We start from the raw sequence: 144,179 nt of genomic DNA, 5'->3' as shown, positions 1-144,179 counted from the left end.
CCTAGATTATAGAGGTTCTCAAACTATCCGTGGAAAATAAGTATATATTGTATCCCTGATCTCAATGAGTTAATAGTGTACTGTTAATTCAGTAACTAGTTCTAAATGCAACAAGATGCTCAAGTAAGAGATGGGGAGAAGTAAAAGTAAGATTCCTTACATAGATTGGATAAAAATTATAGAAAATATGAAAAGAACAAAATGATTTTAAGTACCATGTTCATAAAGAGGAGACCAATTTATTTTCTTGAGCCAGGATAGTGATCTGATTGACAAAATAAGATCTTGAATTGGCTAAGAAACTGAGAATGACAGTGATGAAGATGGTGTTAACAGCCAAAGTATATTGAGTCCTCTCTGTATATCTGGGAAATGGGTAATACATGTGTGGAAATTGACACCAAGTATGATCATTTGTTCAAAGCCACATTGTGAATAAGTAGTTGAGATAGAATTTGAATCCAAGTCTAATGCTGAAATCTCTACTCCTTTCAATGCTTTGTCAAACAGATGAGAAGGGCCTGGCCTGGGTTGGTGGTCCCTGTAGTATCTTGTGCCTACCAATACCATAACAATCAATACCCTTAGGCTACTGTTCTTATATGACTGTGTACCTATCTCCTATTGTACTGTGATTAAGAGAAGATGAATCATATCTTAATCATCCATGTTACTCCAGGGCAGTGAAATTGTAGAATGTATACTTTAGATAATGTTTACTTTCATTTTTTCTGGTGTTTCTGCAGATTAAAATGCCTCCCAAATATGCTGGAGTCATACCTACTGTTCTTAAGTGAGATAGCTTTAATGTGCCTTATAAAGAAATATACATTGATGAATTTCATTTAAGCACATTACAATGTGAGTGGCTATGAGGTCAATGCTAATGAATCAATACAATGTATTAAATAAGGTGTCTTGAATCAGAAATGAACAAGAAACAAGGTTATATATCGATTGGTTGATGAAAATGAAACCAATGAATTATATGAAGCTAACCCTGCATTTTCCCCAGGAGCACTGGTTCACAGTCACATTCTAGAACATAACTATCCCAAATAACAAGGACCAACTATATTTTTTATAGAAACACAATTATAGTCTTGTGAGAATTGGAGAGTTATATGATGTAAATTTTTAGTCTTGCTATTTGTAAATCTCTGTATGTCAATCTCTAGGATCTGTTATCTTTTGGATGAAGTCAGTTTTATCTCAATGATATTAAATATGCCATTTATAATTTTAGACTTACATCATTATATAGTTGTAAATTGTTTTAAATTATGGATTCTTGTTTGTGTGAAAGCTAGATCATCTCTAGTGCTACTTAATTAATGAAAACCTTATGAAGCTAAGCTTTTTAATACCCTCAAACTCTTATTCCTAAAAAAAAATCTTACCTGAATTTCTTTTTTCTTTTTAAGTTTTTTTATTGTGAAAATGATGTACAGAGGGGTTACAGTTATATGACTAAGGTAATGAGTACATTTCTTATCAAGCATTGTTGCCTCCTCCTTTGTTTTTCCCCAACCATCCCTTCCCTCCTACTTCCACAATTACACCCCCCCCCCAAATTGTAAAGTTCATTGTTCAACAGTGTCTTCTTGTACATCTCATTGTTACAATGAGTCAACATGTATCCCTATATAAACATTTTGTTTTTTTCCGTCCCCTCCCCACATTATACCAACATCAAATAAAGTGAAAACAGGAGTTATACCGTGGGGGAGGAACATACAAAGCAACAAAAAAAAATCAAATGTACCTTATAAATATGTTAGAATCAATAACAAGAAAGAAAAAACCACTTGTGTCCCTATCTTGGGGTTCATTTTGCTTAACATCATCTTATCTGGTCATATGTACATAGCTTTTGACCTGTTCTGCTTGTCCAAGACATATGCTAGTTATTGCAAATAAGGGAAACCATGCGACCTATGTTTCTTTGGGCCTGGCTTACTTCACTTAATATAATTTTTTCCAAGTCTTTCCATTTCCTAACAAATGGGGGAATGTCATTCTTTCTGATGGAGGCATAGAATTCCATTATATATGTATATATATATATGTATTATATATGTTATATATATAATATATATCACATTTTCTTGATCCATTCATCTACTGAGAGGTATCTGGGTTGGCTCCATATCTTAGCTATGGTAACTAATGCTGCCATAAACATAGTTGTTCTGGTAGCTTTAGTATGGTCTTGTTTGTGATCATTTAGGTAAATGCCCAGAAGTGGGATTACTGGGTCATAGGGGAGCTCTATGTGGAGTCTTTTGAGGAACCTCCATACTGCTTTCCAAAGTGGTTGAAGAAGTTTACATTCCCACCAACAATGCAGTAGGGTTCCCTACTGGCCACATCCCTTCCAGCATCTGTTGTTATTAGAGTTCTTGATTATAGCCATTCTAACTGGGGTTAGGTGGTATCTCAATGTTGTTTTGATTTGCATTTCTTTTATGGCTAGGGAGGTTGAGCATCTTTTCATATGTCTTGGCCATCCTTCTTTCCTCTTCAAAGAAGTTTCTCTGCCCACTTATTTATTGGGCAGTTGTTTCTTTGGAGATTTGTTGTTGGGTGATTTAATTTTTTCAGTTCCAAGTATATTTTAGATATGAGACCCTTATCCGTTGTATAGCTAGTGAAGATCTTCTCCCAATCCGTGGCCTTTCTGTTGATCTTGCTAGCTATGTCTTTTGCCATGCAGAAGCTCTGCAGCTTCATGCAATCACATTTGTCCAACCTTTCTTTGATTTGTTGTGTTTCTATGGTCTCTATTGAGAAAATTTTGGCCTGTGCCAAGGAGACCTAGGGTTTCTCCAACTCTGTCTTGTAATGTTTTCAGGGTGTCTGCTTTGACTCCAAGGTCTTTGATCCATTTGTAGTTGATTCTGGTGCAGGGTGATATATAAGGATCTAGCTTTAGTTTTCTACAAGTAGTTAACCAATTTTGCCAGCACCATTTACTGAAGAGGCTGTCTTTCATTCTATTTTTTTAGCTCTCTTATCGAAGATTAGATGGCTATGGGTCTGAGTGTTCATTTCTGGGTCTTCAGTTCTACACCATTGGACCTGAGGTCTGTTCTTGTGCCAGTACCAAGCTGATTTGAATACTGTGGGTTTGTAGTAAAGTTTGAAGGTTGATATTGATATACCTCCAGTACTGTTCTTTCTGCTAAGGATTGTTTATGCTATTTGGGGTATTTTATTGCTCCATATGAATTTTTGTATTACTTCTTCTATTTCCTTGAATGAGGTTGGAATATTGATAGGTATCACACTGAATTTGTAGATAGCCTTGGGAAGTATTGACATTTTCACGATGTTAGCCCTTCTGATCCAGGAACATGGGAGGCTTTTCCACTTTCTAAGTTCTGCTTTGATTTCCTTTTTTAAAAGCTTTTTAAAGTTTTCATCACAGAGGTCATTCACTTCTTTGGTTAAGTTAATTCCTAGGTATTTTATTTTTTGTGGGGCTATTACAAATGGGGTTGCTTTCCTGATTTCAGCTGCCCTCTTCTCATTGTTGGCATACAGAAAAGCCATTGATTTTTGAGTGTTAATTTTATGCTCTCCTACTTTGCCAAATTTTCAAATCAACTCTAGGAATTTGGGAGTGGAGTCCGTGGGATTCTTTAAATACAATATCATATTATCTGCGAAGAGGGAGAGGTTTACTTCATTTTTCCCTATTTGGATCCCCTTATGTTTGCATCTTGTCTTATTGTTGTAACTACATATTCTAATATTAATTGAAGAGAAGTAGAGAGAATGGACAACCGTGTCTCATTCCCGAGTTTAGAGGGAATGGCTTTAGTTTTTCACCATTAAGTATAATGCTGGCTGCAGGTTTGTCATATACAGCCTTTACTATATTGAGGAATGTACTATGGATTCCTATTTTTTCCAGAGCGTTCATCATAAAGGGGTGATGGATCTTTTAAAATGCTTTTTCTACATCTATTGAGATAACCATGTAGTTCTTATCCTTGCTCTTGTTGATATGATGAATTATATTAATTGATTTGTGTATATTGAACCAGCTTTGCATTCCTGAAATGAATCCTGTTTCATCATGTATGATTTTTTTTGATGAAATGTTGAAGTCGATTGGCCAAAATTTTGTGGAGAAATTTTGCATCAATGTTCATCGTAGAAATGGGCCTATAGTTCTCTTTCTTTGATGAGTCCCTGTCTGGTTTGGGGATAAGGGTTATGATGGCTTTATAGAAATAATTTGGTAGTGAACTTCCTCTTTCAATTTTATTGAAGAGTTGGAGGAGTATTGATGTGAATTCTGCTTTGAAGGCCTTGTAAAATTCTCCTGTAAATCCATCCCATTCTGGGCTTTTTTAGATGGCAGGTCTCTTATTGCTGTTTCTGTTTTGATGATTGATATAGGTCCTTTAATTTGGTTTAATTCACCTTGGTATAGTTTTGGCATGTCAATACTTGCTAGGAAATCATCCATTTCTTCCAGATTCTCAAACTTATTAGCATAAAGGTTTGAGACGTATTCCCTTATAATGTTCTGAATATTGGTTGTTTCTCTGGGGAAGTTTCCATTCTCACCTCTGAGTTGGTTTATATGGGTGTGTTCTCTTCTTTTTCTGAAAAGATTTGCTAAAGATCTGTCAATTTTGTTAATTTTTTCGAAGCACCAACTCTTTGTTTTGTTGATTCCTTCTATGTTTTTTTTAAAAAATTCTGATGTGTTTAATTCTGATTTAATTTTAATTATTTCTTTCCCTCTACTGGATTGGGGTTTAGCTTGCTGCTCTTTTTCAAGGAGGTTCAGATCTCTCATTAAATTGCTGGTTTCAGATCTCTCCAATTTGTTGATGTAGTAACTCAGAGCTATGAACTTGCCTCTGAGTACTGCCTTTGCTGTGTCCCAGAGGAGCTGGTAATTTGTGTGCTCATTTTTGTTGAATATAATGAACATTTGAATTTCCTTTCTAATCTCTTCCATGACCAGTGGTGATTCAACAGTGTGTTGTTCAGTCTCAATGTGTTATAGGACTTTCTTTGGTGGCCTTTGTTGTTGAGTTCTAATTTTATTCCCTTGTGGTCTGAGAGAATGCAGGGCATAACTTCAATGTTTCTGAATTTGGACGAGTTTGCTTTGTGACCTAAAATGAGGTCTGTTTTGGAAAATGTTCCACATGCTGCTGAGAAAATCGTGTATTCTGATGTTACTGGGTGAAATATTCAATAAATGTCTGTTAAAACTAGTTGATCTATGTAGTCATTTAGATCTGCAGTTTCTCTGTTGAGTTTTTCTGAGTTGATCTATCTAATGGGGATAGTGGTGTGTTAAAGTCCCCGACAATTAATGTCTTTGGATCTATGTGAGATTTGAGGTAAAATAGTGTTTCTTGGATAAATTTGGGTGCTCCTTTGTTTGGTGAATAAATACTTAGAATTGTAATATCTTCCTGAAGGAGAGATCCCTTAATTAGTATGTAGTGATCTTGTTTATCTCTTTGTTTTAATTTGTAGTCTATTTTTTCTGATATTAGGAATGCAACTCCCGCCTCCTTATGGGGGCGGTTTGCTTGGTATATTTTATTCCAGCCTTTCACTTTCAGAATATGTTTGTTTTTATGGGCAAGGTGTGACTCTTGAAGGCAGCTGATAGAAGTATCTTGATTTTTAATCCAACTAGACAGTCTGTGTTGCTTGTTTGAGAGTTAAGTCCATTAATATTGAGAGCTAGGAGTAAAGGGTGTTCGGTAGTTCCTGCCATGGTATCCACTTTCTTGGGGGCTGTGACAACTAGGTTCTTCTCATGCTTCTTGGATTCTGAGTTTGGGGGTGGTTTCTTGGCCTTTATTGTGGCCTTGTTGGTTTTCTATGTGCAGGACATCTTTAAATATCTTTTGTAAGGCTGGTTTGGTGGAGATATATTGTTTCAGTTTTTCTTTGCTATGGAAGTTTTTTATTTGACCTTCCATTATGAGGAGAGTTTATCTGGGTACAGTATTCTTGGTTGATAATTGTTTGTCTTTAGGGCCTGGCATACATAATTCCAGGCTCTTCTTGCTTTAACTTTCTCTGCTGGGAATCTGAGGTTAATCTTATTGGTTTCCTTTTATATGTAATTGGTCTTTTCTTCTTGACAGCTTTAAATATCCTTTCCTTGGTCTGAATTATCCTGTGCTATTATAATGTGACAGTTGGATGTCCTGTTCTGGTCTGGTCTATTTGCGGTTCTAAAAGCTTCTTGTTTCTGAATAGGCCTATCCTTTTGCATGTTTCGGAAGTTCTCTGCTAGGATCCTGTTAAATAAATTTTCCAGACCATTAACTTCTGTCTCTAAGTGCCCTTCTATACCCATTATCCTCAGATTAGGCCTTCTGATGCTGTCTTCCAGATATTGAATAGATCTATCAATAGATATCTATCTATCTTGGATTTGTCTTGAATAGTTGTATGTTTTTTCTCTATAGTATCTAGGCTGTCTTCAATCCCTGAGATTCGATCTTCTGCATGGTCTAACCTGCTGTCAAGATTTTCTACTTTGTTTTTTATTTCCTTTCTTTCTAAATGGTCAGCTTTGATGGCTTCAAATTCTTTGTTGGAGCTTTGTTTTAGATCTTGTATGAAGTTCTTTACTTCCTTAATTTGGTGTTCAGTGTTTATTCTCAAATCACTTAGTTGATTGGTTATGGTTCCCTTGTGTTCCCTGTCCTTCTGACAGGCTCCATTCAACATTCCTTTGTGGTCTCTGTGGATTCCTTCAGTTGTCTGTTTATAGATTCCATGAATGTCCCTATTGATCTTTGTTTATTCTCATCCTCTTCATGCAAGTCCTGTATTACTCTTTGATTAGTTTCCTCATGCTCACACAATTCCTGTAGTTCTCTTTGACTGTTCTTAACGTGCTAATGCAATTCCTGTCTTTCTCTTTGACTGTTCTCAGCCTGCTCACGCAATTCCTGTATTAATTTTTAGTAGCTTCCTCACGCTCAGATTTCTGTATTAATTTTTGGTTAGCCTCATCATGCTCGTGAAGTTCCTCTATTAATCTTTGGTTAGCCTTGTTTCACTCTGTATCAAGCTCACACTGAGTCCTTTGCAGGTTTTCAGTCTTTTCATTCACCATGTTTACTAGTAGTGCTTGTAGAGATTTTTGGAAACTTTCCTCTGTATTATTCATTAACTGTTCTCTCACCTGATTATCATGAGTGGGAGTTGATATACCTGGACTTGCCATTTTTCTTGTGTTTTGCCCATTTGGTATTAAAGTAACACCAATTTTGTGCTACAACACTATTTTAGGCAAGCATCAACCAGAGTCCTGAGTTGCACAGTCAAAATGGCTGCAGATACAATCTAGTTCAACAGATACAATCTATTCAACATAAAAGAACTATGGATTCATGGGCTAAGAACATCAATGATGGATTCAAAAGACCAGAAACTAATAGGTTTAGGGAGAATTGTGGGGAAAAATAGTATTAGAGGGATGTGGAGAAGTAAAAGGAAGGAGTGAATTTTTAACCAGATCCTAATCTCAGAGAAGAAATGGATAGAACAGAAAGGAAGGACAGAGATAAATAAACAAGAAAAATGAAAAAAAAATTTAAATTTAAAAACACCTAAAAATTATGCAATTACAAAGAAATGATATTGGGAGAAAAAAAAGGATAGGATGAGAAGACAGAGATAAAAAGAAAAAAAGAAAAAAAATTAAATGGAATACGTAAAAATTATATAGTTATAAAGATATAATACTACTATTAAGGAAATTAAGCCTAAGAGGTTGTGAATTGAGTAATAAATTTCTGAAAATGGGCCAAAAAGTTAAAAGAGATTTTTAAACACACACACACACACACACACACACACACACACACACACACACACACACACACACACACTCCTAAAATAAAAATTATGAAGGAAAAAAACATTTAAAAAAATTTTAAAGTTAGTTAGAAAAAAGAGTTCTTTTATTTTTGGGGGGGAGGAAGGGGAAGAACTTGTATCTCCTCTGTGTCTCTAACCAGTCTCTTGGTGGAGTCTCTGGTCTGCCTGTAGTATTTGGTTTTCCTGTGGCTTGATTGGTTTTTCAAATCAGTTTGTGTGAGCAGGTAGAAAGAAGCTCTACCTTCCCAGGTCTTTGTGATCCTCGTCCCAGACTAGTACAGTGGGAGGTAGATCTGCTTTGAGTATCAAAAAAGAGGGAGATGGCTCTTTCCTCTAGCTTGGAGTTTCTGTGATGAGGCTAGGTTGTGGGTAGGGTTGAGGCCTATCAGTAATCAGTAGCATTTCCCTGAGACACTCACAGAGCCCAGCCTGGAGCCATTCTCAGGGTTTCTGTTTACTCAGTTTCAATTGTTTGTCTTTTACCCCTCCTGCTGTCTAGGCTGCAGTAGGGAGGGGCAGACTCTGGCTCTATTTACCCAGTGAAGAAAGTCACTGCTTTGGGGGCAGTGCTGCCTCTGTCTGGGAAGGGCAACTTTCCCATGGGTGGAGCTCAGCCTGGCAGGTCAGGTCAGGTTCCTATGACTTGTGGAATGGCTCCTATTGTTTTTTTCCAAGGCCTGAATTGGAGCTAGCTGCACTGCTGGGGCCTTTGTCATTATCAAAGATGGAGATCTTCTCTGGTGGTGGGGGAGGTGCTACCTTCCCACTGCTGTTCCATGAGAAGGGGTGAAGATGTCTTGAGGGTACTCATGCAAGCCTCTTGGTTCCTGGGCCGTCCCTGGTCTGCGATCAGCAGGATGAAGATTTCTGCTCCTTATCAGTTTTTGCTGGTGGTGAGTAGAATCCACTTGCACATGTTTGTCCTGGTCTCTCTCTGTTGATACGGTGGCCACTGTCATGGTGCCATTGGTATACTTGTGTGATTCTCTAGACTAGGACTGTTCACTGGAACACTAAGACCGCTTTCTATGTGAGAGCTTGTTTAGCCTCCAGCTTCTCCTCCACCATCTTCTTCTCTCACTCTTACCTAAATTTCTAAAGTCAGAGTTTACATTATTTCTTTAAAGAGATAGTGAAACTTTGCAAGATATCTAAGGTCTCTAATTGCATATTCTTTGCTTTTGTTTCTTACAAATCTTTAAATGTGTGTTTATTTTTTATTTGTTTGTTGTTCATGAGGCTTGAACTCCAGGCCTGGGTGCTGTCCTGGAGCTCTTTTGCTCAAAGCTAGCGCTCTACCACTTTGAGCCACAGCACCATTTCCAGTATTTTTGAGTAATTAATTGAAGAGGAGAGTTTCATGGTGACTTTTTTCCCCTGGCTGGTTTCAAATCACAATCCTCACATCTCAGCCTCCTGAGTAGCTAGGATTACAGTCATGAACCCACCTGCACCTAGCTAAATGTGTTTTTAAAACATTCTTAGCTCATGATCCAGTCCAGAGTTAACTCAGTGCTATAATCTACCAATCTGGATTCTGTGCTGAAGTGAGTGCCATTAGCAATTGCTCTTTAGATAGTAATGCTTGCTTGGCTGTAGTAACCCAGAGTTGAAAAGTCCTTGTCTCTGTCTCTGATTTTCATTTGTTATTGGAATTTTCATTGTACTTTTTATGGAATATAGTGTTACAATGTCATACATGTAAACAATTTGTAATAGAAGTTAAAGATAATGCCTTCTTTTCTTAGAAATCTTAGCTTTTTTTGTTGTTTAGAGGAAATAAGCATGGTGGGTTTTTGTGGTTATTATAGTCCTCATGAGAGCCTGATTAACATCAAATACATGTGAGAAGAAAAACAGTGAATAAGCCCAGGCTCTTAACTTCTCTACTCAGAAATCAGAAGGGATAGAAAGCTGTAATTAATTGCCTATTTGCCAAGCACAGACTATTTTATATAACTCCTTATCTAGTCCTCATGATAATCATAAACAGAAAAGCATGAACACTTTTTCAGATACATAAACCTAAGACCTAATTGAATCAGCCCTGCCCACTAGAATTTTCTGTAATTATGGAATTATATTGTAGCTATCTTTGCTCTATGTTATTGCTGTTGAGAAAGTGGAGTGGGGGTAATGTAACTAAATTTTTATTTAACTCTAATTAAATGTACTTTCAGTTTGAACAAGTATATGTGACTACTGACCACCATACTGAACAGCAAATCTGAGATCTTAAGCAACATGCCTAATTTTAATTAATAACTTTCATAACTGTGCTTAAAAACCAGGTCTGTGCAATTCCTAAGTTCATATTTTTTTCCTATCATGCCACATTTCCCTATCAGTAAAAGTCAGAGTGTCTGAGAAAATAAAAAGAATGGGGAGAGGCTAACCCTACTGACTACATGCTGAAACTGTTAGGTTATAGAAAAATTGTTCATACATTAGCATATTTCAATAGTGTTTTTCTAGGGCTGGAAGTGAGGCTCAGCAGTATCAGACCAGCCTAGCAAATATGAAGCCCTGGCTTTATACTCCAAGTAATGCAAAATAAAAAGTTTCCTTGTTCCATTTACACACAAAGAGGTATCCATGTATGTATTATATGTATTCCCTTCTACCTCTTTGCTGTGCTTTTTAGTTTCATGTAATTCTTTTTTGTTAATCCTTCCTCTTATTTGCTAAGCTACTGAAGTTCTATTAAGGAAGTTCTTGACTATGCCAATAATTTCTATTGTTTTTGTCTGTTATTTCCTGTAGTAAATTCAATGTTTTGGGTTTTACATTAAGATCCTTGATCTACCTTGAATTATATTAGTACAGAGTAAAAGATAGGGGTCCAGTTTGTCTTGTGTATGTGGATGTCTAGTTTATCTAGAACCATTTGTTGAAGAGGCTCTTTTCACCAATTTACATTTTGGGTTCCTTTACAAAAAATCAGATGGCTATTGCTGGGTGGAATTGCTTCTCAGTCTTCTAATCTGTTCCATTGGTCTTTAGGTGTGTTATAGTGCTTTTATAATGTTTTTGTTACTATGTGTTTATAGTATAATTTGAAGTGTAATATTATAATAAGTCCAGCATTGGTTTTTTTGCTCCATTGCTTTGGCTATTCGGAATCATTTTGCTTTCATATTAATTTTGTCATTTTTTTCTTTTTATGAATAATGACACTTGTAGTATAGTGATTTTCAAATTATTGATTTATTGATCCATGATTAAGTTTATTCCTTAGGATTATATTCTGAGGCCCTCTGGTAGCTATCAGAGAAAGAGCTGGAGAAGAGGGGGGGGGAGGGAGAAAGAGTGATCAAATCAAAGCAGTCACTGCTGCATTTCTAGATAGAACAGGAGTTACTCAGGTAGCATAGCTAGAGCATTTGATCAGATAATAAAATCATGATGCATACTTACTCCTGGTACCTGAAAGGTGACCCATGTCTCAGGCCTGCCTGCTATGGCTTTTCCATGGCAACATTTTTCCTTTTCCACTTAGGCTGCTAGTTTATTGTTTCTTTTAGAACATATGAAACAAAAGCGTGAGCTCAGCTGGTACCTTGCTATGTATTTTATTTTATTTTATTTGTCTTGGGATAAAAAGCTTGACCCCAGATGATTTGTGTCTAGCAGCTTCATGCTTGCTTTCCTTTTGGTCTGTGTGAGGGTGAGGGACTCGGATATCTTGGAGTGGCTTCATCTATTCACAAGCCCATGGTTATGTATTAAGCCTTATGTGAAGATTCTGTGAAGTTTTCTCAGGAATCAAATGTATCTGCATCCTACCCTGGGGTTGGTTGAACAGTGGCCCTCAGGAAGTAGTGCTGGCTGTAGACAAGTTTACCCACTTGTTTGTAAGGATCTGGGCAAGAGGGGTCTTTGCCTGATTCACTGCAGGATTTCTTCAGAAGACACATATTTGCCTCCTCCTACTGGGCAGACCTATGCAACAACTCTCAAGATCGAAACCATTTGGGTTCACAGGCTTTCTCCTCTGTCAATAACCCCTCCCCACAGGACACTGGGACAAAGAATGAACCAGAATCTGACTGGTTGTCCAGGCAAGGTTTGCCTACCTGCACCCACTTCTCTGTGCTTATATTTTTGATTAGTGACTCTTGACATAAGCAATGAATGAATAAATGAACAAATTTTATTACTTATTTTTTTATATTAATGTGACTAGAATTCAGAGCTAAGGCACTGTCCCTAGCCTTTTTTTTTTTTTGTCAAGGCTAGCACTCTACCACTTGAGTCACAGTTTCTTTTCCTGATCTTTTGGTTGCTAATTGGAGATAAGAGTCTCGTGAACTTTCCTGCCTCGGCTAGTTTCTAACCACAATTCTCAGATCTAAGCCTCCTGAGTAGCTAGGATTAAAGGTATGAGCGACTCGTGCACTACTTAATTATTTATTTTTAAAGGGACCAAGTAAAGTATATTTGGAGAGGTAGGGGCATATCCAAGGCTCAATTTTGTCTCCCTGTTTCAATATTATATCAATTTCTCTATTATGTTCTACCTATCTCTTATTGTAGACAGTCACCTCCAATTATACCTTTGGTTCATGACACACTAGGGAAATACTGTCTGTCATCTTGATACTCCAAAATAGACTATTAGCAATCAGAAAAAAAAAAATATATATATAGTTCTGTCATCCAGTAGAAGGTAATTTTCAGAATTATATTTAAAAATGAGTAAAGTATTTAATATTGCACTGGTTTTTAATTATTTAAAGGAAAGCACTAGTGTTCCTGAGATGCATTCAAAATTTACCAGGAAATGAAAATGAAGATTTTTCACAAAGTCTTTTTGATGTATCTTTCTCAGATGGGAAAACTGACAACCATGCCTGCAGGTCTGCTATATGCATCTATAAGTGTGCATGCAGCTAAAGAAGAGGAACCCAAAAAGCAGTTCGTAAGACCAGAGCAGGTAATTTGCCTACAAATGTTTGTGAATGTTGTTTTGCATAATGTAAAAGCTATGAAGTGGGTTTTTTAAGTTACCTCTTTATCCAAAATATATTTTGTCTTATGTACATTGTATAAGTAGAAAGAGTTATGTTTTCTCAAAATAAGTAGTATATCTGATGCAAACATTTAGTATATTTCTAATTTCAATTAAAATAATTGATTATTTTTCTTCATGACTAGTTAACAAGTAGTACAAAGTCTTAGAACTTCTGCTCTGCTTGCTTGCTTGCATGCTTTTTCTTTTTGGTCTGGACCAGGGCTTTGGTCTCTTGCTTGGCTTTTTACTCACACCTGTCACTCTACTTACTTAAACCACTCCAATTTTGTTGGTTAATTGGAGGTAGAGTTTCACAGAATGTTTTGTCTAGGCTAACTTTAAACCACGTAATCCTCAGATCTCAGCCTCCTGAACAGTGAGGATTATAGGTGTTTACCACCTGTGCACAGTAATCTGTTTCTTTTTTAGAATTTTTTATGTTTTTCTTAATATATACTGTTTTTTGTAAAGATATAGTACAGTGAGGTTACAGTTACATGAGTAAGGTAATGAGTCCATTTCCTATTAAGCATTTTTATACCCTCCTTTATTTTTTCCCTACCATCACTTTCCTCCCCACCTCCTCAACTCCTCCCCTCCCTCAAAGTTGTAAAGTTTGTTTTCAACGTATTGTCGGGTACATCTCATTGTTATAATGGGTCATCCTGTATCCTTATTTCAGCATTTTGTTATTTCCCTTCCCCTTCCCAAATTAGAAAAATGTATATACAAGATGCAGGGCACCACAGTCAAATACAGTGACAACAGGGGTTGTACCATGGGGGAAGAACATACAAAGAAACAAAAAAAATCACATAGTATATTATAAGCATATTAAAAAAAACAGCAACAAAGATAAAACCTCTTGTGTCCCTATCTTTGGGTTCATTTCGCTTAGCATCAGGTTATATGGTGATATGTACATAGCTTTTGACCTGTTCTGTTTGTCCTAGACATATGCTAGTTATTGCAGATAGGGGAAACCATGGGACCTGTGTTTCTTTGAGACTGGCTTACTTCATGTAATATAATTTTTTCCAAGTCTTACCATTTCCTAACAAATGGGAAAGTGTCATTCTTTGTGATGGGGGCATAGAATTCCGTTGTATATATTTACCATATTTTCTTACAACTTTGGGGGAGGAGGGGGGAGAAGGAGTTGGGGGGGAAGAGGGGTAGTGCAATGGGAGGGCAGGGCTGGCTTTGAACAGTACACAGTGATCATACTGTCTTTTTATGTTTATTTTAGTGCTCAATGTAAATTATGCTCATAATCAGTCTTTGGCCATGACATAAAGAACCTGAAGTTTTCTAAAATGTCTTAAACTCTTAGGCTGTGTCTTTTGCTAGTCTCTACTTACTCATTTGGATTCTTTGGACTTTGTCACCTGCATAATTATACGTGTTTAAATTTCCTTTTTTTTTTTTTTTTTTTGGTCTGGCTGACTTACAGTGCCAGCTTGTTGAATAGTAAATGTGATTACTGATTCTTTTCACTATTGTGCTATAGGTCTTTCAGCCTTGAATCACACTTAACACTTAGCTACATATATAGCAAGTTATTCTTCTGTAAGATGGACCTGCACCTAAACTCTGAGTCAATCATTAAGTAATTTGAAATCATTGGTCCGATTTTTTTTTGTCAGAGATGGGGCTGGAACTCAGGGCCTGAGCACTGTCCCTGAGCTCTTTTTTGCTCAAGGCTAGCACTTTGAACCACAGAGCCACTTTCTGTTTTTGAGTTGTTGATTGGAGAGCAGAGTCTCATGGGGACCTTTCTGCTGGGGTCGGCTTCCAACTGTGATCCTCAGATTTCAGCCTCCTGCATAGCTAGGATTATAGGTGTGAGCCACCAGTGCCAAGCTGATCAGAATTCTTAAGAGCAACATAAATATTCTGTTGTGCTACCATAAAAAATTCATAAACTTTTACAAATTTCAAATATTTCATGATTTTACAATTAAAATGGAACCATCTCATGCTATTTTAAGTGTATATACACATATAAATCCTATAAATTGTTTTCCTAGGATGAATTTCTAGAAGCAGAATTTGTAGGTCACAAAGCACAAAAATGAGATGTACAAGTCGTTATGTCGAAAAACGAATTTTACAACTTTGGTGGTGGGGGGGAGAAGATGGGAAGGGGTGGGAAGGGGAAACAAAGGAGGAGATAGGAAGGGATGGGAAGGGGAAACAAAGGAGGAGGCAACAATGCTTGATAAGAAATGTACTCATTGCCTTGCCCATGTAATTGTAACCCCTCTATATGGTATTTTCACAATTAAAAAAAAGCACAAAAAAGACATACTGATACACTAACATGAACAGTAGTAATATTCATATATTTAGCAGTAACAACAAAATAATCATTTCCCAATCTGAGGTGCCACTCTAAATGGTGGATGATTTTAGTCATTTTCATTAGCAACCTACAATAGACTGACTTATCTACACGCTTACTCTCAGTGTTCTTTCTTCTTATTAATCTTAGGTGTTTTTAAGCCTTTCTATATATATGCATTTGTAGGTGGGTAGCTTGAAATGAAAGTGAAGAAATAACTAGCATTTCCCCTAATAGCTGAATTTACATATTTAAGAAGTAAATTAGAATGTATTTTCTGTATTATAGAAGCACCATATTCCTGGCTATTTATTGCATTCCCTACTACATTTTAAATAGAACTTAATTGGATTACTTATTAAACCAAGCTGGTTGACAATCAGCTACATGCTAGGGACTATTTATAAGTTGGGATCCAACAGAGGAATTTATGAAGAGATAAAAATGTGGTTTACATGTAGCATTTCCAAGTACTTTATGATACAAGGTGAGCTATCCCTGTTAAATCTGTTTATAATACAACCTCTACTTAATGAAAAGAAAACCAGAATACTTAATGAAAGAGGTGTTATGGCTTATTTGAATCTTTTAGTAAGTTTGTAGCTAACCACAAAATCCTTTTCTTAGTTCAGCTCATCTTATTAAACATCATTATAAAAAATGTCAATATGCTTCTGCCCTATTAAGTGCCATCTCATGAACATAATTAAATCTCCCTTTGAGAAAATTCTGCAAGGCCACAGGGTAACCATTTGTGAACTGTGAAATTTACAATATTCAGGTCTATATAATAACTGGTACTTCGGCTGCATATATACAACCTGCCATAAATATCTCTGGTTGCTTTCTTAAATTTTTCAATGACGTGGATTTGACCATTTTTTTGTACCAAGAAGTAACTGAGAAGAAAATTATTGACTTAAGAATTGTAGTTACTTTGGTTCAATTTAATTCTAAATGAGGATTTTATACCTAACAGAATCATAATTTGTAAGTACAGACAGATTGCATTTATACAGTAAGTGGCATTTAAGTTGAAAGCCTCCAGTACTTAGTGAGAATGCTCTTCTGCCAATGGAGACTATGGTAACATCCCATGTGCTGGTTCCTAAAATAGTCACAGGAGAATTAATATCCTTTTAAAATAAATAACTATGCTTGAATGTCCATGCCTTAGAAAGAAAATAGTTTAAAGCATTGGTTCTTAACCATTCTGACCTCTTGGTGAATCTGATAAAGCTTTAGATAGTCTTCCTAAAAATGCATGTGAATAATTTTATTTATAATAGACCACATTTAAAGAACTTCTTTAAAAAATTTGTAATCTAATGTATAATGGGGCACAAATTCAGACTCAGAAGATTCGTGTGGGATAGAAGAAAGAATAAAAGCATATAAGAACTGAGCATTGGGGCTGGGAAGGTGGCTCAGTGGTAAAGCGCTTGCCTTGCATGCCTGAGGCCCTGGGTTCAATTCCCCAGCACCACATAAGCAATAAGAAAAAAGCCTGAAGTGGCACTATGGCTCAAGTGGTAGAGCGCTAGCCTTGAGCTGAAGAGCTGAGGGATAGCGCCCAGGCCCAGAGTTCAGGCCCCATGACCGGACCCCCCAAAAAAAAAAAAGAAGAAGAAGAACTGAGCATTGTGGTAAACACTCATCCCAGCACAGAGGAAGCTGAGACAGGAGGATCGCTAATTCAAAGACAGCCTAGAATACATTGATCATGTCTCAAAACACAAGGGGAATTCAGGAAAGCAACTCCCTTTGTAATAACCCCACAAAAAATTAAATACCTAGGAATTAACTAAAGTGCAGGAGCTCTATGATGAAAACTTTAAAATCCTGAAAAAGGAAATCAAAGCAGAACTTAGAAAGTGGCAAAACCTCTAATGTTCTGGATTGGAAGGATCAACATTGTGAAAATGGCAATACTTCCCAAGGCTATCTTCAAATTCAATGCAATACCTATCAATATTCCAACCTCATTTTTCAATGAAATAGAAGAAACAATCCAAAAATTCATATGAAACAAAAAATTCATATGAAAAGACCCCAAATAGCAAAAACGATCCTTAACAGAAAGAAGTGCTGGAAGAATATCAATACCAAATTTCAACTCTACTACAAAGCCATACTAAATCAAAACAGCTTGGTACTGGCACAAGAAGGGACCTCAGGACCAATGGAATACAATTGAAAACCCAGAAATGAACCCACAGACCTATAGCCACCTAATCTTCGATAATGGAGCTAAAAAACAATAGAATGGAAGAAAGACAGCCTCTTCAGTAAATGGTGCTGGCAAAATTGGTTAAATTCCTGTATAAAACTAAAGCTAGGGGACTGGGAAGGTGGCTCAGTGGTAGAGTGCTAGTCTTGAGCTGAAGAGCTGAGGTACAGCGCCCAGGCCTAGAGTTCAGGCCCCAAAACTGGACCCCCCCCCCAAAAAAAAAGAAAAAAGAAAAGTAAAGCTAGATCCTTATATATCACCCTGCACCAGAATCAACTCCAAATGGATCAAATTGTCCTCGAAGACAAAGCAGACACCCTGAAAACATTACAGGAAGAAATTGGAGAAACTCTGGTCTCCTTGGCACAGGCCAAAATTTTCTCAGTAGAGACCCAGAAATACAACAAATCAAAGAAAGGTTGGACAAATGGGATTGCATGAAGCTGCAGAGCTTCTCCATAGCAAAGGACATAGCTAGCAAGATCAATAGAAAACCCACAGATTGGGAGAAGATCTTCACTAGCCATACAACAGACAAGGGCCTCATATCTAAAATATGCTTGGAACTCAAAAAATTAAATCCCCCAACAACAAATTGTCAAAGAAGCAACTGCCTGATAAATAAGTGGGCTAAAAACTTACAGAGAAATTTCTCTGAAGAGGAAATAAGAATGGCCAATAGACATATGAAGAAATGCTCAACCTCTCTAGCCATAAAAAATGCAAATCAAAAGAACATTGAGATACCACCCCACCCCAGTTAGAATGGCTATAATCAAGAACTCTAATAACAACAGATGCTGGAGGGGATGTGGCCAGAAGGGAACCCTACTTCATTGTTGGTGGGAGTGTAAACTTGTTCAACCACTTTGGAAAGCAGTATGGAAGTTCCTCAAAAGACTCCACATAGACCTCCCCTATAACACAGCAATCCCACTTTTGGGCATTTACCCAAATGATCACAAACAAGACCATGCTAAAGTTAACAACACAACTATGTTTATTGCAGCATTATTTACCATAGCTAAGATATAGAACCAACCCAGATGCCCCTCCATAGATGAATGGATCAAGAAAATATGATATATATACATATATATGTACACACACACACACACACAATGGATTCTGTGCCTCCATCAAAAAAGAATGTCATTGCCCATTTGTTAGAAAACGGAAAGACTTGGAAAAAATTATATTAAGTGAAGTAAGCCAGGCCCAAAGAAACATAGGTCCTATGGTTTCCCTTATTTGCAATAACTAGTATATGTCTAGGACAAGCAGAAAAGGTCAAAAGCTATGTACATATGACCAGATAAGATGATAAGTAAAATGAACACCAAGATAGGGACACAAATGTTTCTTTCTTGCTATTGTTTTTAACATATTTATAATGTACCATGTGATTTTTTTGTTGCTTTGTATGTTCCTCTCCCATGGTATAATGCCTGTATTTCATGTTGGTGCCCTGCATCTTCTATATACACTTCTCTAATTTGGGAAGGGGAAGGGAAAAAACAAAATTCTTAAATAGGGATACAGTTTGATCCATTGTAACAATGATATGAACAAGACACTATGTTGAAAAATGAACTTTACAATTTAGGCGGGGGGAGGGGGGGAGTGTAGTTGTGGAGGTGAGAGGGAAGGGAGGGTAGGGGAAAACAAAGGAGAAGGTAACAGTGCTTGGTAGGAAATGTACTCATTACCTTGTTCATGTAACTGTAACGCCTCTGTGCAGTATTTTTACTATAAAAATGTATTAAAAAACAAAACACAAGGGGCTGGGGGTATGACTCAGTGATAGGGCACTTGCTTAGCAGGGACAAGGCCCAAGTTTGATTCCCCAGCACAACAATTAAGAGAAACACTTAATGATAAAGCTTGAAATTGAGATATAAAGAATGGACACACTGATGACATGATGGACAAGCTTTTAAAAAAATTTATTTATCCCTAATGTAGGCTGTCTTCATAGGAAAGAAAATTTTGTGACCTACCAGACATCATGTGGTATTTTTTTCTGTGTGTATATCACTTTTAATATAGAATATAAATGTATGGCTATTCTAATTACATAGAGTTGCCAAATGGGTGAATTTATATCTAAGCATTAATCCAAAATGAGAAACAATAAATACATAAGTAAATAAATAACCAAACAAAATGAGAAACATGCAACTGAAAAGTTTTACCACACCAATACTGTCTTAGATTTAACTTATTTTTTCTTAAATGAATGGGTAAAATTTATGTATTTACTTTATACAACACAGTGTTTTGAGGTGTATATATACTTTGTGGATTGACAAAATCTAGGTAAAATCTGCTTTATCTCATATAATTATATAGTTTTTTGTTCTGTAAATACCTTACATCCAATTTCTTAATATTTTTCAAGAATACAGTTATTTTTTTTTTTGCCAGTATTGGAAGTTGAACTCAGAGCCCAGGCACTGTCCCTTACCTTTTTTGCTCAAGGCTTGCACTGTACCATTTGAGCCATAGCTCTATTTCCAACTTTTTGGTGGTTAATTGGTGATAAGATAAATTGCTGCTTTGGCTGCTTTGAGCCAGAATGATCAGATCTTAGCTTCCTGTGTAGCTTGTATTATAGTTGTGAACTACCAGTGCCTGTCTTAGAATACTATATATTCTTAACTATTACCTTGATTCTCAAGTATGTCTTTATCAAACTTAGAAATATGCTGTACCTGAGCATAACAGAAAGGAAAACAATGCTTAAATAAATGAGTCTACCTAATTATTTTTCATAATGCTTTTGTGTTTTCTAAAATATTGACTACAGTCAAAAATGTTTATTGGATATGTGAAAAGTGCAAATAACAATAGTAACACAATGATAAACAACCAGGTATCTTTTTAAGTGAAAAGAAAAACAATGACATCTCTTGTGTTCCCATTCTATTCCATTCTAAGGAAACCATTGTTCTAATATATTATTTCCTTTTTTTAACTTTATAATTTTATCTTGTTTATGTTGCTAAGCAACCTGGGACTTTTAGTTTTATATACTTGAATTGTTTGTTGATGAAAACATACTTGTATGCAATTTTCTGTATTTTACTTTCTTTGCTTAACCTTATATTCCAGAAATTCACCCACATTTTTCCATGTTGTTATAATTTTTATATTTCCCCTAATTCATAATACTCCACTGCATGGATATAACCCAGTTTAATTATCCATTCTCCTGTTGGTAGACATTTGATTTGTTTCTGGATTTTTGTAATTAAAGTTTTTCCTTGAATATTATTCTGCATATCTTTGGGTACACAAGAATGATGATTTCTCTATAGCTAGGATTAAAACTACTGGCTCACACCACATGTGGCATCACTGGTTTTATGGCCTCATAATAATATTTCTAACTAGTTCACTACATCTTCCTGAAATTTAAGATTTTATCAGCACATTTATTCACTCTTAGGAGGAAGGTTGATTGTAATTCCTGTTCTGCCAAACTGCTGGGAAAGACAGTGTGTTTTGTATTTTTGACTTGAATTTTTCTTGTCTCTAGCTCCCTATATATACTGCACCACCTCTTCAGTCTAAATATGTTCATGAACAACCTGGTTATTTACAAATGGGCTTTGCATCCATCCGTACTACAACACTTTCTTACTTTGGCTGGTGCAAGGTAAGTCTCTTATTTGTTTTTCTTTTTCTTTTATTCTTCATGTTTTAAAAGTATCTTCATGGGACCTATGTTTCCATGAAGATACTTTAAAAAAAAGAAGATATATGTCTGGGGCAAGCAGAAAATGTCAAAAGCTGTGTACATATGACCAGATAAGTTGATGTTAAGGGAAATGAACCCCAAGATAGAGACACAAGTGGTTTTTTCCTTTCCTTCTGTTGTTTCTGACGTATTTATAATGTACCATGTGATTTTTTTTTGTTTCTTTGAATGTTCCTCCCCCACAGTATAACCCTTGTTTTCACTGTATTTGATGTTGGTACCCTGCATCTTGTATATACACTTAATCTAATTTGGGGAGAGGAAGGGAAAAAACAAATGCTTAAATAAGGATACAGGTTGACCCATTGTAACAATGAGATGCTCAGGACATTATATTGAAAAATGAACTTTATAATTTAGGTGGGAAGGGAGGGAGTGTAATTGTGCAAGTAGGAGGGAAGGGATGGTAGGGGAAAAACAAAGGAGGAGGTAACAATGCTTGATAGGAAATGTACTCATTACCTTTTTCATGTAATTGTAACCCCTCTGTACAGTATTTTTATAATAAAAATGTATTTTAAAAAGTATCTCCAAATAGTTGTACAAAGTGGTTTCAATTCAACATGACAATTTGTGAGTACAATGCATCTTGACTAATAGTGCTTGATCAGAGATTTCTTATTGTTCTAGTAACCTATTCATTGATTTAAAAAACTACCCATGCATTTAATGGCTTGAAACAACAGTGATTATATTATGTCTCATGACACTGCATTAGGAATCTGAGCAGAATTCAGACAGGTGAATCTTCCATTGCATGTAATATTAACAGTAGATACTCCATGTTATGTACTTGACAAGATGGTTACTCTCTTTAGTCCAGGGAAGCTTTATTTGCTTTTTCTAGAATTTTGTCAAGGATAACTAGAAGCCTGGACTCAGCTGGAACTATTGACAAAAATAGCCACACATGGTCTCACATATAGTGGCTTCAAGGTAGATAAGTTACATATGCTGTTCAAGGCTCTTAAGAAATCAGTGATTAAGAAGCCCTGGATGTACAATTTGCTAAGCTTCTCATCTATCTTCAAATGTCAAATCAACAAGCACTTGTATAGCATTTTTATTTAAAATCAAATCACTAAAATCATCCTGATTTTAAGGTAGGGGCACTAGATGTTACCTTTCAGTAGGAGCAAAGAATTGGTAATGATGTTTAACTTATTATATTGCTGCTGCATAATGTGGTTTAGCAAGTTTTTTGCCACTTAGTATGTACAAATCACTTTTTGTCCTCTGCAGAAAGTTTTTGAGGTAACGTCAATTATTTCTTATGTGGCTCAGCAAAATATTGTCCCCTTCTTGGGTTATCTCAAAAGACCATTTTAACTAGAAACAGCTTTTGAGCAAAGTAGAATCCACCAGACTTTAGACTTCAGTCAGCAATGTGTATTTGCAAAGGCAAAGGAATAAGCTGATAGCATACTGATACTTCATTATCATCACCTAAGCTTACTTGTGTCAGCATATACTCTAATTTATCTTAATGATAATATCAATAGCAATGTTTTTATGATTGCAATGATCCAAGTTTTCCCCCCAAATACAGACTTGATTGTGAGCCCTAATCCAATCTTATGTAAAATAAAGTTCTAAGGAGTCTATGAAAAATAATATCTGTAGGTAAAAGCAACAAATCAACAAGCTCTGGTTATTCTAGATGATTCTTTGAACATCTGATGAATACATTGTGTTGTATTTTTAAAATTCATGATTGTCATGCAATTCTAATAGTACTGGTTGTTCTACACTCCCTTAATGGTTTGATCTCTGAGGAAAATATCCTAATTATGGTCTGAATCATGCTCCTCAGGCTATATGCCAATAGCTACATGAGTCAGACTTAAGTCCTCCGAGACCTAATTTTCTGTAGTGTTCTCAGATGTGTCTTCAGGGAAATCATTGTTCCTGAGAGATCTTTAAATTGCTATTGTAACTGTCACCCAATTTAAGACTGAAAGAACATTTTCTTCTGTTAATATCCTGAAACAAAGAGGTTGAAGGGCACTTTCGGATGCATTTCAGCTTCAGTGTAAACAACTTTTCCTCTCTAATTTCTTCTAAAAACATAATCTATTCCTTAAAAACGTATGTCAGCCTTAAATTACATCCTACCTGAAACTAAGACATTCAATCAATGTTCCTACGCTTTAGTGTTTTGCTACTTAGGTAGCATTGCCCCCTGGTGGTGAAAATAAATTCCTAACTGACGCTAAGGAATTTTTCCCCAGATTAGACAGTAGGTATTTTAATTTCAAAAGTAGAAATTTCTCAAGATAATCCCTCAAAATAAATATGTAAGTGGTAATTAAATACTATGCTTATTTTTATAGCCTTAAACCCAGGAAAAATTTCTGCATCTCTGCTCATTAAACTAAGAGACAAAATTACTAAACCAAGGAATTCCAATAGCAATAATCTATTTCTTTGCCATCTAATTTAATGATGTCTATTTTCTGCTTGGTAAATCTTTATTGATTTTGGTTTTTTATTGCTATTGTAGAGATGATGTACAGAGAGATTACAGTTACATAGTCAGATACGAGTACATTTCTTTTTTTTGTTTGTTTGTCCATTGTGGGGCTTGAACTCTCGGCTTTGGGCACTGCCCCTCAGCTTTTCAGCTCAAGGCTGGTGCTCTACCCCTTGAGCCACAGCACCACTTCCAGTTTTCTGAGTGGTTAATTGGAGATAAGAGTCTAATGGACTTCCTTGCCTAGGCTGGCTTTGAACCGTGATCCTCAGATCTCAGCCTCTTGAGTAGCTAGGATTACAGGCCTGAGCCACCTGGGCCGGCTGAGTACATTTCTTTTTGAACAGTATCAGCTCTTCCCTCCTTTTCTCCTAGTTTTTCCCTCCTGACCCCCTCCCCCACAATTTGTATAGTTGATTTTCAACATAATATGTAGTGAGTAACACTGCTGAATTAGTTTACCCTTTGTGCTACCATTTCTTTCTTCTCACACCCCTCCCCCAAACAGATAAACTTACATACAAGACAAAAGGTACAGAAATCAAAAACAGCGATAAAAGAGTAAAAAAAGCAAAAAAGTCATTTTATAGCAGATAGTTCAGAGGAGACCATATGTTTTGATTGTGTTTTCTTGTTCATACAATAGAATATAGCATGTTGATGATTAAGTTGTTTTGTGACATTTTTTTCTTATGTGTGATAATACCTGTTGCTCAATAAATATAACTGTCTTGGGTTAAAATAAATTGGTTAGAAACAGGTAAATGGAAAGATTTGCTTTAAACCTTTAATCCCTCTAAAGGATTAATATAATCCTGATTTACATTCCTATTTAAAACCAACGTGGATACTAGACTGTGTAGGACAATTTCTATCCTGCGATAAATGTCTTATTCAGGGTTTTTTCTCACCCGAATTGCACACTAAGACATAGTGAGAAGTTAAAACTTTTTTTCTGTTTTGTGTTGGTTTTTTACTCCAAAAATCATTATGTTGCTGCTTTTGTATGCTTATTAATCACATGATGCTTCTGTACTGATGTATACCTCCCTTCATGGTTTATTTGAATTCCAATCCTTTTTCTAATCTATTATAAAATTAGATGATAAATCTTTATGTTTTTTTTTCAATATGCTTTCTGTGAGCCGATTTGGTTACTTCATTACTTTACCCACTTATATGAGAAAAACAGTAAACAAGTATTATTCGTGTTAAGTGGAATAAAAAGCAAGAAATAAAAGGAAGCCAAGTTAAGCTAGTTGTGAATAAATGCTATTTGGACTTGGGTATAATGCTAAGTCAACTTTTTAATATAATCTTGGAATAAAATTATCCACAGCTTCTAAAACATAGATGTCATTTTTCTCCCCATTCCCCTCCTTCTTTTCACTTAGGATGTTTATATTTTCATGAAAAATGGAATAATGGACACAGTACAATTTGGGAAAGGTAGGTAAATGAATGAACCATAATTAAAAATGTTCTGTTGTGTTTTAAAATTACAATACTTGAGTGTCAGAAAAATAAGTATGGTCTATTATTCATTACCAGGCTTTTTTTTTTTTAACAAACTCGGAAAGTAATTTGTAGTGTATTGATAATAATAAAACAATGTTATCTACCATTTATTTTGCAATTATTGTGTGCTAAAGCATTGTGCAGAGCACTTTATATAGTTTATATCATTTAATTTTATCATAATTCTGTGATTATTGCTATCATAATTCCAGTATTTCCATATTAAACATGTGGAAACTGAGGGCTGGAAAGGTTAAGTAGCATAGCTAGTAAGTACCAGTGTCTAGATTCAAACTGAGGTATGTTTTAACTCTATAGTTCATATTCTATACATTTTTTGGCGGGGGAGGTCCGGTCGTGGGGCCTGAACTCTGGGCCTGGGCGCTGTCCCTCAGCTCTTCGGCTCAAGGCTAGCACTCTACCACTTGAGCCTTCCAGCTTTTTTCTTTTTGCTTATGTGGTGCTGAGGAATCGAACCCAGGGCCTCAGGCATGCAAGGTAAACGCTCTACCACTGAGCCACCTTCCCAGCCCCATATTCTATACTTGTAAAGAATGTGTCAGAGAAATGTCTCCACTGATTCTAAGCACTTTTAATTAGTTATTTTCTATTTAAAATAACATTCTTTTTGCTACCAATGATAACCAACCACCTCAGAAATTATATAATAAATTCACCTCAGAATGCTTACAGTTGGAAAGAAATTATATTTGATTCTCTAGTTTGTTAAGGGTGTTTGGCATCTGGTATATCTTTCAATATTCTAGTCCTAACCTAGTTGTCAAAACAAATATGTATGTGGGAAACAAAGATCAGTGAAAATCTTCTTTTGTGTATACTGGTCCTGGGGCTTGAACTCAGGGCATTTTCACTGCCCATAAGCTTTTTTGCACAAGGCTATCATTTTTCCACTTGAGCCATACCTCCACTTCTAGCTTTTTGGTAGTTAATTGGAGATAAATCTTGTATGCTTTCCTACATGGACTGGTTTTTAACCACAGTCCTTAGAATTCATCCTCCTAAATTGCTAGAATTGCAGGCATGAGCTATCAGCATCCAGCTCAGTGAAATTTTAAGAATTTTCATGAAGTTGTTAGCCTGTATATATGAATCATTATGTAATGGATTAAAAATTAATTCAATATTATATTTCTCATTAATCTTTTTTTTAAATGTAATATCTATTAAGTTGTACGAAGAATATTTTTTGATACAAGGAAGGTTTCATGTGACCCAGGCTGGCCTCAACCCATTGTCCTCTTTAGCCTCTTGAGTCCTGGTGATTAAAGGTGGACACTAGCACATCTGACTATCCCTCATCAATATTTAGCAGTAGTATTAAATATTACATATATATACAATATATTGTAGAAGATGCATTTCAGGAATCAGAAACTATTTAGATATATAAAAAGAAAAATATCTGAATTTTTTATTTTTTGTTGGTTGTGGGGCCTGTACTCTGGCCCTGGGTGCTGTCCCTCAGCTCTTCAGCTCAAGGCTAGTGCTCTACCACTTGAGCCACAGCACCACTTCCGGTTTCTTCTGCTTATGTGGTGCTAAGGAATTGAACCCAGGGCCTCATGCATACAAGGCAAGCACTGTACCACTGAGCCACCTTCCCAGCCCCTGGATTTTATTTTTTAATGTTTATTTCTTTTTTGTCTAGTCTCAGTCCTCATGCTGCTCATTGGTTTTAACCACAATCAATGGCTACTTTGAGGTTATTGACAAGAAAGGCCCACTGAGTAGTTTAACAAAAAATATTCATTTTAAAATAGATCTTACCAGTGTGAACAGATAAAGGCAGAACTATTTATTATAGGAATATAGTACTTATACAATCAGAAATTTATAGTAATTCATATTAAGCTGTGTTTTCTAGCATATCTCCTTAAAGAGTAATAAGTGTTAGTATCATAAAGACAAAAATTGCTAAATCAATTATAACAAATTTTATTTTGTAATGAGTATCTATTATCGTAAATTTTTTAGGTTGCTGCTAAAATCATTTTGAATAAATCTTTTGAAGTGTATTTCAACCATTCACTGGTACCTTATTGCCTACCATTATTAAACAAATCTATAACCTTTCTGTATTATAAAATGTATACCTGTAGTCATTTATATATTAATTTTAACTTTTTTTGAGATGCTTATGTCTACTTGAAAAATCCTCCTCGAGATTTTCTTCCCAAAATGGGTGTGATTACAGCTTCAGGATTGGTAGGTTTGGTTTCAGCAAGAAAAGGTAGGTTTTAAAAATATATTCTATCCTTCAATGAGTGTATTAATTTCTAAATTTTGCTCTCAGAGTCTATATTAAATAATATTTCTTGTGAAACTTTTCATTCTTTAGAATGCAGTATTTATGTTTATGATCCAAACTGACAATAACAAATATAGTCTGGAATAGAGAACTGAAACTCTCATACACTGCCAGTAAAAAATGCAAAATGATATAGCTGCTTTGGATAATAGTTTGATCATGTTTCCTAGGTGATCAAAATTCTATGCATAATATGAAAAACTGGTATGAAAACCCTGTATATAATTATTTGTTACAGCTTTACTCATAATCATGAAAGGCTGGAAAGAAGCCAAATATTAAAACACATTAATGAGTAAACTAAATTGTGGTGCATCAATACAAAGGAATACTACTCAGCAGCATAAAGGAAAAAGCTACTGACATATAACAACCTTCAGTTGTAGAAGCCAGCCTATGTATTATTCCATTTAGATAACATTCTCAGAAAGATAAAACAATGATGGGAAAGAACAGAGTGTTGGATGCCAGGGGTTATGAGTGAGGAAAAAGTGCAACTACAAAAGGATAGCATGAGGGGAAAGCAAGATATTCAGTATAAACCACATTATTTGTACTAATAGTTTAGGTACTAATTTGTACTAATAGTTTAGGTACCATGAGTCATTGTTGTTATTTAGTGAATGTTTATAGCATTATACAGAACTGCTGACTGGTTGGATTCTCGATGCTAGCCAGAGGCCAGCCTTGCTAGCAGGCCTTTAAAATGAGAACAGTCTTGGAATGCTTTGATAACTCTTTTTCTTTCTGCACATGTTAAGCAATTCTGTTTCATAAGCCATGGTGAATTTTCTTTGCATTATATCATTTGTTTATTTTTATTATCTTTAAATAGTTGTGCAAAGTGGTTCCAACAGGTCAGTGTATGAGTACAAGGCATCTTGACCGATGTCACCCCCTTTCATCATTCCCTGCCATTCTTCCCAACCACATCTATCTCAAGATGCCTGGTTCCAATTTCACACATGCACATTAAATATTATGACTGTAATCATCCTCTATTCCTCCACCCACCTCACCTTAAGTGAATTTTGGTTTTGACCATCTCTTTATTTATGTTTGGACCTTTCAGCTCTATTTTTCTGGTTATTTATAAAGTAGATAATAGGTAATCATGAATTATAGCCACCCTAGTGTACTAGACAGCACTAGAATTTATGATGTCTGTTTAACTTTGCTGTTACCCTGTATCCAACTTTCCATTTTCTCCAACTCAACTATTGAAGAAAATTGTCCAAAATTTGTTACCTGATTTCTCAGTTAGAAACTAATAGTCCTATGAGAAAGTTTGTAAGAGAAAGTATTCCTTAGATCATTCACCATGTTTCTAGATGTCAGAGCTGAAATAATGTAACCAGTGTTTTTCAGACTCCATGTCTCAAACTACTAGGAAGTAGTGAAATAAATATAATAGATTTCGAGATGTATTTTATTAAAAGTAAAAACAGAGCCAGGCGCTAGTACCTTATACCTGTAATCCTAGCTACTTAGGCTAAGTTCTGAGGATCATGGTTCAAAGCCAGCCCAGGCAGGGAAGTCTGTGAGACTCTTACCTTCAATTAACCACCAGAAAGCCAGAAGTGGCACTGTGGCTCTAAGTGGTAGAGCACTATACTTGAGAAAAAAAGCTCAGGGACAGCAAGCCCCACGACTGGCTAAATAAATAAATAAAAGAAGAAAAAATAAATAGAAAAAGATAAAATAGAAGAGAATACCAAGTATCACAGTGCTTTGTATTTTAATATGGGTAAATATCTTGACACATTTTTTTCTTTCTTTTTTTTGTGGTCTGGGGTTTGAACTCTGGGCCTGGGCACTGTCCCTTAGCTCTTCAGCTCAAGGCTAGTGCTGTACCACTTGAGCCACAGCACCACATCTGGCCTTTTCTGATTATGTAGTGCTGAGGAATCAAACTCAGAGTCTCATACATGGCGAGGCAAACACTCTACCACTGAACCACCTTCCCAGACCCAATATCTTGACACTTGTTTCAGTGAATTATATGTATGTGTAATATGTTGTAGATAATCATGTTAAATTTGGTTTTAATATGAGTCATGGCAAAATGTTTGAAAGATGTTGATTTTATCTAACTCTGTTATAGGTAGAGGTCTAAAGAAATGAAATCATTTAGTTGTTTATTAATATATAGCACTAATTCGTGATTCTATCTAGAGTCCTTCTCAAATTATTATAATAGGACTGTTGAAACTAAATCAAATATATTATCTTACAGACTGTCTTTTTTTGTCGGTTGTGGGGCTTGAACTTGGGTTCTGGGAACTGTCCCCAAGCCTCTTTGTGCACAAGCCTAGCAGTCTACCACTTGGAGCCACAGTACCATTTCCAGTTTTTGAGTGGTTAATTGGAAATAAGAATCTCATGGGGACTTTTCTGCCTGGGTTGGCTTTGAACCATAATCTTCAGATCTCAGCCTCCTGAGTAGATAGGATTATAGGCTTGAGCACTGGTACCCAGCTACAGACTGACTTTTTGTATTAGATAAAAAGATGAAAATTCTGTTTTCAACTTTTAACATCGAACAAGAAAAATTTGTCCTTCCAAGTTCAGGAACAGCATAATGAAGGGGATTTGGTTGAGTTAAAGGAACTTATTCATGAGATATTGAGACTGTAAATTCAAGACATAAACAATAGACATTACAATAATTATGAGTACGACTAAAGAAACTAATTGGGATATATTTAAGTTAACCTAGACCCTTTCAACCCATACCACAATAAACATATTCTAGATTTTGAGGAAAACTACACTAGAATTTGAAACAGCTTTTCTACATATTTTTCCCAAACACAGTCTTTCATAACCATGATGTTAATAAAAGACTTCCAGAGCTGGGAAGGTGGCTCAGTGGTAGAGTAGTTGCCTTGCATGCATGAGACCCTGTGTTCAATCCTCAGTACAACATAAGCAGAAAAAGCCAGAAGTAGTGTTGTGGCTCAAGTGGTAGAGCACTAGCCTTGAGCTGAAGAGCTAAGGGACTGTGCCCAGGACCAGAGTTCAGGCCCTATGACCAACAACAACAACAAAAAAGACTTCCTTGATAATGGTTGAGCCAGATAATAAAATATCTCTGGTTTATAGGTTTCCCTAAACTGCAGTTACCAGAAGACATTACCAGTTATTTTTTCACCTTAGTCTTTATTGATATGCCACATAGGCAATTTTCTTTCTCTTTTTCTTTCCTTTCCCATCCTTCCTTCCTTCCTTCCTTCTTTCCTTTCTTTCTTTTTTTCTTTCTTTCTCTTTCTCTTTCTTTCTCTTTCCTTCCTTCCTTCCTTCCTTCCTTCCTTCCTTCCTTCCTTCCTTCCTTCCTTTCTTTCTTTCTTTCTTTCTTTCTTTCTTTCTTTCTTTCTTTCTTTCTTTCTTTCTTTCTTTCTTTCTTTCTTTCTTTCCTTCCTTTCCCTTCCTTCCTTCCTTCCTTCCTTCCTTCCTTCCTTCCTTCCTTCCTTCCTTCCTTCCTTCCTTTCTTTCTTTCTTTCTTTCTTTCTTTCTTTCTTTCTTTCTTTCCTTCTTTCATTTTTTTTTTGGTGCTAGCCCTGGGGTTTGAACTCAGTTCCTGCCTGGGCACTCTCTGTGTGCTTTTTGGCTCAAGTCCAGCACTCTACCACTTGTTTAACACCACTACTTCCAGCCTTTTTAGGTGGTTAATTGGAGATAAGAGTCTCACAGACTTTCCTGCCTGGGCTGGCTTTGAACTGCTATCCTCAGATCTCTGCCTCATGAGTATCAAAGACTACAAGCAAGAGCCACCAGCACCTAATGGCAATTTTTTAAAGTAGAGTTTGCAAAAGTCATCTGAGAAAACATAGTACTTGCACCAGTTTAAAAACCCATCATCTAATTACCTAGTCATATTTACAGTATCCAAGATAACCAGAAAGCATCTAGGAGATGTATCATTTTAAAACAAGTCTGGTGGAACCGAGTTTTAGTGGTGGATTTCCAGCTATTCTACAGAACTTTCTAGGGTTCAGGGACATATTTATGAGTGGTATGGGGATGAGGGAAAAGGCATACAGAGAGGATATGATATTTCTCTTCCCGCACCTAGGGGTAATTCAAAGAAATTGGCAAATATTTTTTAGGAAAAGTTTTGTATAAAAATGTGTTGAATGACTGTCAGATGCTTAGTTAAGCACTTTTGCAGTGCATTATGTCAAATTGCTTTAAATATTACTTTAGTGTTCCAAATCACTGACATGAAGGAGTTATATGCCGAATAGTCATTTAGTTCTTTCACCTTCCTAAGTACTTAATCTAAGAACATATAAAACAGTCCATTTCCCTTTAAAAACATGGTGTCACAAGCACAGTGGTCAATTAATTCTTTAATATCTTGCTTTGTTAGATATTTGAAAAAATATGTTAAAACTTTAAGCTTCTTGGGAAATGAAAATACCTAGCTTTTTTTTTAAAAAAAAAAAAGAAGAAAAGTCGATTCCTTTTGTGTAGATAATATTAAATTGAGAACATTTTTCTGACATTAGACCTGATAGCTAAGAGCTATTGATTGAATTGAGAGCCTTGGAGGTATTTTAGGTACCATGTTAATTGGTATTATTATCTAAAGAGTAATTTAACAGAGGGTGACATCTTAAAGGAAAGGAAAGAATAAGAGCATCAAGGCTCAGGTTGGTGGCATGTATTTAGAGTTGGGTAATTTGTTTGCATTTCTTAGGTTCTAGGTTTAAGAAAATGGCCTATCCACTAGGACTGGCTACATTAGGAGCAACTGTTTGCTACCCAGCTCAGTCAGTAATAATTGCAAAGGTAAGTTCTTCAATGTGATAGAAAATGTAGCATCTGTTTAAACTCTCAGTGCTACAATATTTAAATATAACACAGCACCTTCAACATTTAATTTTCAGATACATATGCTCAATATCAATACTTTTAAGTAGTTGTACAAAGGAATTACCATTCAACAAATCAGTTCATAAATACAATGCATCTTGATTGATCATCATTCTCCAATCCCTCCCCATCCCAGCATATCAATTCTTCTGCTGGCAAAATCATATTAGCAGCTCAGCATGGTAAATACCATTCTTAATTACATGATCATAACAAATAAAATGAATTTATTTAAATACAATTGAACAATATAAGAGCAGGCTTTAGGATTTAAGTTCAGAGATAGTGAATTAGAATATATGGGGAGAAATAGCACTCCATTGTTGGGCTGTATAAAATTCAACTTTTAATTAATAGAAAATTACATCGGCTGGCCGCTTTTCAGCTGAGATTAACATAATTCCAGGAGCAGCCAACTGATAGATTACAGAGGGTTTTGAGATTAAGAACATATACACACATGGACAGACTGTTTTGAAACCACCTGGAAAAAAGAAACACCTTCCTTAAATGTCTATCATAGGTTTTGGGTTTTTTTTGTCATTTTCTGGTGATCTTACTTTTAAATCTAAAGGCTCTCTAGGATTTGAAGAGTTTCCGTTTGTTTGTTTGTTTTCTTTTACAATGCTAATCATTAAACTCTGGTCCTTACACTAGGCAAGTGTTGAGTGTTGTACCAATGAGCCACTTACTCAGTTCCAGTTTTATTTTTAGCCCATGTTCATGTTCAGAACAGACAGCTTTGGAGCACCCAAGTTTTTCCTCATTTCCTTCTTCCCTCATTTATGAACACTGAAGGTTTCCTACTTATACTTTATCTAGACATTGATATTTTTATTATTGATTGTGATCTAAATGTTCATATAAAATACCTGATAGGAATTTTTTAAATCTTTTTATTTTATCTTTAAAATGCATATCTGACTCACTTTTTGTTTGAATTAGATTACAGGGAAGAAAGCATATGCGACCAGCCAGTACATTTATGGAGCTGTTAAATCGTTGTGGGCAACAAGCAGCAAAAATGAATCACTCTCTGAACCTAAAGAAAAAACTAAGGTAGAGTTTAAATGGACAAGAAAAGTAGACATTGAATTTTGCCTGGCTCCTGTTAGGCCTGTAATGGTATTACTACTCAGATACCAAAGAAGAAAATGAAAGTAAATGAGTACGATAGCAATACTTTGGCACAATATCATTTTAGTATATTCTATTGTCTTATAAATAAAATGGTTTAACTTCTAAATAAAAACATCTTTTTTTGTAAACAGCTAGGAAGCCCCAATGAAACAGAAATGCCTGCAAAAACAACTCAAGTCCTGAATCATTCAGTGCCTTTACCCAAAGAACTCTACTCTAAAACAAAGACCAAATCAGCATTCACCTCAGGTTTGTTTGGAATTATTCAATTTCATTTTTTATTAGCTATTTTTATAGCATTATAGTTGAAAGTTTGAATATGTGTTTTCTTTATAAATGTATTCTCTTAGTTATATGTGTACTTTATTTCTTTTTAGATTATGAGGGACTTTAGATCTAGAATTTTTATAACTACCACATATTCATAACACAGATCTTTCTGTATGAGGGCAGAGAGGAGAACTGACAGGTTGATTGAGTGAAGCATTTAATAGCACTTTATAAATGGGAACTATTTTATTAGGAGGAGGAAAATGTGCCTTTCTAGATTTTATCAATTTTTGCATGTATGAATCACAACGACATAAATACATATCAGCTTCCATTTCTCTTGCTATTTACATGTCAGTTTACTTGTCAGTCTAAGTTTCCACAATCCATAGTTTTACTAACATTAGGTACCAAGAGAAATTTCAGTATCAAATAGAAATAACAATAATTCTATTTATCATTAATAATACTCAATATTGGTAATTAATACTTTGTGGGACCAAATAGTGGCAGTTATAGTTTCTGAGAAAATACTACAATGATTTGTACTATGATCAAAAAGAATGTAGCAGAATGTTGAATACCGTTTCAACCATGTATTCCCATGAACCTACCAGTCCCTGGTTTGCCAATATGAACAGTGTAGATAGGACCAACTAACAGGACAGAAAAATAGGAACAATAATATTCTCTACCCTTTCTCAAGCATGGACTATGTTTCCCAGTGCTGTAAGTCTATTGTTATTCAGTCTTTACCCACAACGCCAAACAATTAAAAACTCTGAGATATCAGTACCTCTTATTTTAAGATGAAAGCACTGACAAGGAGCTTAATAACTTTGTTCCCAATCATACAACTTAGCTTAGGGCTTCCTGATACTAAAGTACAAATTTTTCCATTACTCATAGATTTCCTAATTTTAAGCCAGTATTTAGTCTATTTCAAGGTTCTCCTCTCTCATTTAAAAACTATCACGTGGGTGCACCTTGGTGGCACAGACCTATAATTCTATCAGTTGGGGAACTATTCAATAGTGAATTTAAGGAGAGTGAATTTGAAGGTAGCTGTGGCTACACAGCAAGATCCTGTCCCTAAAACACTAAAAAGCAAACAAATATATTAATAATAATAAATAAATTCACCAAATAGCAAGCCTGATTTGTTTTGCTACTTTCTTCTGTTGGTTTTCCTTGCTAATCATGACAAGTTGCACAGGTAATACACTACAGTTGACCATAGTCCCAAAGGATACAAAGGATCTAGACTGTTTTCTAAGTGCTTATTCATTCTAGAGTATCTTGGTGAGTATCTTGGAACCAAAATAATGCCTACCTAATATCTATCTACCAAAAAGCCAGATGTGGAGGTGTGGCTCAAGTGATAGACTGCTGGCCTTGAGTGAAAAGCTAAGGAACAGGAACAGTTCCCAGGCCCTGAAGCCCCAGTACTGGTGCGCGCGCTTACACACACACGCACACACACACACACACACACACACACACACACACACACACACACGATCCAAAACCTCTGTAGGGTAAAACCAAATTTTAGTGCTAAGGAGAAGGAAACTTATCAACTTGTCAGTCAGAAACTTGGGAGTGCCATACCTAAAAAACAGGAAGGAACCAGAGGATTAATGACTGACTCACTAAAGCTATAACTCATCCAAACTCAGATCAATGCCTTAACTAGATTGAGATGGTAAGTGTTTCTCTCTTCTTTAAAGAGAAAAGGGAAAGGAAGATGCTGGATGCTAGTAGCTCACATTTGTATAGCTAATTCAGCTCAGGAAAATGAGAATACAGATCATGGTCTGAAGCTAGCCCAGGCAAAAAAGAATCCTCAAGAATCCCATCTCCAGTTAACTAGCACAAAACTGTGCTGGAGGGGGAAAACAGAGAGATTGAGGGAACGGTGACATTGTCCAAAAAGAGATGTACTCTTTACCTAACTTATATAACTTTAACCCCTCTGTCTATCACCTTTATAATAACAAAAAATTAGAAAGCTGTTAATAGTTTTTATTTAAAGGCTATTGAAATAATAAATCATTTATCTTATAATTTTACACATCTTTATTCTTTTTCTCTGTATGATAACACCACCTTTAAAAAAAAATCTGCTAAAATCTGGGTACTGGTGCATCACGCCTGTAATTCTAGGAGAAACCTGAGATTTGAGGGTTGTGGTTTGAAGCCAGCCCCAGCAGGGAAGTCCATAAGACTCTTAACTCCACTTAACCACTAAAAAGCTGGAAGTATATCTGTGGCCACAGTCGTAGAGTTCCAGCTATTGAGCAAAAAAACATTCCCTAAAAAGAGTTTAACACAAAACTCTTATCACAGAACAGAAACATGATTTAAAAAAAAGGCAAAGGGAAGCATCATGATAAAAAAAACAAGGCAAAGGGAAGCATCATAATGCCTAGAGCATTGAAATTCAAGAAAATATTTCCCTGTTGAAAATATTTAACAGAAAGTACAATCCTTAATTCCTTTGATGAGCATGAAATGATGCTTTTCTTTTTATATTTTTTTTAAATTTTGCCAAGGTGAGGTACAGAGGGGTTAAACTGTAACCCCTCTGTACCTCACCTTGGCAAAATGTAACTACATACATAAGGTAATGAATATATATCTTGTGGAACATTGTTAACCCCTCCCTTGTTTTTCTCCCATTTTCTCACCCCCAGTCTCCCCCCCCCCCACTGAGATAGTGCTTTTCAACGATAGAAATTGTATGTCCTAGGCTAACTAATCTAAATCAAAGTGAACTACAATTACTTGAGAGTTTTTTTTTCATAATAACCCTATACTCTACCTAAAAATTATAAATCTAAATTCCAGAGATGAGGCTTATAAACATTTCTTTTAGGAAAATTTCTCCAAGGAATTATTTCTCTAATTAGTAGTATCTTACATAAGGGTGGATAAATTAAAATCTTGAAACCTTTTCAAGAATTTTGAGGAATGGAGTTCTAATGGCAAAAGACCTTTGCAATCCAGGAAATTCAAATGAACGGAATCTTTGGCCAGATTCTGGACAAGAATATAAATTGAGGAAGTAAACAGAAGCAGTAGAGAACTTAGCAAATTTATTTACACTAAAAACTGTTGATATATAAAGACACATAGGAGCTGGGAAGGTGGCTCAGTGGTGGAGTGCTTGCCTTGCATGCATGAGGCCCTGGGTTCAATTCCTTAACACCACATAAGCAGAAAAAACTGGAAGTGGCACTATGGCTCAAGTGGTAGAGCGCTAGCCTTGAACTGAAGAGCTGAAGGACAGAGCCCAGGCCCAGAGTTCAGCCCCAGGACCGATAGAGAAAAAAACAAAAAAGGATACATAAAATTATCACATCTGGAGATAAAAGCAAACTTTTCACTTGTACTGAGCAATTACTTCCAGCAGGAGGCATTTGAAATGCATTTGAGAAAACATGATGAGAGCGAAAGTAATGGTGGACTCTTAAGCTTTTTGTAATGAGCCCCCTTCATGGAGTAGTTTTCAAATGAAAAAAGCACATAGTAATATATGATTACCTTGGTTATCTTTAAATGTAGAAAGCAATAATATGTAATAATAGAATTTAATACTGACTATTTTTCATGTAGCAGTAATTTTACATAGTATAAGGTAGTAACTATAATGCGATTTTAAAATATATGTGTGTTTTCTTTGTGATGTAAAATGTAAGGTACTTATAAAACTGCTTGGTTTTGTTGCCTATATTTGTTACTGAATAAAATGCCTATGTTCAGATTAGTGAAGATGAAGACATATTTCCTCATCCCTCTAGATTCATTGTATTCATAAACTGACACTTAGATTTGTAACCCCTTTATACAACTACTTAAAGAAAGTAATATATAATCATTTTTAACTATCAAAAAATTTCCCCAACCCAGTTAAAGGATATCCTGAGTCCAAAATAGACCATCAAATGCACCTGAGGTTAAGAATTCCTAATCTATGGAGAATGACAGTGCTGTTATGAGTAATGAACTCTTATGACCTGGTTGTATTTTTAATGTTTACTCATGTTACTTATAAGTATATCACAGTTTATGAAATCTAAAATGTCTCTAAAAAAGATATTCATAGGAACTGAAAGTATAGCTGTTGGTGGTAGAGCACAACATTGAACCAAAAAGCCAAGAGGCGCTCACAGCCCTGAGTTCAAGCCCCACTACCAGCATGTACCAAAGGGATAGTTAAAAAATGACATAAAGTTAAAGTAAAAACAGGTATAAGATAAAGCATTCTACTGTAATTTTTCTCCCTCATTTATTTTATAAAATGAAAAGTTGGTAACTATGGTTCCCTGTAATCCCGTTTTGAGGAAAGCCTGAGCACAAAGAAGTTTGTGACACTCCATATCAACCACTGGCTAGGTCTGGTGGTGGCACATATCATCCACAAGTAGAAGAATCTTAGCCTAGGCTGACCAGACATAAAGCAAAATCCTACCTCAAAAATAACCAAGGAGCCTGGCACCAGTGGATCATGAGTATAATCCTAGTGGCTAAAATTGAGGATCACAATTTGAAACCAGCCCTGGTAAGAAAATCCATGAGACTCATCTCCAAATAACCACCAAAAAGCTGTGGCACAAGTGGTAGAGTGCCACCCTTGAGCAAAAAATCTAAAGGACAGCATCTAAGCCCTAGGTTCATGCCCCAGAATCAGCACACACCAAAAAAGGGCAAAAACAGGGCTAGAAGCATGGTTCAACTGAAAGAGTGGCTGCATGGCAAATGTGAAGTCCTAAGAAAGAAATAAGCAAAAAGAAATAACTGAAAATGAATCATTCCTTAGGGGAAAAGTATGGCTCAGAAATGTAAGAAATCATTTACACATTAGTCACATTGAGGAAAAAAAGCATATTTAAATTTTAACTTCAGAAGAAATACTTTTACTATTATATTATAAAGCAAATATAAAAAATAGTTATCTCACTGGGTGCCAGTGACTCACACCTGTAATCCTAGTTTACTCAGAAAGATAAGATCTAAGGGTTGCAGTTCAAAGCCAGACTGGACAGGAAACTCCACAAGAATCTTATCTCCAGTTAACTACCAAAATGTTGGAAGTGGCACTGTGGTAGAGTGGTAGAGTGCTAGCCTTGAGCAAAAAAAAGCTCAGAGACAGTGCCCAGGTTCTACACAGGCATGGCACCCAGGTACAGCACAGAAAAAAAAGTGATCTCATTCCCACTCACCATGCACACAGTATGCACCACTAGGCATCCATTATCTTTAATACTAAAAAAAATATGAGTTTGTTACTATAACTCCTATTTTCAGAAGCACCAGGGTTGTTGTGTTGGGTTTATATGAACTTGGCTTCAGTCCTGACTCTGCCTCTTAGCAGCTGAATGACACTGGTAAAGTTACTCTCTGAATTAAAATTTATTTGGGTAATAACTATAACATAGTCACACAATGCTTAAGAACAAGGATATATTTTGAGAAATGTGTCATTAGATGATTTCACCATTGTGCCAACATCACAGTGTACTTAGACAAACTTAAATGGTTAGGTCAGGATTCAGTATGGCTACTTACTACAATCAGGAGATATGGTGAAAGCAAAGTATTTAAAACTGCAGCTGGCTTCAAATAACATACTGATATAGTAAGCATTTTATAACTAGCAGGAGTAAAGTTTGATATAATCATTAAAACATAGTATTTTATGCATGTAATTCAGTAACAGCATTTATCATCATTATCAAGTACTATTTACCTTACAGAATTATATATGGCTATACTTTTGATTGCCAGAGGGTAGTTTTGTTTACATCAGCATCACTCCAAATGTGTAATGTATTGGAGTTGCATGTGACATCACTAGGTACTACAAATATTTTAGCTCAGTTATATTATTATGGGACTGACTTTGTATAGGCTGTATGTCATTGACCAGTATATTATTACTGCATATGTGACTGTATAAAAATAATGTTTAGGTCATGTGTGAAATAATGCATGAAAATAGCATTCTGACTACATACAATCATTGGATCAGTTTCACCATTGATAAACACATTGCTAAATCCATGAAGCAGTTCTCATGAAATCCATCACTAATACAGATTTAACTCCCTACTCCTTGAAGTAATCCCTTGATTGTAGTCAGTCTCCTATAATCCCATAGTTTTAAAGGTTATCTATAAATTAGTTTAGGAATATAAAATTTATAAACCAGTCAATACCTCTTCTGAACACTATACTCACATTGCTAGCTACTTACTCAGTATTGATATGCAGATGTTTATTTAGCAAGCAATTCAAATTTAACATATCTGAAATTTTTTTAATTTTATTTTATTTTATTTGTAAACATACTGTACAGAGGAGTTACAATTACATGGGCAGGATAATGCGTACATTTCTTACCAAGCATTGCAGCCTCCTCCTCTGTTTACCCTTCACCTCCCTTCCCAGCCTCCCCCTCCCCCCCAATCCCAATCCTTCTCCTTCCCCCCCCCTTTCCCCCCCCCCCCGACCGACGTTGTAAAGCTCGTTTTGGACATGACAACTTGTACTTCTCATTGTTGCAACATATCTGAAATTTTTTAAAATAAGTTTTTTATTGTGAAAATACTGTACAGAGGGGTTACAGTTACATGAGCAAGGTAAGAAGTACATTTTTTATTAAGCATTGTTGCCTCCTCCTTTGTTTTTTCCCCTACCATCCCTTCCCTCCCACCTCCTCAACTACACTCACCCCTTCCCACACCCCCAACCTCCCACCTAAATTGTAAAGTTCGTTTTTGAACATAACATCTTGTACATCTCATTGTTGCAAGGGGTCAACCTGTATCCCTATTTAAACACTTTTTCCCTTCCTCTTCCCAAATGATACCAACATCAAATACAGTGAAAACAGGGATTATACTGTGAGGGAGGGACACACAAAGCAACAAAAAAATCACATGGTACCTTAGAAATACATTAGAAACAATAACAAGAAAGAAAAAACCACTTGTGTCCCTATTTGAGGGTTCATTTCGCTTAACATCATCTTATCTGACCTTTCAAATAAGGGAAACCATGGGACCTATGCTTCTTTGGGCCTGACTTACACAACAGATGCTGGAGGGGATGTGGCCAGAAAGGAACCCTACTGCATTGCTGGTGGGAGTGTGAACTTGTTCAACAACTTTGGAAAGTAGTATGGAGGTTCCTCAAAAGACTCCACATAGAGCTCACCTTTGATCCAGCAATCCCACTTTGGGGCATTTACCCAAATGATCACAAACAAGACCATACTAAAGCTACTAGCACAACTATGTTCATTGCATCATTCTTTTCCATAGCTAAGATATGGAACCAACCCAGATGCCCCTCAGCAGATGAATGGATCAAGAAAATGTGATATATATACACAATGGAATTCTATGCCTCCATCAGAAAGAATGACATCACCCCATTTGTTAGGAAATGGAAAGACATCTGAAATTTAACATCTGCATTTCCACAAAATTGCTTCTTTAACATTTTGTCCTATCTCAGTAAATACCAGCTCCATTGTTTCAGATTTGGGGTTAGTTTCCTTTTCACAACATATTTTCACAACATACTCAATCCATTTAGGAAATCTTGCCCATTCTACCTTCAAAATTATAAGGTCTAATCCTTTTTTGTCACCCCCCACTACAGCTGTCACCCAAATTAAAGCCCTTAGCATCTCTCCTGGAATATTGCAACTGCTTCTTCACTGGAATGTCTGCTTCCACCCTTGCTTCCCTGCAGTATCTTTTCTCCATAACCAAGAGTCTTCCTTCCTTCCTTCCTTCCTTCCTTCCTTCCTTCCTTCCTTCCTTCCTTTCTTCCTTTCTTCCTTCCTTCCTTCCTTCCTTCCTTCCTTCCTTCCTCCCTCCCTCCCTCCTTCCCTCCCTCTCTCCCTCTTTCTCTTTTTCTTTTCCTTTCTTTCTTTCTTTCTTTTTCTTTCTTTCTTTCTTTTTCCTTCCTCCTTCCTTCCTTCCTTCCTTCCTCCCTCCCTCCCTCCTTCCCTCCCTCTCTCCCTCTTTCTCTTTCTCTTTTTCTTTTCTTTTCTTTTCTTTCTCTTTCTTTCTTTCTTTTTCCTTCCTCCTTCCTTCCTTTCTTCCTTCCTTCTTTCCTTCCTTCCTTCCTTTCCTTTCTTTTCTTATTTTCTTTCTTTCCTTTTTTTCTTTTCTTTTCTTCTTTCTTTCTTTCCTTTCTTTCTTTCCTTTCTTTCTTTCTTTTTTTCTATCTTTTTCTTTCCTTCTTTCATTTTTCTGGTGCAGTTCCCTGAGATTTTGTACTCAAGGCTAGCACTCTACCACTTGAGCCACAGCTCCACTTCTAGCTTTTTAGTACTTAATTGGAGATTAACCACTCATGGACTTTCCTGCCCAAAGTGATGGCTGGATTCCAGCAGTAGCTAGTATTACAGGCATGAGCCACCAATGCCCAGCAGCAAGAATGATCTTATAAAACAACCTGTCGCTTCTCTACTCAAAATTGTCTGGTAGCTTCTCATCTTAAATAAAAATGATAGCTTTTGACCTAGTCTGATCATATGTCACTCATTGTTCCCCATCATCTTATCTGCTTTGTTGAGCCACATTAGTTTTTCAGGTATGCCCTGGGTCCATTTCAATTGATATATGCTCATCCTGGTAGCCATTAGCCACACATACCAATGGGACACATACCCCTCAACACCTTCAGTTCTTTGCTTACATAGCACCTTTGCAGAAGACTTTCCTGGCTATCTTGTGTAAAACTATAAGTCACTCAAACAATTCCATATGTACCTGCCTGCTTTATACACACACACACACATCATTAAATATATCATTCATATATATATATATATATCATTGTATATACATTATATATGTATATACATTGTATATACATATATATATGTATATACATCTGATATATATTAAGATATTGTGTTTCACCCATATTAGGTCCTTGTCAACAGAAATTATCACTTATTTCACTGCTAAGTCCTCTGTACCAAACTAAGTTTGCTAAATGACTTGTTTGTTTTTAATTATTTTTCAGGTACTAAACAGTTTATATCTGACCCAAAGCTTATGGATCATGGACAGTCCCATCCAGAAGATGTAGATATGTACAGCACTAGAAGCTGAAATAGACTGCACAGAGAGACAGCATAGAGAACCGCAATATGTGTGAAGTTGTAAATGATGGTTTAAAAAAATCATGTACTGGGCAACTGATACTTAGACTGTTCCTTGAAGTGATTCGCTAACCTCTTCAAATGTGCAGTCAAGTAAGTGATGAAAACACAAATTGTGAATGCAATCCAACAATATGAAAGGATTGATGAGACAGCAGAAGTAGAAATAGTATGATGTATTTGATGACTTGTAAGGGAATTTACTAAAAAACAAACGAGAATGAAGATGTGAACATCAATGAGACTAAAATCTGAAAATATGTATGTGCATCTATACATATGTATCTGCTTTGGGTTTCCAAATGTCAGTTGGATTAGAATGGTGTATAGAAAGATGGGTGTGTTCTCTGTTTTGTTGTTGTTGATGTTTTCATTTCTCTGAGCTGCAATAAAATACCCATATTTTATGGCATGTGAGTTTGGCTTTTACTAATTTTGACTCCTCTTAAATATCTTAAAATGTTTGTATTTAAAAGAACTATATACTACATAGCTCCTGTAAGCCTTTTATACCTGTCAAAGTTCACTGGCCTTCCTACTTTATAGAGTAGAAAAATATAATTACTAGACATAACCATTGCCAAATACTTCTCATCTTCTAGACTTAGTGTTACATTTCCATTTCCTGAGAGTAGTGCTTCATAATGTGCTCCTGATCTCATTCATTCCCATGTTTTTTTTCAGAACTGTATTTCATCTTTACTGTCTTTGCTTTTTTCACTCATTTCTTTTCCTCAACTTCTAAATAGCTTCAGCTTTCCTATGTCCAAAAGCAACAATATCAAGACAAAACTACCTCGTCCTTCAAGGTGTCTTTTCTCTTGAGCATCTTCCTATGGTTTCCTTATTTTATTTTATTATAAAGATGCTGTACAGAAGGGTTACAGTTACATGAGTAAGGTAATGAGTACATTTCTTGTTGAGCATTGTTAACCCCTCCTTTGTTCTCCCACTATCTCTTCTCTCCCCCACCTCTATCACTTCTTCCTCCCTGCCCCAAAGTTATAAGTTCATTGCGAACATAGTGTCTTGTGAGTCTCATTGTTGCAATGGGTCATTCTGTGTCCTTGTTTCAGCATTTTGTTACTCCTCTTCCCCTTCCCAAATATGTACATATGACCATATAAGATGATGCTAAGTGAAATGAACCCCAAGATATGGACATGAAGTCTTTTGCTGTTGTTGTTTTTAATGAACTATGTGATTTTTGTTTCCTTTGTATGTTCTTTCCCCTATGGTATATTCCCTGTTGTCACTATATTTGACACTATACCCTGCATCTTCCTATGATTTCTATACATCTGTAAAAAGTAATTTCCCAGCCAGGCAGCAGTGACTCAGGCCTGTAATCCTACCTGCTTAGGAGATCTGAGGATTGCTGTTCAAAGCCAGTTCAGGCAGGAAAGTCTGTGAGGCTCATCTCCAATTAACCACCAGAATACCAGAAGTAACACTGTGGTTCAAAATGGTAGAGCCCTAGGCTTGAGCAAAAAGGCTCTGGGATAGCACTCAGGCTCTGAATTTAAGCCCCACAACTGACAAAAAAGTAATATCCCTCTCTTCCTTGCTTTTAATTGTTCTGTAATTTGCAACATCCTGGCCTACACACATAAATTTTTTAAGATAATTATTGACTCTCACTACCTCCTTGAAACTCACCCCTCCTTTTGCTTTCTGTTGTTTTGTCTTGTTATTCTCCATTTATCTTCTCTTGCTCTTGAAGCCCTTATATATGGAGGTTCCTCAACTTCAGTCCTTGTTTATTTTTCCTCATATATATACTCTGATTTTCAATCAACTTTAATGTCACTACTAGTAATATTTTAACATACACATTTCTCCTGTACTATAGACAAACTTAGATATCTAATTATTAGCTAAATCTACCTAATATCCTTTCACTATCCTAATATCAATATGTCTAAAATTAAGTGATGTCAGCCTCCCTCACATTTCTTTTTTCTTTTAATTTTTTAGTTTAAACAGTAAATATTTTTTAGTGACACTCTCCATCTGGTCACTCTCATTTCTTTTTTTATTTTTCTTTCTTTTTTTTTGCCAGACTTTGGGGCTTAAACTCAGGGGCCTGTGCATTGTCACTGAGCCTCTTTGTCTTCAAAGCTAGTGCTCTACCACTTGAGCCTCAGCTCCACTTCTGGCCTTTTCTGAGTCATTTATTGGAGATAAGAGTCTCACAGACTTTCCTGCCCACACTGGCTTCAAACTGATCCTCAGATCTTGGTTTCCTGAATAGCTAGGATTACAGCCATGAGCCACCAGTGCCCGGCTTCATTTCTTATTTCTCAAATTATTTCTGCTTTCTCTAGTGCTCTTATACCTCTTGTTCAAGCATTCATTGACACATTCCTGGATTCACAGTCACTTCCTGGCTATTCTCACAACTAACATTTTTCTATCTTCCTTCAAAATGTGCTCTGTTTGCAAGTGAATCAGCTAAGAGTATCTTAAACAAAGATGGATTCAAAGCCTGGTGTTAGGTAAGAGAGGGTTTGTGCAGTGGTTCCTAGTGCTACCAAGAGTCTAGACTTTTCACATCCCACTCTAATGTCCATAGCATGCTGCATTCTCATCTGGTCACAAGATTGCTGCTGTATCTTACAAGAGCACCTACACATTAAAAGAAAGGGCAAAGCAGATGTGCAAATATATAAAAATATGAAAATGATGCTTCTGACTTTTTTGACCTGCTTGCTACTGTTGAGATATCCTTCCAGCTTGTTGCTATGCTGTCCTACCTGAGATGACAATTGTGCACCACCGTGCCCTGCTTATTCTATTGAATGGGAATCTCATGGACATTGTTGTCCAAACTGGTCTAGAACTACTATCCTCTTGATCCCAAACTCCTCTATAGCTGGGATTACAGATGCACACTATTGCAACCCAGTTATTGGTTGAGAAGTGGGGGTCTCTTGAAATTTTGGCCTCTACTGGCATTGAAATGCAGCCCTCAAAATCTCAGCCTGAAAGTGGGTAGAATTACAGATGCAAGGCACTGCATTTCTGACTTTTTCAGAAAAGTTACTGTTTTCTTCAGGCACGAGTAGCTTTATACTTGCAGTCCTAGCTATTCAGGAGTCTAAGATCTGAAGATCACAGTTTAAAACTAACTCAGACAAAAGATGAATAAATGCAGCAATAGTACTCACTAGACACTATGTTGAAAATGAATTTTACAACTTGTGGGTGGGCCTGGGAGGGGAAAAACTGGGAGAGAGCAAGGGAAGGAATGACATTGTCCAAAAAGAAATGCACTCATTACTTGACTTATGTAACTAACTTCTCTGTATATCACCTTTATAATAGTAATAATAAAACAATTTTTAAAAACTAGCACAGACAGAAAAATCTGTTCAGACACTTACCTCCAATTAACCAACAAAAGGCAGGAAATGGAGGTGTGGGTCAAATGGTAGTGACAGCCTTAAACAGAAAAGCTAAGGGAGTGTTTGCCTGGAGTTCAAGTCCAAGTACAGATGTGTGTGTGTGTGTGTGTGTGTGTGTGTGTGTGTGTGTGTGTGTGTGTGTGTGTGAGAGAGAGAGAGAGAGAGAGAGAGAGAGAGAGAGAGAGAGAGGTGTTCTTAAAATTGCTCAGAATTCTCTGTATATCTAAATCAGAATTCAGATGGCCACATACTTAGCTCAAGAGAGCTAAATCCATGGAAATTCCTTGGTAAAAAAGGAAAGTACTAAGGGATTTGGACATGGATGTTGAGTTTGATCTAACATAAGTTTCTGCTACTTAAGTCTTCTAGCCTATCTGTCAAGACAATTATCTATCAATAATTAGCCATCTTTCTAAATTCTTCAGTAGCTCAGCATTGACTGTGGAGTCAAGTTCAAGCTCCTTAGCCAGACACAAGGCCCTTTTTGTCTGATCTAAGATTACTATCTAATCTTATCTTCATTCTTATACAACCCACTGCCAAGGTATGTTATACTTATGACATAGCATTTGCTTAGAAAACATGCATTCCTCGTTATGCCTCTTGTTCTCTGCCTCTGCTAAGGTTTCCTCTTAAAATGTTTGTCTTGTGTACCACAAAATAATTTCCTACCCATCCTTCAAATCCAATTCTAGTGTCAATTCTTAATTTTCCAAAGTAGAATTAGGTGTTCTATACCCCCTTTCATGTAGCATATATAGATGAAATTATCCACACAATTAGTATTTCTCAGAGTCATGTGGGTATAGCTGAAGCATACCCTTTGCCTGTGAAATGCATGTCCATAGCAGGAATTCACATATTCTATGATACCAGTTGCAGCTGGATATAAAATACCAAAATAATTATATTTCTACAAGAGACTCACTATCTACTGGGAAGGAGAAAAACATACAACAGAGCTATATGTGGAATCTTCCCTATGTACATGCAAAAATCTTTACAATGTCTTTTTTTAATGTTTTAAAATGTGAAAAAAATCAACGTCCTAAATTTGGTGAAATATAGATAAAAAATTAGCTCAAAGACAAGTATAAGTGATTTTTGAATTACCTACAACTGAGCTTATCCACATTTGTTACTAGCCATTAGAATATTCATTTGTATAATGGTTCATTAACTATCTGCAAAATGTGCTTCAGAATGAAATATCTACAAGATTATTATGATTACTTGCTGTATTTTACACTATTCAGCATCAGACTGCTGTTAGGTGACATTCAAACGTGGAAGCCTATGTTCAGATAAGATGTTGTACGGCTTCTTTCATTCTTCCCCTGCTATAGCCTGCAGATCTTCTCTGGTAAATCTGAACAGATGCCAGCCCTCAGCAAAGGAGAGGTCTACAGCTCCTCGATGAGTATAATAATCAACAGAATCTTGGTTTGAAAGGACAACGAGAAAATGCATGTAGCCACACTGGGACCTAATGGCTATCTAGTAAAAACAAATAAACAAAAATTACTTTTATTGGAAAGAAGTCTCCCTTAACATTTTAATGAAGAGATATTCTATGTAACAAATGATATGTGCATAAGACTTGTAAGTAATATAATAATTAACTTTTGGTATATACTATAATTGTAAACAAAGAGAAGTCCCAGCTTTAAAACCCCTCTCTTTAAGATCCCCAAAGTGATTTGCAAAATCATTATTCTACAGAAAATATGTACCTTTAAAATACATTTTCTCATGTATTGCCAAAATTTAAAAAAATACCTTTTTTATAACACTGTGATTCACATCATGGACCTATTTTATATATAAACTTGTAACCTCCTGGTGATATGGTTACAGACAAATTTTAGTTTAATATTGCTTATATAGTATTTGTGTATCTGTTTTGAAAATCCAGTTTAATTTCAATAAAAAATTTTGAAATATATATGTCAGATTTATGTTTAAATAGTGAGGTTAACTATTTATACTGTGTTAAATAATAGTTGATGAAGAGAAGGATAATATGTAGACTATCAATAGTAATTATAAACTTACTTGACTTATTTTTCTTAGCATTTCAGTTCCAATTCCTAAATCTGTTAAATAATCACAAATGAAAACTTTTAAGTTGAAAAGTACCACTAAATTTATTTGCTTTACTTCAAAGAAATAAAATGTTAAACCACTCTGTATCTGGTTGAGATATATATATATATATATATATATATATATATATATATATATATATATAAATTCAATTCATGAATGCATTTCATATTGTTTTCCTATTGGTACATAGTACAAATGATAATAAAAAAAGAATTTAGGTTGATTTTTACAATTAGTGAAGAATTGAGTCACTAATGTTCTATGACAGGTTATATATTTCTTGTCTATCGCTGATAAACATATTAAAATGTTAAATCACATTCCCAAGATAAAAGTATACCTGTCAAAACATGATTTACTCAAAAGTTGATGAAAACTAAGAATATTTTTCTCATCTGTGATCTGAGTCCTTCCTACACTAGGATAGTGATCGGGGTCATGAAAAATAATTGAATTACATAAATAACAGCATATTTACACTAAAATCCTATATCTCCCCTCATTACAATAGGCCTTTTTAAATCTTAAAGTATTCATAAGGAATATTGTTATCAAAGTTTTACCTTGGTAACCATGGATGACATAAAAATCTTCAAGATAAAGGACCTTGCCTATCCACAAATCATAGGTGAAGTAGTACATGGCAAATCCAACTATTTCTTTTGCTAGGAAAAGAGAAAAGGGACACAATTATATTTTTATTTAACACACTTATATTATGGAGGGGTTTAATTATGTTTTCATACAGTAAATATTAAACATTCACCTCCTCCGCCATATTCTCATTCCCACCTCCCCTTTCCCACTTTGTAAAGTAGTATTTGAGGGTTCATTATGCTATATTCATACATATGTGTATATATATTTATATATACACAAATATATACCCATACATTAATATATTAATTTATAATATTTTTAAAATATGCACACATACATAGTAATACATTAATGGCATATAATAATATATTCTTAATTATATATAATATATTATATATTTAAATATAAATATATGTATATATTATGTTAATATAATATATGAATATATAATGTATTAATATATATTAGATAGTAATATATGTATTTTATTAAATAATTATTGTTTTATATATTATACATGAATATATTATAATATATAAAAATATATAATTATTACATTATATTCTCATATATAATATTCAGCATATAATATATTACATATAATATATAATTATGGATTATACATTAATAATACAAGTAAATGTGTAAGTATAAATATACATATATATTTATAATACATCCTTTGATCATCTTGAAATGTTCCCTTCTTTTTCCCCCTTTTCCATGGCTACACCTTCCTAGTTAGCTTTTACCTCATAATACAATATCTTTGGTTTTTGCTTTAGCTATTAAAGTAATGTTTACTGAAAAAGTTATCAGTATGTAAATATATAATATAGAAGGTTTCATCCTCTTTATACAGCCTTCTAAAGGATAAGCACTCTTACAGTTTGATGTAAGTTATTCCATGTTTTATTGTTCATATAAGCCTAAGTATATACCACTCATTTTCTTAAAAATAAAGGACTGGGTTTGTACATACATACTCCTCTTTTTAACTAGTATTTTTATTAACTATAAATACACTTTGTTTTGAAGATATAGAAAGAATACTCCAGACTATATTGGAAAAAGGAAGTTTAGTTTACCTGATTTTTTTTGTTGTTGGAAAACTTCAGCAACCAGGCAGTAAAAAAGAGGATTGACCCCAAAGCCATCCCTGAGTAAATCTAGAATATCAATTCACAAACAATGCATCAGAAATTTATAACAAGAGAAAGGGAAGATGTCAAATTAGGAAGCACCAAGAATTCCTCTCTCCACTTGGACAGAAAACCGACAAAAACTGTCCAAATGGAATACTTTCGAACTGTAGAGGTGTTTATTTGAGCACTTGAATATTCAGGTGATTGTCTTATAAATTCTAGTTAATTTAGGTCAGATTCAGCCAAAGTGTGGTACCAGCTACATACATACCTCCTGTCCTACTGAAGGTTGTTGTGAGGTTGACAGTCTGTATTTCTGGAGCTGTTTTCTGGAGAAAGGGTGGACCATAAAGTTAATGTCCTCAAAATCATGGGGTTTATGGGTTTGTTTGTTGTCCTGGTGCTGAGGCTTGAACTCAGGGATTAGGTATTTGTCCCTGAGATTTTTTGTTCACAGCTAGCACTCTACCTCTTGAGCCACAGCTTCATTTCCAACCTTTTCGTAGTTGAGATAGTCTCACAGACTTTCCTGCCTGGGAGGCACAGATCTCATCATCCTGAGAAGCTGGATTACAGCTGTGAGCCGCCCAGCTGGGTTTTACATTTTAACTATACAGTGCCACTGTGATCACTGGCACAAAGGCTTAGAAGTTGGTTACTACATTATTCCAAACTGCCAGCTAATATAGCTTCTAAGAATATATAAGGTAGCTCAACATAAGAGTTTTTTGGACAGTCAAAACAAAACTATAAATAAAAGGAAGGTTTAGAAAACCACTGCAATTGACTAGAGAAAGACACTGACTCAGAAAAAAACCTAAGAACACAGTAAAGTCAGGCTGATTTTTGACAATAAGCCTCTGCAAAAATTGAAGATTATAAATCCTGAGAGTCAAAATGTTCCAACACAAAATCAACAAAACATGCAAAAAGCAGTAAATGAAAGAAACAGGAAACGAGAATACACTGTAAGGCAAATAGAAAACTGGCAGATGTGCATGGTCTCATGAGTAATTAAATGTGAAAAGATTGAAAATTCATTTCAAAATACAAAGATTAGCAGCATGGTTAAAAACTTTTAAGCAAGCATCAGAAACTACATATTTTGTCTAAGAAGAACACTATAGAGTCACTGAAAAAAAATAGGTTGGAATGGAATGATAGAAAGAAGTTGATTTCATACAAATAAAAACCAAAAGAGAGCTTGAGTGGCTATTATAATACCAAGAAAAACAGACATTAAGCCAAAAATCATTATGAATCAAAGACATTATGTGCTTACAAAGGAGTCAATTCACCAGAAAAATATAGAAATTATAAACATATATACAGTAAACATCACAACATCAAAATACATGAAGCAAACATTGATTGAACTAAATGGAGAAAAGTAGAGCACTATTATAGAACAATTGAATGAGACTTTTAATACCCCACTTTCAATAACATAGAACAACAAAACAAAATTAAGCAACAGATAGCATGAAGAAAACTGTGGAATAATTGGACCTAACGAACATACACAAAATATTCTACCTGAAAACAAAAAATGAATACACATTTTTCTCAATTGTATATGGAACTTTCTCCAGAATTAGGACATAGTTTAGGCTACATAGCTAGTCTTGATAAATTGCAAAAGATTGAAATTGCACAATATCTCTTCTAATGAGGATGGGATGAATCTTACTAAGTGGCTTGAGGAAAGAACTCTGTACCCAATTCCATATTTTGGCAGTAAATCCCTCCACTCTCATGCAAGTAGGTTAAAATGCTGACCAAATTTTCTATCATCTCCTTTGCTGATCCAGTGGGTTACAAGTACACAAGATCAGAAGGAAAATCAGTGGCAGAGGAGACTGCCACAAACATATCCCTAAGTGGCTGTCGTGAATCAATACTCCTATCACCATGTGGAGCATGCTGGGAAGAAAACATTGGAACTTTTCTGTAATTTGGTGGACTTTACTTCAGGGAGAACAAACCTAGGATGTAGGGGACGCCGGCCTCATGTGAAAAACCTATTGAGTAAAGTATCCCACAAGGGAATAAATGGAGCCACCTAGGGCAGTTCTTCCTCTCCTCTATCACAACAAAAGAGACCCTGAGACAAAAACCAGCATTAAGGACTTTTTCTTATACCTAGGGCACTGCTAGAACACCTGGGAAAAATATACATTTCAAGAGTCAGAGTGGATATTCTACTGGGACCCTTACCTAATGCTTTGCTTTAGTACCATGTCTATCAGGTTGTTGGTATTTAGTGGCTATTAATAGGACCCTGTCCACCCTGTCCATGGGAAGTCCTATTGTACTCAGTGATTCCTTTATGTATCATATACAGACAAAACAAGGAATCATGTTATCTAGGAAGATGGTAGAATTGTCACAAGTAAACTTTCTGGGTGTCTCTGACCAAAGAGATTCAGGGTCCCAGCACAGACCTCACCTCAAGAAATCCACACCAATTAAACTTTAAACAGATACTCATTCTAATACAGAAGAATTCACAAAACAGAAATGTAAGAACAGAAAACAGTGAAGATTTCAGTAGAGCTGAGCAGCTGCTGCCACAGGCCTGCTGCACAGGGAGATTGAGAGCAACACACCTGAATCTCCACCAAACAAACTTCAGAAGCTCACCCTACTTAATACTGAAGAAATCAGAAGAAACAAGAAAGATGGCACCAAAACAATAGGGAATTACCATAGCTCTCTAACCAAACAGTATCTCAACACACAATTCCCCCAAGAGATCGACAACAAACAAACAAGCAGAGAATCACAGGAACTGAAAAAGTTATAATTTACATACACAAGTATGAAAAAAATCATGAAAGCCCCTCAACCACCCCAAGCCAGCAGTGTGGATAAGGGGCAAAAGTGGCACCCGCTGCCAGGGACTCCAGAACACCAACGGACTGCAGAACTCAGAAGCAGAAAACTCCCACAGAGCTGGACATGGACAGAACAGACAGAGACTGAGACCAGAGATGAGCCACCATGACATCAGACCTGGAGAGCTCCCACAGTGGCCTAGCACAACAGAGTGTAGTGCCCTGGCAACTGGTGAGGTGCAGCACACAAAAACAAACTTCTGCCACAGCACAGCCAGTCAGCCACAGCATCGCCAGCCAGCCCACAGCCAGTACCAGGACCACTGAGTCTCTTGCCAAGGATGCCCCCCCATACACAAATGAGACCAGCGCTGGCAATGACCCACAGAGTTTGACCCGGCCCCCTCAATCTCCTTCTCAAGAAGGAACACCACACTTGAAGAGGACAAACAGACCAGAGACCTGCTTCAACCCCTACTCCACCAGTTGGCTTCCAATGGAAGGCCACAGGGAGTCATACTTGGCAGGCACTAGGATGCTGCATTTTCCATAGCCCAGCCTATCAGGAGAGTGACCTGGTCGGGAATGATGAGGGGGAATAATTTCATAATAGAGGCATGGAAAACTTATTCAGTAAGATAATTACAGAAAACGTCTCCAGTCTTAAGAGAGAAAATCTCACCCTTATAACAGAAGCATATAGAAAACCCAGTAGACAGGACCCTAGAAGAAACACTTCTAGACACAACTTAGTAAAACATTAGACTTGAAGAGCAAGCAATTGATTTTAAATGCTGAAAAATCAATGAAGGAACAATATTACAATAGAAAAAAACTCAGAATCACTGCAGAGCTCTTCACACAAACCCTCAATGCAAAGAGAGCCTGGAATAGTATTATCCAAACCCTGAACAACTGCTATCCCAAACTAGTATACCCAGCACAGCTATCATTTACATTTGACAGTGAAACTAAAACCTTCATGACAAACAAAAACTAAATGAATTCATGAACACTAAATGAGCACTAAAAAGAACACTAAAGGAAGAATACAATCGGAAGAAAACAATCAAAATCAAGGAAACACATCAGACAAAATCATTAGAAGACTAATTTAGTAATCGCAGGACAAGGAAAAAAGCAAAATACAGGAAAACAAGAAAATGAGAGGAAACAACACATCTTTCTATAGTAACCTTAATCATTAAAGGAATCAGTTCCCCAATCTAAAGAACTGTGGATTAGAACAAAAAATAAGATCTATCCATTTGTTGTCACCAAGAGACTCATCTCAAAAATTCCCAAAGTGAACTAGGAAGACATAAATGAACTAAATAAACCAATATCATAAAATGAGATAGAGGAAGTAATCAAAAGTCTTTCATCAAGGAAAGGCCCAGACACAAATGTATTCACTGCAGAATTGTAGAAAACTTTTCAGTGAAATAGAAGCAGAGGGAGAAAGCTATGAAGCCATTATCACACTCATCCCAAAACTAGGCAAGGATCCAACAAAAAAAGAGAACTACAAACCAATTTCTCTGATGAACACAGATGCAAAGTTCCTCAATAAAATATTAGCCAACAGAATCCAGAAACACATAAAAAAATCATACATTATACCAAGTAGGCTTCATCCCACAGTTGCAAGACAGGTTTAACATATGCAAGTCAATAAATGTAATTCATCACATCAACAGAGACAAGGTCAAGAAACACATGATCATCTCATTAGATGCAGAAAAGGCATTTGACAAAATACAACATCCATCATGTTAAAAGCTCTAGAGAAAATAGGAATAGGTGGAACATTCTTTAAAATAATTAAAGCCATATGTGACAGCCCAACAGCCAATATACTAAATGGGGAAAAGCAAAAACATTTCCCCCAAAATCAAGAATAAGGCAAAGATGCCCACTCTCTTAACTCTTCAATATAGTTCTGGAATTCTTAGCCAGAGAAATAAGGTAAGAAACAGACACTACAGGGGTCCACATGGGGAAAGAAGAAATTAAACTATCCCTATTTTTGGGGAGGTCCGGTCGTGAGGCCTGAACTCTGGGCCTGGGCTCTGTCCCTCAGCTCTTCAGCTCAAGGCTAGCGCTCTACCACTTGAGCCACAGCGCCACTTCTGGCTTTTTTCTTTTTGCAAATGTGGTGCTGAGGAATCGAACCCAGGGCCTCAGGCATGCAAGGCAAACACTCTACCACTGAGCCACCTTCCCAGCCCAACTATCCCTATTTTTAAATGACATGATCTTATTCCTAAAGGACTCAACAAACTCCACTCACAAATTTGTAGAACTAATTGACTATTTGGGCAAAGTAGCAGGATACAAAATTAACCCATAAAAATCAGTAGCCTTTCTGTACACCAAAGATAAACAATTATAAAGGGAAATCATGAAAACAACCCCATTTACAATAGCCTCAAAATTAAGTATCTACGAATTATCCTAACCAAAGATGTAAAAGATCCATTTAGTGAAAACTATAAAAAATCTAAAAAAAAATAATTCAAATAAGACACAAGGAAATGGAAACACCTTCCACATTTGTGGTTAGGTAGAATCTATATTGTGAAAATGGCCATACTGCCAAATTCAGTGCAATCCCCATCAAAATCCCACTTTGTTCTTTCCTGAGATAGAGGAATCAATGGGTGAAAAAGTACAGCAGCAGAGCCCACAAGCTGCACTGGACATTGATGAAAGTGAACCAAGCAACTAGTGGGCAGAAATGGGAGGTAGGGAATGAGAGAGAATGAGGGCATAGATGATATTAAGCAAAAGGAAAGAAATGTACTAATTACCTGATGTATGTAAAGGTAATCCCATTGGATATCACCCCTAAAACAACAATTAATTTTTAAAAAAGAAATCACTCCTCAGGAATATAAGAAGTGAAAACAGGAAAAATCTCAGAATCAATGTGCAGAACCCTGATGAGCAGCTCCTGCTGCTGTGGCTATACAACATAAAGCAGCAGAGGAGAGAGAAAGGGGGAGAGTGACACACCTGAATGGCCACACCAGGGGGAAACCTCAAACAGTGGAGTTTGAGACCAATATCTCTAGACAGATCCCACACCAGGACTCCACTGGCCAGCTCAACACTGATTCTGGAATCTGTGTGTTCCTCATTGTGGAACCCTCCCTTGGTGGAATAGGTTCTTTTGGTGAATCAAAGTATACTGACCAGATACCCTCCTAAGAGGAGGGAACATATTTGAAGAGGGGAAAGACACAAACTGTTTTCCCACACTTTCAATGACTACCTGGAAAAGACCCCTGGAACATAGCACTGCCCCTGCACCAGCAAACTACAACTCCTGCCAGTGGACCCCTTGGAGAAGCACACAGCCAGGGTGACACCTTGGAAAATCACAGTAGGACCCATCCTCACACAGGAATGATGGCTATAAACCATTAATGGCAGTACAGAACAGACCTGACCGCTGACACATTGAGTAGGGAGCCTCTTTTTTTATTTATGTTTTCTCTTTCTCTTCCTGAGTTTTTAGAGAATGTGAATCACCAAGTTGGAAGTGCTTGGTCTACTAATATGATTTGAGATATATTTACATAATTTATAATCTGTTCTTTGTAATATATACATATATAATATCCCATTCTTTCTCTCTTCAAAAGTAGAAATGAGGGGGCTGGGAAGGTGGCTCAGTGATAGAGTACTTGCCTTGCATGCATGAGGTCTTGGGTTCAATTCCTCAGCAATACATAAGCAGGAAAAGCCAGAAGTGGCACTGTGGCTCAAGTGGTATAGTACTAGCCTTGAGCTGAAGGGCTGAGGGACAGTGCCCAGGCCCAGAGTTCAGGCCTCACATCCAACCCCCTCTCCCCCAAAAAGTAGAGCTGTAATTAGACAGGAGACATCAATTTCCTTAGGCTTTTTAGAGAAGGCAGCATAACCCAATTTCTCTTGAAATTTCTTCTTCAATACAGAATACAAGATAACTTTTCTTTCTTTCTTTTCCTTTTATTATTTTTTTCTTCTCCCTCATTTATATCCTCTACCACACTCGTTCCCTGTCATCTCCCCATTCTTTTCTAACTCCAATATAAACTTGTAGCCCTCACTCATATATATCCCTGAACACTATCCCTCCCTATCTCAACCTTACCTCACAAACTTAATACTTTCATCCAATAGTCAAATTTTAACAATACAATTCCACATAACCACTGAACTCTACATCTCCACTCAGCAATCCATACAAGCCCTGAACCCAGATAAGTAAATCTCAATGAAGGAACCGAATGCCAGCTTCTTAGTCAACCAAGAAAACAAGAAACAGCCTATTTAGAAGACAACAGCTTCCCAAAAGAAAACCACAAGTGTCTTCAAATGGGCAGAATACATCACAGAAATACTAGAAATATTCAAATCTAGGGAAATGCAATGATCACAGAAAACAACTAGACAACAGAGAAAGAAATTGGGACCTAGAAGACACTTCACAAGATGCACTAAAAGCATTGCTGATCAATTTAATTAATGAAAAGTTTGGAAGTATATACAAGACAATTCGTGAGCATGATGAGACTAACCAAAGAATAATGTAAGAATTTCTGGAGAGCACAAACAAGAAGCTAAATGAATTCCAAGAGATGTCAAAGGAGTCCAATGATAAAGCAGCCATCCAGGTAAAGGAAGTTAAGGAAAATACAAACAGTAGTTATGTGAAGATTTTCTTAGAAACCCTAAAACAATGGAGCGGAAGGGGAAAAACAAGTCATTTAAATAAGGATACAGGTGGACCTGTTGCAACAATGAGAAGTACAAGTTGTCATGTCGAAAACGAACTTTACAACTGGGGGGGGAAGGATGGGAAGGGATGGGAAGGGAAGGGAAGGGGATGGGAAGGGATGGGAAGCAAAGGGTAAACAAAGGAGGAGGCTACAATGCTTGATAAGAAATGTACTCACTATCTTGCCCATGTAATTGTAACCCCTCTGTACAGTATTTTCACAATAAAAAATAAATAAAAATTGTAAAAAAGAAACCCTAAAACAAAACTTCAAAAAGGGGAGAGAAGTCCTCAGAAAGGACAAAACAAAAAATAGAGAATTAAATAAAATGGAAAGTCTTTGTGGCCGAATAGACAAAGTAGAAGACAGAGTCCCAGAGCTGGAAGACAGAGCAGATCAAATTGAATGATAGGAGATTATTATACAGAACAAACCCAACAAACAAGAGAGAACCTTTAGGAACTACAAGAAAACTCAAAAACCAAATTTGAGACTGATATGTAGCCAGGATGCAGAAAGATAGCCAAGTGGACAGTAAACATATTTCACAGAATCCTAGCAGAGAACTTCCTAAATTTTAGAAAAGAAAGGCCCATTCAAATACAAAAAGCCTTTAGGAGACCCAACAGGCCAGATCAGAACAGATCATCTTACGGTCACATTATAATAAGATCAATAGAGACCGAGGGATGGATACTAAAAGCTGTCAGAGAGAAAAGTATGATTACTTACAAGGGAAAATCAGTCTGAATAACTACAGACTTCTCAATTGAGACCATGAAAGCAAGAAGAACCTGGCATGATGTATTCTAAACCCTAAAATCAAATAATTACCAACCTGGAATACTGCACCCACAAAAGCTATCCTTCATAACCAAACAACAAATTAAAACATTCTATAACAAAAAAAAATCGACAAAATTTATACACATCAAACCAGCACTACAGAAACTACTTAAAGTTGTCCTTCATACAGAAAATCAACAAGAATATGATATTGGCAGAGAAAATGCTCCTTACCAGATAATCAGATAAATATAGTCAGAATGGAGGAGGACAGCTTCTAAGAAGGGAGAGAACTTGGCAGGTATTACCAGACACCTCTCAGTCCTAACCCTCAATATTAGTGGACTTAAATCTCCAATTACATGACACAGACTGACTACTTACATCAAAAAGCAAGACTTGTCCATCTGTTTACAAGAGACTCATCTTGCTGATAAAGGTGGACCCATTGAAACCATGAGATGTACAAGTCGTTATGTTGAAAAATGAACTTTACAACTTTGGTGGGCAGGGAAGGGCAGGGGATAGATGGGAAGGAATTGGAAGGGGAAACAAAGGAAGAGGCAACAATGCTTGATAAGAAATGTACTCATTACCTTGCCCATGTAATTGTAACCCCTCTGTACGGTATTTTCACAATAATTTTTTTTTTAAAAAAGCAGACACTTTATCAAAGTGAAAAGTTGAAATAAAATCATTCAAGCAAATGGACCCAATAAACAGGCTAGAATAGCGATTGTGATATCAGATAAAAGAGTTCAAATTAAAGTCAATAAGAGAGACAAAAAATGTCATTGCATACTAACAGAGGGAATTCTACTACAGGAGAATATGACAATTCTAAATATCTATGCACCAAACACTAGAACACCCAATTTCATCAAACACAGACTACCTGACTTAAAAGTACACATAGATCAAAACACATTGGCAATCTATTTTACCCTTACCAAGGAAGACAAACTTTTTCTTTCTTTCTTTTCTTTGTCTGGTTGTGTAGCATACCACCCCATTTCCTTACCCTATTAACTCTGTCTCATCTTTTCTATCCATTTGTCATCCCTGATATTATCACCCCTCTCCACAACAACAGAATTATGTACCTATTCAAGAGTATATAAGACAACTACACCTATCACATTCCATTCCACTTCTCATTTTTCTTCCTATATATGTCTACTCTTTTCTTTGTGCCCCTCCGGGGGCTTGAATGCAGGGCCTAGGTGCTGTCGCTGACTTTTTTCTCTCAAGGTTAGTGCTCTACCACTTGAGCTACAGCTCTACTTCTAAATTTGTGGTAGTTAATTGGAAATAAGAGTTTCATGGACTTTTCTGCTCAAGCTGGTTTTGGACTGTAATCCTCAGATCTCAGCCTTCTGCGTAGCTACTACTACAGTTGTGAGCCACTGACTCCTGAGTCTCCCTACACTGGACATTTTTATCCTTCTAGCCTCTTCTCATACCACACAAAATCCCTAGCCCCTGGTATATACTGTATGTTTGAGTGCAAATTTAGCCAAAAATATCTAACTGTTCATAAATATCTCATTGAATTTTGAATAGGAGAAGTTATTAGAGCTGAGATACATCCTCAAGCCAGTAGCAATACAAAACTAATCAACTCAGTTAACATCCAATTCAGTGATAACATACAGAATAACCCAACAGGAAGACTTCAGGCAACAAAAAGCTCAAACTTTAAAGGTCTTCAAATGAATACATCCACAGAAATATGTGAAATATGTGAAATATGTGAAATATGAGAAATCAAGAAAAGATAACACCTTGAAGATCCAACATGTATACAATAAGCAATCACAATAACAGCAAAATGAAGGAATCCATACATATTGAGCTCAAGGTATAAATGTAAGAATGTTAAAAGAAATGAAAGAGCATTGTAAGCAACTAGACAAACTCAAACACAACAAGCAAACTGTAGCGATTTGATAAGAATACACATAAAATTTTAAATTAATTCTAAGCAAATACAAATAAATAACTGAACTCAAAGAGAACACAGCTAAACAGCTAAAAGAGATCAAGGGAGATATAATAAAATTTCAGCCAAAATCAATGAAAACTAACACACTTTACAAAGAAATCAATGAAACAAAAAGTTTCTTCTTCCAGGGATGCAAAGCTGGTTCAATAGTAATGTAATACATCACAACAAAAAAAGCAAGGATAAGAACCACTCAATTATCTCAATAGATGCAGAAAAAGCATTTGATAAGATCCAACACCCCTTCATGATGAAAGCTTTGGAGAAGCTAGGAATCCAGGGGACATTTCTCAATACAATAAAGGCTGTGTATGACAAACCTACAGCCATCATTATACTCAATGGCAAAAAGCTAAAGACATTTCCTCTAAACTCAGGAACAAGACAAGGATGTTCTCTCTCTCCATTCCTCTTCAACTTAGTATTAGAATGCCTAGCTAGAGCAATTAGACAAGATGCAAACATAAAGGGGATCCAAATTGGGAAAGATGAAGTAAAACTCTCCCTCTTTGCACATGACATGATCTTGTATTTAAAGAACCGCATGGAATCCACTCTTAAGCTACTTAAGCTGATTCAAAACTTTGGCAAAGTAGCAGGGTATAAAATTAAACCTCAAAAGTCAATGGCTTTCCTGTATGCCAATAATGAGAAGAGCACAGCAGAAATTGGGAAAGCAACTCCATTTGTAATAGCCCCCCCCCAAAATACCTAGAAATATCTAGAAATAAACTTAACTAAAGAAGTGAAAAACCTCTATGAAAAAAACTTTTAAAATCTGAAAAAGGAAATTAAAGTAGGTCTAAGGAAGTGGAAAAACCTCCCATGCTCCTGGATAGGGAAGATTAACATCGTGAAAATGGCAATTCTGCCAAAGGCTATCTACAAATTCAATGCAATACTCAACAACACCCCAACCTTGTTCTTCAACGAAATAGAAGCAGCAATTCAAAAATTCATATGGAACAATAAAAGACCCCAAATAGCAAAAATAATCATTAGCAGAAAGAAGAGTGCTGGAGGAATAACAATACCAGAGTTCAAACTTTACTACAAAACCATAGTAATCAAAACAGCTTGGTACTGGAACAAGAATAGGCCTGAAGACCAATGGAATAGAACTGAAGTCCCAGAAATGAACCCACAGAACTATAGCCACCTAATGTTCAATAAGGAGGCCAAAAATATAGAATAGTCTCTTCAGTAAGTGGAGCTTGAAAAACTGGTTTAAACAACTGTAGAAAACTAAAATTAGATCTTATGTATCACCCTGCACAAGAATCAACTGCAAATGGATAAAAGACCTCGAAGTAAAAGCAGACACCCTGAAAATATTACAGGGAGGAATAGGAGAAACTCTGGGGCTCCTTGGTACAGGCCAAAATTCTCTTAATAGAGACCCAGAAACTCAACAAATCAAAGAAAGGTTAGACAAATGGGATTGCATGAAGCTACAGAGCTTCTGCATGGCAAAGAACATAGCTAGCAAGATCAATAGAAAGCCCACAGACTGGGAGAAGATCTTCACTAGCTACACAACAGACAAGGGCCTCATTTCATAATTAGAATTCAAAAAATTGTCACCCACAAACAAATTCTCAAAGAAACAACCACCCCATTAATAAGAGGGCTAATGACTTAAAGAGAAACTTCTCTGAAGAGGAAATAAGAATGGCCAATAGAAACATGAAAAAATGTTCAACTTTTCTGTCCATAAAAGAAATGCAAATCACAACATTGAGATTCCACCTCACCCCATTAAGAATGGATATAATCAAGAAATCTAAGAACAGATGCTGGAGGGGATGTGGACAGAAAGGAACCCTATTGCATTGTTGGTGAGAGTGTAAACTTGTTCAGCCACTCTAGAAAGCAGTATGGATGTTCCTCAAAAGAATTCAATAGATCTCCGCTATAACCCAGAAATCCCACTTCTGGGCATTTACCCAAAGGATCACAAACAAGGCTACACTAAAGCTCCCAGCATAACTATGTTTATTACAGCATTATTTGCCATAGCTAAGATATGGAACCAACCCAGATGCCCCTCAGTAGATGAATGGATCAACAAAATGTGGTACATATATACAATGGAATTCTATGCCTCCATCAGAAATAACACCACCATCCAATTTGTTAGGAAATAGAAAGGCTTGGAAAAAATATTAAGTGAAGTTACCAGTCCCAAAGAAATTTAGGTCCCATGGTTTCCCTTACTTGTAATAATTAGTATCCATAAAGGTTAGTTTTATCAGATGAGCTGAAAAGCTCAAAAGCCATGTATATATGACATATAAGATGATGGTAAGTGAAATGAACTCTAAGATATGGACACAAGAGGTCTGTCTTTATTGCTACTGTTTTAAATGTACTATGTGATTTTATTATTTTTGTTGTTGTTATTTCCTTTGTATGTTCTTTCCCCTATAGCATATCCCCTGTTGTCACTGTATTTGATTTTGATACCCGACATCTTGTATATACATATGTCTCATCTGGGGAGAGGCAGGGGAATAACAAAACACTGAAACAAGGACACAGGATGACCCATTGCAATGAAAATATCTACTGGACAGTATATTGAAAATGAACTTTACAACTTCGGATGGGGAAGGGGAGAGGGGGAATAGGAGTATGGGAGCTGGGGAAGGGAAGGGATAGTGGGACAACAACAAGGAAGGTAATGGGTAACAATGATTGACAAGTAAGGTACTCACTGCCTTACTCATGTAACTGTAACCCCTCCATGCAACATCTTAACAATAAAATAAAAATTAAAAAAATAAAGACCTTATGAGAAAAGAAAAAATGTTTCTTCTTCAAAAAGATAAACAAAATTGATTTTAAAAAACTATTAGCCAATCAGACTGAAAGGAGGAGAAAATTCATCCAAATAAATAAAATTAGAGGTAGAACATGAGGATATCACAATAAATCCAAGTGAAATCCAGAAGACAATAAAAAGTTTGAAAACTCTTTACTTGAATATACTGGAAAGTCTAGTAGAAATAGATATACTTTTAGATAACCTTAACATATCGAAATTGGTCCAAGAAGAGACAAGCACCTCAATATATGCATAATGGCAATGGTTGCACAGCAGTGAATACCACTGAATTTTATTACCTGTTAAGGGTGTGTGTGTGTGTGTGTGTGTGTGTGTGTGTGTGTGTGTGTGTGTGTGTGTGTGTGTGTGTGTGTGTGACCCACAGGTCTTTAAAAGTTTATAGCAAGCCAGGTGTCAGTGGCTCACACCTTTAATCCTAGCTACTCAGGAGGCTGAGATCTGGGATCATGGATCAAAGCTAGCCCTGTCAAGAAAGTCCCCATGAGATTCATCTCCAATTAACTACTCCCAAAACCAGAAGTGGAGCTCTTGCACAAGTAGTAGAGTGTGTGCTAGCCTGGAGCACAAAGAGCCTCTGAGACAGTGCCTAGAATCTGAGCTCAAGGCCCACACCAACCAAAACACATTTATAATAAAGTAGAGAAGGTATCAAGTATTTATCTGCCTCTATCTAAGTATAGAAGGACTTTTAAGGTTAGAAAACAGGACTGAGGTCATTATGAAACTTCTGCAATTAAAAGATACTGCAATTCTAAGGCTGGAATACAGAGTATACATTCTGTTGCTATTGTTTTGCTCATTGTTTTCAACATTAACTGTCATACATTCCCCCAGGGCAGTAATTTTCTTAGAAAAAAATAATATATGGTTTCAATACTGTCATACTGCTTTTGTTTGAATACTGCTTTCATCAGTGTCCATTACTGTCAAGCTTGTGTTTCCTGATAGTTCCTGTAGATTAGCAAAGTGGCTGTTGAGTGAAACATTCAGATAATGTTCATTACCAAGTGTAAGCATAAGAATTTGTGACATAGGAAGACTGATCCATAGTCTGCAGCTCAGAGTTCACACTATGATAGCACATAAGATAAGATAGCACATAAGATAAATCATACTCAGTTCCTTCTGATTCTGTCACCCAGTATTATAATGAAACCACTTATCTCCTTGGAAGAATGTTCTCAAGCCTCAAGGAGTTGGCCTTTACCATACTCTTTTTTAAAGATTTTAAATTTTTATTGTAAAGATGAGGTAAAGCGTGGTTATAGTTACATAAATCAGATAATGAGTACATTTCTTTTTGAACCGTGACACCCCTCACTCATTCTCTCCCAGTTTTTTCCTCCTCCCTACTTCCTTTCCAAAATAGTGTCAGTGAGTTTCATTGCTAAATTGGTTCACCCTTTGTCCCACCATTTCTGTGCTTCCCCTTTCCTTTCCCAAATCAGATAAACTTATACTCAAGAGAAAAGGTACAGAAATAAAAAACAGCAAGAGAAGGGAATCAACCAAAGAAAAAAGGAAAGAAGGTTAAAAAAATAACAGTAAGCAACTACAATAAAAAAGCCTCTTGCTGGGCTGGGAAGGTGGCTCAGTGGTAGAGTGCTTGCCTTGCATGCATGAGACCCTGGGTTCGATTCCTCAGCACCACATAAGCAGAAAAAAAAGCCAGAAGAGGTGCTATGGCTCAAGAGGTAGAGTGCTAGCCTTGAGCTGAAGATCTGCATTTCTTGGAATTCATTTCATTTTATATGATCCTATGTACATAGCTATTGAGCCCGTTTAATCTTGTTCTATCTAAGAATATCCTCTTTTGTTCTCACTTTATAAATGTTTAGACTGCTGTTGAAATAATCATGTGCAGGTATAACATTCCCTACATGGTCCTTGCTATTTGTGATTTTATATACTTTGTTCATCTGCTTTCTTAATCTTCCCATTACTACCTTAAAAATTTCTCAACCATCATAAACTAAGCATCTGTCTATTAATATTGTCAGCTATGAAATGTGAGAAATACTTTGCAACTACTTGAAATGATGTCTCTTTTGTCCATGGAATCCTGTCAAGCTTCTAACAACATACTGGGTGTACAATTATACTTTTTTGGATCATCAACACTTCTTATTCCCTATTTTGAAAATCATTTGTAGTCAGTGACTTCGGGAGAAGTCTAAGAGCTATTTATATCAATTATATGTTAAAATGGGAGAAATATAAAATCATAGTGCATGAAAAACCTATCAAATTGATGCCCAATATATTATACTATTAATATTAACATTAATAGTACTAGATACTATTAATGGGATCAATGTTATGTCCCTAAAACAAGTGCTACTACGTGTCCAAGTGCTAGTCCTGTGTGAATACATGCATCCTTCTTTCACTTGCTCTGAAAATAGCACAAAATATCTTACCTCCTGCTGTTATCTTCACTGTGTGCTGCGTATCATCAGAGGCAGCCAATTCCTGTCAATGTGGAGAAAACTTTCAGTTTATGATTTAATAAACAATTCTTAAGATGATAATAATCGTGACATCTTTATTGAGCATTATGAACATGTAATATCCTAGGAAGTATTAAAAATGAGTCTGAATTAGTCCCTGTCATCAAGAAACTTCAAATGGAAGAGAACAATGCAACAAAAGAATAAAGAGAACTAAGAGGTGGCTCGTGCCTGTAATTCAGCTACTTGGGAGGCAGAGATCAGATCACGGTGCAAGGTCATCCTGGTCAAAAAGTTAGCAAGACGATATCTCATCCAACAAGCTGAGGATGGTGGCACATGCTTGTAATTCTAACTACATGGGAAGAGTAAGTAGGTGGATCATGAGCTTGGGGTATCCTTGGCAAAAACCGCAAGGTTCTGATCTGATTAATACCTAAAGCAAAAAATGCAGTTAGAACTCAATTGGCAGAACAAGACCACACTAAAGCTACCAGCACAACTATGTTTATTGCAGCATTATTTACCATAGCTAAGATATGGAACCAGTCCAGATGCCCCTCAGTAGATGAATGGATCAAGAAAATGTGGTATATATACACAATGGAATTCTATGCCTCCATCAGAAAGAATGACATTGCCCCATTTCTTAGGAAATGGAAAAACTTGGAAAAAATTATATTAAGTAAGCCAGGCCCAAAGAAACATAGTTCCCATGGTTTCCCTTATTTGCAATATCTAGTATATGTATGAGTCAAACGGAAAAGGTCAGATAATGTGATGTTAGGAAAATGAACCCTTAGATATGTAATTTAATGTTTTTTTTCCTTTCATGCATTTGTTTCTAACGTATTTATAAGATTATCTCTTTGTAGCTTTGTATGTCCCTCCCCCACAGTATAACCCCTGCTTTCACTATATTTGATGTCAGTATAACTTGTAGAGGAGATGGGGAAAAACAAGTCGTTTAAAGATACAGGTGGACCTGTTGCAACAATGAGAAGTACAAGTTGTCATGTCGAAAACGAGCGGGGAGGATTGGGTGGGTGGGGGGAGGCTGGGAAGGGATGTGAAGGGTAAACAAAGAAGGAGGCTGCAATGCTTGATAAGAAATGTACGCCTTAACCTGCCCATGTAATTGTAACCCCTCTGTACAGTGTGTTCACAAAAAAATTAAAATTAAAAAAATTTAAAAAAGAACTCAATTGGCAGAGCTTCTGTCTAAAAAGTGTGAGGTCCTGAGTACGAATTCCAGCATTGTCAATAAACAAATAAAAATAACTAGTTAACTAGTGTTGCTCTTTAATTAATATGAAGGTCAATTGATTAGATTAATAGCTTTGAATGCAACTAAAGAGTGGGAAACCATGCAAAAATAGTTTCTAAATATTCAGGTTAGATATTATATGTGACATAAGCATCACAGACTCAACAAACAAGCCTGTACCATGTCTGCTTGTAAGGCATTTTTGCAAATTGAACTTTCAATTTTTGAAATACTGCTTTTTTTATAATCTTTTTATACATTTAAATGAATTCTTTGCTTTGTGGTCTGTATCTTACACTTAGAAAGTTACATTAAATATATTCACTCTTTGACAGGCACAAGTGATTCATGCCTGTAATCCTGTAATTTTAGCTACTAAGGATCATGGTTCAAAGCCACAACCATAACCCTAGCTACTCAGAAAAGCCAGAAGTGGAGTTCAAGAGGTGGAGTGCCAGCCTTGAGCAAAGAAGCTCAGTGACAGTTGCTCAGGTCCTGAGATCAAGTTCCAGGACTAACACACACACACACACACACACACACACACACACACACACACACACACACACATACACACACACACAGAGGGGAGAGAGGAAGGGAGGGAGGAAAAGAGAGTGGGTGGGGATTAACTAGCTGCATACAGAAAATGCTTGGAACAATTTTTGTGTTTGGACAGTACATAAAACTTGAAATACTCTCACCTAAGGAATTACTGTGATGACCAATCTCTAATCAACTCCTTATGCAGTTAAAAAATTGATATACATTAAAGAAGAATTCAAGCTGCCAACTAATCACAATATACCGGACTGTGATGCCAGCAGAGAAAATATTTTACCTTTTCCATTCTTTTTCTCCAGTGAATATGTATTAAATTACTACCAAAAATCTTCAGATTGTTTGGACCACATATGTACTACATAAAGAATACGCACTGTTACTTTTCTCTGGTTCTTTTATATGACTTGTTGAGGTTGTGCATCACATAAATGATTGCTCTCAGTGCTCCAGAATTTGAGTACAGTGACTATGGCTATTAACTTGTCCCCCTTTACTACAGTATAATAATTGCCATTTAAATAAACATTTACATAAGAAAAAATTAATTCAGCTGCCTCGATTTCTGGGGGCTCTCTGTGAGTGGAATTCTGGAATCAAGGAACTCAGATTGTACAGAAATTTTGGTGGGTGTGACTACTGTTTTCTAGGAAGCCAGCCATCAGATTCCACAGGTAGTTATGGTCTTAGAAGCAAGATTTCCTACTCCAAAATCTTAGTCATGAATACTTGAAATTTTGTCACTGGTAGATCCTTTGTTAAATTACGCATTTTTCTGTAAAATCTTCTTGAAAACATCTTTCTCAGGAGGGACAGCATGTTCAATGTCTAATGACAGGATTCCTATATGATTATTTCAGACTTCCTCCCACTACCCAACAAGCAATTTACATGTAAGTATTGTTTCTGAATCATTACAATATTCCCAGGTAAGAATTGCACTAATATTCATTTGGGGGAGGGATGAAGATTAGGGAGATTTAGTGACTTCTAGAAGTTCATAATTAGCAAAATATAATTTGCACCCAGACTATGCCTTCCTTACTCTCTTTCAGAGCTACATTAATACCATAAAAACCCCAGTAATAAGTACAAACAAGCTTACTTTAATTAGACGCAGGATTTCTCCGCAGTCTTCAGGCTCTGCGGGTCTTATTTGAAAAGAAGTAGTGCTTTGTTGTGTCTTAGGTGATTGGCTCCTTCCTTGTTCACTTGCATTTGATTGGCTAGTGCTTGGTGGATTCAAGTTTAGATAGTTCTTGCTTGATTGTCTTGGCTTTCCTTGTTCAGTTGCATTCGATTGACTAGAGCTTGGTGGATTCAAGTTTAGATTGTTCTTACTTGATTGGCTTGGCCCGGATTGACTTGCATCTGATTGACTGCTGACGCTCAACCTATCGATGGTTAACTGGCTCATGTCCAGCTTGGTCATGATTGAACGGATGACAACTGGGCTCCTCAAAGCTTCCTGGCTCTTACTTAGTTCACTCGTATCTTGGCAATTTTTGCATGATGGTACCTCCACTGGACACCACTTATTTGCTTGGCTCCTTTCTAAGTGGCTGGTACCTGGCTGACCTGAGATCGGATTGCTCATACCTGGTTGCCACAAGCTGGGATGACTCAAGCTTTTCTGGCCTACTTCTGATTGTAACATATCAAGATATTTCATGTCTAATTTCTTCATATCATGAAGACTTATGCTTAGTCGATGCCTCTCTGGTTGGTTCATATCAAACAAGCACGAGTCTGGCAGATTTGTACCTGGCTGATTTGTGTCCGTTTGTTCCCTACCTGTTTGGGTTGGTTTGTTCACTTCTGATTCGTTCTTGCCCAGTTGATTCATGTCTTGATGGATGAGGATGACTTGGACCAAGGCTGGTTGATCTAGATGAATGGTTGGCAGATGGTTGGTTGGTAGATGATTGGTTGGCAGAGAATTAGTAGGCCGATGGGAATCGCAGTGAAACAGATGTGGAGAGAGGCTGTCGGCTGTTTCCTGTTGTTCTTTCTGTAATTCAAACATTGAAATAAGTCTATATGAAGATGAGAATTGGAAAGAAAAGAAAAAAAAACTCTACTTGATACCTTCAATCGGCTGGAGTTGACTTTAGCAGCAATGACAGCCAAAAGTTTTGTGGGATTTCACCTTGTCATGTGGCCTTTCTCAGCCAGCAGTCTCAAAGGGGAAGAAGAAAATGAGCCTTGGCAAGATTTGCCACCCTACTTCTTGCAGTGTGACCTCATCAGGAAGGATGAAGTCACAATGCAGGTAGTGCTGCTCCCCTATATGGTGAGGGAGGGAAAAGGTAGGGTAGGACAGGAGCCAATCAGAGAGGGTTTGAGTAGAACTTTATTCCCTCCTCTCTATCAGTTTAAGCAGATGAAGCAAGACCCTAGGATTCCCGGAGCTTATGTTTGGCAGTCCTCTAAGAGTGCCTGTCATTTTAACCAATCAATTCTGAGACTAGTCCAAACCTAATGAACTTTTCCATGTCCCAGTCCATGTAAATACTTTAATTCCTAGCCTGTTTTTCAGATTAGTAGACAGTAGAACATTTTATTTTTTAAATAAGTTTTTTTTATTATGAAAAACATACAGAGGGGTTACAGATACATGAGCAATGCAATGAGTACATTTCTTATGAAACATTCTTGCATCCTCCGTTGCTTTTACCTTACCATCCCTTCCCTCCCATCTCTACAAATACACTCCACTCCCGCCCCACTTAAATTGCAAAGTTCGATTTTCATTGTTGCAATGGTCAACCAGTATCCCTATTTAAACAATTTGTTTTTTCCCTTTCCCTCCCCAAATTATACCAACATCAAATACAGTGAAAATAGGGGTAATACCACGGGAGAAGCAACAAAAAAAATCACAGGGTACCTTATAAATATGTTAGAAACAATAGCAAGAAAGAAAAAAAATGCTTGTGTCCTTATCTTGGGGTTCATTTCACTTAACATCATCTTATCTGACCTTTTCTATTTGTCCAAGACATATACTAGTTATTGCAAATAAGGGAAAACATGGGACCTATATTTCTTTGGGCCTGGCTTACTTCACTTAATATAATTTTTTCCAAGTCTTTCCATTTCCTAACAATTGGGGCAATGTCAATCTTTCTGATGGAGGCAAACAATTCCGTTGTGTATATATACCACATTTTCTTCATCCATTCATCTACTGAGGGGCTTCTGGGTTGGTTCCATATCTTAGCTATGGTAAATAATGCTGCAATAAACATAGTTGTGCTGGAAGCTTTAGTATGGACTTGTTTGTGATCATTTGGGTAAATGCCCAAAAGTGGGATTGCTGGGTCATAGGGGAGCTCTATGTGGAGTCTTTTGACGAACCTCCATACTGCTTTCCAAAGTGGTTGAACAAGTTTTCACTCCCCCCAACAATGCAGTAGGGTTCCCTTCTGGCCACATCCCCTCCAGCATTTGTTATTATTAGAGTTATTGATTATAGACATTCTAACTGGGGTAAAGTGGTATCTCAATGTAGTTTTGATTTGCATTTCTTTTATGGCTAGAGAGGTTGAGCATTTCTTTATGTCTCTATTGGACATTCTTATTTCCTCTTCAGAGAAGATTCTCTGTAAGTTACTTTATTCATTGTATGGCTAGTGAAGATCTTCTCCCAATCCTTGGGCTTTCTATTGATCTTGCCAGTTATGTCCTTTGCCATGCAGAAGCTCCACAACTACATGCAATCCCATTTGTCCAACCTTTCTTTGCTTTGTTGTGTTTCTGTGTCTCTATTAAGAAAATTCCTGCCTGTGCCAAGGAGACCTAAGGTTTCTCCTATTGCGTCCTGTAATGTTTTCAGGGTGTCTGCTTCGACTCCGAGGACTTTGATCCATTTGTAATTGATTCTGGTATAGGGTGATATATAAGGATCTAGCTTTAGTTTTCTACAAGTGATTAACCAATTTTGCCAGCACCATTTAATGAACAGGCTGTCTTTCTTCCATTCTATATTTTAGATCCCTTATCAAAGATTAGGTGGTTATAGGTCTGTGGGTTCATTTATGGGTTTTAAATTCTAATTCCATTGGTCCTCAGGTATGTTCTTGTGCCAGTACCAAGCTGTTTTGATTAGTATGGCTTTGTAGTAGAGTTTGAAATTTGGTATTGATATTCCTCTAAAACTGTTCTGTTAAAGGTCATTTTTGCTATTCGGGGTCTTTTATTGTTCCATATGAATTTTTGGATTACCTCTTCTATTTCCTTCTATTGATAGGTATTGCATTGAATTTGTAGATAGCCTTGGGAAGTATTGCCATTTTTACCATGTTGATCCTTCCAATCCAGGAGCCTGGGAGGGTTTTCCACTTTCTAAGTTCTGTTTTGATTTCCTTTTTTAGGTTTTTAAAGTTTTCATCACGGAGGTCCTTCACTTCTTTGGTTAAGTTAATTCCTAGGTATTTTATTTTTTGTAGGGCTATTACGAATGGAGTTGCTTCCCTGATTTCACCCACCCTCTTCTCATTGCTGGCATGCAGAAAAGCCATTGATTTTTGAGGATTAATTTTATACCCTGCTACCTTGCCAAATTTTCGAATCAGCTCGAGAAATTGGGGAGTGGAATCCGTGGGATTCTTTAAATACAAGATCATGTCATCTGCAAAGAGAGAGAGTTTTGCTTCTTCTTTCCCTATTTGGATCGCCTTTATGTTTGCATCTTGTCTTATTGCTGTAGCTAGGCATGCTAATACTAGATTGAAGAGAAGTGGAGAGAGTGAACATCCTTGTCTCATTCCTGAATTAAGAGGAAACGGCTTTAGTTTTTCACCATTAAGTGTAATGCTGGCTTGTCATATACAGCCTTTATCGTATTGAGGGATGTTCTATGGATTCCTAATTTTTCAACAGCCTTCATCATAAAGGGTTGTTGGATCTTGTCAAATGCTTTTTCTGTATATCTTGAGATAACCATGTGGTTCTTATCCTTGGTCTTGTTGATGTGATTAATTACATTAATTGATTTGCTTATATTGAATCAGTTTTGCATCTCTGGAATGACTCTTGTTTGATCATGGTGTATGATTTTTTGGATGAATTTGTGAAATCGATTGGCCAAAAGTTTGTTGAGAAGTTTTGCATCAATGTTCATCAAAGAAATGGGTCTATAGTTCTCTTTCTTTGATGAGTCCCTGCCTGGTTTTGGGATGAGGGTTAGGATGGTTTCATAGAAAGAGTTTGGTAGTGAACTTCACTTTCAATTTCATTGAAGAGTTGGAGGGGAATTTGTGGGAGTTCTGCTTTGAAGGCCTTGTAGATTTCTGCTGTAAATCCTGCTGGTCCTGGGCTTTTCTTTCTTTCTTTTTTTTTTTCTGGTTTTGGGGGCTGAACTGTGGGCTGTCCCTCAGCTCTTCAGCTTAAGGCTAGTGCTCTACAACTTGAGCCACAGTGCCACTTCCAGCTTTTTCTGCTTATGTGGTACTAAAGAATCGAATCCAAGACCTCGTGCATGCAAGGCAAGCACTCTACCACTGAGCCACCTTCCCAGCTCCTGGGCTTTTCTTAGATGGGAGGTCTCTTATTGCTGTTTCTATTTCAGTGCTTGATATGGGCCTGTTAAGTTGGTTTAACTCATCTTGGTTTAGTTTGGCATGTTGATATTTGCTAGGAAATCATCCATTTCTTCCAGGCTATCAAACTTATTAGCATAAAGGTTTGATAAGTATACCCTTATAATGTTCTGGATCTTCGTTGTTTCTGTGGTGATGTTTCCATTCTCATCTCTGAGTTTGTTTATTTGGGTATGTTCTCTTCTTTTTCTGATAAGATTTGCTAAGGGTCTGTTAATTTTGTTAATTTTTTTGAAGCACCAACTCTTTGTTTTGTTGATTCTTTCTATGATTTTTTTGGATTCTAATTCATTCTATCTGATTTAATTTTAATAAATTCTTTCCATCTGTTGGATTGGGGTTTAGATTGCTGAACTTTTTCAAGAAGCTTCAGATGTCTGATTAAATTGTTGGTTTCAGAGTTCTCCAATTTGTTGATGTAGGAACTCAGAGCTATGAACTTGCCTCTGAGTACTGCCTTTGCAGTGTCCCAGAGGAGCTGGTAATTTTTGTGCTCATTTTTGTTAAATATCATGAACATTTGAATTTTCTTTCTAATCTCTTCCATGACCCACTGGTGACACAACAGTTTGTTGTTACAGGGCTTTCTTTGGTGGCTTTTGGTGTTGAGTTCTAATTTTCTTCCCTTGTGGTCTGAGAGAATGCATGGCATAACTTCAATGTTTCTGAATTTGGACAAGTTTGCCTTGTGACCTAAAATGTGGTCTATTTTTGAAAATATTCCATGTGCTGCTGGGGAAAACATGTATTCTGATGCTGCTGGGTGAAATATTCGGTAGATATCTGTTAAATCTAGTTGATCTATGTAATTATTTAGATCTGCAGTTTCTCTGTTGAGTTTTTGCTGAGTTGATCTACATAGTGGGGATAGCGGTTTATTAAAGTCCCCAAAAATTAATGTCTTTGAAGCTATGTAAGATTTAAGGGAAAGAGGTTCCGGTAAGATGGCGGAGGAGAAGCTGGAATCTGAACAAGCTCACTCATAGAAAGCAGTTTTAGAGTTACAGTGAACAGTCCTAAGCCAGAGAATCACACCAAGTGTGCCATCACAGGACAGAGAGTTAGACAAGAGAGGGGAAGCCAAGGAAACACATCAGCTGCCGCTGCGGCGGCAGGGTCTCGGCGGCGACTACCGCCGCAGGGTCATACCTGAGACACAGAGAGTCCGGGACGAAGGAGCCAGACGCAGCGGACGAGCGGATTTTACTCAACACCAACAAGAACCGACAAGGAGCGAACATCTTCATCCTGCTGTTTGCAGACCAAAGACGACCCAGGATCCAAGACTCGACGTGAGTAGAAGCCCGACGTCCTCACTCCTTCTCAGGGAGCAGAGGGGGGAAGGCCACCCCTCCCCCCCCAGCACCGGTGATCTCCATCTTGGATACCGACAAAGCTCGGAGGAGCTGCTAGCTCCAGCTCAGGCCTTGGAATAAAACAAGTCATTTAGCAGGTCACAAGAACTTAACGGCGAAGTGACCTGCCAGACTCAGCTCCATCCAGGGAAAAGTCACCCAGCTCAGGCGCCAGCCATTGGAGTGCCTTGCCTCACTGGGTAACCAGAGCCAGAGGCTGCCCCTCCCTCTAGCAGGCACCACAATCAACTGAAAAACAGAAACCCTGAGAATGGCTCCAGGCTGGGCGCTGTGAGCTTTATCACAAAATAGCCCCAGGGAAAAGCTACTGTTTGTTGAAAGGCCTCAACTCTACCCAGAACCTAGCCTCATCACCGCATCCCCCTCTTTTGTGATTCTCAAAGCAGATCACCCTCCCAGAAAACTAACCTGGGAGGGGGATCTCAAAATCTTGGGTAAAGCAGATCATTTTTCTGCCTGTTTCAACCAACCGACTTAAGAAACCAATCAAGCCACAGGACCTCAAGCTGACCAGAGACTCCAACAAGAGACTGGTTACAGACAAAAGGGAGATACAGGATTCTTCCCACTCCTCCCCCCCCAAAAAAAAAAAATCAAAAGACTTTTTTTTTTCTTCTTCTTTTCTTTTTTTTGCTTCTTTTTTGTTTTTTGTTAACATATATATATATATATATATATATATATATAAATGTTTTCCCTTCTAAAACTTTTATTAATCTTTAATTTTTGCCTCTTCTGAAAAATAATTGTTTTCCAGTAACTTTTTTTTCTCATCTTATAATTTTTATTTTAGGAATATATGAATGAGCGTTTTCCTTTCTTTTCTTGTCTTCTTTCTCTTTTTCTGTCTTTCTTAATTATCTTTTTGTTTTTTGGCTAGCTCTACTGAACTTCTGATCTTTTCTTCTCCCTTTCCCATCCTTAAAGTTTTTCACATCTCCTCTATGTCCCTCCCCTTCTCTGAACATATTCACATTCCTTTCTAAATAGACGGTCTTTTAACCTCTATAATAACATTAATTTTTACGTTTCTATTTTTTTTCTGGTCTCTCTTCATTCCCCTTTCAGTCTCTTCTTTTTCTCTCTCTCTCTACTTGCATCCTACCCAACCCATTTCCTGCATTGTGATTAGGACATAGTTAACTATCCCGGTGCCTCCCCACACCAATCTATTCCTATTTTTTACCCACATCTCTCCCTAATCCTAATAATTTCTGGTTTTCCAAATTCTTTTCTGCGGTTCGAAGTCCTTTAACATATAGTTGTTTGATGTTGAATAGATGTATCTGTTGAACTAGATTGTATCTGTAGACTATTGACTGTACAAACGCAAACTTTGGTTGATGGTTGCCTTAAGATAGAGTTCTAGCACAAAACTGGTGCAATCTTCATCTCAAATGGGCCGAGTAAGCCGGAAAAACACAAGAAAAATGGCAAATTCGGGTATCTCAATTCCCAATCTTGATAATCAGGGATTAGAACAGATAAAGAATAATCCAGAGGAGAGTTCCCAAATAGCTCTACAAACACTAATAGCAAACATGATAAATGAGAAGTTTGACAATGTACAAAGGACTCTGTATGAGCGTGATAGGGAGAGAGAGGAGGCATCCCAGAAGTTTATACAGGAATATCATAAGCATGAGGAAGCTACTCAAAAACTGATACAGGATTTGCATGAACAACTTGAGAATACTCAAAGAGAAAGGGAGGAATGGTGTGAGCAGGCAGAGAACACTCAAAGAGAACTGCAGGAATCCCACGAACGGGAAGAAAGAGAACTACAGGAATCCCACAGACGGGAGGAAGCTAATCAAAGAGTAATTCAGGAATTGAGAGACCAGGTAGAGAATACACAAAGATCACTAAAGGCACTCATGGAATCCATTAACAAAGAGCTGAAAGAAGTCAGGGAGACCACAAAGGGAATGCTGAATGGAACCCAACAGAAGGAATGGGAGTCCAAAGAAACCATAACCAATCAACTAAGTGATTTGAGAACAAACACTGAACACCAAATTAAGGAAGTTAAGAAATTCATACAAGACCTAAAACAGAGCTTCAACAAAGAACTTGAAGCCATCAAAGCTGACCAATTAGAAGGAAAAGAGATAAAAAACAAAGTAGAGAGTCTTGACAGCAGTTTAGACCATGCAGAAGATCGAATCTCAGGGATTGAAGACAGCCTAGATATTATAGAGAAAGAACATACAACCATCCAAGACAAGTCTAAGAAATATGATAGGTCTATCCAACACCTGGAAGACACCATCAGAAGGCCCAATCTAAGGATAATGGGTGTAGAGGAGCACCTAGAAACAGAAGTTAATGGTGTAGGAAATTTGTTTAACAGGATCCTAGCAGAGAACTTCCCAAACATACAAAAAGATAGGCCTATTCAGATACAAGAAGCTTTTAGAACCCCAAATAGACCAGACCAGAATAGGACATCCCAACATCACATTATAATCCACACAGGATCAACCCAGACCAAGGAAAAGATCCTTAAAGCTGTCAAGGAGAAAAGGGTACTCAACTATAAAGGGAAACCAATTAGAATCACCTCAGATTTCTCAGCTGAGACAATCAAAGCAAGAAGAGCCTGGAATGATGTATGCCATGCCCTAAAAACAAACAACTATCAACCAAGAATACTGTACCCAGCTAAACTCTCCTTCATAACTGAAGGCCAAATAAAAACCTTCCATAGCAAGGAAAAATTGAAACAATACATCTCCACCAAACCAGCCCTACAAAAGATTCTTAAAGAGGTCCTACACATAGAAAACCAACAAGACCGCAACAAAGGCCAAGAAACTGCACCCAAACTGAGAATCCAAGAACCATAGGAAGAACCCAGTTTTCACAGCCCCCAAGAAGGTGGATAACATGACAGGAACTCCCAAATACCTCTCAGTCCTATCTCTTAACGTTAACGGACTGAACTCTCCAATTAAGCGACATAGACTGTCTAGTTGGATTAAAAAACAAGACCCTTCTATCTGCTGCCTGCAGGAGTCACATCTTGCCCATAAAAACAAACACATTTTCAATGTTAAAGGCTGGAACAAAATCTACCATGCAAACGGCCCCCATAAACAGGCGGGAGTTGCAATCCTAATATCAGATAAAATAGACTACAAACTAAAATTCGTGAGAAGAGATAAAGAAAGTCGCTACATACTAATTAAAGGATCTCACCTTCAAAGGATATTACAATTCTAAATATCTATTCGCCAAACAATGGAGCACCCAAATTTATCAAAGAAACACTACTTTCCCTCAAATCCCATATAGATCCAAAGACATTAATTGTTGGGGATTTTAACACACCACTCTCCCCACTAGATAGATCAACTCGGCAAAAACTCAACAGAGAAACCGCAGATCTAAACAGCTGCATAGATCAACTAGACTTAACAGACATTTACCGAACATTTCACCCAGCAGCATCAGAATACACGTTCTTCTCAGCAGCACATGGAACGTTTTCTAAAGTAGACCACATTCTAGGCCACAAAGCAAACTTGTCTAAATTCAGAAACATTGAAGTTATACCTTGCATTCTCTCTGACCACAAGGGAATAAAATTAGAACTCAACACCAAAAGCCACCAAAGAAAGTCCGGTATCACATGGAGGCTGAACAACACACTGCTGAATCATGAGTGGGTCATGGAAGAGATTAGAAAGGAAATTAAAATGTTCATGCTATTCAACAAAAATGAACACACAAATTACCAGCTGCTCTGGGACACAGCAAAGGCAGTACTCAGAGGCAAGTTTATAGCTCTGAGCTCCTACATCAACAAATTGGAGAGATCTGAAACTAGCAATTTAATGACACATCTAAACCTCCTTGAAAAAGAGCAGCAAGATAAACCCCAATCCAGTAGACGGAAAGAAATAATCAAAATTAAATCAGAATTAAATGAATTAGAATCCAAAAGAACTATAGAAAGAATCAACAAAACAAAGAGTTGGTTCTTCGAAAAACTTAATAAAATTGACAGACCCTTAGCAAACCTTATCAGAAAAAGGAGAGAACACACCCAAATCAATAAACTCAGAAATGAGAATGGAAACATCACCACAGAAACAACCAAGATTCAGAACATTATAAGGGAATACTTCTCAAAACTTTATGCTAATAAGTTTGAGAACTTAACAGAAATGGACCTTTTCCTAGCAAATATTGACATGCCAAAACTAAACGAAGATGAGTTAAACCAGCTTAACAGGCCCATATCAAGCATTGAAATAGAAACAGCAATAAGAGACCTCCCAGGTAAGAAAAGTCCAGGACCAGATGGTTTTACAGCGGAATTTTACAAGGCCTTCAAAGCAGAGCTCACACCAATACTCCTCCAACTCTTCATGAAATTGAAAGAGAAAGCTCACTACCAAACACATTCTATGAAGCCATCATAACCCTCATCCCAAAACCAGGCAGGGACTCATCAAAGAAAGAGAACTATAGACCCATTTCTTTGATGAACATTGATGCAAAACTTCTCAACAAAATTTTGGCCAATCGACTTCAACAATTCATCCAAAAAATCATACACCATGATCAAACAGGATTCATTTCAGGGATGCAAAGCTGGTTCAATATACGCAAATCAATTAATATTATTCATCACATCAACAGGAGCAAGAATAAGAACCACATTGTTATCTCAATAGATGCAGAAAAAGCATTCGACAAGATCCAACACCCCTTTATGATGAAGGTTTTGGAAAAATTAGGAATCCATGGATCATTCCTCAATACAATAAAGGCTGTATATGACAAACCTACAGCCAGCATTATACTCAATGGTGAAAAACTAAAGCCATTTCCTCTTAACTCAGGAACAAGACAAGGATGCCCACTCTCTCCACTTCTCTTCAATCTAGTATTAGAATGCCTAGCTACAGCAATAAGACAAGATGCAGACATAAAGGGGATCCAAATAGGGAAAGAAGAAATAAAACTCTCCCTCTTTGCAGATGACATGATCTTGTATTTAAAGAATCCCATAGACTCCACTCCCAAATTACTCAAGCTGATTCAAAACTTTGGCAAAGTAGCAGGTTATAAAATTAACCCCCAAAAATCAATGGCTTTTCTATATGCCAACAATGAGAAAAGTGTGGCTGAAATTAGGAAAGCAACTCCATTTGTAATAGCCCCACAAAAAATAAAATACCTAGGAATTAACTTAACCAAAGAAGTGAAGGACCTCTATGATGAAAACTTTAAAATCTTGAAAAAGGAAATCAACATAGAACTTAAAAAATGGCAAAACCTCCCATGCTCCTGGATTGGCAAGATTAACATCGTGAAAATGGGAATACTTCCCAAGGCTATCTACAAATTCAACACGATACCTAACAAAATTCCAACCTCATTCTTCAAGGAAATAGAAGAGGCAATCCAAAAATTCATATGGAACAATAAAAGACCCCGAATAGCAAAAACGCTCCTCAACGGAAAGAACACTGCTGGAGGAATATCAATACCAAATTTCAAACTCTACTATAAAGCCATAGTAATCAAAACAGCTTGGTATTGGCATAAGAACAGACCTCAGGACCAATGGAATAGAATTGAAAACCCAGAAATGAACCTACAGACCTATAGCCATCTAATCTTCGATAAGGAAGCTAAAACAATAGAATGGAAGAAAGACAGCCTCTTCAGTAAATGGTACTGGCAACATTGGTTAACTACATGTAGAAAACTAAAGCTAGATCCTTATATATCACCCTGCACCAGAATCAACTCCAAATGGATCAAAGACCTTGAAGTCAAAGCAGACACTCTGAAAACATTACAGGATGGAATAGGAGAAACCCTAGGTCTCCTTGGCTCAGGCCAAAATTTTCTGAATAGATACCTGGAAGCACAACAAATCAAAGAAAGGTTGGACAAATGGGATTGCATAAGGTTGCAGAGCTTCTGCAGGGCAAATGACATAGCTAGCAAGATCAATAGAAAGCCCACCGATTGGGAGAAGATGTTTACTAGCCATACAACGGACAAGGGTCTCATATCTAAAATATACTTGGAACTCAAAAAATTAAACCACCCAACAACAAATCCTCAAAGAAACAACTGCCCAATAAATAAGTGGGCGAAAGAATTAAAGAGAAGCTTCTCTGAAGAAGAAAGAAGGATGGCCAATAGACACATAAAGAAATGTTCAACATCCCTAGCCATAAAAGAAATGCAAATCAAAACAACATTGAGATATCACCTCACTCCAGTTAGAACAGCAAAAATCAAGAACTCTAACAACAACAGATGCTGGAGGGGATGTGGACAGAAAGGAACCTTACTTCATTGTTGGTGGGAATGTAAACTTGTTCAACCACTTTGGAAAGCAGTATGGAGGTTCCTCAAAAGTCTTCACATAGATCTCCCCTATGATCCAGCAATCCCACTTTTGGGCATTTACCCAAATGTTTACAAACAAGACCACACTAAAGCTACCAGCACAACTATGTTTATTGCAGCATTATTTACCATAGCTAAGATATGGAACCAACCCAGATGCCCCTCAGTAGATGAATGGATCAAGAAAATGTAGTATATATACACAATGGAATTCTATGCCTCCATCAGAAAGAATGACATTTCCCCATTTGTTAGGAAATGGAAATGTTTGGAAAAAATTATATTAAGTGAAGTAAGCCAGGCCCAAAGAAGCATAGTTCCCATGGTTTCCCTTATTTGCAATATCTAGTATAGGTATGAGTCAAGCGGAAAAGGTCAGATAATGTGATGTTAGGAAAATGAACCCTTAAATATGTATTTTAATGTTTTCGTTTCTTTCATGCATGTGTTTCTAACGCATTTATAAGATTATTTCTTTGTTGCTTTGTATGTCCCTCCCCCACAGTGTAACCCCCGCTTTCACTATATTTGATGTCAGTATAACATGTGGAGGAGATGGGGACAAACAAGTCGTTTAAGGATTCAGGTGGACCTGTTGCAACAATGAGAAGTACAAAATGTCATGCCAAAACCAACTTTACAATGTCGGTGTGGGGGGGGGATGGGGGTATAATTTGGTGGGGGGAGGGGGGAGGCTGGGAAGGGAGGTGAAGGGTAAACAAAAGGGGAGGCTGCAATGCTTGGTAAGAAATGTATGCATTATCCTGCCCATGTAATTGTAGCCCCTCTGTACAGTATGTTCTCAAATAAAATAAAATTAAATTAAAAAAAAAAAGATTTAAGGGAAAGTAGTGTTTCTTGGATGAAGTGGGTGCTCCACCGACCTTCTGTTATAAAGGAGAGTTTACCTGGGTACAGTATTCTTGGCTGTTAGTTGTTTGTCTTTAGGGCGTGGCATACATCATTCCAGGATCTTCTTGCTTTAATTGTCTCTGCTGAGAAATATGAGGGTTTTCTAATTGGTTTCCCTTTATAGGTGATTGATCCTTTCTCTTGACAGCTTTAAGGATCCTTTCCTTGCTCTGAATTCATCCTGTGTGGATTATAATGTGATAGTGGGATGTCTTGTTCTGGTCTGGTCTATTCGCGGTTCTAAAAACATCTTGTATCTGAATAAGCCTAACTTTTTGCACGTTCGAGAAGTTCTCTGTTAGGATCCTGTTAAATAAATTTCCTAGACCATGAACTTCTGTCTCTAGGTGCTCCTCTACACCCATTATCCTCAGATTAGGCCTTCTGATGGTGCCTTCCAAATGTTGAATAGATCTATCATATTTCTTGGATTTGTCTTGGATAGTTGTATGTTCTTTCTCTATAATATCTAGGCTGTCTTCAATCTCTGAGATTTGATCTTCTGCATGGTCTAACCTACTGTCAAGATTTTCTACTTTGTTTTTTTTATTTCCTTTCCTTCTAATTGGTCAGTTTTGATGGCTTCAAATTCTTTGTTGGAGCTTTGTTTTAGATATTGTATGGGCTTCTTTACTTCCTTAATTTGGTGTTCAGTATTTATTTTCAAATCACTTAGTTGATTGGTTATGGTTTCCTTGGACTCCCATTCCTTCTGATGGGCTCCATTCATCATTCCCTTTGTGGTCTCTGTGGATTCCTTCAGCTGTGTGTTTGTGTATTCCATGAATGCCTCTATTGATCTTTGTCTGTTCTCATCCTTATTCCTGTATTACTCTTTGATTAGCTTCCTCATCCTCATGCAATTCCTGTCTTTCTCTTTGACTGTTCTCAGCCTGCTCATGCAATTCCTGTATTAATTTTTAGTAGCTTCCTCGTGTTCAGGAGATCCTGTAGTAATTTTTGGTTAGCCTCATCATACTGGTGAAGTTCCTGTATTAATCTTTGGCTTACCTTGTCTCACTCCCTATCATGCTCACACTGAGTCTTTTGCAGGTTTTCAATCTTTTCATTCATCATGTTTCCCAGTAGTGTTTGTAGAGCTTTTTGGGAACTCTCCTTTGGATTATTCATTAACAGTTCTGTCACCTGATTATCCTGAGTGAGATACCCAGACTTGTCATTTTTCTTGTGTTTCTCCTGCTTGTTCTGCCCATTTGATATGAAAGTAACCCCAATTTTATGCTAGAACACTATATTAAGGCAAGCATCAACCAGAGTCCTGTAGTTGCACAGTCAAAATGGCTGCACATACAATCTAGTTCAACAGATGCAATCTATTCAACATCCAACAACTATGGATTAATGGGATAAGAACATCAAAGAGGGATTCAGAAAACTAGAAATTAATAGTTTTAGGGAGAATTGTGGGAAAAATAGGATTAGAGGAATATGGAGAGGTAAAAGGGGAGTGAATTTAACCAAGGCCTGATCTCAGAGAGGGAAATGGATAGGACAGAATGATAGGAAAGCCATAAAAAAAAACAAACAAGAAAAAAATGGAAATATAAAATTTTAATTAAAAATGAAACACTTAAAATTATGTAATTATAAAGAAATGATATTGAGAGAAGAAAAGGATAGGATGCGAGGAGGGCAATGATAGAAAGGAAAAATGAAAAAATAAAAAATAAAAATTCTTAAAATTGGAATACTTGAAAGTTATGTAGGTATAAGGAAATACTACTCTTAAAGCAGTTAAACTTAACAGGTTGTGAATTGAGAATAGGTTTCTGGATTAAGTATGTACACAATAAGGGATAAGGTCTAATAATCAACAATGAGTATATATCTGGGGATGAGCAGAACAGCAATTAAGTCATGTAAAAAAGAAAGAGAAAAGAAAAAAAGAAAAAAAAGACCAAAAGGTCAAAAGAGATATAAAAAAGCGCGCGCGCGCACACACACACACACACACACACACACACACACACACACACACACACACTCCTAAAATTAAAATTATGAAAGAAAAAATAATAGAAAACAATTTTTAAAAATAATAAAAAATAGGTAGAAAAAAGAGTTCTTTGATTTTTTTGGGGGGGAGAGGGGGAAAAGTTCTTGTATCTCCCCTGTTTCCATATCCAGTCTGCTTGTGGTGTTTGGTTTTCCTGTGGCTTGATTGGTTTCTTAAATTAGTTTGAGCAGTCAGAAAAAAAGCTTTGCTTTACCCAGGACTTTGTGATCCTCCTCCCAGGCTAGTTCAGTGGGAGAGCTGCTTTGAACAACCCCAAAGAGGGAGATGGCTGTTTCCTGTAGCTTGAAGTTGCTGTGAATTGGCTAGGTTCTGGATAGAGTTGAGGCCTATCAGCAAGCAGTAGCTTTTCCCTGAGGGGCTAGCTCCTGAGACACTCACAGAGCTCAGCCTGGAGCTCTTTCTCAGGGTTTATGTTTACTGAGTTTAAATTGTCTAGGCTGCAGTAAGGGAGGGGGGGTAGCCTCTGGCTCTTTTTACTCAGTGAAGAAAGTCACTCCTTTGGGGGCAGAGCCTCTCTGCCTAGGCAGGGTGACATTCCCCTGGGTGGAGCTGAGCCTGGCAGTCATGTTCCTATGACCTGCTAATGGCTCCAATTGTTTTCTTCCAAGGCCTGGGTTGGAGCTAGCTGCTCAGCCAGGCCTTTGTCAGTATAAAAAATGGAGATTTTCTCTGGTGGTGGGGGAAGGGCTACCTTTCCACCACTGCTCCTTGAGAAGGAGTGAGGATGTCAGACTTCTACTCATGCCAGACTCTTGCGCCATTGTCCCGGACTTTGTCTGTTGTCATGGTGGGCACTGCCGCAGTTGAGGCTACCAGCAGTTGCTTAGATCTGTCTCCTTGATCAAGCTGCCTGGATTTTCCTTCTCTGGCCAAACTCTCTGTACTGTGATAGCACACTTGGTGTGATTCTTTAGCCTAGGACTGTTCACTGAAACACTAAAACTGCTTTCTATACCAGAGCTTGTTTAGCCTTCAGCTTCTCCTCCTCCATCTTCCTCCAGTCTTCTAGTAGAATGTTTTAAAAGGGTTGTTCTGGTTTGATGCTCAAATGTTGAATTCACAAAACATTTATTTAAAGACATAGAGGTTACAGCTACTGTCTAGTTATGTTTTTGAAGTATTACCTGGGAACCACTTTATATTTTCTCATTCTATTGTATAATCTCTGTTATCTAATTCTGAGGAAATCAACCCCAGAGACTGGTCACCTGCCCAAGGCTTCATGACAGTATGATTCACTTTATGATGCTAGAGAAGCAGAATTCAATCCTGAGTCTTTCCTCCTTTCTTCTCAGGACTGTCACCTTTCTCAATACCATTTGCCTTATACTCATAACCTTTCTCCAGCTTCAGACGTGGCCCTTTTACTCCCAAATCCCCTTAGTATTCCTTCCCTTATCATTCAGCCCACTGGGTTGTGTCCTCTGAAATATATATTATGTAGCTGATGTTGATACTATTTTACATGACACTTTTGTAACATTTTTCAATAATACTAGAAAAGTTGGTTGAAGCTATCATAAGTCTCCTACTGTGCTGGGTTTTACACATCTATCATCTCACTTTACCCTTACAGACAAAGCAAATATAGACAGGTGTACTGATATACCTAGTATTATCAATATACTAAAACTTAGAAATATTAACTGATTTGTCCAAGTCTAGTAAATACACCAGTGGGGCTGGCATCCAAGATCCTTATATATGGGAGAGTTCCAATAAAACTACATTCTAATTACCATTAAGTTTAAACCAGCTAGAAAAGCAATTAGAGACACCTCTTCTGCAAATGACAGGCAAAGCAACTCACATTATAAAGCTGCGTCAAGTATAATACAAACTAGGTGTACGTACATTGCTGATCCTGCTTCACAGTTTCTGTTACAAAAATGAAAACTCAAATTTAATAAGTATTTCTTGTGTTCTCAAATAGTGTTCTAAGGAACACTTGAATTTATCCTAACAATCCCACAAGTAGATAATACTATTATCTCCATTTTGCAAAGAAACAAATTAAGAGCCATAGATTAAGTAACTTGACACCGATCAAAGCTAAATGGGGAGGTAAAGAAACCTGTTATTTTCTTTCTGAAATGCAAGGAAAGAGGCTAAGTAATCTTGTTGCTTGCTTTACAAATTCAATCAAATTGTATATTTATTGTAAGTATGATGTTTGGTTTTAGCTTTATTACACAAGGCACATGCTACGTTTTCAGTGAAAAGATTATGTACAATTAAACAATAGTTAATGATCAAGAAGTAGCTAATAAATTTCTTTCTCATCTTGGTTCATAAACCTTAACATCAGTTGGAGACCATTTAGTTGTTCATATTTCATTTTGTTTTTCTTTAAAATATTTTGGATCTGAACACAGTTTAAAGAAATACATTCCATATACACTCTTGTTGAATGAAGCTACAGTACTTATCCCATATTGGAAATCCAGAATAAGACTATTCATCAGCTATTCATGGATATGTGGAAGTTAGATGTAAAACACACTAGAATATGATAAATTATACAGGATTCTAGATACCCACATATAGTGAAACTGAAAAAGGATACTCTTAGGAGAGAATCACAAAGGCACAATGCATAAGCACCTCTTCATATTTTATAAAATAATATACATACTGAAACAAACTCCAAGATATGGAAACAAGAGACTTTTCTTTCTTAGTTTTTGGTGATTCTGTCTTCTTCCTTATAAACGGTGTACTCGTGTGTATATCTTTGGGAGGGTAGGAGGAAAGGCACAGAACTTTAGGGAAAAAGGGTGAAAAAGTGCAGCAGTGGAGCTCACTGGCCATTAATAAAAATGAACTATAAAACTCATGGGTGGAGATGGGAGGGAGGGACTGGGAGAGAATGCGGGAACAGATGACACTACAAAAGGAATTGCATTCATTACTTGACTCACATAAATGTAACCCCCCTATACAACACATGTATTGTGACAATAAAGTAAATTAAAAAACAAATCTACTATGAAAGGGGCTGGGTGTGGGAGGGAAGAGTAACAAAAGCGGCAATAACAATTCTTTGTCACCAGGTGGCAGTGCTGCTCAGTTTAGGAAATGAAAGTCTAAATACTATTTCATGAAATTTGAGGTTTTATTCTCTTCCAGATATCATTAGACAGTCTCTAAATGCCTAGTTTTAGTTTTTTATGCTGATTTATTATATCTAGTTAAGTGCTTAGTTTAGCAAACCAAGACCATATAAATTTTATCTCTCAAACTTCAAAATTTTTGTTCATACATTGTCTGCCCTACTGAAATATTTTGAATTAATGTAACGTTAAAACCTAGATCTAAATATATGGGAATGACTATACACTTAAATTCTAATGACTACAGGATATATGATCCCCTTTCCTGATGATGCTAAATAAATTCATCTTGGTTTCATCTAAGTGAATACTTATAGTTGACAAAGGCACTTGTATAACTGTCTTCTATAGCAGGAAGATTTTAAATTTTTGAGACTATCCCTATATCCTTGAGCTTTTTTCATGGTGTATGTGAGGGGGGGAAGGGAGAGAGAGTGTGTGTGCTGGTACTGAGATTGGAATTTAGGGGGCCTGGACCACCATGAGCTTTCTCACTCAAGGTTAGCACTCTGCTGCTTAAGCCATAATTCCACTTCTGGCTTTTGGGAAATTAATCTTTTTACACCTCCTGTAAAATGCACACAGAAATGAAGGAAAGGAAGAGGGATAAGTTAGGTTTGGGACTAGAGGAGCATTTAGCAAGAATTCAGACCAAAACAAACCTGATAAAAAGGAAATATAAGGTAAAAGTATTTTGAAGGCATTGCTCAATGAGCATCACTTTTTAAAAAAATAGAAATGCAAGCCGGGCGCTGGTGGCTCACGCCTGTAATCCTAGCTACTCAGGAGGCTGAGATCTGAGGATCACGGTTCAAAGCCAGCCCGGGCAGGAAAGACCGTGAGACTCCTATCTCCAATAAACCACCAGAAAACCGGAAGTGGCGCTGTAGCTCAATTGGTAGAGCGCTCGCCTTGAGCTGAAGAGCTGAGGGACAGCGCCCAGGCCCAGAGTTCAAGCCCCACGACCGACAAAAAAAAAAAATAGAAATGCATCTTGATTATTTCCAGTTTGGAAATCCCAAACAATGTTCCAGTGAGCATGTTAATACAATATATTTTCAAATAAAAATTTTGCTCATTTGTGGAATCTAGATGTAAAATAAAATAATGATAATGCTGCTGATGATTATGGTAATAAATAATAAAAATGACAAGACACAGGTTGTAAAAGAGGGATCATCTGGGAGGATCAGGAGGAAGGGGCAAAGGAAAAGATACTGAGCTGTGAAGATGATTAAAGTCCTTTACACACAGAGGGAAAGAGAAAGTAATAAAACCCATCAAACACCAAGGAAAAGGGGAAGTAGAGAGTTAAAGTATAACAGAGAAGTTGTAAGCATCTATGTAATTATAATGAAACCTTCATAGTACTGGTGTATGCTAATTTAAACATTAAATTTAATAGTGGCAGGCTGTGGCGCTGGGGCCACCTGTTAGGTGTTAGTGACCACACCCATGGAAATGCTAAAGATCTAATTGCAGGATGTAGGCCACATTGCTGCCCAGAGGAAGATTCTGGCTGCCCAAAGCACAGCTGTCATCCAAGGGGGACCACAGCTTTTGGTGGACACTCCAGCTGTTCCTCAGCCCACAGCCATGATATGACATTGCTGGCCTCTACAATGGGACTGAGGGCTACACTGCTCAGGGATTTCCCCTTCTTCAATGTCTACTTCCTTCTCTTTGCCAATCTGAACCAGTTGGGCTGCCCAGCATGTGAGGAGCAGTCACCCTTCTATGTGCCCTTTATGGATAGCTGGGTAGCTGCAATCTGGCTACTGTGGCTGTCCATCCCTGTGATGTGGTGAAGATGGTCACTTCAGCAAGGCATCAGCTAGAACATTTATTCAGGTTTCCTGGACTGTGCTAGAAAGAGCTGGTGGCATGAGGGCCCATTTGCCTTTGTGATGGGTGCCTACTGCCATGCCTTCATCATCACCCCAATGTTTGGCATTGCCCAAGTGGTCTACTTTCTGGACATTGCTGAGTCTCTGTAGGGGCTGCTGCAGAACCCCCATAGGCCAGAGCCAACAGTGGCACCCTCTGTCCCCTGCAGATCATCAGCTAGGGCTAGAGAAGCTCAGTTAGCCCAGGCCTGAGTGAAGGAACGTTTTACCCCACCTTGCCTCATCAACAAGGGTGGCAGGAGAAGGGTTGCAACATCCACGTTGGGGCCACTCACAGGCTCCTGTGGGGTCCTGAACAGACATCCATTTGGATCAATGTCTTATTTATGTAGAAAATGAAGAAATTTGTATATTCCTCAAGCCAGTCCCTCAACCAGCCCTGCCTGGCCTGAAGACACCCAGGGACAGAGTTGGTCTCTGGGCTGGGGCCCCCATGTCTGGGCTAGGTAGGTTGATCCAACCCCTGAGTCCACCAGCTTCTGTCTCCTAGGCTCTCCTAATCTCAAAAAATACATCTCTCTCTCTCTCTCTCTCTCTCTCTCTCTCTCTCTCTCTCTCTCTCTCTCTCTCTCTCTCTCTCTCTCTCTCTCTCTCTCTCTCTCTCTCTCTCTCTCTCTCATACACACACACACACACACACACACACACACACACACACACACACACACACACACAAAACCTTATTTATAGGACCTACTGCACTTATATGGCTCTACTGGTCCTTCTGTCCATCAGTACATCCAACACTGCCTGCTCCTCTCATCTTGGCCAGTATTCTGCTCTGCCTCCTGGCCAGCCTTGCAAAAGAACTTGGATAAGGAGGGAGGGGGTTCCCCTGTCCTACGTTGAACCCAGATTTCCAGGTTGCTAGGGATCATACTGTGTTGTTTTTTGTTTTGGGGTGTTTGTTTTTGTTTTGTTTTATTTATTGTTTTTTGCCAGTCCTTGGGCTTGAACTCAGGGTCTGGGCACTGTCCCTGAGCTTTTTTTTAGCCAGTACTTGGGCTTGAACTCAAGGGATAGGCACTCTCCCTGAGCTTCTTTTGCTCAAGGATAGCACTCTACCACTTGAGCTATAGTGCCACTTCCTGTTTTTCTGTTTATGTGGAACTGAGGGATGGAACCCAGGGCTTCATGCATGCTACACAAGCACTCTGCCACTAAGCCACATTCCTAGCCCTCACACTGAGTTTAGATTCCCAGAACTGCCCTCTTATACACACACACACACACATACACACACACACACACACACACACACACACACACACACACACACACACACACACACACACACACAGGGAACTTCTGCTAGATCCTGGGACCTTCACTGAAGATGAGACCTCGACTTTATATGTCTTTTGTGCCTGTGTTGTAGGGGTGCATTGTCCCTCCCCTTACTCAGTTTATCTGGCTGCTTGAGATGGGGCTCTGAAAACAGTGCTGCTTCTCCTGCTGTGGCCAGGCACTGTTTGCTCTGTGGGCTGTGTGTACCCCAGCCCATCTATTGACCTCATCCCAGAGTTTATCTCTCCAGCCTTTCTCCAGAGACACCTAGCCCATGGAAAATGGAATAGAAGACATAGAATATGGAGCCTGGGGACACCTGCTCTGCTGGTGCACAGCCCTCCAGGGCCCGCTCTACTCTTTAGACCTCTTTTACACCCCTGTCTTCCCACTCCTGCACCCTCCATGTGAATTTAGGCAGATACCCTTTTAGCTCAGGCCTTGTGTTAGTGATTGACTCTGAAGTGCTGGTGCTGTGTCTCCAAACCTAGCTCTCCCAGTTGAGACTCCTTACCCCGTGATCTAGGATTCAGGTCAAGCCCCAGTTCATGAATGCTCCTGGGAGCTTCCCCTTCCAGACATATCTGTACCTTAAACACTGTTGCTACTGCTGTTTGCAGAATTATGTTTTTTGCTTTTGAAGAGTTTTAAAGAGTTGTAATTTTTTTGTGTGTCTTGTCATGTAAGAGAATCAATAAATACTCTTAAGTAAAAAACAACAAACCTAAATTTAAAAATACCACTTTAAATATCTTTAGGAAACCCTGGAAATTTTTATCAGCTGATGAAACTAAAGTTTCTAAGTATGTTGTCTTTGATATATAAGGCATTTAGGTAAAATATTGCCTGCAATGTACAATCTCAGTATATACATGGTGAGTATCTGAACACAATGTTTATTTTTGGGGAAGGAGAAGGATTGGGATTGGGGGGGGAGGCAGGAGGCTGGGAAGGGATGTGAAGGGTAAACCAAGGAGGAGGCTGCAATGCTTGGTAAGAAATGTACGCATTATCCTGCCCATGTAATTGTAACTCATCTGTACAGTATGTTCACAAATGAAATAAAATTAAATTTAAAAAAGTATTTTTAATCAGGTTACTAGTAGCTTGTGCCTGTCATCCTAGCTACTCAAGAGTCTGAGGTCTGAGAATCAAGATTTGATGCCAGGGGCTGGGAAGGTGGCTCAGTGGTAGAGCGCTTGCCTTGCATGCATGAGGCCCTGGGTTCGATTCCTCAGCACCACATAAGCAAAAAAAGATAAAAGCCAGCAGTAGCACTGTGGCTCAAGTGGTAGAGTGCTAGCCTTGAGCTGAAGAGCTGAGGGACAGCACCCAGGCCCAGAGTTCAGGCCCCACAACCGGACCCCCCCCCCAAAAAAAAGATTTGATGCCAGCCCTGGAAGAAGAGTAAGATTCTTATCTCCACTTAACCAGCAAAAATGCTGGAAGTTAGAACTGTGGCTAAAGCTGTAGAGCACAAGCCTTAAGTGAAAAAGCTAAAGAACTGCACCTAAGTCCCAGCATTCAAACACACACACACACACACACACACACACACACACACACACACACACACACACACACACACACACGCAAACTTAATATGCTTTTATTGTAAATTATGCAGATATTTTAAGGAGAATCAGAGAAAATAGAGAAAAGTTATCTTTAAAAGATGTTTTAAATGTCATTAATAACAATTAGTGATATTTATTATGTTTTTTTTTTTTTTTTTACCAGTCTTGGGACTTAAATTCTGGGCCTGGGCTCTGTCCCTGAGTTTCTTTTTCTCAAGGATAGTGCTCTATCACTTGAGCCACAGTGCCACTTCTGGCTTTTTTTTGAGTATATTGGAGATAAGAGTCTCACAGACTTTCCTGCTTGGACTGGCTTGGAACCATGACCCTCAGATCTCAGCATCTTGAGTAGCTAGCGTAATTAATGTTATTTTAATGTCTAGATTTTATATGACTATCAAAGAATAAAGTCAGGTTTCATATATGTTTAAATTAAGTGAATGAGGTACTAAAAGGAAAAAAATCAAGGGCTAGAGTGGAATGATTCAGAAAACATTGATGAAATGAACTCACCATTTTGATTCTTACTAAGAAATTGGGTAAAATTTAAATCCTGCTTTCCCTCCTCTCAGTCTTTCCTGTGAGCTGCCACATAACTCAATTAAATGTCATTTGATGATTTTTTTGAAAAATCTTTTTTTAATGTCTTCAGCTATTGTTACTCTTGTGATCCTACTCTGTGGCAGCCTTTCTTTCCAGAGCATAGCTGAGGAAAAGCAGCCTCGGGAGTACTGCTGGGGCTCCAGAGGGATTTTCTGTTCTCTTCTCTTTATTTGTATTCACCAATCTTGCTAACCTTTCACCATTTCCATATTATCTTTCTGAAATATCCACAGCTAAAACGGAAAATTCAGCTCCAAAAGAAGCATAATAGCAGTCTCTTTCCAGCTTAGATAAAATAATAATAATAATAATAATTTTAAAGAAAATGACAATTCAAGAAAAAAAATCTCTTCAAAGGAATATGATCCTGGGATGAAAAAAAGCCTTGAAGACTTAACAAAGTTGATAGTATTGAGAATGATTTAGTTTGAGATCATGAGGGAACACCCAACTACAGGAAGCAAATTTAGAGTTAGTACATTTCCAGAGGCTGATTTGATGTTGATGGTGTTCAATGAGAGAGTTCTACTTCATTTGAACTTTGGAATTCACAAAAAAAGCAATAAACTAACTTAGGCAGTATCTTGGACTACCATGAAAAGGTTATTACTATGAATATTATACTTAGCTAAGAAATACCAGATGCTAGCGATTTTGCTGTCTACTCCTTGACAGGCTCCTTTTTTTTATTTTTTGTGAATACACTGTACAGAGGGGTTACAATGACATAGGCAGGTTAATGCGTACATTTCTTATCAAGCATTGCAGCCTCCTTCTTTGTTTACCCTTCACATCCCTTCCCAGCCTCCCGCCCCCACCCCCCACCCAATCCTCCCCGCCCCCCCCCCCCCCCCCCGCACCAACATTGTAAAGCTCGTTTTCGACAACTTGTACTTCTCATTGTTGCAACAGGTCCACCTGTATCCTTAAACGACTTGTTTTTCCCCATCTCCTCTACAAGTTATACTGACATCAAATATAGTGAAAGCAGAGGTTATACTGTGGGGGAGGGACATACAAAGCTACAAAGAGATAATCTTATAAATGCGTTAGAAACAAATGCATGAAAGGAAAAAAACCACTAAAATACATATCTAAGGATTCATTTTCCTAACATCACATTATCTGACCTTTTCCACTTGACTCATACATTTACTAGATATTGCAAATAAGGGAAACCATGGGACCTATGTTTCTTTGGGCCTGGCTTACTTCACTTAATATAATTTTTTCCAAGTTTTTCCATTTCCTAAGAAATGGGGCAATGTCATTCTTTCTGATGGAGGCATAGAATTTCATGGTGTATATATACTACATTTTCTTGATCCATTCATCTACTCAGGGGCATCGGGGCTGGTTCCATATCTTAGCTATGGTAAATAATGCTGCAATAAACATAGTCGTGCTGGTAGCTTTAGTTTGGTCTTGTTTGTAAACATTTGGGTAAATGCCCAAAAGTGGGATTGCTGGGTCATAGGGGAGCTCTATGTGAAGTCTTTTCAGGAACCTCCATACTGCTTTCCAAAGTGGTTGAACAAGTTTACATTCCCACCAACAATGAAGTAAGGCTCCCTTCTGTCCACATCTCCTCCAGCATCTGTTGTTGTTAGAGTTCTTGATTTTTGCCATTCTAACTGGAGTGAGGTGGTATCTCAATTTCTGAATAGAGACCCGGAAACACAACAAATCAAAGAAAGGTTGGACAAATGGGATTGCATGAAGTTGCAGAGCTTCTGTATGGCAAAGGACATAGCTAGCAAGATCAATAGAAAGCCCACAGATTGGGGAGAAGATCTTCACTAGCCATACGACAGACAAGGGTCTCATCTAAAATATACTTGGAACTCAAAAAATCAAATCCCCCAACAACAAATCCTCAAAGAAACAACTGCCCAATAAATAAGTGGGCTAAAGACTTAAAGAGAAACTTCTCTGAAGAAGAAAGAAGGATGGCCAATAGACACATGAAGAAATGCTCAACATCCCTAGCCATAAAAGAAATGCAAATCAAAACGACAGGCTCCTTTTTATCTCTGAGCCTATAACCAAAGAATGTATTCGTCTGTTATAGAGACTGACAAAGACAAGTAGGTTCTGCTCAAGTTAGCTCTGGGCCCTGTATAGCATTACTGACTTGTTTATGATTCTCTTAACTTTCAGTTGGCTGGCTTGTACAAAATCTTGGAACATAATCTTGGAATTGAAATTCCTTCTAATATAGAGATAGTAAAAGAGCATTGAACTTTGAAAAATAACTAAAATAAACATGGAACAGAAGCAAAACAAAACAGTCCAACAATGTTATGCTTGTTAGTAATTTTAAGGTCTTAAGAGGCTTCATCTCCAATAAGCCTCTGTCTTCTTATCTGAAAAATGGGAATGATAATATGTAGTCAGTCTACTTCAAAGTTCACAGAGTTGTGATAATCTATTTAAATGAAAACAAAAGTACTAGAAAGTCCCAATATAAGGAATTGCTACTAAATTTAGAGAATGACTGTGTATTCGCATGCACATAAAACAAGAAATAATTTACAAGGATATGACAGAAAGTAATTGAATGGTACTTCCCATCTTTTTGACCCCTTTCTCCACACTTTTGCTTAAACCCTTTCAATTTCTGGTAGCTCACTTGAATGCTGTCACATACTCCCCATTTCATAGGCAGTCTTACCCACTACCCAGCACACCAAATACCTTAAATGCTAAGGGAGAGATTGGCTAAAACTTCCACAGCCTTAGTCAGACAAAAGGGATACATTCTCGAGATCCATTGCACAGCATAAGGACTGTAATTACTAACAATGTGCAGTATACTTTAAAACTCCTAAAGGAATAGACTTTAAATATTCTCAATACACAATGAAGTCAAACATAGGGATACATTAATGTGATTTAATCATTCTGTAATATATATGTGCAACCAAACATTATAACTATATATCTTGGAGGTAGAGATGGGAGAATGAATAATGGGGGAGAAAGATAGAAAGGGTGACACTGATTAAGATGCACTATACTCATAACCTGACTTTTGGAATAGTGACTTCTTTGTGGAAGTACTAAATAATAAAATATTTAAAAAGGAAAATATTTCATGGACACCATACATGCAAATAATTTGCAATCTGTAAATTAAAAATAAAAAGATAAGATAGAACAGAACATAATTACTCTTTTAGTGTGTGTTTGTGTGTGTGTGTGTGTGTGTGTGTGTGTGTGTGTGTGTGTGTGTGTGTGTGTGTGTGTGTGTGTGTGCCAGTTATTGGGGCTTGACCGTAAGGCCTGGGCACTGTCCCTGAGCTCTTATGCTCTGGGCTAGCACTCTGCCCTTGAGTAACAGCTACACTTCTGGCTTTTTGGTAGTTAATTGGAAGTAAGAGTCTCAGGGACTGTCCTGCCCTGGCTGGCTTCTAAACTCAATCCTCAAATCTCCACCTCCTGTATAGCTAGGGTTACAGATGTGAGCCACCAGCACCCTGCAACATATCTACATTTTAGACATATTAATTTCCCTTTCTGACCCCAGGCCTTTCCCCTCTCATATTTATCAAGTGTCTCTTCTTGACATGCTATTACTTATTAATTCTTAACTTCCAATTGTTGAGTTAATACATAGTTTTATATATTATTTTTCTTTATCAATAAGCAAAATGCTTTATTTGTAAATTGCCAAGCAAAATATCTAACAGACTTAGAATTAATCAAACTTTGCCACCATTTTAACTAATTAGTTCTTAGAAATTGTTTCTGTCTTAATTTAGATGTAACTATTTTATGCCAGGGCTGGAGCTTGAACTCAGTGCCTGAGCAATATCCCTTAGCGTCTTTGATCAAAGATGGCACTCTACTACTTGAGCTACAGCTCCAATTCTGTCTTTTAGGTAGTGTGTGCCATTTAATTTCCATGTGTTTTTAATAGTTTCTTCAGTATGCTTTGTTATTGAGAACTAGCTCAATTCCACTGTGGTCAGATAGAATACAGGGTATTATATATGTCAATCCTCTTGTATTTTCTTAAATTCCTTGTATGAGTTATGATATGATCTATTTTGGAGGAAGTTCAGCCTGAGAAGAATGTGTACTGTGTTTTTGTTGGGTGGAAAGCTCAGTAGATGTCCATTCATTCCACTTGAGATATGGGATCATTTAATTTGGAGGTTTCTTTGCCAGTCCTCTGGTTGGTAGTCCTGTCCTTTGGTGAGAGTGGAGTATTAAAGTCTCCTAGTATTATTATAGTTGGATTTATTTTATTCTGTAAGTCTGAGAGCATTTGCTTAATGTATTTGGGTGCACCAGTGTTTGGAGAGTATAAATTGACAATGGTGATATCCTCCTCTTAGATTGTTCCCTGTATTAATATGTAGTGTCCTTCTTTGACTTTTTGTATTGATTTTAATGAAAAGTTTGTTTTGTTAGATATAAGGATGGCAACTCCTGCTTTCTTGTTGGGAGCATTTGCATGGTAGATCTTCCTCCATCCCTTCACTCAGAGATGTTTTTATCTATGGCTTTGAGATGAGGCTCTTGAAGTCAACAAATGGATGGATCTTATTTTCAGATCCAATCTGCAGTTCTTTTTCCTTTGATTGTTGAATTGAGCCCATTAATATTTATAGTTATTATAGAAAAATGCATTGTGTCTCCCCTGTCATTTTCCTGCTTTCCTAACTTTTTCTTTTTCCTTTCCTCCTATGCTTACCAAGTTGGACTTCTAGTGATATCTGTCTGACAAGGATCCCTGATCTTGATTGTTTTATTCAGTTTGTATTAACCTTCTTAATATTCTTTGTTGTGCTGGCTTATTGTTTATGAATTCATTTAGTTTTTCTTTACCATTAAAAATTTTAGTTCCTCCATCAAATGTGAACGCTAGCTTCTCTGTATATCCCACTCTGGGTTGGCAGTTAGTGGTTCTCAGGGTTTGGATGCTACTTTCCCAAGCTTTCCTTGCATTCAGTGTCTGTAAGGAGAGATCTGCAGTGATTCTGATTTTTTCCCATTACAGTACAGCTCCTTCTGTTTTTTTTCCTTGTGCAAGATTATTTATTATTCAGATCTATCATTTTTACTATAATATGCCTAGAAGTGTTCCTTCTGGGATACTGCTTGTTAGGTGTACTGTATGCTTTTGTTATGTACTAAGATTTTCTCTAAGATTCGGGAAATTTTAGGTAGTAATCTTATTGAATAAGTGTTGCATGTCTTTATTCTGGTATTCCTCAATTTTGTCCACCCCAATTATACAAACAAATTTCTTGGCACCGTCTGCTTCTTGTTGGCCTTCCTTTTGACATATTTTGATTGTTTTCTCCATTTCTGTACCATTTTTTCCCCAGTTGCTGCATTTTGTCTTCAGTGTCTGATATTCTATTTTCCATTTCATTCACTCTATTAACTCTGGCTTCCATTGTGATTTGCATGGAGAATATTGAACCATTTGTGATTTCTATGTCAGTTCTCAGAGCATTAATCTCATCTTTTAGTGAGCTTTGTACTGCATCTACTGTTAAATGAATCTCTTGTTTGAAATCCTGTATCTCTTGATAATTCATTTCTTTGTTCTTTGAATTTCTAATACAGTTCTCACTTTAATTCTTGAGTCATTGCCTCTATCATCTCTTGGGCGTAGCATTTGTCTTCCATTTCTTTTTAGCTTTCACTAGAGTTCTTCCCTAGTGGCTGCTGGCCTTTGGGGATGGTTTGGTATTTTGGCTATTGATGAATGTTGTAATTTTTTGCTGCGATTTTTGCATTCAGGGATATTGGAGATCGATCCCAAACTCTGACTGTTTGGTCAATAGGTGGCTGTCTTCGCTTGGTTCTGGGTTGGTTCCTGGATCAATTGATGAAGCTTGCTCTCGGCCCTGGGTTGGCTGAGAGAGTCTTTACCTGGTCTCAGTTCTGTTGGGGGAGAGGCCTACCTCCAGCTGCTAGTCTGACCCACATAGGGTTCATTCTTGTTAGATTCTGGTGGGCAGACACATTATACCCTCTGCTGAGGCATTCACTCAGTTCCTGACTTCATTCAGGGACATGTGGTTTAGACAGCTCAGACTCTTGCCTGGGACACAGGTGGGGTTCATTCCGCTGCTTGCTGGAGATTATAGGCAGTTCACATCTTCACCCAAGGACCAGCAGCCTAAACTGCTCATGCACCCTCTCAGGGGTGCTCTTGGCAAAACCAGGTGGGCTTGGGGAATTCCACTAGCTGCTGGAGCCTGCTAGGCATTCCTGACTATAATCAGGTGCTGGTGGCCTGAGCTATCCTGTCCCCAGCCCGGGACACACAGATGAGGCTCTGGTGGGAATTGGGCTTCTTGTTTTTAACCTTCAGGGGCACATTCCTTAGCAGCATAGTTTCCTGCTTCAGCCAGGGATGGGCTGTGGAGCGGCTGACCTCCAGCTACTAGTCTTTTCCACTTAGGGCTCAGTCTTGTTAGCTTTTGTTGAGCAGGCACACTGCTCTGCTGAGGCACTTAGCTCCTGACTTCATTCCAGACAGGTGGTTTAGGCAGCTCAGGCTCCTGGTCCCCTGGATCCTGGTCCCCAGCACAGGACACACTGGTTGTGCTCTGGTGGGACCTGGGCTGCTGGGTTTCCTGCCCATGCCACGCAGTTTGGATTTCTTCCACTGCTGGCTTTTGTGGCCCACAGGTGTTGTCCCTGGCTTGTTTGTTTAATCTCCTTCCAGGGGCACTATTGGTCAAGCCTAGGGGGTGAGTGTGCTCGACTGATTGGTGGGGCACTTGCACAGTTCCCAGCTACAGTGAGTCTTGTAGCCCAGGTGGTAGGATGAGGTGGGTCAAGCTCTGGGGGTTACCACCAGCACTGGTCTCCCTTCGAAGGGGAAGGCCATCCCCTTGGGGTACTCACTTATCCTGGAACTGGTTGGGAGCTGTCCAGCAGTGCTGCGACAGATCTCTGATTCTGTGTGCTGTAGGTCGATGGTCACCACCACATTCTGTGGTCCATTGAGATAATTATGGACTGAGCCAGGTGGTGGTGATGGCTCCACGTCTACTTCACACTGTCTCTGCCTGTTTATGGTGTCCAGGGTGCTATGGGCAGTTTTTGCACTGCCCTCCTACAGACTTCTGTGGTCCTGGGGTCCCAGGCGCAGGCTAGGCAGCTTGGGCAGGATGGTGCGGAGCCGCTCCACCAGCGAGAGGTAGGGGAAGGGCCTCTGCTCAAGTTCTGAGCTCTGAGGTTTCTCTGTTTACAATCACTGGGTCCGGTAGGGACACTTTGGGAGTCTTCGGACCTGGCGTTCTGTGGACCACCCACTGTGGTTCTCAGTATAATCCTTTTTGAACAGTGTTATGCTCTCCCTCATTTCCTCCCACTTTTGCCTCCACGGTGTCCCCCCCCCCAAGTTGTTAAGTTCATTTCCAAATATTGTCTAGTGAGCATCTCTCCTGAATTAGTTCATCCTTTATCCCATCATTTCTGTGATTCCTCTTCCCTTCCCCAAATCAGATAAACTTATATACAAGATAAAGTACAGAAATCAAAAAATTGTGAAAAAGGGAATAAACCAAAGAAAGAAGGAAAGGAGAAAAGAAAAAGAACTGCAAACAGTGCAGTAAAAATCCTCTTGTTTCCATTTCTGGAGTTCATTTTGATAAGTATCATATGCACATAGCTATTGATCCATTGTGATCCTATCCTAAGAATATCCTCCTTTGTTCTCTGTGTGCAAATGCTTAGAGTGCTATTTAATTATGTCCAAATATAATTATTTGTCTATACTATCCATTGGATTAAATTGTAGATTTATAGACATATTTAAATTGTTACAAATGAAGGAAACCATGCAGCCTATGATTATTTGGGTCTGACTTTCTTCAATTAATATAATTTTTTCCAAGTCTTTCCATTTTCTTATGAATGGTGCAATGTGATTCTTTCTGATGGAAACAGAATTCCATTAAACTGAAGAGTTTCTGCATGGCAAAGGAGATAGCTAGCAAGATAAATAGAAAGCCCATGGAATGGGAGATCTTTACATCACAGAAGGGTTTCATATCTAAAATTTACGTAGAGGGCTAGGAATGTGGCTTAGTGATAGTGTGCTTGCCTAGCATGCATGAAGCCATAGGTTCGATTCCTTAGTACCACATAAACAGAAAAGGCCAGAAGTGCTGCTGTGGTTCAAGTGGTAGAGTTCTAGCTTGAGCAAAAGCTTGTGGACAGAGCCCAGGCCCTGAGTTCAAGCCCCAGGATGGGCAAAATAAATAAATATATAAATACGTAAATAAAATATACTTGGAGCTCAAAAAATTAACCCCATCCCCCCAAAAAATAAATGCTCAAAGAACGAACAACCCTACTGATAAATGGGCTAAAGAGACCTAAATGGGCTAAAGATTTAAAAAGAGACTTCTCCAAAGAGGAAACAAGAATGGCCAATAGATAAAGAAATGTTCAATGCTTCTGGCAACTTTACAGACAGTTAAAATTTTTTTTAACATTTTTATGAGAATCCAGGTACTATTCTCAGAGCCTCTCACACACTTGCTTGACTTTTTCTCTCCTATCTGGTGCATTATCACTTGAGTCATAATTCTAGTCTTTTTGTCGATTGAAGTCTTGCTATGTAGCCCATGGTAGCCTCGAATTTATAATCCTTCTGCCTTAATCTATCAAATTCTGGGATTACAGGGATGTACAACCACATCTGGATTCGTAATAGTCTTTTATTTGTGTGTGCTGACACTTGAACTTGTACTCAGAGGCTTCATGGTGACTCAGTTTGCTTGCTCATAACCAGTGTTCTACTACTTGAGCCATGCCTTCATCACTGTTTTCTGCTGCTTATTTTGGAGGTGGAGTCTTGCAGACTTTCTGCCTAGGCTTGCCTTGATCCATGATGTTCTCATCTGATATTCTCTCTCTCTGTCTCTCTCTCTATCTCTTTCTGTCTCTGTCACTCTGTCTCTGTCTCTGTCTGTCTCTGTCTCTGTCTCTGTGTCTCTGTGTCTCTCTCTGTCTCTGTCTCTGTGTCTCTCTCTGTCTCTGTCTCTCTGTGTCTCTTTCTGTCTCTCTCTCTGTCTTTCTGTTTCTGTCTCTGTCTGTCTCTGTCTGTCTCTGTCTCTGTCTCTGTCTCTGTCTCTGTCTCTGTCTCTGTCTCTGTCTCTGTCTCTCTCTCTCTCTCTTTCTCTTTTTCTCTCTCTGCTAGTCCTGGGGCTTGAATGCAGGGCGGGGGCATTGTCCTTAAGCATCTTTTGCTCAAGGCTAGTACTCGACCACTTGAGCTATAGTGCTACTTCTGGCTTTTTCTGAGTGGTTTATTGGAGATAAGAGTCTCAAATACATTCTTTCCCAGGCTGGTTTTGAACCCTGATTCTCAGATCTCAGCCTCCTGAGTAGCTAGGATTACAGACACTAGCACCCAGTCACTAGCACCCAGCTCTGATTCTCATTAATAGGTAAGCATGAGTCATCTTTACTGGGCTCTAATATCTAATAGTCTTTTTCTCAGGAGGCTGAGATCTGAGGATCAGGGTTCAAAGCCAGCCTCTTGAACTCAGAGTCTAGGCACTATCTTGAGCTCCCCCTACCTTTTTCTCAAGGCTAGCTCTCTACCACTTGATCCACACTTCCACTTCTGGATTCCCTTGTGGTTAATTGGAGAGAAGAATCTCATGGACTTTCCTGCTGGGCTGTCTTTGAGCAGTAACCCTTAGATCTCAACTTTCTTAAGTAGCTATGATTACAGATGTGAGCCCCTGGCCTGGCTCTAATAACCTTTTCATGGAAATTGTATGCAAGGTTTTAATAATAAAATAAGCACATACACAACAGAGTAAACTGAGATTTTTCAGTTACCATTGAAGATAGGAATGCTTATATTTAATATATACATACATGTATATATGTATATATATTTCTCTGTTTGCTGACACAATGTTGAAAATGAGCTATAAAACTTGTAGGTGGGGGGGGGGCTGGGAAGGTGGCTCAGTGGTAGAGCGCTTGCCTTGCATGCATGAGGCCCTGGGTTCGATTCCTCAGCACCACATAAGCAAAAAGAAAAAAGCCAGAAGTGGCACTGTGGCTCAAGTGGTAGAGTGCTAGCCTTGAGCTGAAGAGCTGAGGGACAGTGCCCAGGCCCAGAGTTCAGGCTTCACGACTGGACCCCCCCTCCCCCAAAAAAACTTGTAGGTGGGGACAGGAGGGAAATCCTGGATGAGAGTGAGGGAGTGACATTGTCCAAAAAGAAATGTACTTTTACCTGACTTATATAACTGCAACCTCTCTGTATATTACTGTTATAATAAAAATTTTAAAAGTTTTAAAAAGAAATGTAGGATCCATTGTGAGCCAGCATCTCAAGGCCATCAGGGTAGATGCTGCCTTTATTGCTCATGCTCATGCTGAGCAACCTCCAAAGGCCGCTGCCATGTGTTTTGTACCTAATGGATAATATAGTTCACTGGATAAGGCTTTCAAGGGCATTCTTCTTCTAAGGAATAGTAGAACATATCTTGGGTTGTCCCCAACAGTTTCTCCATAATTCAAGATCTTACATTCTCTGGGAGTCGCAGAAGTAAGACCTAGACTATTTCAGACACTTGCTCCACATCTCATCTCAGGACATCACATTCCCAATTCCTTTTACAGTAGGGGGTGTGTGTGTGTGTGTGTGTGTGTGTGTGTGTGTGTGTGTGTGTGTGTGTGTGTGTGTGTGTGTGTGTGTGTGTGTGTGTGTGTGTGTGTGTGTGTGTGTGTGTGTACTGGTCCTGGAGCTTGAACTCAGGGACATTGACCCTAAGCTTCTTTTGCTCAAGGTTACTGCTCTACCACTCAAGGCACACCTCCACTTCTGGGTTTTTGGTGGTTAACTGGAGAGATGACTCTCACAGACTTTTCTGCCTGTGCTGCCTTCAAACTGTGATCCACGAAATCTCAGCCTTCTGAGTAGTTAGGATTATGGGCATGATCCTTTTTTTTTTTATAGAAATACAGGAATGAAGATGTTGTTGGAGGGTCTGGACCAAATAAGACTAGCTAGAAACCATCCAATATAAAAACATGCTATTCATCATTTTCTGCACTAGAGATACACTGATTTGCAAAACCCACATTGTGTCTGTCTTCATGGGATCAGCATCATAGTGAGGGAGATAAATTATAGTTATCTGCTTAACTAGTGAAAAAAGATCTGATAAATACCATAAAGAACCATGGAGAATTGAGTATAACAAAGGTATTTGATTAGATTGTGGCTTTGTTTTAGTAAGGAAAAGTGACAGTTAAACTGAATAATAGATAACCAGACAAAATATGAAGGCAAAAAATAAAAAAAAAATGCCATACTGCTGGGTGCTGATGGCTCACACCTGTGATCCTAGCTATTAAAGAGGGCAAGATCTAAGGATCGTAGTTCAAAGCCAGCCCAGGCTGGAAAGTCTGTGAGACTCTTATCCCCAATTCACCACCAAAAAATTGGAAGTGGTGCTGTGGTTCAAAGTGGTAGAGCACTAGTCTTGAGCAAAAGAGCTCAGGGACAGCACCCAGGCCATGAGGTTAAGCCCTATGACTAACAAAAATTTTTTAACATACTATATCATTTTATTCCTAAGTGTGTCTCTTTTTTCCACTTAGGAAAATGTGTGTGTTTGTGTACACTTGTGTAAAAAAGAATAAAAAGAAAATTTCTTGCTGCTTTATGTAAGTGTTAAATATCACTTTTGAACTATGAACTCATGAGAACATATCTCAAAATCAATGTGTAATGACCCATAGGAATGTGCTTCACCAAGCATCTATTAACAGTTACCATACTATTCACTGTACAGATATCAGATGAAGAGGAATCTATAAATAAATATGCTCTCTTTATATATATACATATATATAATATACTGAATTGAATGCTTAAGCACTTCAAAATGTTTTATTATGAAATGATTTTTTTCTTTAAAACATATCCATGTCAGGAAATTTACAATAATAAAGCCTTTTCACAATCCAGCTAATTCATTTTTGAATCATTCCTTTGAAAAATTCATCATTGCTATTCAGTGTCTTAAATTTCATTGCCTAAGACTATAGCTTCAGGGATCATTTGTATAGTTTGTTAAATTTCAATGCCTAATTTTTAAAAAAATTATCAACCTCTTGGTTTTTAGTTGACTGCAAGAACAAAGATTTGCCTGCTCAGTGATGGAACTCCAGGCATTCAAGTATGCTGCACTCATTACAATCCTGTTACCCCTTGTTCAGAAAGTCTCTTCATGGATAGAAAAAGATTTCAGGTCTATTTCAGCACAGATGCAGGCTGCCCTAAAAGATCTCAGTAGTCTCCAGATTGACCTAGCCTCACAAAGTTAATGTAATAAATGTATAATCAAAATGGATTTTGGGTTCCCTTCTCTTCATTGCCCCTAATCCTTCTCCAAGCCATTCCCTTTCTTCCTCCAAAATTTTTGATGTGTTACATCTACCCTTCCTCCTCCAAAGTTTCCCATACAGTTTTCTTAACTTTAGCCTTTCCCATGAAGCTTAGTCTTTCCATGAATCCAGATCATTAATTATTTTACTTTTGTTCCATTCACATATAAAGCCTAAGGTTTCTGGAATTGTTTTAATCATGATAGACATAGTAATTCCATTTGATCCTATTTATAATCCTATGATACAAGAAATACTATTAGCCTCATTTTGCAGAGACAGAAGGGATGTTAAATGAATAGTAGCTTTACAGTTATGTAGTCTAAAACTATCATCTGCTTGTAACTACTATCCGGGATTTTTGTTCAGTCTGAGACATTCACTCATATTACTTCCATTTTACTGATATGCTTCTTGTAAATAAAAAATACATCACTTTAGAATGTGATTTATGTAATTGTTTTAGGACCATTGATTTGAACACTGCTCCTCAAGGAGCAGTATCATTTCCTGTCATTTGTTTAGCTCTCATACCCAATAGAGTGGAACTGCTTTCCTAAGACATGAACTAGCTTCCAGGAGTTAAAATTTCCAACAGAAGTCTCTTTTTTCTGTTTTGGTTATTCTAGTATGTACATAATAAGAAACTTATTCACTGTAATTAAAAGGACTCATAAATCAAAGTTCAAAGATATTTTTGAAACATTGAACAAATGACTCAGGAAATATTTTAATTTACCCACCTCAACCTCCTAAAATTTTAATATACTGTTTTAAATATAATTTAAATAATTTTTATAAACTCTTTTAATTTTAATTTTAATAAACTCTTTTAAAACAAAAGCATAAAAATTTAAAACTAGATTTTTTGTTACTCTCTAACTCAGATTATTTTTTACTCTCTAACTCAGATTTCTATGCAGTTTATTGTGACTTAGTGTTGCTGTTTCCACAGCGGGATCTGGGAATGCAATGTCTGGCTTAGGTAGGAAGGGACTACACCATGTGGGTATAGACAAAGTTTATTGAAACATCATATGCTTATATACAGCACACAAGCAGAAGAAGTAAATCTTCAGTCGGGGGCAGAGAGTTAATCTTAAACAGTTTTACAGGGGCACAGACAATTAGAGTTTAACTTTAAGTCAGTAAGCAGGAAAAGCTAATCCTTGTCAACAAATGTGGAGCAGTTCCAGTAATCAAGGTTGTAAAAGTAGGTAAAGCACAAGTGAGTACACAAAGGGGGTCTTGAGGCATTGTTCTATGGGTTAACTAGGAGAAGCAGGAATGGCACTCTCCACAAACCATCACCTGAGTCTGGCGCAGGGCACAAACCTTTGCCCTGCATGGAGGAAGGGGTGTCCCTTCCTCCCCCAGAGGAATGCATGCCCAGATGCACCCTCACGGCACACAGGAGCTCAGTTGGGGTTACCCAGGTCGATGCCTCCGACAACTTATTAAGGAATATCCAGTCAGAACACTTGAATTCTAGTCTCAGCTATAATATTCTAATGTTTCTGGTACTTCACCATATTAATCATGATTATTTTAAGTTCTTGATTTGATCATACCCATATCTTAGATTAATTCTGATTCTTGGTTTTTCTCTTTAGATTGCAATTTTCTACCTTTAATCATAGCTTGTAAATTTTCATTGAAACCTGGACACAGTATATATCAGGTAAAAAGAGCAAATGTGACATTTTCTGTTTCAATAGATAAGAATTAAATATTTACTATTAGTTGTAGTTGTGTTATGAGACGCTAGTTTCCTCTGTTCTTGGTTTCTTGATTTTCTCTTTCTGTTATAAATGTTCTTTGAGAAACCTTTAATAGAACCTGTGTTTTGCAACTGTCTAATACATGGAGCCAGTAATTTTTTGTTTATTTTTTCCCTTAATTTACTTTATCATTTTTTTAGAGGTGATATACAGCAGGTTACCTTTACATACGTCAGGTAATAAGTAAATTTACTTTCACATATTACATCTGTCCCCTCCCTCTTCCCATTTCCACCCACAAGTTGCATATTTGACTTTCATCAATGTCCAGTGTGCTCCATTGATGTAGTTTTTCACCCTTTTCCTGATTCTAGTCCCTCTTCACACTCTCTTACTGATGTGAATGTAAGCACACTGTATAGATGGTAAAGTATGTAGAGTCATCAGGTAAAGAAAAAGCAAATTAAGAAAAAAGTCCTTTGTGTCCTTAACATTGGAATTTGTTTCAGTATTATTATTTTATACATGTATGAAGAGGTGCTTTGATACTGCATCTTTGTGATTCTCTCCTAAAACTGCCCTCTTTTGGTCTCATTGTATGTATCTATTTTGTATATTTTGTCATATCCCAGTGCCTTTTAGATCTAACTTGGACATATTAGGGAGAACATGCACCATTTTGTCTCTCTGATCACCTAACATAATTTGTTTTAGGTCCATCAACTTCCTTGCAAATGACATTATTTTATTCTTTCTAGTGGCTGTGTAATATTCCATTGTATATAGGCACCACATTTTTTTGGATCCACTTATATATTGTGGGGTATCTGGGTTGTTTCCGTATCTTGGCTCTTGTGAGTAGTGTGGCAGTGAACATGGATGTGCAACTGTCCTTATCATATCCTGGCTTGTGATGCTCAGAGTAGATGCCATGGAGTAGTATGGTTGGGTTGTAGGAAAGGTCTATGTTTACTTTTATGAGGAATCTCTAGACTGCTTTCCAGAATGGTTGTATTAGTTCACATTCCAACCAGCAGTACAGTAGAGTTCATTTCCCCACACATCTCCACCAGCATTTTTTGTCTGAATTCAGAATGTTGGCCAGTCTAACTGGGGTATGATGGCATCTCAGGGTTGTTTTGATTTGCTTTTCCTTTATGGCCAGGGATGATGAGCATTTCCTCACGTGTTTCTTTGCCATTCTTATCTCTTCTTCTGAGAAGTCTCTTCTTAACTCCCTTGCCCATTTCATAATTAAGTTTAGGAGAGGTTAGTTTCTTGAGTTCCTTGTGTATGTTTGATATTAGGCCTTTGTATTATTTGTTGCTGATAAAAATCTTTTCCCAATTGGTTGACTGTCTTTCTAGTTTAGTAGCCATGTCTTTAGTTGTGCAGAAACATTTTATTTTAATGTAGTCCCACTTGTTGAGTCTCTCTCCTATCTGTTGTGGTCCTGGGACTCTATTCAGGAAGTTCCTGCCTATACCTCTAAATTCTAATGTCTCTCCCTAATCTCTCTTGCAGTAGTTTCAGATTTTCTTGTCTGCCTTCTTTCAGGGAGCATTCACATGGAAGATCTTTTTTCATCCCTTCACTCAGAGTTTGTTTTCATCTTTGATGATGAGATGAGTCTCTTGGAGACCACAAACGGATAGACCTTGTTTTTTTTGTGCTAATGTGCTGTTCTTCTTCTTTTAATTGAAGAAATGAATTTCTTAATGTTTAGGGTTATTATAGAGAGATATGTTTCCTGCCACTTGCTTGATTTCCTGTATTTTGCTTTTATTCATTGTCCTGTGTTTACAAAATTAGTCTTATTGTGATTTTGTCTAATATGTTTCCTTGATTTTGATTGATTTCTTCAGATTGTGTTCCTCCCTTTAGTATTCTTTGTAATGCTGATTTAGTGTTCATGAACTGCTTTAATTTTTTTGACATAGAAGGTTTCAGTTTCACCATCAAATGTAAATGATAGCTTCTCTGGCTACACCAGTTTGGTTGGCAGTTGTTGATCATCAGGGCTTAGATTATACCATTCCAGGTACTCCTTGTATCAAGGGTTTATGTGGAGAGATGTGCAGTGATTTTGATTTTTCATTGTAATATAGCCCCTTCTTTGATTTTGCTACATTAAAATCAATTTCTTGCTATTCAGGCCTAATGTTCTTACTGCGATTTGTCTAGAAGTGTTTCTTTTAGATACTTTCTATTAGGGGTTCTATATGTTTCTGTTAGGCAGGTGAGGTTTTCTCTCTTAAGATTGGGGGAATTCTCTGTTATTATTTTACTGAATAGGTTTTTGATGTCTCTACCATTAAATTCTTCCCCCTTGTTCATCCCAATTATGCATAAATTTGATTTCTTGGCTGAATCTGCCAATTCCTGAATTTCCTTTTGGTAGGTTTGGAGTGTTTTTCCATAACTATGACTTTTTGTTCTAGTTTCTCTTTTATCCTAGACTCTTGATATTCTGTTTACCATTTTGCTTATTCTGTTACCTATGGATTCAAATGTGGGTTGTATGGTAGAAATTGAACTTTTTATGCTCCCAGATCAGTTCTCATAGTGTAAACTTAATCTTTTAATGAGTTATATTGCATGTCTATTTTTATCTCCATATATTTTTGGTAGTCCTGGATTTTCTTTGTCATTTCCTCTTTGTTCTCCTAAAATTGTTTTTGCATATCCCTTTTATTTCATTGGACAGTTCTGTCATCATTTATTTAATGGTTCTTTTGTCCTCCATCTCTTCTTCACTCTTACTGGGGCTCTTCCCTGGATTGATGTTGTCCTGTTGGATTTGGTTCCTTGTCTTGAATGCTCATTCATCTTACAATCTTTCTTTGTGATTTACACATTTGGATTCAGTGACTGTCAGGGCCATCGCCTGAGCTTGGCTTGTTTCTGCCGGTCAGGTGGCAGACCTTGCTTTCCCCAGGCTAGCTCACACTGGGTAGGCTAGCCCACACTGGGTCCTCAGGCCCGTTAACTCTTGTGCGCATTCTTGGCCCCGGGTTAGCTGAAAGGAGCTTGGTTCAGTCGGCAATGGGGGATGAGGTTATATTCAGGCCTCTGGGATGGGCATGTGCTTTGGAAAGGATTGGCTCCCACAGGTGTGAGGGAGTTTGCTCTTTGGCCCTGGATTGGCTCTCGTCCCTGAGGTGGCCAACACCTGCTCTCTAGCTAGTGTACATATGTGTGCATGCTTCATGACTCCCAACCAGGAGTGGTCCACCAGCAGCTGGGCACTCAGACCTGCTTGCTGTAGAGAGCTGGGGAGGCCAACTTCAGGCCTCTGGGATGGGTGGGATGGGCATGAGGGCACGGATTCCCATGGGTTACAGGATTTTGTCTGTGTTGTTTTCAAGTAGGCCCTGTTTTTCTGATGATAGCCAGGGCTTTGGCAGACTAACGGTCCTAGCACTCACCAAGTATGAGTCCCAATGTCCTCCCACTGGGAGCCAACAAGTGGGGGTGGAGTAAGGAAGGTCTGTGGCTTCTTTGTCCTCTTGAAGTGTGGTGCCCCTTCTTGGGCAGGAGGGAGAGGGATCGTGGTCGAGCTCTGTAGGTCACTACTAGTGCTGGTCTCATGTGAGTAGGGTACTCACTGATCCTGGATCTGGTTGTGGGCTGACCAGTGGCACTGTGGCAAATCAGTGTCTGAACACTGCAATCCCGCTGTTCGGGTCGGAAGTCCTGGGTTGTCACAGAGCCATTCTCTCCACTCCTCTGTGGAGCCACTTTCACAGCTCAGCCTCCTTGGTTGTGGGCTAACCAGTGCCATCGTGGAAGCTCTCAGGTCTGGATGTGTGGTGCCTTGCCTCTGGTCTCTGTCTCTGTCTGTGCTGTCTGGGTGTGACGCTGTGGGAATTTTTTGCATCTGGATGCTGCAGTCCACTGGTTGGTCCTGGAGTCCTAGGTAGCTTGCAGGGCACTCTCAAGGTATAGCCGTGCTGTTAGCATGGAAGGGGGCACGCTCTAATCAATTTTCTGCCCTTATGTGTACATGTTAGGAGTTTTTTTTTTCAGTTCCTGTGATTCTCTGCTTGTTCTTATATTTGTTGTGTTCGATCTCTTGGGGAGAAGTTCATGTTAGGGTCCCAAATCTTTTTGGTTATTTCCCTATTGTTGGGAAATTCCCTATTGCTTTGCCACCATCTTCTTCCTGTGGATTTTTAGTTTGTTTTTGTGCACCTACTAGGGCTTGAGTTACAGGCCTCTTGCTTGCTCAGATTTAGGCACTCAGAAGTGGCTTTCTACCACTTCAGCCACAACTCCAGTTCTGGTTTTTTTGCAATAAAAGTCTCATAAATTCGTCTGCCTGAGCTAACATTGAGCCTTGATTCTCAGATCTCACCCTCTGGAGTAACTACAATTATATGTCTTAACCACCAGCACTCAGCTCCAGGAGCTTTTTAAAACTGATATTATAGTAAGTGTACATATTCAAAGGATGAAGTCTACTATGTCAACGTATATGTACAATGTATAAGAACCAAATCAGAGTAATTTGAATACCACTTCACCTTAAAACATCATTTCTTTGTGTTATAAACATCAAAAATAAATTCTTCTCTCTATTACAAAAAAGACAACATATCATTTTAACTACTGTCACTGTACTACATTATAGAGTTCTTCAATTTATTCCTTCAAACTAAATAAATTTTTCTACTCAATAGCTAACTACTTTCTTCTCCCCTCATGCTCTTTCTCAGCCTTTGATAATCCCCAAACAGTCCCACAGTCACACATATGTGTATATGTGTTTATATACACATATGTGTATATGTGTTTATATACACATATGTGTATATAAATGTATATACACATCTATGTTTATGAACAACTTTTAGGACTAGATTCTGCATATAAGAGAAACATGAGCTTTGTCTTTCTAAACTTGATGTACTGCATTTAACATGATATTTTTCAGTTCCATTCATATCTTTTCAAATGCCATAGTTTTATTCTATATGACTGAATAATACTCATATATGTGTATGTGTGCATCACATTTTTCTTAATCTATTCATCTTTTGTAAGGCATAAAGGCTGTTTTCAAGGCTTGGCTTTTGTGAATAGTGCTGCAATAGCCATAAATTATGCCACAATTGCATTTTGGCTTACATTCCTTCAGATATATGCCTGAATAATATTGCTAAATCATATGGCAGTTCTACTTTTGATTTTTTGAGAAACTGCCATTCTGTTTTTCATGGTGGGTACCCAAGCTGATTTTAACAAAAAAACCCAAAGCATACATTGAAATAAAGGTGGCCTGTTCAACTAAATGTCCTCAGAAAATGAAATATCCACATGCACAAGACTGAAACTAGATCCTTATCTTTTCCTAGACTAATGTCAAAGTATATCAGGGATCTTATATAAGACATGAAACATTGAAACAGCTATGAGGAAGAATAGGGAAAACACTAGAGTATATCTCCATAGGCAGTAACTTCCTAAGTAGAAATCCCATAGCTTACAAAATGAGAGGAACAACTGATACCTCAGATTTCATCAAACTAAAAATCTTCCATACAGAAAAGGAAACAGTCATAGACTGAATCAACAACTTACATAATGAGAGAAAATCTTTGATAGACAAACATACCTGGCAGATATAGATATCTATACATATATAACTAGTATATGCAGAGAACTAAAATGAACTCTATAAGAATCAATAATCTAATTAATAACTGATGAACTAAATAGGTAATTTTTATTGTGAAAATACTGTACAGAGGGGTTACAATTACATGGGCAAGATAATGAGTACATTTCTTATCAAGCATTGTAGCCTCATCCTTTGTTTCCCCTTCCCATCCCATCCTCCCTCCACCCCCCACCCAACCCTCCTTTCCCCCTTACCAAAGTTGTAAAGCTCATTTTCAATGTAACGACTTGTATGTCTAATTGTTACAATGGGTCCACCTGTATCCCTATTTAAAAGATTTGTTTTTTCCCTTCCCCTCCACAAATTATACCAACATCAAATACAGTGAAAGCAGGGGTTATACCATGGGGGAGGGACATACAAAGCAACAAAGAAATAATCTTATAAATGTGTTAGAAACAATCACATGAAAGAAAAAAAACATTTGAATACATATCTTAGGGTTCATTTCCCTAACATCAACTTATCTGACCTTTTCTGCTTGACTCAGACATATACTAGTTATTGCAAATAAGGGAAACCATGGGACCTAGGTTTCTTTGGGGCTGCCTTACTTCACTTAATATAATTTTTTCCAAGTGTTTCCATTTCCTAACAAATGGGGCAATGTCATTCTTTCTGATGGAGGCATAGAATTCCATTGTGTATATATGCCACATTTTCTTGATCCATTCATCTACTGAGGGGCTTCTGGGTTGGTTCTATGTCTTAGCTATGGTAAATAATGCTGCAATAAACATTGTTGTGCTGGTAGCTTTAGTGTGGTCTTGTTTTTAACATTTGGGTAAATGCCCAAAAGTGGGATTGCTGGGTCATGGGGGAGCTCTATGTGGAGTCTTTTGAGGAACCTCCATACTACTTTCCAAAGTAGTTGAACAAGTTTACAGTCCCACCAACAATGCAGTAGGATTCCCTTCTGTCCACATCCCCTCCAGCATCTGTTGTTATTAGAGTTCTTGATTATAGCCATTCTAACTGGGGTGAGGTGGTATCTCAATGTTGTTTTGATTTGCATTTCTTTTGTGGCTGGAGAGGTTGAACATTTATTTATGTGTCTATTGGCCATCCTTCTTTCCTCTTCAGAGAAGTTTCTCTTTAAGTCTTTAGCCCACTTATTTATTGGGAAGTTGTTTCGTTGAAGATTTGTTGTTGGGGATTTAATTTTTTGAGTTCCAGGTATATTTTAGATATGAGAACCTTGTCTGTTGTATGGCTAGTGAAGATCTTCTCCCAATATGTAGGCTTTCTATTGATCTTGCTAGCTATGCCCTTTGCCATGCAGAAGCTCTGCAGTTTCATGCAATCCCATTTGTCCAAACTTTCTTTGATTTGTTGTGTTTCTGGGTCTCTATTAAGAAATGTTCTGCCTGTGCCAAGGAGACCTAGGGTTTCTCCTATTCCATCCTGTAATGTTTTCAGAGTGTCTGCTTTGACTCTGAGGTCTTTGATCCATTTGGAGTTGATTCTGGTGCTGGGTGATATATAAGGATCTAGCTTTAGTTTTCTAAAGTGATTAATCAGTTTTGACAGCACCATTTACTGAAGAGGCTGTCTTTCTTCTATTCCATTTTTTTTTAGCTCCCTCATTGAAGATTAGATGGCTATAGGTCTGTGGGCTCATTTCTGGGTTTTCAATTCTATTCCATTGGTCCTGAGGTCTGTTCTTGTGCCAGAATGAATAGGTAATTTTTGAAGAAAAAAGAAGTACAAATGACCAGTACATACATGAAGAAATACTCAACATCTCTGGCAATAAAAGAAATGCAAATCAAAATAATATTGAAATTTCATCTCGCATAAGCCAAAATGACCATCATCAAGAAAACAAACAACAGATACTGGTGAGTTGTGGGAAACATGAAACCATAATACACTATTGATGGATTTGTAAACCAGTGAAACTAGTAGTGAATGTGGAGACTCCTCAAAAAAACAGTATAACTTGTGGAGGAGATGGGGAAAAACAAGTCGTTTAAGGATACAGGTGGACCTGTTGCAACAATGAGAAGTACAAGTTGTCATGTCGAAAACGAGCTTACAACATTGGTGGGGGGGGAGGATTGGGTCGGGGAGGGAGGGGAGAGGCTGGGAAGGGAGGTGAAGGGTAAACAAAGGAGGAGGCTGCAATGCTTGATAAGAAATGTAAGCATTATCCTGCCCATGTAATTGTAACCCCTCTGTACAGTATGTTCACAAAAAAATAAAATAAAATAATAATAAAAAAATAAAAATAGAAAAAAATAAAAAAGTCACAAGTCAAAAAAACCCCACAAAACTTAGCCAAATGCAGATGGCTCACACCTGTAACCCTAGGTGTTCAAGAGGCTGAGACCTGAAGATTTTGGTTCAAACCTAGTCCAGGCAAGAGAGTCTGTATGACACTTATCTCCATTTAACTACCAGAAAACAGGAAGTGGAGCTGTGGCTCAATGTGGTAGAATGCTAGCCTTCAGTGAAAAAGCTCAGGTACAGGACTCAGGCCCGGAGTTCAAGCCCCATGATCCACTAAATACATAAATAAATAAAATTCAAATTCAAAACTACCCTATGATATAGCAATACAAATCGGCATTTATCCAGATGATTACAAGAGAAGATACATCCAAGGCACATTCCTACTCATATATATTGTAGCACTGTTCATTATAGCCACTGTTTGGTAGAAATTTACTACACTTTCAAGCCTCAAATAAGTGATAGCTCTACTGTTAACATTCCCTCCATACCAATGGAATAGAACTAAGACCCAGAAATGAACCCACAGACCTATGGCCACCTAATCTTTGATAAGAGAACTAAAAAAATAGAATGGAAGAAAGCCTCTTCAGTAAACAGTGCTGGCAAAATTGGTTAATCACCTGTAGAAAACTAAAGCTATATCCTTATATATCACCCTGCACCAAAATCATTCCAAATGCATCAAAGACCTCAAAGTCAAAGCAGACAACTGAATACATTATAGGAAGGAGTTGGAGAAACTCTAAGGGCTCCTTGGCACAGGCTGAAATTTTCTTAATAAAAAACCAGAAACACAACAAATCAAGGGTTGGAAAAATGGGATTTTATGAAATTGCAGAGCTTCTGCGTGACAAAGGACATAGCAAAGAAGTTCAATAGCAAGCCCACAGACTAGGAGAAGATCTTCACTGGACATACAATCGACAAGGGTCTCATGTCTAAAATATGCTTAGAACTCAAAAAATTAAATCCCCCAACATCAAATCCTCAAAGAAAAAAATGCCTGATTAATAAGTTGGCTAAAGACTTAAAGAGAGACTTTTCTGAAGAGGAAATAAGAATGGCCAATAGAAACATGAAGAAATGCACAACTTCTCTAGCCGTAAAAGAAATGCAAATCAAAACACTGAGATTCCGCCTCACCCCAGTTAGAAAGCCTATAATCAAGAAATCTGATAACAACAGATGCTGGAAGGGATGTGGCCAAAAGGGAACCCTACTGCATTGTTGGTGGGAGTGTAAACTTGTTCAACCACTCTGGAAAGCAGTATAGAGGTTCTTCAAAAGACTCCATAGAGCTCCCCTATGACCCAGCAATCCCACTTTTGGGCATCTACCTGAACAATCACAAACAAGGCCATACTAAAACTTTTAGCACAACTATGTTAATCACAGCATTATTCACCATAGCTAAGATATAGAACCAACCCAGATGCACTTCAGTAGATGAACAGATCAAGAAAATGTGGCACACACACAACACACACACACACATACACACACACACACACACACACACACACACAATGGAATTCTATACCTCCATCAGAAAGAATGACACTGTCGCATTTATTAGGAAATGGAAAGACTTGGAAAAATTTTATATTAAGTGAAGTAAGCCAGGCCAAAGAAACATAGGTCTCATGGTTTCCCTTATTTGCAGTAACTAGTATACGTCTAGCATAAGCAGAAAAGATCAAAAGCTATGTACATATGACCTTATAGGATGATGCTAAGTGAAATGAACTCCAAGACAGGAATACAAGAGGTTTTATCTTTCTTGTTGTTGTTTTTAATGTATTTATTATGTACTATGTGATTTTTTGTATCTTTTGCATGTTCTTCCCCCATGGTATAACCCCTGTTTTCATTGTATTTGATTCCAGTGTCCTGCGGTGTTCTGGGGAGAGGAAGGGAAAATTGAAAATGCTGAAACAATGATACTGGTTAACCTTTTGTAACAATGAGATGTACAAGACACTATGATGAAAACGAACTTTACAACTTTGTGGGGCGAGGGAGGAGTTGGGGTAGAGGGGAGGGAAGGGATGGTAAGGGAAAAACAAAGGAGGGGGTAACAATGCTCTATAGGAAATGTACTCATTACCTTACTCATGTAACTGTAACCCCTCTGTACAGTATCTTTACAATAAAAAATATATATTAAAGAAACAACCAAAAAAAGATTCCCCCCTATCAGGTCCTTAGTCCCTCCCACTTCATTTCCTGGGGCAGCTTGAAGCCCCCAGCTGCATCAGCAGAATTCCCTCCATCCACACCTGAACTCCTCCCTGTCCTAAAACTCTCCTGGGATTGGTCAGCATTCCTACCCTCTACCCAGACCTAGCTGTGAATGCAGAGTAACTTCCACCTCCAGCCTGGGTGTTGCAAGGGTCCACCTGGATGGGGTCAGGTGCCATATTGCTTCCTCTCTCATGGGGAAGCTGGCCCCTCTAACAAACCTCCGTATAAACCTCCTCTCCTGTATGTGACTGTCTCCACATTGTCCTCTGTGATGGCTGCTTACATTTGGTGCTAACTTTGGATCAAGGTTTCCTTGGTGAGTTTGCTCTTCCCCACTGGGTGTTTGAGCTCTCCTGGGTACCATGTGCCAGTCCCAGGCCCACCCAGAGGTCCATCAAGATCATTTTCTACTGACCCAGTGCTCTACTTCCATCCAACACAACAGCAAGGTGGGTCACCATTACAGTAAGCCAGGGGTTCAGATATGGTAAGGCCACTGGGCCATCACAGGGGGAAAGTCTTGGTGCCAACTGAGCTTTACTCCAGAGGCTGTAAGCCATCAAGCCATAGAGCAAAGGACTCAGCAATTGCGGGTGATAACTCTTCTTGCTGTTCCCTCTGAGTTAGCTGGACAGAGTACTACTGAGTATGCTCATGGTTGCTCTTCAGCTCTGTTGGTCATTCATCAATGATGGGGGACAGTCTATAATCCCCCAGGGAAACTGCTGAGCCCAATCTTAAGCCTTTTGCAATCAAATTTAGCCACAATATTCAGTGAACAATAACTCCACATGACCCCTAAATGGGACACTGGGTCCTCAATATTTTACAGGATTTACATAATTTCTGTGAGTGCTTGGGCAAATGGAACTCTTTTTCTTTCTCTGCCTCCCTAAACTTCTCTACCTGCCTGGCTGACACAGGGTGAGGCAGGTACAAGCTTCCCAAGGTAAAAGAACTTTCTTTGTCTTACCTTAGCAACTATATAAGCTGCTTGCTAAAATATCTTTATCCTATTGGGGAGATCAGAGCCTGCTATATGCTATATCCTCTCTGCAAGAGACAGTTGGAAATGGGTGGGCAGCTGAGGGCCTGGTTCAAACATGTAGCTAATTTTAGCAGATTAAAAATTGTAAAATCTTCTAGTCTCTAGTCAGGCCACCTGGTGGGCTAAGAGATCAGCTTCAGGTAGCCCCCCTCCTTTCCTCCAACTGATGGTATTCAACAGATCATTTGGCATGTTAATGTGCCTTGCTAACACAAGCAAGCCCTGGAGAAATGGGGATGAGGGTTGCTAAGGTGATCTGTTAGCAAAGCTTTGTCTTAAAAATTGGTCATCTGTAAGAGTAAGTTTGGCACAACTTCTCACTAGATTAACACCTGCCTAGGAAGAAGAAAGGTTTTCTGTTCTTGTTATTTGTTTAAGCATGGAGATTTTGTTAAATTCTGCTTGTTTTTGGCCAAATCTTGTTTTTTCTAGAATTGACCAAATGGTATATAAAAGAGAATTGGGTTTAACAGGCACCAACTTGTCATCATGGTAAATTTCCAAAAACACTTGGAGGTGGAATCCCCCCCACCCACAGGTAATGGACATGCCTGAATTCTTAGAGGCAGGGGCAGGGATGTGGAAACTCAAGCTTCTTGTAACCCTGGTCTCTGAACTCTGTGTAGCCACCAAGCAGCTCAGTTTCCATTTTGCACCATGCCTCATGTTTCAATTATTCAAAGGTCAAGGGTTGTTTTTTTTTTTTTTTGCTAAACCCCCTTCCCCCAACCCCGTCCTACTTCCCCCACCTCTTGGGTAATGGATGATGGGCGTACTGAATCCCTGGAGACAGAGGCAGGTACTTGGATGATAGGTTACTAAACCTGTCAGTCCAGTGCCTGGCACTGGGAGTAATTGGTTTGACCAGCTCAAATGCTTTTACTCCATGCCACCTGTCTCTGTGTTTGTGCCCTGTCTCCTGGTTCCTGGCTTTTTTCTGGTCACCATGGCATCCCACTTCAGCTCTCTATTGGAGCTGAATTGGTTTGTTAATATTCTTTCCTCTCTGGCCTTCATGGCTCAGTTTCCTAGCCATGTTAAGTTTATTTGCAGGCTGCTGGTCTTTGAAATAAGAGTTCACCATGCAGCCACCAGCCTTTTGATAAAGACTACAAGATTTGATCCTTCAATATGTGGCTTCTCCATTTTCTAACTGTATAACATTCTTAGCTATGTAGGTCTCGGTAATCTGTGAAAAATTTTGTTTTTTTTTTTTTTTTTAAGTTTTTGTTTTTCTAACTGACCACGTTGTTCCATCATGATTGGGCAAAATGATGTCATTTTGCTGCTGGAATTCCAGAGACCTTACAGTGCCAATTTTCTTTTTTTCCAAAAATCTAAGTGTACCTTAAAGCTTGTGTACAAGTGTGTCTGTGTAATACATAACAACTTTCTTCATGGTTTCAAAATTATTTGTTTTACAATTATAGATAATGTAAACCTTAGGTTAACTACCAACTGTTCTGCTTGATAAAAGATCCTTACCAATGGAAGCTGTGATAATAGCCTAATCTAACCAAATTTCTGCCTCAACAGCCTGTGGGTAGAGTTACAGTGAATTGCTTTGAGGCAGCTCTGAGATCACGTGACTCTACAAGCCAAAGGGAAAACAAGCAGCTGACAGTTTTAAACCCAAACTGCAAAGAAGCTCATCAGATTTAGGTGTAAGCAAATGTATCTAAGAGTTAATCCAAAACGCAATTTAAAAAATGGTTTCCTTTGGATAAGAAAGGATTTGGAAAGTACAAATGCAAAAGGTTTGAATATGTAGCAGATGGTTTAACTATATCTTAAAAGATGGAGCTTATGAGTAAAGTTGGTATGTAATTAAGTTAGCTGTGATTTAAATAAGGTCAAGAGTAATACACTGATGTAAAAGTGACATGTCTTTATGTTCATATATGCTAAAAGTTAAATGTTGAACAGCTGATCCTGGCAATCCCTTGGTAAAATAGGATAAGGTTTTAGGTCTCTGGTTAGGCAGGGTCAGGGTCCCAGAGTCAGCTTCAAGAAGTCACAGACAATAGATCTTTGCCCACCAACTCCCTTTAAGATCAAGGGACCAGAGTCATTTTGGAACAAGTGTGTAAATGTGGACACTGCACTTGCAAGAGATGGTTACAGGCTCAAGTCTTCTATGTCTGCCTAGAAAATCCTAACTTTATTGGAAAAATATCTAGTTAACAAAGTTGACACCCTGATAAATCACCCAGGGGCCACTGCCTAAGCCTGTGTGGCGCCAGCCTGCAAAAGCCAGTGTACTCAAAGAAAGCAAACAGCAAAATACTGGGAGATTTCAAATGTCAATAACCAGTTTGTGCAGACATTTTTCAGGCAACCCAGCAGAAGGTGGGACAATCCATCTGAGGGAATCTGGGAGACACTATTTCAGTCTAGCTTAGATCTAGCCTATCTCTTCCAACCTGGAAGATGGCCTCACTCCTGCCTGGGCCATCCTGACTACCCCCACAATGATAAAGGTAGACTGGAATTCTGCCTGACTTCATCACACATAGCTGATTCCTCGTGAAAGACTGCTTTGGATTTGCAAAAACTAAGATTCTTGTGGAACATTCTTTCTGTAGTACATAGATTTGTAAATCTTACCCAGGCTCACTTGGAAAAGGCTGGCTATGTTGTTATGCTAGTGAAACAGGAGTAGGCCAGAAGAGCCTTTTGTGAACTTTGGTTAAAGTAACTTGGTTAACCTAGGCATTATTAGGTTCACCAAAAATCAGATTCCCCAGGCAGCCAGGAAAATACTTTTACAAACCAAAGTGCTAAACAGGCTATACTATAATCCAAGGAGTTCTAAAGTGCTAATCAGCTGCTGTTTGAAAACTGTCATCACATCTACTGAGTTTTGTCATTTCCAAACACTGGCAAGTATTTGTTGGTTAATTCCTAACAAGTTACGGGTAAGCTCTATTTCTATTGGTCTCCTTGTTGCTTTAATTGGAAATAAAATAAAAGGAGTTTGTGACAATGACTCCTTTGATTTAAGGAATTGCAGTTTAAAGCCAGCCCAGACACAAAAATCCCTCTGAGACTCTGTCTCCCAACTATCCAGCAAAGAGCCAGGCTGGAAGCATGATTCAAGAGACTCTTATCTATAATTAACCAGCCAAATGCTGGAAGTGGTGCTCTGACTCAAAATGGTAGAACATTAGCCTCCAGCAGAAGTGCTCAGGAACAGTGCCCAGGCTTTGAATTCAAACCCCATGAATGCCAACTGGGACAAGCTCTCCTAGCAATGAGCACCTAGACCCCCAGGGCAAGGCCAGTCCTGACAATGAGGACCTACGCATAAAAGTAAGAGGAGATGATGCAACATCCTAAATGGAGTCACGTTACACTCACCCTTTCAAAATTAATCAGAACCAGGAAATCAAGAGAAAGTTAATAACCTTGCCCATATAATGCCCATATCTGTATACCATCTAAATGGACAAGAACTTACATTCTTGCATATGCTTGTATATGCTTGTATACTTGCATATGCTATTTGTATTTATAGTAAGTCTTAGACTCAGGACAGTTGGCATTGGCAGCTTTCTGGGTCTCCCACAAATAATCTATAATCCAGACATCTACCAAGACCTCCCATTGTGCTCTTAAACATTCCAGTACAGCCCTACTCTGACTGGTTATTACCAACCAGTTCACTATGCTCTCCCCTTCCCAGGTGCCAAAAAAATTCTAGACTAGTTATTCCCAAATAGTCACTATGCTCTCCCCTACCCAGTTGCCAAAAAAACCCTAAACACTCCCTTCCTGTCCCCAGTCCAGTTGTATGGCTTCCTTCCCTGTAATGGGCCGCAACTCAGCTTATGCTCCAAATGGAACTTTTCTGGTTTGTGGCCAGGGTGTGTTTTCTCACATCATTCATGTTAACTGATCCTGCCACCTTGTCAGCCTTTGCCTGATCTCACCTTTTCAAACTTTCTCTTTAGCAGGATAATAACCCTCACTCAGGACACCACCTGGTCAAGACCATCCTGTTTCCTGTAGGCAACCAGAAGCTTTATTTACACTGTCCTGCCCTACCCAATGCAGTCTTGGACCCTAAAGACCCCAGCCCCAGTGACTCTTCAACACCCCCATACCAGCAGGAAGCAGCCAGAAAAGATCATGATGTCCATTGGCTCTGATACTTTTAAATATTTCTGCTACCTCCTCCTCAGGCTCCTGTGATCCTAAGATAAAGCTGGAAAAGTCTTACTTCCCCCTCCAGGATATGGGATGTCAGGTCCCATGCTATGTCTCCAATTGGAGAAGGTAATCTCAGGTCTTTGAAAGCCCCTTCTGAGAATCAATCCCTCCCTGGCTTATTCCTCTCTTGGATCTGCAAGTAGCAGGTTGTTTTTCCTTTAACTAATTGCACCATGCATTTTGATAACTATTCTCATAGAAAAGATGAGGACCTTTACCAATCAAATGGTCAAGCAAATACTTCTTGGACAGAACCCAGTCAAACAATTCAGGGACCTGTGACTACTTCATGCCTTTACAGCAGGAAGTAGCTCCAGAAGAAATGACCTCCACCCATACTTCCAGCCAGTACAATAAACTATTAAACAACAACCAGGGGGATACTAACATTCACTCCGTATCAAGTTCTTAACCCCTCCCATTTCATTTCCTGAGGCAGCTTGTGGCCCCCATCTGCATCAGCAGAATTTCTTCTTCCCAGACCTGAACTCCTTCCTGCCCTAAAACTCTCCTAGGATTGGTCAATTTTCCTACTCTCTGCCTAGACCTAGCTGTGCACGCACAGTACCTCCTACCTCTGGCCCGGAGTTACAAGGATCCACCTGGATGGAGACAGGCGCCATATTACTTCTTCTCCCATGGGAAGATGACCCCCTCCTTATAAACCTCCTTCTCCTGTATGTGACTGCCTCTACATGGTCCTCTGGGGTGGCTGACTACATCTACCATGTTCATTTTGCTCAGGATTGCTTTAGGTAGAGTTTTTCCTGCTTTCATATGAATGTTTTTCTTTTTTTGTGATAAAAAATCATCCGTATTTTGGTGGGGAATACATTAATTGTACATTGCTTTGGATTGTACAGATACTTTAACTGTATGAACTCTTCCAGTCCATGAATTTGGAATGACTCTTTGGTTTTAATGTCCATCTTTTCAATTTCCTTCACTACCATTTTATGATTTTCACTATAAAGATTTTTCACCTGGCCTCAGGAGTGGTTTGGGTTTGTGTTATCTTTTTTTAACCCCTCAAGTTGGTCCATGCTCTGTCCACAGTATTCCATTTGTTGCTACTTAAGAGTTCCTACCATTTACTGGCTCCAGTGTCTTCTAATGCAAGTAAGTTGATCTGGCCTTTACTTCTCTGTATAAAAAGGGTTTTGTGATAAAGTTTCACTGAAGTTGGTTAAAAATAGAATAGAGAAGCTGGGTGCAAGTTGCTCACATTGAAATCCTAGCAACTCAGGAAGCTGAGACCTGAGGATCTAAATTCCAACCCAGCCCTGGCAGAAAATCACATGAGACACTTATTTTCAATTAATAGGCCAGAAGTGGAGCTGTGGTTCAAATGGTAATGTGCTAGCATTGAGCAAAGAAGCCCAGGAACAACAATCAGGCCGAGTTCATAGCTCAGAGTGCATTAAAAAAAATGGAATGGAAAAATATTGGAAGTAGCATGTCTTTTTTTTTCTCTCCTGGTCCCTGAGCTTCTTTTGCTCAGGGCAAGTACTCTACCAGTTGAGCCACAGCACCACTTCAAGCTTTTCTGAGTAGTTTCCTGGAGATAAAAGTCTCACAGATTTTCCTGCACAGGCTGGCTTTGAACTGTGATCCTTAGATCTCAGCCTCCTGAGTAGTTAGGATTATAGGCATGAACCCAGCAGTACCTCTTTTTGATGTAAATGAAAGTATGAAAAAGAAAAGTAGTTGAAAGAAGATATGAGAACAAAAGTTTTGGAAATAAGAGAAATTTGGTCATGTTTGCTGATCATAATGATCTAATAGAGTGTCAAAAATTCAATGCAGGTGACAGAGAAGGAAATTACTGGAGTAAAGGCCTTAAGTAGGCAATAGGCAAAGAGAATCAACATATAAATAATTATTAGTATTTAAAATGTTACCATTAATCTCATTATTCATACTTTTGGGCAATACTGATGTTTGAACTCAGGACCTAGTGCTTGCTAGGCCAGTGTTTTGCCACTTAAGCCCCAACTCCAGCAACTTATTATGACTTCCATTACAAATGTTCCATTGTCTGTGGTTTGCCTGTTTCAGATGAGTTTATTTCAACTATTCCACATTTTTAACCCCTTACTAGTCACTACTATAACTCTTCCTTTGATAAAAAATAGATTGAAATTTTGAAGAGACGTGGGGGGGGGGTGACTGGGGAAGTGAGCTTGTCTGATCCAGGGACTCTGAACCAAGGAGCAGCAGACTTTGAGACACCAGCAGCCTGGGACTCCGCTGCCACGTGACCTCCGCTGCAGAAGTTCGGAGGTAGGGTGGTGCCGAGTGCACGGGGTGGGCGGTGGTCATGGTCTTTGGCTTCTCAACTTTGTCCTGTTTGGACAGCAAACATGTCAGAAATAGAAAAGTCGTTGATTATTCACTTTCAGGAATCTGATGATGCAGATGAAGATTAAGGAAGAGATTCCGGCCTTCCTGCTAAGAAAATTCTATCATATCCTAGAGAAGCTAAAAATAAGAGATGATCTGGAAAGAATTCACAGGAAGATAGTGAGGACTCTAAAGAAAAAGATGTGAAGACCAACAAAGATGATTTTCATTCAGCAGAGGATAGTGAAGATGAAAAAGAAGATCAGGGCGGACGAAGGAGCCAGACTCAGCTGGCGAGCGGATTCTACTCAACACCAGCAAGAACCGACAAGGAGCGGACATCTTCATCCTGCAGTTTGCAGACCAGAGATGACCCAGGATCCAAGACTCGACGTGAGTAGAAGCCCGATGTCCTCACTCCTTCTCAGGGAGCAGAGGAGGGAAGGCCACCCCTACCCCCCCAGCACCGGTGATCTCCATCTTGGATACCGACAAAGCTCGGAGGAGCTGCCAGCTCCAACCCAGGCCTTGGAATAAAACGAGTCATTTAGCAGGTCACAAGAACTTAACGGTGAAGTGACCTGCCAGACTCAGCTCCATCCAGGGAAAAGTCACCCAGCTCAGGCACCAGCCATGGGAGTGGCTTTCCTCACTGGGTAACCAGAGCTAGAGGCTGCCCCTCCCTCTAGCAGCCTCCACAATCAATTGAAAAACAGAAACCCTGAGAACGGCTCCAGGCTGGGCTCTGTGTTAGCCCCAGGAAAAAGCTACTGATTGTTGAAAGGCCTCAATCCTACCCAGAACCTAGCCTCACCACTGCATCCCCCTCTTTTGTGATTCTCAAAGCAGATCACCCTCCATTAAACTAATCTGGGAGGGGGATCTCAAAATCTTGGGTAAAGCAGAGCATTTTTCTGCCTGTTCGAACAAATTGACTTAAGAAACCAATCAAGCCACAGGACCTCAAGCTGACCAGAGACTCCAACAAGAGGCTGGTTACAGACAAAAGGGAGATACAGGATTCTTCCCACCCCTCCCAAAAAAAAATTAAAAAAAATCAAAAGAACTTTTGTTTTTCTTCTTCTTCTTTTCATTTTTTTTGTTGTTTTGTTTTTTGGTACCTTATATATATATAAATTTTTTTTCCTTTTCTAAAAATTTTATTAATCTTTAATTTTTGCCTTTTTTGAAAAAATAATTGTTTTCCAGTAACTTTTTTTTCCTCTTATAATTTTTATTTTAGGAATACGTGAATGTGCGTTTTCCTTTTTTTTCTTGCCTTCTTTCTCTTTTTCTTTCTTTCTTAACTGTCTTTTTGTTTTTTGTTTTTTGTCTAGCTCTACTGAACTTCTGATCTTTTTTCTCCCTTTCTTATCCTTTGCACCTTATCCTCTCTTTTGATCTTCTTTATGTGACTTAACTATTGTCCTGCACATCCTCAGATAAACCCGTAGTTAACTAGAAGACCCTATCCCACATTGTGTACACACTTAATCCACAAATTTATTACTCCATTCAAAACCTCCAAGACTTAAATTCCTTAATAGCAGTACTACCTCTTTATACCTATATAATATTTTAAGCATTTTGGGGAAGATGGCGGAGGAGAAGCTGGAATCTGAACAAGCTCTCGCATAGAAAGTAGGTTTAGAGTTCCAGTGAACAGTCCTAAGCCAGAGAATCACACCAAGTGTACCATCACAGGACAGAGAGTTAGACAAGAGAGGGGAAGCCAAGGAAACGCACCAGCTGCCGCTCCGGCGGCGGGGTCGCGGCGGCGACCACCGCCGCAGGAGTCATACCTGAGACACAGAGAGTCGGGGACGAAGGAGCCAGACGCAGCGGACGAGCGGATTCTACTCAACACCAACAAGAACCGACAAGGAGGGAACATCTTCATCCTGCTGTTTGCAGACCAGAGACGACCCAGGATCCAAGACTCGGCGTGAGTACAAGCCCGACATCCTCACTCCTCAGGGAGCAGAGGAGGGAAGGCCACCCCTCCCCCCCCAGCACCGGTGATCTCCATCTTGGATACCGACAAAGCTCGGAGTTGCTGCTAGCTCCAGCTCAGGCCTTGGAATAAAACGAGTCATTTAGCAGGTCACAAGAACTTAACGCTGAAGTGACCTGCCAGACTCAGCTCCATCCAGGGAAAAGTCACCCAGCTCAGGCGCCAGCCATCAGAGTGCCTAGCGTCACTGGGTAACCAGAGCCAGAGGCTGCCCCTCCCTCTAGCAGCCACCACAATCAATTGAAAAACAGAAACCCTGAGAATGGCTCCAGGCTGGGCGCTGTGAGCTCTATCACAAAATAGCCCCAGGGAAAAGCTACTGTTTGTTGAAAGGCCTCAACCCTACCCAGAACCTAGCCTCATAACCACATCCCCCTCTTTTGTGACTCTCAAAGCAGACCACCCTCCCAGAAAACTAACCTGGGAGGGGGATCTCAAAATCTTGGGTAAAGCAGAGCATTTTTCTGCCTCTTCCAACCAACCGACTTAAGAAACCAATCAAGCCACAGGACCTCAAGCTGACCAGAGACTACAACAAGAGACTGGTCGCAGACAAAAGGGAGATACAGGATTCCTCCCACTCCTCCCCCCCCCCAAAAAAAAAAAATCAAAAGACTTTTTTTTCTTTTTTTCTTTTTTTCTTTTTTTTTTTCTTCTTCTTCTTTTCTTTTTTTTGCTTGTTTTTTGTTTTTTGTTACCTTATATATATATATATATATATATATATATATATATATATAAATTTTTTCCCTTCTAAAACTTTTATTAATCTTTAATTTTTGCCTCTTCTGAAAAAATAATTGTTTTCCAGTAATTTTTTTTCTCATCTTATAATTTTTATTTTAGGAATACGTGAATGAGAGTTTTCCTTTCTTTTCTTGTCTTCTTTCTCTTTTTCTTTCTTTCTTAATTATCTTTTTGTTTTTTATCTAGCTCTACTGAACTTCTGATCTTTTCTTCTCCCTTTCACATCCTTAAAGCTTTCCACATCTCCTCTATGTCCCTCCCCTTCTCTGAACATATTCACATTCCTCTCTAAATAGACGGTCTTTTAACCTCTATAATAACATTAATTTTTACGTTTCTATTCTTTTTCTGGTCTCTCTTTATTCCCCTTTCCGTCTCTTCTTTTTCTCTCTCTCTCTACTTGCATCCTACCCAACCCATTTCCTGCACTGTGATTAGGACATAGTTAACTCTCCCTGTGCCTCCCCACACCAATCTATTCCTATTTTTTACCCACATCTCTCCCTAATCCTAATAATTTCTGGTTTTCCAAATTCTTTTCTGCGGTTCGAAGTCCTTTAACATATAGTCATTTGATGTTGAATAGATGTATCTGTTGAACCAGATTGTATCTGTAGACTATTGACTGTACAAATGCAAACTTTGGTTGATGGTTGCCTTAAGATAGTGTTCTAGCACAAAACTGGTGCAATCTGTATCTCAAATGGGCCGAGTAAGCCGGAAAAACACAAGAAAAATGGCAAATTCGGGTATCTCAATTCCCAACCTTGATAATCAGGGATTAGAACAGATAAAGAATAATCCAGAGGAGAGTTCCCAAATAGCTCTACAAACACTAATAGCAAACATGATAAATGAGAAGTTTGACAATGTAAAAAGGACTCTGTATGAGCGTGATAGGGAGAGAGAGGAGGCATCCCAGAAGTTTATACAGGAACATCATAAGCGTGAGGAAGCTTCTCAAAAACTGATACAGGATTTGCGTGAACAACTTGAGAATACTCAAAGAGAAAGGGAGGAATGGCGTGAGCAGGCAGAGAACACTCAAAGAGAACTGCAGGAATCCCACAGAAGGGAGGAAACTAATCAAAGAGTAATTCACGAATTAAGAGACCAGGTAGAGAATACACAAAGATCACTAAAGACATTCATGGAATCCATTAACAAAGAGCTGAAGAAAGTCAGGGAGACCACAAAGGGAAGGCTGAATGGAACCCAACAGAAGGAATGGGAGTCCAAAGAAACCATAACCAATCAACTAAGTGATTTGAGAACAAACACTGAACACCAAATTAAGGAAGTAAAGAAATTCATACAAGACCTAAAACAGAGCTTCAACAAAGAACTTGAAGCCATCAAAGCTGACCAATTAGAAGGAAAAGAGATAAAAAACAAAGTAGAGAGTCTTGACAGCAGGTTAGACCATGCAGAAGATCGAATCTCAGGGATTGAAGACAGCCTAGATATTATAGAGAAAGAACATACAACCATCCAAGACAAGTCCAAGAAATATGATAGGTCTATCCAACACCTGGAAGACACCATCAGAAGGCCCAATCTAAGGATAATGGGTGTAGAGGAGCACCTAGAAACAGAAGTTAATGGTCTAGGAAATTTGTTTAACAGGATCCTAGCAGAGAACTTCCCAAACATACAAAAAGATAGGCCTATTCAGATACAAGAAGCTTTTAGAACCCCAAATAGACCAGACCAGAATAGGACATCCCACCGTCACATTATAATCCACACAGGATCAACCCAGACCAAGGAAAAGATCCTTAAAGCTGTCAAGGAGAAAAGGTTAATCACCTATAAAGGGAAACCAATTAGAATTACCTCAGATTTCTCACCAGAGACAATCAAAGCAAGAAGAGCCTGGAATGATGTATGCCATGCCCTAAAAACAAACAACTATCAACCAAGAATACTGTACCCAGCTAAACTCTCCTTCATAACTGAAGGCCAAATAAAAACCTTCCATAGCAAAGAAAAATTGAAACAATACATCTCCACCAAACCAGCCCTGCAAAAGATTCTTAAAGATGTCCTACACATAGAAAACCAACAAGAACGCAACAAAGGCCAAGAAACTGCACCCAAACTGAGAATCCAAGAACCTTAGGAAGAACCCAGTTTTCACAGCCCCCAAGAAGGTGGATAACATGGCAGGAACTCCCAAATACCTCTCAGTCCTATCTCTTAATGTTAACGGACTGAACTCTCCAATTAAGCGACATAGACTGTCTAGTTGGATTAAAAAACAAGACCCTTCTATCTGCTGCCTGCAGGAGTCACATCTTGCCCGTAAAAACAAACATATTTTCAAGGTTAAAGGCTGGAACAAAATCTACCAAGCAAACGGCCCTCATAAACAGGCGGGAGTTGCAATCCTAATATCAGATAAAATAGACTTCAAATTAAAATTCGTGAGAAGAGATAAAGAAGGTCGCTACATACTAATTAAAGGATCTCTCCTTCAGGAGGATATTACAATTCTAAATATCTATTCGCCAAACAATGGAGCACCCAAATTTATCAAAGAAACACTACTTTCCCTCAAATCCCAGATAGATCCAAAGACATTAATCGTTGGGGATTTTAACACACCACTCTCCCCACTAGATAGATCAACTCGGCAAAAACTCAACAGAGAAACCGCAGATCTAAACAGCTGCATAGATCAACTAGACTTAACAGACATTTACCGAACATTTCACCCAGCAGCACCAGAATACACGTTCTTCTCAGCAGCACATGGGACGTTTTCTAAAATAGACCACATTTTAGGCCACAAAGCAAACTTGTCTAAATTCAGAAACATTGAAGTTATACCTTGCATTCTCTCTGACCACAAGGGAATAAAATTAGAACTCAACACCAAAAGCCACCAAAGAAAGTCCGGTATCACATGGAGGCTGAACAACACACTGCTGAATCATGAGTGGGTCATGGAAGAGATTAGAAAGGAAATTCAAATGTTCATGCTATTCAACAAAAATGAACACACAAATTACCAGCTGCTCTGGGACACAGCAAAGGCAGTACTCAGAGGCAAGTTTATAGCTCTGAGCTCCTACATGAACAAATTGGAGAGATCGGAAACTAATAATTTAATGACACATCTAAACCTCCTTGAAAAAGAGCAGCAAGATAAACCCCAATCCAGTAGACGGAAAGAAATAATCAAAATTAAATCAGAATTAAATGAATTAGAATCCAAAAAAACTATAGAAAGAATCAACAAAACAAAGAGTTGGTTCTTCGAAAAACTTAACAAAATTGACAGACCCTTAGCAAACCTTATCAGAAAAAGGAGAGAACACACCCAAATTAATAAACTCAGAGATGAGAATGGAAACATCACCACGGAAACAACCAAGATTCAGAACATTATAAGGGAATACTTCTCAAAACTTTATGCTAATAAGTTTGAGAACTTGACAGAAATGGACCTTTTCCTAGCAAATATTGACATGCCAAAACTAAACCAAGATGAGTTAAACCAGCTTAACAGGCCCATATCAAGCATTGAAATAGAAACAGCAATAAGAGACCTCCCAGCTAAGAAAAGTCCAGGACCAGATGGTTTTACAGCGGAATTTTACAAGGCCTTCAAAGCAGAGCTCACACCAATACTCCTCCAACTCTTCAATGAAATTGAAAGAGAAAGCTCACTACCGAACACATTCTATGAAGCCATCATAACCCTCATCCCAAAACCAGGCAGGGACTCATCAAAGAAAGAGAACTATAGATCCATTTCTTTGATGAACATTGATGCAAAACTTCTCAACAAAATTTTGGCCAATCGACTTCAACAATTCATCCAAAAAATCATACACCATGATCAAACAGGATTCATTTCAGGGATGCAAAGCTGGTTCAATATACGCAAATCAATTAATATTATTCATCACATCAACAGGAGCAAGAATAAGAACCACATGGTTATCTCAATAGATGCAGAAAAAGCATTTGACAAGATCCAACACCCCTTTATGATGAAGGTTCTGGAAAAATTAGGAATCCATGGAACATTCCTCAATACAATAAAGGCTGTATATGACAAACCTACAGCCAGCATTATACTCAATGGTGAAAAACTAAAGCCATTTCCTCTTAACTCAGGAACAAGACAAGGATGCCCACTCTCTCCACTTCTCTTCAATCTAGTATTAGAATGCCTAGCTACAGCAATAAGACAAGATGCAGACATAAAGGGGATCCAAATAGGGAAAGAAGAAATAAAACTCTCCCTCTTTGCAGATGACATGATCTTGTATTTAAAGAATCCCATAGACTCCACTCCCAAATTACTCAAGCTGATTCAAAACTTTGGCAAAGTAGCAGGTTATAAAATTAACCCCCCAAAATCAATGGCTTTTCTATATGCCAACAATGAGAAAAGTGTGGCTGAAATTAGGAAAGCAACTCCATTTGTAATAGCCCCACAAAAAATAAAATACCTAGGAATTAACTTAACCAAAGAAGTGAAGGACCTCTATGATGAAAACTTTAAAATCTTGAAAAAGGAAATCAACACAGAACTTAAAAAATGGCAAAACCTCCCATGCTCCTGGATTGGCAAGATTAACATCGTGAAAATGGCAATACTTCCCAAGGCTATCTACAAATTCAACGCGATACCTATCAAAATTCCACCCTCATTCTTCAAGGAAATAGAGGAGGCAATCCAAAAATTCATATGGAACAATAAAAGACCCCGAATAGCAAAAACGCTCCTCAACGGAAAGAACACTGCTGGAGGAATATCAATACCAAATTTCAAACTCTACTATAAAGCCATAGTAATCAAAACAGCTTGGTATTGGCATAAGAACAGACCTCAGGACCAATGGAATAGAATTGAAAACCCAGAAATGAACCTACAGACCTATAGCCACCTAATCTTCGATAAGGAAGCTAAAACAATAGAATGGAAGAAAGACAGCCTCTTCAGTAAATGGTGCTGGCAAAATTGGTTAACTACATGTAGAAAACTAAAGCTAGATCCTTATATATCACCCTGCACCAGAATCAACTCCAAGACCTTGAAGTCAAAGCAGACACTCTGAAAACATTACAGGATGGAATAGGAGAAACCCTAGGTCTCCTTGGCTCAGGTCGAAATTTTCTGAATAGAGACCCGGAAGCACAACAAATCAAAGAAAGGTTGGACAAATGGGATTGCATAAGATTGCAGAGCTTCTGCAGGGCAAATGACATAGCTGGCAAGATCAATAGAAAACCCACCGATTGGGAGAAGATCTTTACTAGCCATACAACGGACAAGGGTCTCATATCTAAAATATACTTGGAACTCAAAAAATTAAACCACCCAACAACAAATCCTCAAAGAAACAACTGCCCAATAAATAAGTGGGCGAAAGACTTAAAGAGAAGCTTCTCTGAAGAAGAAAGAAGGATGGCCAATAGACACATGAAGAAATGTTCAACATCCCTAGCCATAAAAGAAATGCAAATCAAAACAACATTGAGATATCACCTCACTCCAGTTAGAACAGCAAAAATCAAGAACTCCAATAACAACAGATGCTGGAGGGGATGTGGACAGAAAGGAACCCTACTTCATTGTTGGTGGGAATGTAAACTAGTTCAACCACTTTGGAAAGCAGTATGGAGGTTCCTCAAAAGACTTCACATAGATCTCCCCTATGATCCAGCAATCCCACTTTTGGGCATTTACCCAAATGTTTACAAACAAGACCACACTAAAGCTACCAGCACAACTATGTTTATTGCAGCATTATTTACCATAGCTAAGATATGGAACCAACCCAGATGCCCCTCAGTAGATGAATGGATCAAGAAAATGTGGTATATATACACAATGGAATTCTATGCCTCCATCAGAAAGAATGACATTTCCCCATTTGTTAGGAAATGGAAAGGTTTGGAAAAAATTATATTAAGTGAAGTAAGCCAGGCCCAAAGAAGCATAGGTCCCATGGTTTCCCTTATTTGCAATATCTAGTATAGGTATGAGTCAAGCGGAAAAGGTCAGATAATGTGATGCTAGGAAAATGAACCCTTAAATATGTATTTTAATGTTTTCGTTTCTTTCATGCATGTGTTTCTAACGCATTTATAAGATTATTTCTTTGTTGCTTTGTATGTCCCTCCCCCACAGTGTAACCCCCGTTTTCACTGTATTTGATGTCAGTATAACATGTGGAGTAGTTGGGGACAAACAAGTCGTTTAAGGATTCAGGTGGACCTGTTGCAACAATGAGAAGTACAAAATGTCATGTCAAAACCAGCATTACAATGCCGGTGTGGGGGGGGAGGGGGGTATAATTGGGTGGTGGGAGGGGGGTAAAATTGGGTGGGGGGAGGGGGGAGGTGGGGAAGGGAAGTGAAGGGTAAACAAAGGAGGAGGCTGCAATGCTTGGTAAGAAATGTATCCATTATCCTGCCCATGTAATTGTAGCCCCTTTGTACAGTATGTTCTCAAATAAAATAAAATACAATTTAAAAAAAAAAAAAAAAAAAGGAGAAACCAAAAAAAAAAAAAAAAAAGAAATATATTCATTACCTTGCCCATGTATTTGTAACCCCTCTATGTATTTTCACAATAAAAAAAATTTAAGTATAAAAAAAAAATATTTTAAGCATTTTTTAAAGGTTTTCACTTCTCCTCTATGTCCCTTCCCTTCTCGTTACTCACATTCCTCTCTAAATAGATGGTCTTTCAATCTCCATAATAATATTAATTTTTACGTTTCTATTTTTTTCTGGTCTCTTTTCATTTCCCTTTCCCATTCTTTTTTTTCTCTCTCTCTCTACATGCATCCTACCCAACCTATTTCCTGCATTGGGATTAGGACATAGTTAACTCTCCCTGTGCCTCCCCAAACCAATCTATTCCTATTTTTTACACACATCTCTCCCTAACCCTAATAATTTCTGGTTTTCCAAATTCTTCTCTGCAGTTCAAAGCCCATTAACATATAGTTGTTTGATGTTGAATAGATGTATCTGTTGAACTAGATTGTATCTGTAGACTATTGACTGTACAAATGCAAACTTTGATTGATGGTTGCCTTAAGATAGTGTTCTAGCACAAAACTGGTGCTATTTTCATCTCAAATGGGCAGAGTAAGCCGAAAAAACACTAGAAAAATGGCAAATCCGGATATCTCAAGTCCCAATCTTGATAATCAGGGGTCAGAACAGATAATGAATAATCCAGAGGAGAGTTCCCAAATCGCTCTACAAACACTGCTGGCAAACATGATAAATGAGAAGATTGACAACTTACAAAGGACTCTGTATGAGCATGAAAGGGAGAGAGAATAGGCATCCCAAAAGCTTATACAGGAATATCATAAGCATGAGGAAGCTACTCAAAAACTGATACAGGATTTGCGTGAACAATTGAGAATACTCAAAGAGAAAGGGAGGAATGGCATAAGCAGGCTGAGAACACTCAAAGAGAACTGCAAGAATCCCATGAACAAGAGGAAAGAGAACTACAGGAATCCCATGAACGGGAAGAAGCTAATCAAAGAGTAATGCAGGAATTGAGAGACCAGGTAGAGAATACACAAAGATCACTAAAGGCACTCATGGAATCCATTAACAAAGAGCTGAAGGAAGTTAGGGAGACCACAAAGGGAATGCTGAATGGAACCCAACAGAAGGAATGGGAGTCCAAAGAAACCATAACCAATCAACTAAGTGATTTGAGAACAAACACTCAACACCAAATTAAGGAAGTAAAGAAATTCATACAAGACCTAAAACAGAGCTTCAACAAAGAACTTGAAGCCATCAAAGCTGACCAAATAGAAGGAAAAGAGATAAAAAACAAAGTAGAGAGTCTTGACAGCAGGATAGACCATGCAGAAGATCGAATCTCAGGGATTGAAGACAGCCTAGATATTATAGAGAAAGAACATACAACCATCCAAAACAAGTCCAAGAAATATGATAGATCTATCCAACACGTGGAAGACACCATCAGAAGGCCTAATCTAAGGATAATGGGTGTAGAGGAGCACCTAGAAACAGAAGTTAATGGTCTAGGAAATTTGTTTAACAGGATCCTTGCAGAGAACTTCCCAAACATACAAAAAGATAGGCCTATTCAGATACAAGAAGCTTTTAGAACCCCAAATAGACCAGACCAGAATAGGACATCCCAACATCACATTATAATCCACACAGGATCAACTCAGACCAAGGAAAAGATCCTTAAAGCTGTCAAGGAGAAAAGGGTAATCACCTATAAAGGGAAAACAATTAGAGTCACCTCAGATTTCTCAGCAGAGACAATCAAAGCAAGAAGAGCCTGGAATGATGTATGCCATGCCCTAAAAACAAACAACTATCAACCAAGAATACTGTACCCAGCTAAACTCTCCTTCATAACTGAAGGCCAAATAAAATCCATCCATAGCAAAGAAAAATTGAAACAATACATCTCCACCAAACCAGCCTTACAAAAGATTCTTAAAGATGTCCTACACATAGAAAACCAACAAGACCGCAACAAAGGCCAAGAAACTGCACCCAAACTGAGAATCCAAGAACCATAGGAAGAACCCAGTTTTTGCAGCCCCCAAAAAGGTGGATAACATGGCAGGAACTCCCAAATACCTCTCAGTCCTATCTCTTAACCTTAACGGACTGAAATCTCCAATTAAGCTACATAGACTGTCTAGTTGGATTAAAAAACAAGACCCTTCTATCTGCTGCCTGCAGGAGTCACATCTTGCCCATAAAAACAAACACATTTTCAAAGTTAAAGGCTGGAACAAAATCTACCAAGCAAATGGCCCCCATAAACAGGCGGGAGTTGCAATCCTAATATCAGATAAAATAGACTTCAAATTAAAATTCGTGAGAAGAGATAAAGAAGGTCGCTACATACTAATTAAAGGATCTCTCCTTCAGGCGGATATTACAATTCTAAATATCTATTCGCCAAACAATGGAGCACCCAAATTTATCAAAGAAACACTACTTTCCCTCAAATCCCATATAGATCCAAAGACATTAATTGTTGGGGATTTTAACACACCACTCTCCCCACTAGATAGATCAACTCAGCAAAAACTCAACAGAGAAACCCCAGATCTAAACAGCTGCATAGATCAACTAGACTTAACAGACATCTACTGAACATTTCACCCAGCAGCATCAGAATACACGTTTTTCTCAGCAGCACATGGAACGTTTTCTAAAATAGACCACATTTTAGGCCACAAAGCAAACTTGTCTAAATTCAGAAACATTGAAGTTATACCTTGCATTCTCTCTGACCACAAGGGAATAAAATTAGAACTCTACACCAAAAGCCACCAAAGAAAGTCCGGCATCACATGGAGGCTGAACAACACACTGCTGAATCATGAGTGGGTCATGGAAGAGATTAGAAAGGAAATTCAAATGTTCATGCTATTCAACAAAAATGAACACACAAATTACCAGCTGCTCTGGGACACAGCAAAGGCAGTACTCAGAGGCAATTTTATAGCACTGAGCTCCTACATCAACAAATTGGAGAGATCTGAAACTAGCAATTTAATGACACATCTAAACCTCCTTGAAAAAGAGCAGCAAGATAAACCCCAATCCAGTAGATGGAACGAAATAATCAAAATTAAATCAGAATTAAATGAATTAGAATCCAAAAAAACTATAGAAAGAATCAACAAAACAAAGAGTTGGTTCTTCGAAAAACTTAACAAAATTGACGGACCCTTAGCAAATCTTATCAGAAAAAGAAGAGAACACACCCAAATTAATAAACTCAGAGATGAGAATGGAAACATCACCACAGAAACAACCAAGATTCAGAACATTATAAGGGAAGACTTCTCAAAACTTTATGCTAATAAGTTTGAGAACTTGACAGAAATGGACCTCTTCGTAGAAAATATTGACATGCCAAAACTAAACCAAGATGAGTTAAACTATCTTAACAGGCCCATATCAAGCACTGAAATAGAAACAGCAATAAGAGACTTCCCAGCTAAGAAAAGTCCAGGACCAGATGGTTTTACAGCGGAATTTTACAAGGCCTTCAAAGCAGAGCTCACACCAATACTCCTCCAACTCTTCAATGAAATTGAAAGAGAAAGCTCACTACCCAACACATTCTATGAAGCCATCATAACCCTCATCCCAAAACCAGGCAGGTACTCATCAAAGAAAGAGAACTATAGACCCATTTCTTTGATGAACATTGATGCAAAACTTCTCAACAATATTTTGGCCAATCGACTTCAACAATTCATCCAAAAATCATACACCACGATCAAACAGGATTCATTTCAGGGATGCAAAGCTGGTTCAATATACGCAAATCAATTAATAGTATTCATCACATCAACAGGAACAAGAATAAGAACCACATGGTTATCTCAATAGATGCAGAAAAAGCATTCGACAAGATCCAACACCCCTTCATGATGAAGGTTTTGGAAAAATTAGGAATCCATGGAACATTCCTCAATACAATAAAGGCTGTATATGACAAACCTACAGCCAGCATTATACTCAATGGTGAAAAACTAAAGCCATTTCCTCTTAACTCAGGAACAAGACAAGGATGCCACTCTCTCCACTCCTCTTCAATCTAGTATTAGAATGCCTAGCTACAGCAATAAGACAAGATGCAGAAATAAAGGGGATCCAAATAGGGAAAGAAGAAATAAAACTCTCCCTCTTTGCAGATGACATGATCTTGTATTTAAAGAATCCCATAGACTCCACTCCCAAATTACTCAAGCTGATTCAAAACTTTGGCAAAGTAGCAGGTTATAAAATTAACCCCCAAAAATCAATGGCTTTTCTGTATGCCAACAATGAGAAAAGTGTGGCTGAAATTAGGAAAGCAACTCCATTTGTAATAGCCCCACAAAAAATAAAATACCTAGGAATTAACTTAACCAAAGAAGTGAAGGACCTCTATGATGAAAACTTTAAAATCTTGAAAAAGGAAATCAACACAGAACGAAAAACATGGCAAAGCCTCCCATGCTCCTGGATTGGAAAGATTAACATCGTGGAAATGGGAATACTTCCCAAGGCTATCTACAAATTCAACGCAATACCTATCAAAACTCCAACCTCATTCTTCAAGGAAATAGAAGAGGCAATCCAAAAATTCATATGGAACAATAAAAGACCCCGAATAGCAAAATCGCTCCTCAACGGAAAGAACACTGCTGGACGAATATCAATACCAAATTTCAAACTCTACTATAAAGCCATAATAATCAAAACAGCTTGGTATTGGCATAAGAACAGACCTCAGGACCAATGGAATAGAATTGAAAACCCAGAAATGAACCTACAGACCTATAGCCATCTAATCTTCGATAAGGGAGCTAAAACAATAGAATGGAAGAAAGACAGCCTCTTCAGTAAATGGTGCTGGCAAAACTGATTAACTACATGTAGAAAACTATAGCTAGATTCTTATATATCACGCTGCACCAGAATCAACTCCAAATGGATCAAAGACCTAGAAGTCAAAGCAGACACTCTGAAAACATTACAGGATGGAGTAGGAGAAACCCTAAGTCTCCTTGTCTCAGGCCGAAAATTTTTGAATAGAGACCCCGAAACACAACAAATCAAAGAAAGGTTGGACCTGGAAACACAACAAATCAAAGAAAGATTGCATAAAGTTGCAGAGCTTTTGCAGGGCAAATGACATAGCTTGCAAGATCAATAGAAAGCCCACGGATTGGGAGAAGATCTTTACTAGCCATACAACGGACAAGGGTCTCATATCTAAAATATACTTGGAACTCAAAAAATTAAACCCCCCAACAACAAATCCTCTGAGAAACAACTGTCCAATAAATAAGTGGGCGAAAGACTTAAAGAGAAACTTCTCTGAAGAAGAAAGAAGGATGGCCAATAGACACATGAAGAAATGTTCAACATCCCTAGCCATAAAAGAAATGCAAATCAAAACAACATTGAGATATCACCTCACCCCAGTTAGAACAGCAAAAATCAAGAACTCTCACAACAACAGATGCTGGAGGGGATGTGGACAAAAAGGAACCTTACTTCATTGTTGGTGGGAATATAAACTTGTTCAACCACTTTGGAAAGCAGTATGGAGGTTCCTCAAAAGACTTCACGTAGATCTCCCCTATGACCCAACAATCCTACTTTGGGGCATTTACCGAAATGTTTACAAACAAGACCACACTAAAGCTACCAGCACAACAATGTTTTTTGCAGCATTATTTACCATAGCTAAGATATGGAACCAACCCAGATGTCCCTCAGCAGATGAATGGATCAAGAAAATGTGGTATATATACACAATGGAATTCTATGCCTCCATCAGAAAGAATGACATTGCCCCATTTGTTAGGAAATGGAAAAACTTTGAAAAAATTATATTAAGTGAACTAAGCGAGGCCCAAAGAAACATAGTTCCCATGGTTTCCCTTATTTGCAATATCTAGTATATGTATGAGTCAAGCGGAAAAGGTCAGATAATGTCAGGTCAGGAAAATGAACCCTTAGATATGTATTTTAATGTTTTTTTTCTTTCATGCATGTGTTTCTAACGCATTTATAAGATTATCTCTTTGTTGCTTTGTATGTCCCTCCCCCACAGTATAACCCTTGCTTTCACTGTATTTGATGTCAGTATAACTTGAGGAGGAAATGGGGAAAAACCAGTTGTTTAAGGATACAGGTGGACCTGTTGCAACAATGAGAAGTACAAGTTTTCATGTCCAAAACGAGCTTTACTACGTCGTTGGGAGGGGGGGTTGGGTGGAGAGGGGGGAAGGAGAAGGATTGGGATTGGAGGGGGAGGGGGGAGGCTGGGAAGGGATGTGAAGGGTAAACCAAAGGTGGAGGGTGCAATGCTTGGTAAGAAATGTACCCATTATCCTGCCCATGTAATTGTATCCCCTCTGTACAGTATGTTCACAAATAAAATAAAATAAAATTTAAAAAAAAAGAAAAAGAAAAAGAAGATCATGAAAACGTGTGCCAGCAATGACAGGCAGCATCTACAGCTGCTTCTAAACAGAGAGAGATGCTCATGGAAGATGTTGGCTGTGAGGAGGAGCCAGAAGAAGAAAATGAGGCACCATTCCAGGAGAATGATTCCTTCAGTGATGAAGATTTTCTATGGAAGATGATGATGATAGTGACTATGGCAATTCAAAAAAGAAAATCCCAAAGATAGTTAAGAAGTCCAAACCTGAAAGAAAAGAAAAGAAAATGCCCAAACCGAGGACAAAGGCTACAGTGACACCAAGTCCAGTGAAAGGCAAAGGGAAAGTGGGTTGCCCCACAGCCTTCAAGGCATCAAAGTATAAGACTCCTTCTCCCAAGAGGATGATGAGGAACGGGAAAGTCCTGAAGAAAAGAATAGCTCTGCAAGCCCTCCTCCTGAGAAATTGGGGGATAAAGGGTATGAAGATGAAACCCAGTCTGGGAAGGGTTAAAAGTGATGATAATGTGGGAAGAGATTTTATTTAAAAAAGAAAAAAAGAGGGTAAAAAAGACAACCTATTTAAGATAGAATATGATTCATGGTGTTGGCTATGGCTTGACCTTAACGGGCTTTCAGTGCTTTTTCCCATGTTTGGAATAACCCCCCCTTTCTCTTTCTCTTTCCCTTTTCCTCCCCCCCCCCTCTTTCTCTCTCTCTCTCTCTCTCACCATTGCATATGAAGGGTTTAAGTACCTTTTTGTTTATTGGTCCTCTCTTTGCCACCACCTCCTCCATTTCCCCAATGAAAGCCATGTCAAATTAATCACTGGGTTGACCACTTCATCTTTTTATTATTTTTATTTATTTTATTTTTTGTCAGTCGTGGGGCTTGAATTCTGGGCCTGGGTGCTGTCCCTGTGCTCAGCTCAAGGCCAGGGCTCTATTGCTAGAGCCACAGCGCCACTTCCGGTTTTCTAGTGGTTAATTGGAGATAAGAGTCTCACGGACTTTTCTGCCTGGGCTGGCTTTGAACTGTGATCCTCAGATCTCAGCCTCCTCAGTAGCTAGGATTAAAGGTGTGAGCCACCGGCACCCGGCTCATCTTTTTATTTTTAATGGAAGGTAAACTGCAGTTGTAAAGCAATAAGATTTTAGATGAATTTTAGAAACTTTGCTTTTGGCTAAAGAATAGTGAGTTGGACTGTCATCAAAACCATAGAAGGTTTTAGTTAAAAATGATTGCTTCTTTCTCTGCCTGAACTTTTAAAAAATCAGTTGTCATCTAATATGAGTTTATATAAATCTATATACATACATGTAAGAATCTTAAAAAATCATGATACCAAACTTCCACCAATGAAGCAGGTAGGAGATAAAGATGAATTCTGAACCATTACTAAAATTCTTCATGTTTTTTACCCTGGCTCATGGAAGGGAATGGCTTACCTGGTCTTGTTTGTGAGTTGGGGTTTTCTTTTTTGTTTCATCATTTGTTATCTCAAAAAGACATGGAGTCAGTGATCCTTTTATCCTGCTACAATCTTTAAGGAACTTAAAAAGAAAAATCAGAGGCTGCCAAAAATGAAATCACTTGGGGATGGGAAGGTGTCTCAGTGGTAGAGTGCTTGCTTTGTGTGCCTGAGGCCCTGGGTTCATTTCCTCAGCACCACACATGCAGAAAAAGCAGGAAGTGGTGCTGTGGCTGAAGTGGTAGAGCATTAGCCTTGAGCTGAAGGGCTCAGGGACAGTGTCCATGCCCAGAATTCAGGCCCCAAAACTGACAAAAAAAGAAGTCATTTGATTTCATATTTCATTCTTTTTAATGGTTCATGTTTTTAAAATACATATGTATACTGTTTTGGATAAAATCTTACCAATAATCAAAAACAGACACCTTAGAATTTAAATGACAAGATAAATCTACATATTACTATGGATTTCTTCTCAAATTGACAATGTTTAGGTTTAAAGAAATAAAGTTCCAGTTAATGTGAAGTTCAATGCAAAAGGTTGAGACTTTTACTTTATTAAAACTGAGATGAAATTCTTTTTATCATTGTGCATTCAGATCCCATGAACTATGCTCTGTTTTTATTTATAGATACAATATTCTTTTGCTTTATATCCCCACTCTTTTCTTTGTAGAAACATTATGTGACATACATCTCTCTGCTTCCTGCTGCTAACCTAGAACACCACTGCACATTCTAGCCCACTCTCTGCCAGCTCTATTACAGGACTCTTCCTGGGTCTGTTCTCTATTTACTCACAAGATGGGAAGTATGTGACATACTACTTTTGTATATGAAGTGTTTAAGTATTGAGTTTACTTTTTTAAGTTGGTATGAGCTCTTATCTATTGCTCATGTTTTTTAAAACAAGAGATAGACTGAAGAGCATAAAACGATGCATTTTAAGATGCCTTTGTGCCATTGATAACACATTTTTTACATGCCTTAGGTAAGCAGGAGATAGTTCTGTAGGTTTGATCCTCCATATCCTAAACCATGAGCTACTTGGGAGCAGAGTTGAGGAGTCCTAGTAAGCCAATACATTGAAATTTTATTAAAAATTAATATCTATATTTTACCTGCACTTAATGTAGATTTGCTTCTTTAATATCTTACTTTAATAGTTTTCTTTTTTGTGTTTTAAGGGACAGCATGGTTTTTTTTACATGGTTTCCCTTGTAGGTATTCCTAGGATAAAAGGTTCTTTAAGGAGTATTTTTACTCTGATTTTTAAAACAATGTAGAAACCATTCTTAACTCTGATTTTTAAAAACAAAAATACCCAGTGGCACAGAGTTATTTCATTGTTTCACCATGTTAAAGAACGGATAAAACAAGACTTGAACATGGGTTATTATCTAAATATGATGGCCAAATTAATAGTTTTGAACTCTGTATAATGAATTACTGTTGTCTAATGAGTTTGTAAGATAACCATTTCTAGCAACAACAAAAACCTTTGTGTTTATAAAGACTTGTGTGTTTCTACCAGGCACTTCTGGTTTGGGGGGCTTTACAACTAAGCCTTATTTTCTAGTAATAATTGGGCTTTTTTAAGGCTGTGTCACAAAGTTTGAGGGGGAAAACTCATTTTAATACATTAATATATACCAACATCTATGTGACATGTGTACATACTTCAGAAGCAATCCTGTCTTCTAAGTTACTTGTGTGCATTTGATTGGGATTTTTGTTTAGGGTCCCTTTTAAAATTAATTCATTACATTAAGTATATTTTCTATTTCTAATAGGCTAGACCAAAATATCTGTGTCCTCAAGGTCCAAATGACCTATATTTTCTCTACTTGATGATATAAAATACTCTTAGTCTTCCCTTCATATCATTCATGCAAATAGAAGAACAGTTATGTGACTCAACTGGAACTAGGTTCTCAATAGTGAGGTCTGAAGTATTACTGCTATACGCCAATAAGTGACTAGCCATTGGCACCTCCTTTAACTCCTTCTTTTTCTAGTGTGCCTATGGAGAAGTGACAGTAACATTTGCTGGCTTAGTTTTCAGTGCTCAGGAAGTGAGACATTAACTTTGGAGGTTCTTGTTTGTGTTATCCAGACCCTCTAAAATAGCTCTGCTAGATTTACCTCTATAATACAGATTTCAGCAGCTATGCTTACTTAACACTCATTCTAGTTCTTAAGGTTGTTTCCAGTCTTCCCTCCACCAACTAGAAGTGGGTAGCATCTGTCTTATCCAGTAGTAACTTATTGCTGGTTTTAGCCTTCATCTCAGATCAAAATTGGGGGAGTAAGCCCATAGGATAAATTTTAATTACAATAATGGTAGATATGTCTACTTTGTAAAACACCTCATGCCACTCCATAATGAGGTGTTTACTCTTTATGAAGGCAGTGAGAGGAAATCTTTTCATTTTAGATACTAGTTTAGTTCTCCTGAAGGAACTTTTGAGAGTGATTTTTTTTCTAATAATACTGCT

The 144,179-nt window shown here is 38.0% G+C and overlaps 2 protein-coding genes and 2 pseudogenes across 3 annotated transcripts in view; 3 read left to right on the top strand and 1 right to left on the bottom strand.

The window, feature by feature from the left end:
* Nucleotides 1–43,445, top strand: part of Apool (apolipoprotein O like) — a 67,471-nt gene extending 24,026 nt beyond the window's left edge. For both annotated transcript variants that reach the window (XM_070040120.1, XM_070040121.1), the window contains exons 2-9: nucleotides 12,716–12,820; nucleotides 21,014–21,133; nucleotides 25,103–25,157; nucleotides 27,379–27,477; nucleotides 32,258–32,349; nucleotides 33,379–33,492; nucleotides 33,705–33,822; nucleotides 42,895–43,445. In XM_070040120.1, the coding sequence (XP_069896221.1) occupies nucleotides 12,716–12,820; nucleotides 21,014–21,133; nucleotides 25,103–25,157; nucleotides 27,379–27,477; nucleotides 32,258–32,349; nucleotides 33,379–33,492; nucleotides 33,705–33,822; nucleotides 42,895–42,983 (792 nt within the window). In that variant the 3' untranslated portion in view covers nucleotides 42,984–43,445. The remainder of the gene's footprint in view (nucleotides 1–12,715; nucleotides 12,821–21,013; nucleotides 21,134–25,102; nucleotides 25,158–27,378; nucleotides 27,478–32,257; nucleotides 32,350–33,378; nucleotides 33,493–33,704; nucleotides 33,823–42,894) is intronic.
* Nucleotides 43,446–47,673: 4,228 nt separating this feature from the next.
* Satl1 (spermidine/spermine N1-acetyl transferase like 1) lies at nucleotides 47,674–69,989 on the bottom strand. The gene is made up of 7 exons (XM_070039055.1): nucleotides 69,906–69,989; nucleotides 68,923–69,828; nucleotides 65,960–66,011; nucleotides 50,238–50,318; nucleotides 49,113–49,214; nucleotides 48,496–48,536; nucleotides 47,674–47,937 (listed from the first exon to the last, which is right to left on the bottom strand). Exons 2-7 carry the CDS (start codon nucleotides 69,661–69,663, stop codon nucleotides 47,767–47,769), a joined length of 1,188 nt encoding a protein of 395 aa, XP_069895156.1. The 5' UTR covers nucleotides 69,664–69,828; nucleotides 69,906–69,989; the 3' UTR covers nucleotides 47,674–47,766.
* On the top strand, nucleotides 69,937–89,339 carry LOC138839807 (mitochondrial glutamate carrier 1 pseudogene; annotated as a pseudogene).
* Nucleotides 89,340–124,479: 35,140 nt separating this feature from the next.
* On the top strand, nucleotides 124,480–140,723 carry LOC138839806 (nuclear ubiquitous casein and cyclin-dependent kinase substrate 1 pseudogene; annotated as a pseudogene).
* The last annotated feature ends 3,456 nt before the right edge of the window (nucleotides 140,724–144,179 follow it).

The sequence above is a fragment of the Dipodomys merriami genome, unplaced genomic scaffold, assembly GCF_024711535.1.
Source record: "Dipodomys merriami isolate MVZ:Mamm:240054 unplaced genomic scaffold, mDipMer1.0.p SCAF_3, whole genome shotgun sequence".
Taxonomy (NCBI): domain Eukaryota; kingdom Metazoa; phylum Chordata; class Mammalia; order Rodentia; family Heteromyidae; genus Dipodomys; species Dipodomys merriami.
Note: the sequence above shows the minus strand (reverse complement) of the source record. Positions and strands in the feature narration are given on the sequence as shown.

What these genes read in the sequence shown, in the direction of transcription:
- Satl1 (XM_070039055.1), bottom strand. Translation starts at nt 69,663, where the DNA reads ATGAATCAACTGGGCAAGAACGAATCAGAAGTGAACAAACCAACCCAA. An exon ending in TGTCATCCATGGTTACCAAG is followed by an intron (nt 48,537 to 49,112) that starts GTAAAACTTTGA and finishes ATTATTTAACAG; the next exon opens with ATTTAGGAATTGGAACTGAA. An exon ending in TGCTAAGAAAAATAAGTCAA is followed by an intron (nt 47,938 to 48,495) that starts GTAAGTTTATAA and finishes TGTTTTTACTAG; the next exon opens with ATAGCCATTAGGTCCCAGTG.